The sequence below is a fragment of the Phalacrocorax carbo genome, chromosome 5, assembly GCF_963921805.1.
Source record: "Phalacrocorax carbo chromosome 5, bPhaCar2.1, whole genome shotgun sequence".
NCBI lineage: Eukaryota > Metazoa > Chordata > Aves > Suliformes > Phalacrocoracidae > Phalacrocorax > Phalacrocorax carbo.
In genome coordinates, this window is record NC_087517.1 from 70,942,936 (window position 1) to 71,062,288 (window position 119,353).

Consider the following 119,353-nt stretch of genomic DNA (forward strand, 5'->3'; position numbering starts at 1 on the left):
GCCGGGCCAGCAGCTAAGCGACACAGTGCTGATGAAAGCCAAATGTTAGTCTTTGGTTCAGACTCTGCGCCTGAGCTTATGTTTGTTTTTCCAGTGCTTTGGATTCTCTTGATGCCTAGTTCTCCAGTACCCCTTGAACTCTGTAGTTCCTTTCTTGAAGCTAAACTAGTATTTGCATTTTGATGTGGTGTAATATTTTAAATAATTATTCACTCAGGAATCATTTTGTAGGGGGAAAAACATTGTTGGACTATTGTGAAATTCAGTGGTGGCTGGGTATGGCTTGTGGGTGCATTTCCTCGATACCCAATCAAAATAGGTCCAGTAAAGGCATCCTGGACCATTCTGCCACACCATCGGGTCTGCCTTTACTCCTAAAGAGCCAACTGGATGAGTACTTTACCTGTACTGTGAACTGAACCGGCTACAACTTGTCCTTTCATTAATCTGTTCCCATGGCTTCACAGTCCAGATCTGCTGATATCCTGTTTGAAAAGATGAGTATTTCAGGGATTAAATCCAACTGTAAGTAGAGACCTATTGTTTTAGTGGCACATCGTCTGCTCCTGCCGTGTTTGTAGGGGAACCACAGAAGACCTTTCCCCATATAGCTTTAGTGGAGTGTGCAATGTTCTTATGTCTTGGAAACTATTGCTTAGATCCTGTGCAACAAAAAGCAGCAGGTTTTATATCAAGATGTAAAATGTAAGCGTCAGCTAAAAGTAGTCTTGCCTAGCCTGAAACAGAAAACATTACTGGCAACTGGTGTGGGTAGCTGTAAAGATAGTCTCTCCTCATTTGCTTAACATGTGGGGACTGTGTAATAGGAATAGTCCATTTTTATGCAATTAAAAAAGTTATTGTTCCCCCTCATCTCCTGGGAAAGCATATTTTTCCCTTGGTGAGCTAGACAACAATGGAAAACTCACCGTGATCCTGTTCTCAGTTCTTTCAACAGATAATTCTCACACAATGGAACATCGGAGCAGCTTCGTCGCTTCTTGTTTATGAGCACTTGTTTCTGCTACACGTGTGCTCCACGCACCAAGATCAGAATGGTTTTTTGCTTCCTATCAGCTAAACTGAGAAGATTTTTATCGAAGTCAGCAGTATATCTATATACTTTTAGACTGTCCGCAAATCGCTTCATAACTTTCTCAATTACGAGGTTATGTTTCTGTGGTCTTTCACTATAAGGCATATTCTTCACTTTCTTAAACTTTATTGTGGTTTCTATGGTGATCTTTCCTGATGTATCAATATCCTTTCCAGACACGGATGTGTAGGAATATGGGTGGAGGGGGCAAGGCTGCCATGCGAGTAGGAGCACACTGTTGCATTAGATGAGGCTTGTGGAAGTAAATTCATGCTGGTCCTCTTAAAACGGGAGCAAATTTGGAAGTGGTGTTTGGGTAGTTGGACTTGTAAAAAAGAGGTAAGAAAGTGCTGCTTCTCCTGAATCTTCTTGCCGTTTCATTGCGGGAAAGGCCGAGCTCTTGGGTATCGTGCTGCAGAAGCCGTGGATGGTCTGGCACAGCCCTGTTAATGTTTCTAGCATTTGTAGTTTTGTGAAACTTCTGCTCCTGAGACATACTGAAGACCTACCCTCCGCTGCCAGCATGGCTCCTGGCTTTGCATGTGATACCGGACAAATCATTTAAGCCCTGGGGGTTTCCTGTTTATAAAACTGGTATTATGCTTTTATGTATATTTTCATATCTAAGCATACATATTTATAAACGTTTCGCTTCTGTGGAGGAGAAGTGGTTCATAAAAGCAAGGTAACCCTTTGATCCATTTAGTTGCTGGTTTCCTAATTTGCATTTGGACTAGTAATTTCTGTGGCTCCCTATCACTGAGGTGCTTCTGGGCAGCTGAAACGTACGATGCAACCAGTCGCATCTCACCAAAATAGGTTTTGGTTTTATATTAGTACCCAGAGAGTAAAACAAGGTAACCGTTTCTCAGACTGGTGCCTTTGTTTAAACTGGAGTGGAGTTGTTCTACCAGCTGTTGAGATCCAAGCTGTTTTCTTTGAAAACGAAGCTATTTTTTGGAGTAGAGAGCATTCAAAATTGAATTTTGGACCTTGACCTGTAACTTGGTGGTATAATTCTTTGTAGCATCCAGCTTTTAGGAATGTCACTGTCCTGTCAGATCTCGGTGCGATAGATGGTTGCGTGTTTGGTCTAGGTGTCATACACGCAAATAATACTCTTTTGCCATCAATGATAGCTTCCCTGTCATGTTCCTAGAGCATCCTTTATTCCTCCTAATTTATTCAAATGCATTCTAAAATAATTTTTTTGTTCACGTCTAAGTTTATCATCTTCCCCTCTCTATCTCTTCTATGTTTTGCAATTTTTATATGCGCTAAATGTTTCATTATATGAAGGTTGCGTTAACATGCAATGGCTCCCCACGTAGTCAAGGCAAAACCAACAGTCCCAGTGATGACACAAGGTGGTTACAAGCAGTACGAAGCCTTTACATAAAAGGGGGTACCTGTCCCCTCTCTTTCTGAGACATGCTATTGCCTTTCCTTTCAGAAGTGGCTGTATTTCGGTAATGCTGCCCAGATTTTTCAGGATGGAAGTTACTATACAAACATGACTGGTATTTGACCTCAAAAATAGCTGTGAGCTGGAAAGCTAAATCCAGCTCTAATGAATGAAGTCCTAAAGCTGACAGCATTCAGCAATTTCACGGGCTCAGGATATTTTCTAACAAGAAAATTAATTTCTGAGACTTGTTGACAGAAACATCAAGAATGGAACTGCTGCCTTTGCCTCCACCCACCCCAGCAAAGAGTGGGGGGAGAAAAGCAGCTCTTTATAAATAGCTCTGTTCCTGTCGTATTTGTAAATTCAGTGCTTTTTGTGTCAATGACATCACCCTCTTCTCCATGGCAACTCCCTGCGATGTCAAAACTGCAGGGCACCACCAGAGAAACTTAAACCAGCAGATGAACAGGTTGATTCAAGATGATTTAATTGAGAAATGGTGCAGGGGGCGACAGGAGGAGGTGGGAAACGGGAGCAAACGGGCTACTGTCAGCTCTGCCTCTCCAGAAAGCTTGCATCTGTAACGATTGCCTCCTAAAACTCTGCCCCATCTCGTCTTTTTGCAAGTCCTTGTCAGGAGGAGGAGGTGGGTGGAAGGCAGGCAGGCATCTTTTTCTCCATCTCCGGTGTGTCTGGAGAGAATACACTACAGGTGACTAAGCAGGAGGAGCGTGACTGACTCACTCCTGAGTTATTGTCTCACTCCCTTTCTCTCCCTCCTTCCATTTTTTCTGTTTGTTTTTTAGCTTTTGCCCAACAGCTTGTATTTTTTCCCCAGGCCCTGCTGAGAAAGAATTAGCAGCAGTCTTTCTTGTTACCTAATGTGCACGAAAACGCGCTTGTGGTTATCCGGGTGAGGAAATAAAAGCCAAGTCTAAAAGCAAGAAAAATGAATTGTCTCTTGGATACAACACCTCTATCTAAAAAAAAAACCAGACCAAAAACCCAAAGCACACAACACCAAAAAGCCCGGTGCTTCTCCTTCTGAATGTTGTCCAGGAAATACTCAAGTAACTGACATGCCAGGAAACTGTAAATAACTGGCTTCTTTCTCAGGCTACCTATGGAAAATACCTAATTGCTTCACTGGCAGCCCCGCAGGTTTTGACTTGATTTCTAAACGGACTGCAGTGGGGGAAGCTGTTTCACTTGCTGTCTTGATTACGGAATTGGATTCTGCTGGGTTCCATTTGGGACTCAAGTAGCAGGAACATAATGGTTACATCTGCAGAGCCTCACCCAGGGTAAACTGTCACTGCTTCAATCAGCTTAATAAATCTGTCCTAATTTGCATCCCTATGAAGTCTCAAGCCTTAGAACAGTTTACCTCCCTTCTTCTGCAGGGTGCTGTGAGATATGTTGCTGAAATTTAGCCTGCAGAAGCGTCAACTTGCTATTATATTTTTGCATTTTTGAAATTGCATGGCATGGACGCAGGCAAGTTATGCAAGATCAGCACAACGCCCACAGCGTTCTTGTATCCAGAAAGGGACGCGGGGCTGCTTATACCAGACGGATACGTCCCACTTTGGTTTGCCTGAGCGATGGAATAACGCCGTGTTTGCCGCTTGTAGCCTGCAGTTCATCCCTCTGTAGGGCCCAGGAGCCTTTAATCACAGATTCTCAAAGTGCGAGGCTTTGTTATGTCTGCTAACCCCCTCCCCACCCCGGAGTGAAGTGTAAGTCAGCTACCTGTGATTTCAAGGCTTAGCTGAGGGGAAATGCATGTAGAGCCTTTATACACTAGCATCTTGATTAGCATCTTGCTCTTGCCTTTTGTGCAAAATGTCACTCACCACACAGTCCCATCCTCTTTGCTGAGATCACAGCGTCAGCCCACGATAAAAAAGGTCCCAGAAAGCACTGATTTACTGCATTACAGGATCTTGGTAGTGGTGTGTGTCTACAATGAGATCTCATCAGTTTTAACTGCAAGGTTTTAATGGAATCTGTCATTGTGGTCTTCTGTGTACTCCAACTGTGAGGCTATTTTACCTTCAGTGGATCCTTCCAATGCCTCTGACTGCCAGGAAAGGGGGCGTGTGGCACTCTGATACACTCCTCCACCGCAGCTGGCATGAGGGTAGTGCCGGTGAGTAAGCAGCTGCGAGCTTGATGTGTTTGCATGTGTTTGAGACTGAACCAGGATCTTTCTGAAGAAGCTTTAAGATGAAATTGCTGAGAATTTTTGCCTGAAGCGAGGGATGTTTCCCGTGTTTAAGACAAGCTGCAACCTGCAGTCAGAAGGAAGAAGGGACCGAATTAACTCCAGAAGTACTTCTCGGAGACCTTTTTTTCCAGGTAAGACTCCTGTTGTGGGAGGTAGATGGGGCAGTAGGGGCCAGCATTTTGAGCCCTAAAATTGAGATGACTTCTACAATTTTTTTTACCTTTCCAAGCTGTAGAGCTGAGATTAATCTCTGATGCCTCTGGCACCCCCTTTTTAGGCTGGAAGTTTAAATCAGCCAATAAGGACTAATTTTCTGAGGTCTGTAGCCATAAAAAAGAGGTCGGGGGGGGAAGGCTTTTAGCACTGCCCTTTGCTTGCCTGTATTCTGTTGGTGAATAAATGCCATTGACTGTTTTTCTAAATCATGTGCTCAAGTAGTAGAATGATGCGTGTTGCAGGAACAGTGGGTGAATGAAAGTAAAATTTAGTAAATAGACATGAGCTTATGGTTTATTAATTTTGTGTAGTGCTTTTAAACATTGATAGAGTATTTGTTGTTCTGGAGGAGGAAAAATGAAAATGGTTCCTGCCTTGGGAGCTTGAGCTCGAAAGTTTTTAATGGGCTTTGTTTGAAGAAATACTATTGAGAGAAGAGCAAGGAGATAGGACTTTATTTTTTTTAAGGCATCTATTTGAATTACGCCTGAACAACCATTTATCATGGTTGAAAACTATTTGTGGAGAGGCCAGAAAGTAGTAGAGAGCTCCTTGTCCTGGCTGTAGGCAACTTGTTTGAAAAGCCTTATTTAAGGTAGGGAAAAAACTACCTTGAATGTACAGAGATGGCTCTGGAAAAAACTGGTGAGTAATGTCTAAAAAATCTTTTCTCATCAGTATTCCCTCCTCCCCAGTATAAACCAAAACCTGAAACTCCTTCTAGTTGGGAACCCTCCAGACTGAGAATTGTACGCTTAGGTTGCGGTGTATAAATTATAGTCCTTGATTAAAGTACAGCAGAGCATGAATCTTATAAAGGTGCTGGAGCCATTAAGGAATGCACTTGCTGAGCCTGGAAGTGTAGGCATGAGTCTACACTTTCTTTTTGCCCTCTAATTGATGTAATACTTGAATGCACTTCCATTTCGCTCTTGGAAAAGGAATAAAATGTGCACATAAAAGCAAAACAGCTTATGTTTAGGGAAGTAAGAGTAGTTAGTAAACTTCTGCACGCAGAACTGAGGAGGAGGAAGAAGCCTTGCCAGTCTGTGAGCAGTGAAATCAGAACGATCTCTGACTTGTTGCCTCCTCTTCCCTTCCCCGTGCAAGGTAAGGAACGGAGCGGTGCCTGGAGGGGAAGCTGCTCTGTGAAGGCTGCAGAGTGGTTAGGTGAGACCGCCTGGGGAAGGGTACTTGTGCCCAATCTTCAGGCGGGGAATGATGGCCAGGAGGGGGTTTGGTGCCAGCACTCATTGCGTAACTTTGTGCTGTCTCTGCAGCTGGCTTTGCTAGGCGCTGGAGCAGTTAATGCAGTTGGATGCTGTTGCTGCAGTTTGATTCCACTTTGTAGAAACAGTTGAGATGAGGAAATTCCTGCCAACTTCACAGTCAGGAGTCATCAGTTCTGCCTCTGACACTTGGGGAGCGTGAATGAATAACTCTTAAAACATTAATCTAGGGCAGCTTCCAAGAATCCTGTGTACTGAAGTCTAGAATACATTGTGAACTGATTCATTATCCGGGGACAGCAGAGACTTTGAAGAGGTGTTTACCCAGCGTGTGGACGCACTGAGCTTCAAACTCCCAAAGAGAACCTGCTTTGGCACCTTTCAGTAGTGTATTTGGAGAGGGCAGAGACAGCAGCAGAGGGTGGGGGAGCAATGGACGTGCAAGCAGGGCTACAGAGGAGCGGGGAAGCCGAAGAGGGACAGCAGTGGCAACGTGCCGTGGCTGGTGCGCGGGAGAGAGCAGCAGGGCAGTATGGCTTTGGGGAGCGTGGAGGATTGCTGCTGCTTTTGGCAGCGTCCCTTGACATCAATTTAAACTGGAATTCTGCATAACCAGTGATAAGCACCGTATTATCTTCCATGGGATGGTCCTTTACTTTAGTAAAATCTTGTGTTTCCTTTCGGTGGGAGAGGGGTTTTTTTGCAGTTCCTGAGAGAGCTGTGGTGGAAGGGATAAATAGGAGGAAGCAATTGGTACTGCTGGAGAATACAAAGTACAGCAAGCTAGATGAAGGTGATCCTAATTAAGGAGGAGGATTGGTATTTAATTAAAACTACTGCTAAAAACCAGGCTCTTAGTAGTAAAATAAATAATAGCAGGACATGAGTAATTCCTCTCAGGGGAATGTCAGAGACAAAATTACACTAACGTAATAATAAAAGGGGTGTGTGTGCAATTGCTCAGAGGAATAGTAACAGGATAGAATGATTTTCTCTGCTAAGAAGTTCAAACGTGGTTCAAGTCAGAAGGGACTGAAACCTGCTAAAGCACACGCTCCTCAGGGCTCCGGGCCGTTTCAGAAGGCAGAGTTGCCTGAGTTACTGAACCTGCCGTTGATGCTTTACCTGGCAATCCCAGCAGAGAGGCGGGAGATTGAACTCCTCTGCTTTAGCAAATGATGGCAGGTTCGGAGTGTCACTTGCACTGAGCTTGCTGCTCAGCCCGTGTGTTTGCAGTGAATTAAAAATAGGTATTTCAGGCCCAGACTTAGGACAACCGAGCCATGTGCCGTGCATCTGGAGGCAAGAAAGGACATTAAACCATCTTTGGCTTCCTTATTTCCCCTCCCACCCCTCATTTCTAATTGTGAAATCGTTGCAGAGCTCTGTCTGCATTCCTCAAGCTGTGATGCCTATTCTGGTAAGGTGGTTAAATAGCATAAACTCATTAACCATTCTCAACTGCGTAATATACAGTGACATAATTTCTTTTCCACGGCTGGCTGGCGTAGTGCTGCACTTCAGTTGTTGTTACTCCTTCCATTTCACCCTTTTCATTTCTGTGACATCCATCTGTTTACCAGACAAGGTTTAGGGAAGAAAATAAAAAAGAAGAAATCCCAGAATACAAAAAGAAAAAACCACACAAGTGAGTGTAAAGGAGACTTAACAAAGAACAGAGGTACTGGGACACGGGAGTGAGAACTGTTGTTGCCCGAGGCAGGAAGGCGAGAGAAGATCCTGGATACCTGGGGACCAGAAAAGCAGGTAGCAGAAGCTTTTTATTTTCTTCCTCCTTTCCTCCCCCCCTGCTCCAACCTGGAAAAAGACCCCAACCAACAAACACCACCCCCACCACTCCCCCTCTGCCAAAAAAACCCCAACAACAAGCCCAAAGCAACCCCCCTGATACAGCTGGCACTCTGGCTGTCTGAAAGCTGTCCTATTTCCAAAGACTGCCATACCTTGCTGGAGTCATGTGTTGGGCACAAAATTTTCTTAAAGAAAAAAATCCCTTTGAAAAATTCAAGTTCCTCTGGACTTGCTTAAAGTCTAGCAAGGAATAGCGATGCTTCAACCAAAGAGCACTCTGGAAACAGCTGAGTGATGCATTTTTATTCTTGGAGGTTGCCAGGGGGAAGGGAGAGGGCCTTGTGAATCTCTGAGGTGCTCCGGTTGCCATTTGCAACAGCAGTGCTTTGCAGGAAACAAGCACAGCCCCAAAACCCCCAAGTTTAGTCAAAGGAAAGAGGACGGTACTACTGATTCGTGGTGGGTACAGAGGTAATCCACAGTCTGCTGGGAAGAACCAGGCTGTAGCCAAGCTGCAGCTCTGAGCAGTGCATTTCTAGGGCAGACCCCGCAGAGGCACTGCCATCAGCACCCATCGGCCAGGGGCACGTATCCTGCCCATAGGTTGTGGAGGTAATTGAAACACCTTTGTATAAAAAACGTGGTTTAGTTCTTAAAATGAAACATAGCATTTCAAAGCAGAAAACAAGCATACTGCACAGTTTCAGCAGAGACAAGGGTCTCTATGAGCTGATGCTGTCAACATGATGGCTCTGAGCTCAGCTGGTTGCCCCCTGAGAATCTGGTTAATTTGGACTGTCTGGAGTGTCAGTGCTGTCTTGCTGATGGTCTCCTGGTCGTCTGACTTTCCCCCCTGCAGTGCACGATGCCTTATAAACAACTGTATCTGGTTTTTCTTATACTTTCTCATCTTTTCCATTGAGATGGAATTTTTCATACATCCCCCTAGCTAATCTCTTCTAAATTTGATCGCGTTCACGTTACTGTGTGCAGAAGGCAGTCCTAAACAGGCTGCGGAGCCTTGGTTGTGTTACTGAAAGAGTATGGATCTGGCCGCCGTCCTCCCGCTGTGTTCTGGGTATGGTTTTTCCTCACCTGTGCCAACCTTTGAGTCTTATTTCAAAGCTGTGACTTTTCAAGGCATAGCAGGAGCTGAGGGTCTTTTACGGTGGAGCTGAAGAGCCGTGTTTACATGGGGAGAACAGGTATGAGAGTCTTTCCTTAATCTGGATCAGGAACAGAGGGGTTAACACGCATAGTGGCCAGAAGGCACTACACAGAGCTTAAAATAACCGAGATCAGGATAATTTGGCTTTAAGAACCATCTGGGGCTAGATTCAGTGCTCCTTAAAATTCATAGTAGCCTTATGATTGGCTTCTGGAAGAATTAAGCAGGGTGTTACACTTTATAATGAGTACTTTGGGCCTTGTCCAAGGAAGCGCATAAATGCATAAAATAATGTTAGAAATTAACTTCTTTCCTGTAACATCCAGCTTAGAATAAGAATCTAGCACTTGTGGAAATCAGTGAAAAAACTCTGGTTTGAAGGGACTTTGGATTGGATCTGAAGAACAGATGCTACAGCTGACTCTGGGAAGAAGTCTCTCTGGGCACGTCATCTTTGAGCTGCTCGTGCTGCAGCAAGCTGTCCAGTCTGGGGACACACGTAATTAACTTGCAGAAATCAGAGCTCCTGAGTGTGTAGTGAAAGGTGTGGAAAATCAGATTGCAAACCTCGGTGCGGTTGTGGAATATTCGGGCCATAAAATGAAAAACGCACACTGTGTTTTCCATTAGAAACCTAAATGTGTGAAGTAACGTCACAAGTGGTTTAGGTTTTGTGCCACCTCATCAGCCATAGGTGATGTTAGGAGAGGACATGCTTCTGTTTGTGACTGCTACTGAGGAAACCTCCTCTGACGCTTGGTTATAAAGTGCCCACTGTTTGGTGTTAACAGCCAAGAAAATACTAGTTCTGCTGCTTGCTCCCAACTCAGGAATCTGCAGAGCTCTTCGGGCTTTTGTGTTCGCTTCTAAGTTCTAAATATGTTCTCCCTAAGCTCCTGCAAAATAGCAGCCCGAGTGACGTAAAGCTGAGCCCATCGCTTATTTAAAGAACGTTGCCATTTATTTCTGTGTCACTTAAACGCACGCTTTAAAACAGTCTCTTAGAACTCAGGGTCACCTACATTATTTGGCTACTCCTCATTTGTGGTCTGCGATCATCTTCATAATGAGCTGAGGCTGTTCTCGGGCTGAGGTTGCTGTTTGTTGAAAGAAGGAAATGAAAGAATTTTCCGGATAACTACCGAGTGTTTCTGTAGGGAATCTTTGCTTAAGCCCTCGATTGTAACTGTTAGCCAGAATTTCGGTTTTCGGCAAAGTTCTGAAGACCAAAACAAGAGAATTCTCGTTCAGAGTCTTAACAAGCGTTTCTTTTTAAAGGTCACATCTGGAAATGAACTAAGTTAATACTTTTTTTTTTGATTTGACCACATTTCTCTGAATTCATTTATTTATAGAATTTATTTAGCACTCCAGAGAGCACGTGAGCAAGGAATGTGTTTTTGAATTAGTAGTTTGATGAGTGATGATTAAGTAGAAGGTTAAGAGAATTTTTTCACTTATTCTGAAGATGGCATTGTAAAAATCCCTAGATCTGCGGAACAGGAGATGTGCCGTTTTATTTACAGCTTAAATAGCTGTGTCTTATGTTGATGCTTTCTTAACTTCTTTAATTATTATTATTCAGAATCTGGATATTTCTTTTAATTTCATATATAAGTGGGTTAGTTTCTGGTGTTATCCTGCAGACGATCCTGGTTCTGTTGCTCCACTACGGTTTCACTCGTTACAGCAGCCAGCAGGACCTAGGCTTGTTCCAAAGGAAGGACATTTGCGATGATCGCAGCCAAATGCCAGCGGGTCCGTGTGGTCGGGCAGAACGTATGGCTGTGTTCAATTTGGACTCCATTAATCATGTGGTAGGGTTTTGGTATAAAAATGTTCTTACGACACCAGAAACAGTCAGCATGTTTCAATCCTTTGTAATACGCATTGCATGACTGTGTGCACGTTTTAGGTTCTTATGGTGGAATCTGACAGCATTAATAGTTGCACAGATGTTTTGGGTAGTTTTGAATTTATTTTTAATGAAGAAAATGATGGTTGGAAGCTTTGTTGTGTGTCCACCAGCCTGTGTTCTGCTGAAACGGCGTGCCCCAGAGCAACCAACACCTTCTTTTGTCTTATGCTAGTGCTTAGGCTACTGAGAATTGCAGCCTGAATGAAGAAGACTGGAGGAGAGAGCTGAGGATAAAGAAAGTAAAAGGCTTCTCTAACTACTAGCGAAGAAGACCAAAAATCACTCTTGGGGGAGGTAGCAATTAACAACTTTTTCCTCTGTTGTAGCAGTACGCAAGACAAGGATGTCACAGCTAACATATCTTTCTACACCATATAATAGAAATATAATGTTAGAAGTATAGATAAATAAACCTCTAAGTGATGATTTTAACCATTTAATCCTTCGCACGCCATCCTGTGGGCTCCAGTGCATCCACAGCTCATGGAGACAAGGGAAGCTGAGGGTACAGCAGTAGGACATGCTTGTTTCAGTGGTGAAACAAGAAGGCCCAGTTCCTGCGTTGCAGGTCTCTGGCTTCTGAGCTGTGGTGGCACAACTCTTTGCGTGGCTGAACTGTATGCCAAGCTGCTGAAACAATCTGAGTTTAAAAACATGTTAAAGATTGATAATAATAATAATAAAAAAACCCAAGCAGATTTAACCCTTCACCAACCTCCTATTTCCAGTGAAACCTCTCTGAAGCAAGTAGTTGTAGTGATTATCTGGCCGGTGTGGTCGCAGGCAGCGGCACTGTTGTACCCGCCCAACCAGGGGAAATGAGCTGCAGTATAGAAGTCCGAGTGAGTGGCAGCAGCAGGGCTAAACGGTGAGAGCTCCAGCCTCAGCAACTGCAGCGGGTCGGGATAGAGTTTGGATACTCATCCCCATTGCAATGGTCAACCCTTCCCTTCTCCTCCTCCTCGGATTCCATTCAAAGAGCTGCTCTTTGCCGCTGCCAGCCTTCCCCCAAAACAAGCCACCCGTACGCCAGCGCAGAACAAAGCACCCTCCTGTGCTTGCTGTAGGGGGGCTGCTGCTGGGAGGGTGGCCCTGACACCCGCTCCCTGGCACGGGGTTAAGGCTGCGGCCCCTGAGACGGCGCCCTCTGAGTCTTAAGCGTTGAGCTGCTTAAGACTGTTGTCCGTGAGGGCAGTTGCTCCCTGCCTCCGCAAGGCAGCAAGTGGGATGGGAGCCTCCTGTGCTGCACGGAGCCACGTGGCTGGATTTTGACAAGCCTAAGCTCCAGCCTTCAAATTATTCCAGGCTCTTGAGAGTTGTGTTTGAACATACCCAGAGGTAGGGAAGGACTAATAACAGCAAATGGTGTTAGGCTTTTGCTACCGTTATTTTAGCCACCAGGAATTCTCTGAATTCTGGTTAATACGTTTGCAATAGCTGACTGACCTAGTTATTCTGAACAGAAGCTGAGGTCTGTATTCCTCTTATGTCAGCCAGGGATTTCAATCTGCATTTCTATAGCATCTTTAAGGATCGCAGCGTGCTTGAAAAAAACCAACAGATTAAGCCGCCTCTGTTCTGTGGGAGTTAAGCATTGTCACAGTCGTTTTACCAGTGTGCAAAATGACTTTCCCAAGGTGACCTGGCGAATCTGTGGAAGAGATAGGCTACGCTGACGTTGGGCTGCGATGCTGCCGTTGCAGGACTCATCGTCCTGACTCTTGTGGGAAGCGGCAGATACACCTTTTGTAAAGGATGGCACAGACTTGTCGGATGGAGCATGATGTTACTTATTTTATAACCTAATACGTCTGTGAATTTTTGCAAGTTTAAAAGGTCTGGAAGAAGTGTGAGATGGCTGTGATCCAAGCTGTATTGATATTGTCTGCAGGGAATGTCTACCAAGCCACAGGAATTTAACCAGTAGCAAAAGAGCGTGTGCTGCGTTCAGGTGATCCTCCTGAGCTTTCGCTTCAACTTCTCACCAGAGTGGGAGTTAGAATTTTTAAAGAGCGCCTGATGGTTTCTTACTCTCTTTAAGCTTAATCTGCAGCCTTGCCTATGTTCTCAGCTCTCGCTGCTCCAGCCTGGTGTTCTCAGGCTGGCGGAATTTGCAGCTCCTCATGCTACTTCCTTGCTGGCTCTGCATTGCCCCACCACTGGCATTGCCTGGCCCAGGAGAGCCCGGCTGTGGTTCTGCCCTGGTGCCGATGAGAGCCTGAAGCAGCACAAATTTTCTTCTTTTGCGTGACCCAGCGTGCATGTGGTGAAGAGGGACTCCAAGCACCGCAGTGCCCCGATCTGTAACACGTGCAGTGCTCTGGGAGAGGCGGTGAACTTGCAAAACCAACCTCCAGTTCTTCAGCTCTGGTGTGTTTGGGTTTTGTTTTGAATTGAGCCCCCCAAAAATGGAAACTGGATTAAACTGTAAACCTTGGAGACACTTACAGGCACCCCGAATGAGCTCATGCAGCGGGAGTGCAGATAAGGCTTTGCCTGCTGGCACCTCCAGGACGCTACCTCTGCAATACCAGCAGCGCACGGCAAGCAGGAGGAGAGCCCGAACATTAGATCAAGCAATCCAAACAGTGCGCTCTCGAAATTTTCTGCCCAACTCTGAATGCAGTAGCCTTGGGGAAAGGTAGCTAAACTGTAAGCACTTATTTAAAGTGAAACTGCCTCTGGATTGCTCTATCCTTATCTCCGGTCCTGGCTCATGTCATGTGTTGATTATGAGACTTGCAGACTTGATTCCTATCTTGTGCTTCCTCCCACTGGTTGATGCTGATGCTTTGTGAATTTGCAACGCACCCTTTCTCCTAGTGACCCCTCTGTCCCAGTTGTTGGCGTATTTTTTCGCTTCCCCGGCCAGCTTACTCTGGATTTCAAGAGCCACAAAAGAGACGAGCAACCACACTTCTTTGATGGAAGTGCATTAGTGCCTTCTAGCAAATCCCACATCTCAGAGGAGCCCTGCTAGAAGTCCTAGTTCTGGACCACAGCCTAGCTCCATGGGTGGAATAGCCTTAGCTCTCACTGGGATCTCCTGAATGCATCACGTTTACTGTGCCTCGGTAGCAGGCTTCTCCTGGAAGCTTTGTTGAAGCAGGATAAATTTTTCTTAAACAGCTTGCCCAGTTCCCACAAGCTCCAGACAGGTGGCCACGTATATTTCTGCGGGCTGAGGTAGATGAAAGACGTCATATATGGTAGAGTTGGCCTTGGTGTCTCTAACTTTTTTTTTTTCCTTAAGATTAGAAGTGCCCAGTCTTGCCTGTTGGCATAGTATAATGTTGAAAACTTTTGGGTTTTTTCCCCTCACAAAATTCTGCTCCAGTAGAGATGAAATGGGTTTAAATGGAATCTATTGCAGCAACAGCTCAGGATGTGAGGAACCGGTGCTTTCCTGAGAGTGCCGTGGAGAGGTAGGGTGAGAAAAGAGGTGACATCAGCGGTTTTGGTCTGAAATTTGCTACGCTTTGTGTCTGGGGAGGGGACGTGTAGTATGGAATGGCCTTTGCTGTGCAGATAAATGAGGCAGTCTGCGATGCAAGCACTTAGTCAATGTACCCTGCAGCATTTCTTGCTTGCCAGTTATGGCTGCCATAGCTAAGGCAGACAGGACCTGAATGAGCAGCATGGAGTATAGCAACCGTAGGAGGAGTGGGGTGTGTATGCGTGTGTTTATATATATGTGTGAGTGTAATTATTTATATTATCTTGTGCAATTCTCTAGGTAAGAAGGGAGCAGTGGGCAGGGAAGGAGCAGTGAAATGTTTAATAAAGGGACAGTTGCTAAAGGGGAAAATTAGAGATGCATCACATCTACTGGGAAATTTTTCTTCAAAGTGTGAGGGACTGCTGGGACCAAACTCGTGAATAGAAAGACTGGAAAGTGCCCTAATTTTTCATTAAGGTTGTAGGCAGCAGAGGTTCACACCAACTCAAAGCTGCCTTGGTTTCATCTAACCTTGGGTCTTGACAAGTAAAATCAGGCTCTTTCATTTATAAAGACTTCGCGTCTTGTTCTAGAAGACTGTCTTAGCATGTAAGCCCGTGAAATGTAATACTTATGCAAATCTGAAGCCAGTTCCGAGCCTGGGTGACTCCTTGTAGAATATAAACGACATTTCCCTGTGACGCTGCCAAAGCTACTGCTGTGTAGACGACTCCTCGCTGACTGGCACACCAGCAAAGCACGGATGCAACAGATGACAATGAAGGCTTGCGCTCCCTGTCGCGTTTCCTCCACACCTTCGCAGGATTACGCTCCATCTTTTCCTCTCTGATCCTCCACAGCGCTGCTTCTGCCTCGCAAGCTCCAGTCTTTTGGAGAAGGAATGTTGTCCCCCTCCCTCGACTGGTTTGTTGTTTACTAGTATTAATATGAATTTTCCTTTTTTTTAATTGCATCTGTGTATGGGGCCTGCCCTGTAGGAGGAGACAAGCTAATCCCCAGACTGAAAGGAACCTGGCTAACTTTATTTCCTGTACCCTAGGGACGCTGCTGTGAGGTAACAGGCAGGAAACCTCAGTCTTTTTGGCAGGCTCTGGCAGGCAAGGACCTGCAGTGTAATGCAGAAGCGGTGACGGCGCGTTCAGGAAGTAGCCTTCCACGAGTTAGCTAGCAGGTCTGGAAATGAGGATGATGAACCTCAGACCCTTAGCTACGATGCCAGCGTTCCCTTTACATTCTCTGGATGAACCCCAGCTCTGTTCCTGCTCCATAATATTACTGGAGACCTTGTGCGTTCCAGCTAGATGTGTGACTCTGGTTGTTGGGTGGAGACACCGCAGCCTGGCTGGGTGGGAGGAATAGGTGGGAAAGGAAATGGGAATGGGGGAACATGGCTAAAAGGTCGTTGGGCTGGCCGGCCTCTGCTGGACAAGCCACTCCCAGCAGAAATGATGACAGCCTAATGGTTATTTGTAGCATGTCGTTCATTTATTTATTTTAAGGGCGGTTCAATAAAACCAACTTTAAATCATGGGGGTAGATTTTTCAGGCTTTTATCTCTGCACTTTGGGCCTAAAAATATCTTAGGGTTAAGCCAGCGTTGTTAGTGGTTTGGAGAGGTCAAGAATCCTCTTTATTTGCAGTGGAGCAGGAGCAGCTGATGGGTTTGCTGACATGAACTCCCACCTGTCCTGGGCTGTAATCCCCAAAGGGTCCTCTAATGGTGCCCCTTCCAGCGATGCCCGTCCGCCACCGCTGAGGAGTGGTGGAGCTGGTGTCCTACTGGGCACGAGTCGCTTGTGGAAATGCCTATTTCCACGAGTCAGTAAACCCTGGGGCACAGCAAAGGTAGTGCAACAGGATTATAGGGTGATACTAGACTTCAGACCTCGCAGCACTGACTCATGCGGAGCGACAGGGGAAAAGTAAAAGCGCCGGGTCATGTGCTGCTCATCTGCAATGCAAATAAATGGGGTGAATTCTTCTACAGCCATCCATACAGTGAGCAATCAAAGCTTTCCTGCCGGGAATGGCAAGGAATTGGTGGCAGGTCCTGAAATCTGCAGCCAGGCGACAGAGGCGGAGATGACGGGATTCGTTAGGAACTGCAGCAGCTCTAGGCCCTGAGGCTGTGGAGCTGAGCGAAGCAAGTCGGAGCTTTAATAGGTCAGCAGTGAAGTGGGGGGGTAAAAAGGGTGGAGGGGACAAGGCAATAATGTCCCCAAGGTTCCTGCCTGAGACCCAGCAAACCTCGGTGCCCAGGTGCAACTCTGAGCTCTTTCTCTCTCATCCCCTCTAGGGACCGAAAGGAAGAGATGGAGAGGAGAAGGCAAGATGGTCCCAAGAGGCTCTGCTGTCGGCGTGTGTCTTTTTCCTTGGAACACGAATCTGAGGCTTCTTGGCATTGAGGGCTTCCGTGTCCCATCTACTACCACACCCTGAAATCAAACTCGGCAGCTTAGGTGAACCAGGCACTGTACAAACATGTCAGGCTTGCCTCCACCCCTTTTCCTTCTCCCGCTTTCTCCTGCCGTCTTTCTCTCTCGAGTTTATCAGCGTGTCAGCGGATTCCAGTGGCAGAGGGTTCCCACCTCACCGCTGGGTACGGAGCAATGAGGAGTCCAGGGTAAGCTCCCTCCCGCAGGTCTGGGGCTCAGCGTTGACTTGCTTGCTTGCTTAAAACCAATAACAGCGCTGTCCTAATGGCTGCTGTGTCGTGCGATTTGTTTCCTCTGTTTACAGAGGACTAGGTTTGTCAGTTTAAACTATCGTCTTCGCTCCCCAGTGGCTGGGCTGCTACAGCTTAACCCCTTCCCCTCGGAGCTAAGCCTCGCCACTGCCAAGAATTAGCGTAATGATCACACGTGTGTTGGCAGTGCCAGCCTAGGGCACAGTGGGAGGGGAATGGTTCGGGGGGTCATACAATTTTTTCTCTCAAGGGATGGTTCTGGAAGGGAAGAAAAACCGGGAGCTGGATTCCTTTGGGAAGGAGTTTACTTCATCTTTACTCCTATAGCCCAGCAACACCATCCTCCAATCGGCTTTGCTGTATGTCAGTGGGAGAGTTTCCCTCCAGACCCTTCCTTCTGCTCTCACTTGGAATTGTCCTCTACCAGCATTGTTGCAGCAGGACTGCCAGTAAGACCTTGCGGTTTTTTTGCTTTCCAGTATCTTTCAGGTGGGCCAGCGTATGGGTTTGTGGTGCCTGGGGTCTAGCAATTTAGCCTGTTGACACTCAAGATGATGGGGAGTGTGGAGAGGAAAATACATTGCTGAATCTTGCAGGGTGATGCTCTTAAAACATTGTGGTGAAGAAGGGGTTAAAACTACTCTGGATGATGCTTGAGAAAGCAGACAGCATGTCAGGAACATGCATGCTCATTGCCTTTATGCGAGACTTAGCAGTACCTCCTCTTACTGTGCCTGCAAGGACCCTCACCGTATCTTATGAAGAGGTCTAATTAACTCACCGGCTAAAAGCCCTCTGTCTGTATCCCCCACCCGCCTGCTGCGCCAGCCAAGATCCTTTCAGCGCACCTACTGAAACTACGTCGTAGTACTCGTGTGCCTATGGGTGCGAGAGTGTATTTTGGCTATCTGAAAGCTGGCTAATCCCCTCCTTTTTAAGTTACAGTCTACAATTCTATTGAGCATTTGTGCTTAATTATTTTTGCTAGGTGGTAACCAACATATACAGCCAGGTATTTATAGCTACAGGAAACAGTCCCGTCCGTTAATGTTTGCTGATGTGTTTGCTTTCTTCTTTGCCAGGACACTAATGACTTAATGCATTTGGGGACAGAGTACTGAAAAAACAGAAGAGAAGTTTGTGGCTGGTGAGTGTGAGTTCTCAGGTGAGGCGGGGGGTTGTACGTAGAGTAAGAGAGATTTGCTGAGCCTTCCTCTTCTTTCCTGAGCTTTCTGCTTGGGTAGAACCTGTGTCAGCCCCCACACAGCTGCTGGGGAAAGAAACGCTGCTGCATGGTGCGCTCTCAAGCCCTGTCCCACTGAAAAGTCTCATTCTTGATGGTGTGATGAAGCTGTGTATTGATTTTAATGTTCTAAACTGCCTTGGTATGTACATCCTGTGTGCTAAGTGTGAGCAATGGTTTACGCATTTAGTAGCAAAGCTGATCAAATAGTAGAAAGAGCTATCAGCAAATAGTTTTCTGGATTAGTAACTGTGCTTCCAGATGGACAGTCTGTTCCCTGAACAGGGGTTGTTTCTGCCTAGATAGGTGTGAGTGTGGATGTACCTGGAAAGAACATCCTGGGTCCTGCAGCCGAGGCTTGCAAAAGTGAGAAGCATAACTCCTACTTGGTCACAAAATGGTTTTCATTCACAAGGAGGAGCACTGTAAAAGTTTGGCTGTCCTGCCGTCTATCAGAAAAAGGAGCACTCTTTAACCTACTTCTCTAATGTGCTTAGGGAAATTCACAAGCAGAGAAGAGAGCTAAATAATTTCTGCAAATTGCTTAAAACAACTTGGACCAGCCTACTCCAGTTGTGAGTAAAAACTCAGCCAGGTTCTGACTTCTGCATTGCATGTCCTGTTTTCTTGAGAGTACCAACAGAGCTGCCATGCTGCGGCGTCTTCACGTTCACAGCTGCACAACAACCGTACACGTACGGGACATCAGCTCTGAAGGCAGCAAGCGCAGCTGAAGGGTAACCTGTATGTAGTGCTGCACAGCACCGACAGCTGGAGGGAGTACAGCAACCTTTCAGATCTTGCCAAGGAGGCTCTGGACTAGGGGAACAGTTTTCTTGCCTCTTGTACTAACCCTGCTCCTGCACCCGTCTCATGGGCTTCTAAGTTATAATTGTACAGACTCAATGTGACGGAGTACAGAATCAGGACTTGTTCTTAAGGTATTTCTCAGTTGCAGAAGGGTTACCCTGTGGCTTGAGGACTAATGCGCTGAGATTTGGCCCTTCGTGATGATATTGCTGTTTTGAGACTGATCTTCCATTTGTCTGGCGTAAGAGAGCGATGTGAATGTAGGGTGACGACAGACCGCAAGTTCAAATCTATTTCCCTCAAAAAAATCTCAGGAGATCACACTCACCCTAGGACCGAGCCGTTTTAACTTGTAGCATTAGTAATTAGATTATTTTGTAATTAATTGATGAATAGAGTGTAGCTGTAGACAATAAGTTATTTATCTTTACTCGTGTATGAGCTCACCTCAGGGTTTCATGTACGGAGTGCTGGGTGAGCATTCATGCTCACGGCACGTGTTTTTCCTTCCCAAACAGAGCAGAATAACAGATACTCCCTAGGAGAAGACTTGCCTCTTATGATTTACATTTCCATGTCGGCGCTGGCAGTAGTGAGTAGGAAGGCACTTGGAGTCAGCCAGGTTGTGGGGTTTAAGCTGGTCTGTCTCCTCCATGTTTTGGGGCATGCTGCCTAGGCTGCAGTTTTCCCATCAGTTATCCTGTGGGGATAACACAAGCAAGCTGCCTTGCAGGCTGTTGACAGCAATTAAAGAGATGTGTTTCTCACTTTGGGAGAACACGATTATCATAAATAGGGACTGAGATTGTTTAGTGCTGTTTGGAAGGAAGTTTAACTCTCGCATCGCTGTATTTGGGTGGTCTGGGGAATCACCGTGGTGTGTCTGCCAGCCCTTTGCCGTGCTGCGGGAGTGTGATCCAGGACGTGTGCGATTGCCAGCGCCTCTGCTGGGACAGGTCTGCTTGCAAGCAGTTGGCCACGCTCCCCAAGCGCGCCACTCTTCCTTGGCTCCTGCCGGGTGCTCCCCTGCATCGCGTCCGCATCGCGCGCCGTGCCGCGCAGAGCTACAGCTTCCCCCTCAGAGCCCGGCGTGCCGGATGCGGCCGGGCCCGCGATCCGTGACGCGGCACGGGGGAGCGCAGCGAGGCTACGGCGCTCAGGCAGAGCCGCGGGACGTGGCACCCGGCGTTCCGAAGCGCTGCGTTTGAAGGAGCGAGTTCCCCAGATGCCGCCGAGCACCTCGGCTCCCTCGCGTGTCATGTGAGCCGGCACACCAGATGTGGCCCCTTGCACTTGTCCCAGCGTAACCTCAGTCGGATACGTCAGATGTTGCTATTATTCATGTGAGTTTTTGGAGACAGAGCCTTAAATGTTCTTATTCTAATCTCGGTAGTATTTTTGTGCTCATTTTGAATGGGTCCGTCACACAAGACAATGGAGAGTGAAGCTCCGTATCCTACCCTGTCTTGAAGCTCTTTGGTATCCTGGTTTAACAGCAAAATACAACCTCTTGTTTTTAACCCTGATGCGTCCTTTGTGGCAAAATAATGACAGTAAATCCATTTGAAACAATGCAGTTACTCTGGACGTGAAACAGCCAAGTGTGCGTGTGTAAGGCAGGTGTCAGAGAGATGCAGTGCTGCATGGTTTTGTATATCCAGAACAGGACACGGCCACATCAAGTTGTTTAAAAGGTGGGGAAAAAGGGTCAGAGTTGTTACAGCGGCTTGTGTCTTAGCCTTACGACCTGCAGCATGCATCTCCCCGGCTTTGGGTGAAGAGGATGCGATGAGTTGCAGCCTTCTCTTGGTGCCGCAGTGGTATTCGCTAGCTGTAACCCTCTTACAAACCACACGCAGATGGGGAAAGGCTAATCTTATAATGAAGGCACGGGATTGCAATTGAGGTTTGGGTGTGATTTCTGTCTGTGCAGCTGGTTTCTGTCATGGTGTCTAGACCTACGTGCTGGTGTCAAGATCAAACATGTGGTCAGAGCATGTCTTGGCTCCCGCTGGCGCTGTGCACCCATGTTTTCTCTCCATGGAAGCCAGGGTGTGTTGGGCCTGGATCTGGCCTTGAGATGAAGTTAAAAAGCAGCCAAGAGACATACCTGGAAGCTCTTTCAGGTTTGCTAATCTAGACATAGTTGGGAAGAAACCAAGCTAGTAATTTTTCTCCATGTCTCATCTGCAAATGAGGATAATAATTCCTTTTCCTTACCTTTTTTCTGTTAAGATGAAACCTCTGGAGGGTGGGGCCTGGCTTCAGAGACTGGCACAAAGGGACAGTGACTTCAGCTGGGATTTCTAAGGGACTGTAAATACTGGAAAACTTTATTATTCGTCAAGGGAAAAAGCCCATTAGCATCTGGGACGTGCCTGTGCTGATTTCAGAAAGTTCAAGAGGTCTTTTCTTGGCAAGTGCTTTTATACATCCCAGAATGAATTTGGTCTAGTACAGCTAAAACACACCTAAACCCACGTCGCTGAGCAGTGTCTAGAGCAAGCTTAGCAAACAGACGTTCACTGTGTTTCGGGTTTTAGTCCTAACTTGTGAGCAGGGAAATGGAACAGGGGAGAAAGAGGCAGCACCATAGCCTTTGGACCCTGTTCAGTGGAGTCAGGGCAAAAAATGTCAGGCAGTTCTGTTCTTTTTCTCATTTGTCAAAAATAAACCCACCAATATAACATGTATGTCTCTCCCTAAGCTTATTTCTAATGTAATATTAATCTGTGCACTCATGTGTGTGTTTGGGCAGGATTTAGAGCATTACATCAGTTTGCTGTGCTGCTAGTTCGCTCCGACACATAGCTTTGCTGTTGGGGGCTGGTGAGGGAGAGAGAGGAGTGGAAGGAAAGGACTTGAAATGGGGGAAGTGATAGCACAGCAAGCAAATATCCACTCTTCCTTTAGGAGGAAAAAAAAACCCCAGTACCCAAAGCAGTATTTCTAAAACTAGAATTGCAGACAAACGTGGAAGGTGTCATTGCGACAAGGCTCTGTGCTCTTAGATCCCATTTCAGATTTCAGACTGTTTTCCTTTTCCTTCCCCCTTTTGCGCACCCTTCGTTGTCATTTCTTGCCGTGCGAAGTCACGTTCAGATTTGTAAGCTCCTCGGGGAAGCAACCTGTCATTTTTCTTTTGTCTGTAAAATGCTATGAACATTTATGGCTTGCTATAAATAACAATCATGTCAGAAACCTCGGGAGGGCACGCGCGAGGATTTTAGAAGGTATGGCATACCGTGGAACACCACGTGTGCCTGTTCACGCATACGTACGTGTGAACACATGCATACATGCACACAGCATGCACTGATAATGGCCTGCCGAACTTGTGCTGCACTTGCAGTGTATTGCGTGAGAGTGACCTGTATAGCAGAGTACGGAGGAAATACATTGGTGGGTTCTCTGGGATCTTTTTTGCCTCCTTGCTCCAAACTCAGTCTGCATGTTGCAGTTCCTCAGGTCCTGTAGGAAGAGCTCCCCTCCTCCCCCTCTCCCCTTGTAGCTGGCCAGAGGAGTTTGGCGTATCAGCTGAGGGAGCGCTTAGAAATCGCAGGAATTGCTTTCTTCAGCCCAGGGACCCAGCGTTATCTCTTGTCCGGGGCGGGAGGAATGTCGCAAGCCGCGTCCAGATCTGTGATAGCGGCGCAATAAGCACCGATGAGCGAGTTCGGCTGCTGCAGCGAGGAGGGGGAGGGAAAGCTTATTTTTAACTGGAAACTATACAAGTGAGACCGAAGTAGCTCCCTGCTGTCTTGCTACCGTCGAGCGTACGTGCGAGTGAATGAGGGTATGCACGCATATGTCCTAATGGAGTATGTAACTGTGTGTGTACAGGGTGGAGGTGAGCCAGATGAAACGACCGTGCACGCTCGCGGCTTTGTCTGAGCGTTTGAACTCGCGCCTCGCAATGAGCAATTCCTGATAATGTTTCTCTACTTCTTTTTTTCAGTGGGGTTGATTCTTTTCTGTGCCCTGCTCCTCGGGTCGCCTGTCTCCCAGCCGTTGCCCTTTCCCTTCCTAACTCTCATTCCCCTTTCCCTCTTGCATCCTTAATCTTCCCACCCCTTCCTCTCATCTGAGCCTGACCCTTCTCTCCTCTCGCCCCTCCTTCCCAGCCGATCCCTCCCCCTGCTCTGGATCTGCTGGCTGTGGGATTTTTTTCTCATGCTCACTGGCAGATGTGACAGCTTTTGGAACTGTATCATCTCGGAACAGCTATATCTGGAGTTGAAAAATCTAACGTGGTTTCCCAGGCAGCAGGAATGGATCGCTGAGAGAATTTCAATCTCCGACTGCTTTTGTCTTGTGGTAGTGACTTTTATTATTTATGTTTGTGACATTTCTTGCAGTACAGTTGTCAGCAGTGAATGAAAGACTGAAGTCTAGTAGATTATTATAAAATCAGTGTCACAGTATTTGTTTTGTTATATTAAAGGGATGCTGTCTACGTTTAAATACAGGTTTGGCTTGATTTACAAAATCTTATATGCTTAAAATGTTCTTATGAATTTCTTACTGAATTAGAAAAGGCCTGTTTTATGTATTTTATTTAAACGTTCTTTAGCTGGGTATTGGAAATACAAGTAAATAGCTTTTGCATGAAAACCACAAAGTGAAAGGAGCCAGGTTAAATGCAGACCTTCTCAATGCAATGCAAAACCTACACAGATTATTACAAACCATTGGATTTCAGGTAACTATTTTTAGTGTATGAATTTCATTTGATCTTGATGCAGTGTACCTTTAAACCACCTGTCTGATATGGCAATGTCTTTATAATCAAAGATTGATGCTGACCAGATAAAGCAAATGCCATTGGCTACCCAGGGGTATGATGTATTTGGAGTTGATCACATTTTCTTGTTTTTAAGAGTCTATTATGAGCCAGTAAGGTAGATGCAGGCCGTGTCAGCTAGTCACCCTAAAACTGGCCGTGCATTTAGTAGATGCTTCTTTCTGGGTTTGGGAAGCATGCTTTTGTATGTAGGATCCAAGTGTAATCCAGGTGTTGATTGACAGGTGTAGTGATTTAATGTAAATATACAAATGCAGTGTTTATGCTTATGCAAACCGATGTGCTGGCACAGAGCCACTGTTCTGTTTGGGGCCAAAAGACCACCTGGGCTTTAAAAATTTGCATTTTGAAGTAGTTTAGCTAGAATCATTCCCCTTAGGGGGGACTGATCGAAACGTTCAGAAAACAATTGATACTACAAGCGCTAATGGTTGTGGCATTTGTAACACCTTATTTTATGTGACCCCTTGCCACCTGAAGCAGTGAAAGAGCAAACCTGAAAGACACTGTGTGCTGTGCTCGGAGCACCTTCTCATTAAGAAGGTGAGATGAGGAATGAGGCTGTGAGAGTCGGAACAGGAGAAGGAAAGGCACTGGTTTCGGGAGTACCGTCGCACTCTCTGGAAATGCCCCTGTTCTGGTGCGTCAAGTAGCTGTCGCGAGTGACATGCAGTCAACGGTTCAGAACTGAAGCACTGGATATAATACTACAGATACACTTCCTGGTTTCCTTGGAGGCGGCGAAAGCTCCTCAGTAGCACCAGCTGTTGGTTTGAATAGCACTAACACCATGAGCTATTAGAATATCTTTCCTTTCCACGATTGTCTGCGCTGCTTTTTTTTTTCCCCTTAAAGAATTGCCCTATGACTTTAGTCTTGATTATCAGTTAATATGCAGCACCTAAGGGGCCTTAGAGATGAATCACTGTGTTTGAGTAGTTGCAATACAGACCTGGAGCACAGAGGCTCTTCCCATAAGCTCTTCATTAAGATGTATTTGGGTTTTCATTGGAACATATTCTAAGCAAAGATTATTCTGGCTGCAAAACGTCTCCTAGGCAGAGCAGTTGCTTCCAACCTCTTTTGTAAGTGTTTTCTTAGCTGCCTAGCCTTTTGCTTTCTTTTTCAACTCTAAGGTGTCTTTAGTAGCCTTCTGGATGCAATATTGCAACGGGCGTTGCCAGCGTGTGAAGTCTGTGAGCCACCAAGGATGGATTGCAGCACTAGGGGTTTCGATAGTGTGAAGATCCTTCTGTGACAAACACACACTTCCCATCCCAGTGATACGGGATCACGGTAACCAGGTTTTAAGCCAGTGTGTACGCATTTTCAGGATCCCAGTCTAGCACTAGGAAACAAAGTCGTTGTTCGTCTGCTGGCTGCACTTTGCTCCCCAAACAAGTTTTAAGTGGAACAACCTGGAAAATGTTTGATATATATTTCACTGTGGGGGATAAAAAAGCACGAGGTGTGCTGATTTTTGAGACCAGTGTCCTCCAGAAGTGTGCTCATGTCTACACCGAAACATGTTGTCTCTGTATGTGCCCTGTGTCTCTGACCCCTGTAAATGTTTATTCAGCGCAAATAGTTGGAAGCTGAGGTCCTGTTCAGGGGAAGCGTGGTCACTACAAACTTGAAGATCAAGTGGCAAAAATCCTCTGCCTGATGCCAAGGAAGAGGTAGCATTCATCGCTTTATAAGCAATGTTAGTGAGAGGCAAATGCTCCTGTTAAAGTTGTCAGTGGAAAGGGAAGAGCATATAAACTTTTTTTTTTTTCCTACTGGTGGATATTAATTCCCTTAAACCTGTACAGCCTTATCCCAAGCACTGAACTACCTAAAACGTTTTGGCACTGAGACTCTGCTTTGCGTCCTCTCTCCTACGGCTCTCATGGCACAGTTCACCCTGCGCATTGACAGAAGTGTCTTGGAGAGGAGGAACGAGCACTGGAGCACACCACTTCCACTGCGTCCACACAGCAGTAATCTGCCCATTAAACGCGTTTCTCCAACAGCAAATAGGACAATGTAGCTTGGAATACTTGTAACTTTAAAGCCATCACAGAACAATTTAGGGAGAAGGGACCTCAAAAGATCTGTAATCCAACCCCCTGCTCAAAGCAAGGTCTGCTCTGAGTGTCAGACCAGGTTGTGCAGGGCTTCGTCTTCAAGAGCAAACTTTCTCTTGAAAACCCCCAAGGATGGAGGCTGCACAGCCTGTCTGGGCAACCTGCCCCAATGCTTGGCTCTCCTGGTCACGGACAAGCTTTTCCTTCTGTCCAGTCGGGACCTCTCTTGTTTTGATTTATGCCTGTCATCTCCCAGACTCTCCCCGCTCTCCACTGTGAAAAGCCTGGCCTCCATAGAAAAACCTCCCTACCTGAGCTGTCCCTTCATGGAAAGGGTAACTCCCCCTCACCCCGTCTCCCCCATCTGTCTTATGTGAAGAGGTTGTGTCCATCCATCACAGTTATTCAAGCTTTCCCACCTCTGTGACCGCATGCGGAGCACTCATTCTTCCTGTTTCTTCATCTCTTCCCAGTTTTAAAAAGGGCTAAAACTTCTGGCTTTCTGTCTGCCCACATTTCTTTTTTTTTTTTCTTTTTTTTTGCTATAAAGTCTAAATTCAAATTTTGAATGTCTCTTGTGTTTGGGTATATTTAAGCGTTAGCTAGTTTTGGCTTGTTGCAGTTGTAATGGTTGTTCACACAAACTGTCTCTCTCAGCCCCCAAGGGAAAGGAATCTTAGTTTTTAATTTTAGCTTCTTCAGCTACCTGCTGACAGAGTTTGATTTCCACCTACCACCTCCTCTCTCTCTCTCTCCCAAGCCCTCTGTCAAAGCTAGAAAAACTGAAATCCAAAATAAGTCTTGGGAAGCTTTTCCTTTGGCAACAACTCTGTCGTCTTTAAATGGGAATCAAATGTACTTTACTTACTTGGAGCAATCAGAGAGGAGGCAGCCTGAACCCTCTTCATAACCACCCTTCATTCCAGGCTAGTAGTGGAATCAACACCATCTAACTTGCTGGACTCCGAAGCCATTTAACCTAGGTACAAGCCTGTAAAGCACAAATATGTATCTCTTGTATATATTTAAAATGTTTGTATTGGGCAATATGAATTTGTAGAAATAAAGGGAGCCAAGCGGTTGGGGTTCAGCCATAGATGTAACAGGTGTCTGTTTCTGTTCTGAAACAGGAGCATTAAACAGGTCACTGGAAACCCTCGCCCAGCCACTGGCCTGCTAGGTGGTCTCGGGCAAGTCAGTGCTCTTGTTGCCTCTATTTCCTCAGCTGTAAAAGCAGATGATCATGTCAGCTCTGCTGTTAAAGTGCTTGTCACTGGAGAATGTCCTTTATATGGTGTAATTAGATTGTACATGTAATGTAGTTTAGGTTGGAGATGAGGGAAAATGCCTTCCCTGCAGGAGCGGTCAGGCCCTGGCACAGGCTGCCCAGAGAGGTGGGGGTGTCACCGTCCCTGGGGGGGTTCAAACACCGCGCAGACGTGGCACTTGGGTACATGGTTTAGGAGGCCTGGGGGTGTTGGGTTGGCGGCTGGACTTGATGATCCCAGAGGTCTTTTCCAACCTTAATGATTCTGTGATTCTATAATTAACTAATATAATTGATACGTGATACTGCTGATTGGGCATATCAGACCCAGACATGCAAGAGCACTGATGGCATTGCCTTCTCTGATTCAGGCATCATGTTCCGCAAGAAGAAGAAGAAACGCCCGGAGATCTCGGCTCCGCAGAACTTTGAGCACCGTGTCCACACTTCATTTGACCCAAAGGAGGGCAAATTTGTGGGCCTGCCACCTCAATGGCAGAATATTCTAGACACGCTGAGGCGCCCCAAGCCAGTGGTAGACCCTTCAAGGATCACAAGGATGCAACTCCAGCCTATGAAGGTAAGAGAGGAAGACTACTCTCTCCTGTCCCCTGGGCTTTCCTGTTCCTTGGGGAGGCCCAAGTTAAGGCAATGTTTCCATTGCCCCATATATATTTAAATGGGGCTAAGGGTGGGATCTGTAAGGAATTCGGTGGGTAGCAGGGTTTGGGCTTTGATATCACCTCGAAAAAGACAGTGTTAGTAACTTCATCGGAAATAAGGACAGTAGTATCCTTAACTGTAGTAGTGCCAGTGTTCAAACAACCAGCTGGCTGCCTGTCACTACAGCAAGGACCTGTGAAAGCTCCTGTGGGAGCTGACAGGGCCTAGGATGTGTTCAGCTGTTGTACAGGGAAGCGGAGAGGAGAATTCATGGAGAGACCTGTTTTAGCAAGTTTGTCATTCTTGTGGGTGGGCAAATTTGGCTGGTAATTAAGTTGACAGGGAAGCCTGAGTGGGAGAGAGCGGGGTAGCACCAGCTTGCTGTTCATGGATGGCTAAGTGAATGAGTGACAACGGGGAGCAGGACTAAATGAGCGTTTGGGCTAAAAGGGTTTAACAGAAAGTGGGGCATAGTAAATGGGAGAACGTCCTTAAAGCAAGTCCTTCAGTAAGGAGAAACAAGTTACAGACCTCGTAGATGGGTGAATTTAGATGGCTGTCTTGCTTGGATGGCTGTTGATACCGGCATCTGGAGGCGGCGTGTCCATCAGTGACCGCAGGGACCTGCCGTGTGAAAAGAGGCAGATTCATGATAGCCTCTTGGAAAAGAAATGAAAGACGGTGACAGAATTACTGTGTTTAAAGTCTTGCAAGCTTGTGGGAAGCTGTTGTTCCCAGTTAAAAAACCCAAAACCTACAGGGACCTAAAAATGGAAAGGTAAGTTGTAAAATAGAGATGTTACAACTTGGGTTTTAGGAGGGACATAAAAGAAAATAGTTGCCTATCTGGTGAATATATTTAGCTCTTTGTCTACAGACGCTTAAAACGTGGGGACTAAATGGGACTGCATTTTAGTATAAAGCAAGTATTAATGCAAAATCAAACCTGCAATTTAAATGGCACATCAGGATCTTTGAGCAGAGTGCTGATTCAGAAAGGAAAAACTTGCTCAGGAAGAACAGGTAAAAGAAAAAGGGAGGAGGTATTGCCTTCTGCTTTATGGTGTCCTGAATGTGCTTTGAGGTTCAAAATGTAGGAGGAGGTAGGACCACGATCCAGAGAAGACATAAAATGTGTAATAAGAGACCAACTTGGTTAAACCAGGAGCTCTCTAATGAGCTTAAACTGCAGGAGGATTGCTCAGAAGGGTGGAAACTAGGTCAAGTTATAAAGAGCAAATAGAAAAGAAATTTATGTAGGAACAAAACTGGAAGGCCAAGGCACAAAAAGAGATGTTATTCTCGAAGAACAGAAAGGGCACTAAGGAGGCAGCATAAGTACACTGAGGAGGAAGGAAAGAATTTGTTCACTGCTCATTGTGGAAGAGAGTTAATAACAGATGACACAGAGAATTCTTAAATGTTTTAATGATTTTTTTTCTTCAGTTTTTATTGAAAAGGTTAACTGTGATCAGTAGGCTAACACAATTAACACGAGCACGAAGGGATAAGAACGCAGGCTAGAATAAGGAAGGAACACTGAACAGGAAAGGGGCTTCTTTAGATAAGTTACATATTTTCAAGTCAGCTGGGCCTAATGAAATTCAGGGAATTGCAGATCAGTGAGAATAATTTCAATTCCCAGAAAGAGACTGGAACAAATAAGCAAGTAATCTATTTGCAATGACTTCCTAGAAGATAGCAGGGTAATAGCTAGCAGCCGGCAAGGATTTATCAGGAACAAATCATGTCGAGCAACCCAATTTCCATCAATCACAGGGCATCAGGCTTTGGGTCAGGGAGAAATGATAGCTCTCTCCTGTATCTTGACTTCTGTTAGGCTCTTGACACTGTCCCTATGGCAATCCTAGAGCAAACTGAGCAAGTTCTCTCAAGTATTAGGAGAAGTATACTCAAAAGGATAGCGTGAGGCATCACTGTCAAAATAGAAATGTGCATGAAGAGATTTACTGGAGTTTGTCCTGAGTCTAGTACTGGTCAGTACTTTAATCAAAGACTTATTAAACCTGTAGATGATAAAAGCTGAAAGGAGGTGCAAACCTTTAAGAGAACAAGGATAGAATACCCTACAGACTTTGAAAACTAGAGAAGAGTCTTAAACTAATACTGGGGGTCTTTTTTGCCCCAGTAAGTCCAAGTGCAAATACTTTCTTAGACTGCATCACATAGTTGATTATTTCTGGTAAACTTCATTTGAACAAATTCCTGTTCAATGATAACAATCAGTAGTAAGATCTCTTTTTTTTTTTAAAGTGCTAAATTGCCCTATTAGGCCAAGCCCTTATACACAGAGTCCTGGATTCAGCTATCAGAGTTTTTCCTTTTTCGGACATGTACCGTGTGTAGCTCGTAAAGGGTCACTTTTCTGTTTTAAAATTGTAATTTCGAAATTTTGGTCAGTAAGGCACGATCTTTGTAAGAGAACTCCACACAGATTTGGCTCCAGTTTGGATGTTTCTTCATTAATCTGATGCAGTTTTTAAACACAGCTGCAAAGTACAGCTAACTCCCGTCTTCTCTGTCCACTGGGGATGGCACTGACTCAATGGACTAGGAGTGCAACAGGAGTGACTTGAGTCTCATTTTAGGAAGTTTTTAACTAGGAGGTGAGGTGAGCACTGGAATGGATTTTCTAGAGGGGCCGTAGCATCTGTTCTTAGAGATCCCTTATCCTGAGAACAGGTTAGACACAAGTCTTTCTGGAATGACTTTGGACTAACTGGCCTCCTGAGATTTCTTCCAACTTTATTTTGAGCTATTCTTTTTCCCAGTTTGTGGGAACATTGAACCGCCAGTGAGCGCTAGAGGAGGGCCTCGTTCTCTCCCATCTGCCTGTGCAAGCACGAGCAAGGGTGTGGAGGCATCCTGCTGAGTGCTCTGTGACTTGGGGTGTGCGTATTATACCCGGCCCTGCTCAGACTCATTTATGAACTAGCGCTTAGTTGAGCGCATTACTGAGGAAAACTGATCCGCCTGGCATTTTTATGGATGAATTAGAATGCACAGAAGACTATTCCCGCCCCACTGACAGATTTCGGAGACTGGGTTTCTGACCATTTGCCTTTGGTATTTTTTTTTCCCTATCGAGCTTGGTGCAAAAGTGGTGGGAACAGTTTGAGGAGTCAGTGTCCTCAGCGTGTCAGTAACTGGACGGCAGCTGGGGCCGCAGAGGAAGATGCATGTATGTGGTGAGGGAGGTAGATTGCTACGACAGACTGAAGAGCAGAATTTCCTGCCGCACGTGATGCGGGCATGCGATGTTATGAGTCAGATTGTCCTTTCTTCACCTTGTTTGACAAAATCTTCTATTCCGCCTTTCCATCTCAGATGCTGAGCAAAGCGGGTGCTCATTTTCTGCACCGTGGTGGCATTCAGTTGAAATTGTTGCGGCCGCTGTTTTGCACCAGCTAAATATTAAGCTTGGTGTAATTAATTCAGCATCTTTAGAAGATCCCTGGAGTTCAGTTAGCAAACAGGAGATTGCCATCACTCCAGGGAAGGATTTTCCTCAGGCAGAGATTCATGAAAGTGTAGGAGTGATCCTATGCTGTGAATTTCCGTGAAGAAATGAAGCATTCTGGTTCACAGCACTAAAAAAGCTTCTGTAAGCTTTTCAGTTCCAGAATAAACAAGGTAGAGCGCTACATAATACACTGACAGCTTTGAGTGTCCTACTTGTACCGTGCTGTAGCTTGTTTGGATGGAAGCCTTGTTCTTCATCGTTTGCTCACGAGGCCGTTGAGCTGTTGTGACCCTTTGTGCATAATTTTTAATTACAATAGCTTGGCAGAACAGAGGAGGGATGCAGTGCTGGAACAGTGTGGTCTTCACTGGTCAGGATTAAGATGCATTAGCAAAAACCAGACTAAGGGAGGCTCCTTACAATGAGTGCTACAGGGGAGAAGTGAACCTTGTATTGGAATAGCAAGGTGATTTTTGCAGATAGGGCTTAGGGCGTGCTGTAACTTCTGAGAACTAATGCTGAGGATCTTGTTGAGCCTAAGTTAGAGACGTAGCGTAGCACAATTTCAGCACAAGAGAGTCAGGAGTGCTTAATAACATCCCAGTTTTGCTATGGTGGTGTCCTTCAGAATGTGAGCGCAGCAGCAGAATTCTCTGTTCTGGCTGAAAGCACTGCTGCCCCGGACAGAAGGATGGAACCCAAGGATTCCTTTTTTAAATTTTTTTTTTTCCCTTCTTCAGAAAAACAAAAAGACAGAAAGAAACATTTCTCCTTTTTCCCTGGATAATCTTTGGCTAAACAGACAAAATCTAACCTTCATCAAGTTAAACTGAGCCTTTTACAACGCTAACCTTTTCACGCCGTTCCCTGTGTTTCGCAGACTGTGGTGAGAGGCAGCACTGTGGAAGTGGAAGGCTATATCTCCGGGATCCTCAACGACATCCAGAAGCTTTCTGCCATCAGTTCGAACACTCTGAGGGGAAGGAGCCCCACCAGCAGGAGGAGAGCTCAGTCCCTTGGGCTCCTGGGGGAAGACAGACCCCCAGACATGTACCTTCAGAGTCCTGAAGCAGACTGGGCAGACAAATATGGAAACTACCTCAATTGCAATGGTGGGACCAAGGTGACCCGGAGGCAGACTATGTGGCCAGACTATAAGCCCCGGCTGGAAGGACAGCCTCATCCCAACGGTATGGTAATGAAAGCCCAGTCCCTCGGGCCTTCGGAGTTCCAGGGCGCCGACGGCAGCTGCCTCCAGCGTGCCTCCGGTTTGCAGCATATGCCAGCTCTACCGGGGGAGAGTGAGAAGACGGGAAAAAAGAGCTCAGAAGAGTGCTGGCCTCAGCCTTGTCTCGTACGACAAGCAAACTCCAGGCCCTCGGGGGAGGGCAGCCCCAGCTCCAAATCAAGGGAGAACAGCTTGAAGAGGAGGCTGTTACGCAGTGTGTTCCCCTCATCCAGCGGCTCAAACAAGTCAGGCTCTTCCCTGCAGATAAAGGTATAGTTATTCAGTATTTCTGAGCGAGTGCAATGTTGACTTTACAGTTCCAGAGGCTACTTACGCAGCTGAACAAATTTAATTGCAAACATCATGCAGCCATCTGTTATTGTTATGATTAATGCTGGAATCAAAATAGTCCTGGATAGGGGGAATATGTAGTCCGCCTAAGCTTCACAGAATATACTGCTAGGCATAGCTCAAAATGGCAGCCAGCCCTACACGAGAAGGGCTTGTCAGCGGAGCTGTGCTTGCAGGAGTGTAGGCTGGGAAGGAGGTAGGGGACTTACTCAGTTTTGCCCTTCTGTAGTAGTAAAGACATAACTTAAATGCCATTACACTAGCATAAATGTGCATTTGCCATTTGGGAAGTTGCCGTAACTTACATTAGTAATGTATTCTTTTGCCTGTGCAAAATAGAACTACCTCAGGAGAGCTTGTTGGCTCTAGCTTATCTGCCAGCCTTCCTACAACAGGAACATCTCCTTCAGCACCCATAGTGCTGTCGAACAGGAAATCTGAGTGTTGGTTTTTGGTAAGGATGGGACAGCTCGTAGCTATGTCTCCCCCAGGAAAGCTAGCCTGAATGAATGACTCATTAAACTGGGAGAAAAACTCTGGTTCCTGTTACTGGGTAGGAAATGTAGCCCTTCAGGCCGCTGCTTCTAATTCATCCCAGGCTAACCCAGCACTTATTGTCCTTGCACAGCTGTTGGGTGGTTTCAGAGGCTGCGCTGGGCTGGTGCAAGGCCAGGCTAATTCCTAGCAGCCATGGAGGCCCTCGACTCGGAGGAGGCTGGCAGGCACCACTGGCCCAACAAAACTGGCTGTTTTAAAGCGTGTTGCAGGGTGGGGCCCTCTCCAACCCGGCTTCTTGCAGTTCGCATAAGGATCAGGCTCGAGGCTTTCAGACACAACCTTCTCCCTGCAGGTTCCCTTTCCAAGGGAGTGGGATTTTAAAAGAATGCAGTTCTTGTGTAGCACAAACCACGCTCATTGCTGTCTCTGACTTCGGGCTGATCTGTACTGGCTGGAGGCCCGTCCTTGAGTACTTAGAACTGGCCACTTCTTTCCTCTCTAGCCAGAGCGTCTCTGCCGTATCTCAGCACTTTCGCAAGGAGGAGCAGAGGTCACCAGTCAAATGGCGTGTGAGCGTGGAGGGGCTTGGGTGTGTTTGAACTCGAGCTGCTTGTGAGGGAAGACGAGTAGGAAAGACCTTGAGGTTATCTAGTCCATCTCCCTGCTCCAGTGAAGGATCTGCGCCATCACTGGCAATTGTTTAGCTAAGCTGTTCTTAACAGCCTCCAATGATTAAAACCTTAGTCTCTGCCGCAAATGGAGATGACGATGTGTAATCGTGACGTGTAAGAAATGCCTAGCTGCAGATGAAATGGAAAGGGGGTGTAACCGGCTGAAAATGGGGAGGTGGGTGCCTTGACAGGCTGCCTAGGGTCACCATGGGAAGGTCGAGTGCTCTTTCCTTTCACCCTCGTACGGGGGGGAAGGAGTGGGAGAACCAGTGACATCTCAGAATGTCCAGAGACTGAAACGTGTGTAGAGGGGCTGTCACATTACAAGAGCAGGAAATAATACTTACGTGTGGTTAGACAAACATGTGTGAGCTCGCACATGTTGTGTGCCCTTCTGCATGCTCTAGGTTATATAAAACCTTTTTTTTATTTTTTTTTTCTCTCTCTCTCCTGAGACAAAACAAGAGTTGGGAAATAAATACTTCGCAGCCACGAGCGTGTCTCTACAGGACTGCAGGGGTGGAGCTGGTACATGAAGAGGAAGTAACTTCTGACAGGCAGTTTGTGTTTGGCGCTCCTGCGCCGCGATGCCAGGAGCTACTAAAACATACTTTCAGGGCTTGTGTGCCTGTGAAAATGAGCTGTACGTGTGTTAGGCTTATGCAGATTTTACTGGTGACAGAAATCCTTGGTTAAAAACTAAAAGCCATAGAATTAAATCCTGTACAAGTATTTTCTGTCTGAAACAGAAAATGAGTGCTCTTTTTAAAATTCCTCTATTGGCAGTTTTCAGTTCCCATACCCATGTTATTAACTTTATTAATAATCTGTCTGAATTGTGAGAGAGAAAAAGCTTGTCGCTTTGAAGTTTTTATGTTGCCCTATGATATAAAGAATTAGCTTGCTCTTTCTGAAGTTGCTGCTTTGTCAGATCCACTATTATTTTACATATAACCAAGTATATAATGTATTTTATACCTAACCTGCTTAGATGATGTTGAAGTTTAATTAGCTGGCATTTCCAGGGTGAGTATTAGTATTATTAGTATTATTTGTCCTTCTTGGGAGACCTGTGTGTAGTGCTAGCATGGGAACGTGTATCCTGAAGCCACGTTACCACAGGCTGTGATCGTACCAGATCCCCTAAACTAAACAGGGTAGGCCCTGCTTGGTACTTGAGTGGGAGGTCTCCGAAAGCCTCGAGTGCTTCGGGAAAGAGCGCTGCGAATCCAAATTCATCGAAGGTCGGTTTTGGGCCGGTAAGACGGCAGGGTGGCAGGTGACGCTGCGTAGTTGAAGTGTTATGCTGGCCTCCCACAGCGGTCCTGGTTCACGGTGCTTTTCCCAAACTGGAGTGTTAATTCTGCATCTGAGGGACAGGAATTAGCACTGCAGGTACCAGTGGAAAGTGCAGGGAGAGTTTTCGGTAGGCAGAGCGTAATTACCCAAAGGGAATTAGGCCAAGACATCAAAGTGATTTACAGCTTTGGCATGAATCCTCTTCCCTTTTATATATAGGAAGATCAGAGGCACAGAGGGATAAAGGATTTTAAAATTCTCTGCAACACAGGTTGCTCCTGAGTTTTGGTGGCAAGGCTGGAATGCTTTATAACAGCTGGTTTTGTTCTGTGGGTTTTGGTTTTTGGTGCTTTTTTGTTTTAAAGTATGCGCTTTAAAAGGTCCCTTTTAAACTGCCTCAGTTTGGAAGGCCTTGAAGCACAGCACCCATCCTGTAACTGATTCTTGAAAGTCTGCACCCATGGGCTTCCCCCAGTCGTGCAGCATATGTTGGGCAGACCCGGAGATAAGGACCTAGAGCTTTTGACCCCAGCCTGCTACAAAATGTGCTAGGCCTGAGTGGCACAACGTGCAACTGATTCCTGACGCTTCTTTCTTCTTGTTAATCTAACCGTCATTTTTTTCTTTCTTCCACTCTCGTATTTCTTTGTCTCAAAGCCTAATACTTTCTTCAGACCCCAGCAGTGGGGTTCCCCACGCAGCCCTGCAGCCAAAGCCCAGTCTCTTCCATCAGATCAGCCTGCACCCGACTTCCCCAGGATGATCTCAGAAGCTGGGACTCCCCAGAAGTCGCCAACAGTGGAGAAGGCGATTGCGCTGCCCCAAGGCAGGCCGTCGCCGGCAGGGTCTCCCAGGAACCGGCAGACTCAGACTAGTTCTAGCAACCTTCACCTTCCCCAGGACTCTTCTGTGAAAGGGCAGCTGGCCAGTGAGGACCCGGTGGTTGTGACTCACGAGCAGTTCAAAGCTGCCCTTAGGATGGTGGTAGACCAGGGGGATCCCCGGACATTGCTGGAGAATTATGTAAAGATTGGTGAAGGGTCCACAGGCATCGTCTGTATCGCTCGGGAGAAGCACTCGGGGCGGCAGGTGGCAGTGAAAATGATGGATCTGAGAAAGCAGCAGCGCCGGGAGCTCCTTTTCAATGAGGTGAGTACAGTGACAAGAGGTGGGGTTCTGCTGTCCGCCGTAAAGCCACGGTAATAGTCAGTGTGGTAAAAAGAAGGGAAGGGCAGGAGACATCTTCCTTGTAATAGAATTATGCTAGAACCGAGAAGAAAAATGACCGGGGGGGTGGAGGCTGCTGCGGTGTGCTCATAAGGTTGCGCATGCTTGCTTTGTCGGGTAAGATTGCGCGTCGTTAGTGATTTTTGTGGTGGTCAATTGTCCGCTGTGTTTTTACAGGTGGTGATAATGAGGGATTATCAACACGTCAACGTAGTGGAGATGTACAAGAGCTATCTAGTGGGAGAGGAGCTCTGGGTGCTGATGGAGTTCCTGCAGGGGGGAGCCCTCACAGACATTGTCTCTCAGATCAGGTATGCAGCAAACTCCGAAACGTAGACGCTTGTGTTCCCACCTGACAGCGAGAGCAGTAGAGTGGAGATTTCTGGGAAGAACATTTTCCCTCAGAGATCCTGTGATTGCAGTGCCCTGAAACTATTGCACTTCATACCTGTCGTCCATTTGAAGTGTGTGATAATACTTCTGACATAGAAGGGACCTAATTTACAGTACTGATCCCCTTAGATACCCGCTCTTCATCTGCTTGATGACCTTCCCTGTAAAACAGTACTTGTGAAAAGCACTGTTTACCGTGTCTGTTGTATTCTGGCCAGGAAGCTCACTGAATAAGTATTAAAGGGCATGCAGAAATAGTTTTCAGTGGTACAACCTTAGTAAGGTTGAATTTGTGGCTAACTCCTCTGGAGAAGTACAGCAGAGCCCTGGGATCTGGACTCCTTCCCAAACTTCATTGCCTAAAGATAGCAACTACAGGATACTCTCCTAAATTTGTTTTCTGATCCACACCACTTCATATTAATTAATGACCAAAGCATTCCCGTAGGGCAAAGTAGTTGTTCTCAAATGGCCTCTAGAGTCACACTCACAAGGTGCTCTGGGGATGCGGTTATGATGATCGTGTCTTACCCGTGACCCCGGAGCTCCCTCCTCCTGCTTCCGAGCAGTCCTGCGAGGCTGTAAACTGGTGCGGGGAACGCCAATGGAAAGACTGACCAAGAAAGGCTGTAGGATGAGCTTTCCTTTTTTGAAGATTCAGAATCTTAATTGGATTACAATTACATAGTATTGCTAGCGCTAATTGTATTTACTTTTTTTTTAAAATCATAGTATGCCTTTTAATTCACTTACATGCTTTGACTAGCCTTTACTCATGCTGGGGTGGATTTAAGGCATGTATCTTGCTCTGTTGGATTCTCTGTTTTGGATTTGCATCTGTGATGTGTTGGGGAGGCATAAAAACACCACATTGTCCATTGTAACCTCTACAAACCCACCTGTAAGGAATGTCGTGGGGATGCTTTGATGGCCAGGCTTTGAGTTCAGAGGCATGTCTCGGGGGCTGAGAGCCAAGGTTTCACTGTAAGTCGCGTACCTGCACCTGGACAGGAAAAAGAACATTTAGTCCTGAAGGGGGCTGAGTTACAGCGTTGCAGAGCCAGTGAAACTCCTGTAGCTCTTAGCTGGTATTGGAACCAATGGAACTACGGATTAAAAGAAAAAATATTCTGAGGAGGTTTTTTTATGAAGGTTCTGCGTAGTTTATATCCACCAGTGAGCCTGAATTCTACTGTGGGACCCAGCCTAGGTTTAAGTTATTTTATGAAGCCTTCCTTTGAACCGTTTAAGGAACGCTTGTTTTTCCACATAGTGGAAACAGGATCTGTTATAACACATTTATCAAAAGTAAGCTGCAAGCCTTTATCAGTTTTTCCCAGGGAGGAAAATACCCTCATTCTCCTAATTAAACATTTGCTGAAGGTGATAACTGATTTGCATCTCCAGGAGTGAGCTAATCCTCTAGTAATCTGTTTTATACTGTGCAGTCACTTGACTGAAACCAAATTCCATACATGACAAGCTGAAAGTACAGCTCTGGTGCTCAGAGTGCATCAGCCTTCCTCGCAGCTCACGCACTACGAAGTGAAAAGCACTGTTTCTGAATAGGCTGGGTTCTGTACTGGGGAAGCCCCTCTGCCGTTAGAGGCTAAATCACAATGGCCGAAGTAGCCCTCTGCCACCCCTCAGATGTATTTGCCATCAGCGTGGCCGCAGCCTGCAGTGTCCCGGGCAGATGGTCAGTCGGGTAGAGTGAGGTACGGAACACCAAACGAGCAACGGAGGTATAAATCTCTCAGCTGATGGTGCCGCCTCCTCCGTGAGTTGCTCTTATGTATTTAGAAGGTACCTGTGCGCTCTGCACCGCTCGGGCTTCTGAGGGCTCTCTTCTCCTCAGTCTGACTTGCGGACCTGGATTTGAGGAGGTATCGCTCTATGCCCTCAACTGAGGGTTGCTTGAAACAACGGCTAGGGACAGGCTGAGAATCAAAAGGACTCAAACTGGGTACTTCAGCTCTTCTTTGACATACTTCTGGCACCGCTCAGTGTAAATGTGCAGAGGACGCTGCTGCTGTCCCCAGTTACAGCAGGCCATTTTCATTTCCACCATCTTCTCTTAGACTTGATCACGAAGGCTCCTGTGTTGGTATTCCAAACAGCGCGAGCTTCTAAAGATAAGGTTCTTGGTGCTCGTACTGAGTGTGCTCACCGAGAGACTGCTGAAATTCAGGAGCGTCTCCCCTGCTTGTAACCTGTGCTACCTTTGGTTAGGTGTGAGAGTATCCAAAGCGTCTAGCTGCATGAAACCTGTGAAGGATCCCTATATTCTCTATGAAATGACGTGTTTAGATGCTTTCTGGATAAAGTTGCACAATATGCCTTGTGAACAATAGCTTTACTATATTTGCTTAAAAAAAAAAAGCTGTCTCAACAGTTACTGTGGCACGTTGGCACGAAGCAGCAGCCTTGCCTATCGGAATTGCTTGAAACAGCATCTTGCAGAATGAATTTAGATGTAAGGTTTAAAAGACAATTTCTCAGTATTAGACTTACGAACACTTAAACTTGCTAACCAGCAAGAAAAAAATGTTTTCAACAGTAAAAGACAGTCATCGAAGGATGGTAAAAGTGGGATAGTAACGACCATGGGGAGCCAAGATATGTATCTGCCGTTCAACCTCAAAATTGCACCGTGCCTTTAAAGGGGGCCGGTGGGTGAGTCCTGTCGGCTGCCCGGGACAACGCGGTTAAACGCCCGTGTCTTTAATTTCAGGCTAAATGAAGAGCAAATTGCAACAGTGTGTGAGTCGGTGCTGCAGGCTCTGTCGTATCTTCACTCTCAGGGGGTCATTCACCGGGACATTAAGAGCGACTCCATTCTTTTAACGCTGGATGGGAGGGTAGGTTTTCCTCAGACAAATTATGTCCTGTCTCCTGCTGCCGCAGCCTTAGTCTGTCTCCTTATTTCCTTTGGGTTCACAACCTCTTGTTCGTACCTCGTTCTCTTACTCCCTTCGTCTTCTTCGTCTTTGGTGTTTGCCTCCGTGTTGTTTAATAATTATTTTTCAGGTTGGTTGCTTTCCTCTTTGTACAGGTCAAGCTCTCAGATTTTGGCTTCTGTGCTCAGATCAGTAAAGATGTACCTAAAAGAAAGTCCCTAGTAGGCACTCCCTACTGGATGGCTCCAGAAGTTATCGCAAGGATACCGTATGCTACCGAGGTAAGGGACCGCTTCCCTAATATCAGGGGAGGTCGCAAATAATATTCTGAAGTGTCACAGGAAAACAGCCTCCGGCTTTTCTAGGAAGAGCCTCTAGAGCGTGTTTAAAATATAAATACAACTACGACTAGTTTGAGATTTGATTGTGATTATATCAATATTTCCTAAAACAGTAGAAAAACAGGTTGTTCTGCTTCCAGGAACAAGGTGTAAACTTACTCTATTCTTATACCTGAAGCGTGGCACAGGCTTGTCTCTGCCATAGTGTGGACAGATGTTAGCAAGGAGCAGCCTGTGACCTGATACGGATCAGTAAATCAATCAATGCCATAAAGGGAGGGGCGGAGAGGAGGGAAGGCACAGATGGGAGCTCTGAAAGTGTGGGCAGGTGGCAGCAGACTGATTAGTTTTGTTTGCTTGTGCTACACCTGGGTGGTTGATAGTTACTTATAGACCTTTGCAAGTTGCAACACCGGCCTGGGCTCAGTCCTAGGTGGAAAGCTCTCTTTGCTAAACTGCGGGGAGGAGTCCAGTACCATGAAGTGGGTAACATTTGTTGTGGGTGGGGTGTTGTAGTCTTTGTGAAAGCATCAAAGGAAGGGCCTTTTGCTCTGAACTGTATGTATTGATGTGACATTGGCTCCCACAGGTGGATATCTGGTCCCTGGGGATCATGGTGATAGAGATGGTGGATGGAGAACCCCCCTATTTTAGCGATTCTCCAGTCCAGGCAATGAAGAGGCTCCGTGACAGTCCTCCTCCCAAACTGAAAAACTTCCACAGGGTGAGCGTACTGGCAAACACTCGTAAGCCTGACGATTATCATGGGGAAGCATCCTGTCAGCTGTTCCCCTAAAGCTGGCTGTGAAAGTGATCTTGCTGGGACATGTTTCTCAGGGAACTTGCCTGGCCCTGGTGCCTCGGTGGATGCAAGCTACTGCTGACAGCTAGTGGCTGGCTTGAGAAATAGCCCTAATAATGTAAGGTCACCTGGGCATAAACCTGGTAATGCAAATCAAAGCCGCTTCAGGCGGACCCAACAGTTAACATCTTGCTGACGTTGATAGAGTAGCTCCTCTTCTAGGGGAGCAAATAAGGGGATACTTGCTCTTGAGAGTTTCTGGCTTTGCGGTTTTCAGGACTGCAAAGACCGCGTTATGGTCAGGGCAGGAGAGCTCAGTATAGGCAGTAGCTCATGGAGACACGGCAGCTGCTTTGAAGATGAACTCGGCTTCGTGGTGTCTTATGAAAAAGCAGCAGTGACATGAGAAATACAGTGATTACCTTTTAGTCACCACTTAGAGCAGTCCTCCTTTCATTTCAGTCCAAGCCTCTGAGATCAAATAGCTTCTGCCGCATTCTGAGCTACCCGGCCTTTCCAATTAATCAGAATATCTGCAGCTGCTAAAACTGAATTATTTAACAGAGTAGACTGCTGAACTAACAGCATAAGCTCAGACGTCAACAGCTGCTCTTTCCTCTTTGCCTCTGCAACACCAATTAAGATTTCAAGGTCGCGTTCTGGACCCAGCGCTTGCGCTCCTGAGGCGAGGTAACGCCAGTTCTGGTCTGGATGGCAGCCCTGGCTTGGTGGGGTGGCCCCACCACGGGCTGCGGAAGCCAGGGCCATTTCTCGTCTTGCTCTGCTCCGCTTTGTCCAGGGAAGCAAACGGGCTTCCAGCAGAGCTCGGGATTGCCGGGCCTGCGGCCATCTGCCCCGTCCCCGTGCTGGGAGGAGCTCGGCACCAGTGTGGATCCAGCCCTCTGCTCTGATTGCAGCTAATGGCCCGCTGGGGTCAGCTGCTCTTCTGGTGGGGGCAACAGGCTAAACAGGCGCCACCTGGGGTAATCTCTGCCGCTTTCCTAAAGCGTAACTGGATTTATTGACAGAGTGATACGGGCTGGATGCTGGCACTGGTACGTAGCTGCGTTGTGCCTTCTCCCTCGAGCAATCACAGTGAAGCCGTTCAGAGCACTCACGAAATAAGCAATAACTCAGTGTGAACAGTATTTAATGATCTACTTCTAGGTTAAGCAGAGCTGGGAAAAATGCCCCCGATCTAAAATGGATGTAATTAGCGGCAGTAAAATAAATAAATATATACTGAGTTCAATTTTTATTCAGTTTTAATGATTCAGAGGATTAGCACCAGGAAGAGACCTGCAGTGCCTTTAAGTGGTCCTTGGGTCTGGCTACTCAACAGGCTTTTACACACCTTTCAAAGGACAAACCTGCTGAGGTCATTCAGGTTTTTGATACACCATTCTGCAGTTTCTTCATCTTGTTGTTTCAGCGGCATCAGGTTTCCAGACTCTCAAAACCTATTTGGGAATCCTATTTAACTACTTTTTGTCCCCAGTCTGTGGCCGGTAAAAGAATGAATTGATCAACCCTTCACACCCAAAGTGATGTGCCTCGGGTAGCAGGAATCCTGTTGAATTTTTGAGCTGAAATGCAGAAAAGATTAAATAATAAAATGGGGGAAAAAATTAACTTAGATGGAAGGACACTGCGGGCGGTCTTGTCTTAATTTGCTGTGCCCCATTAAAATGAAACCCCCCAGTGTAAATGTCGTGCCTATCGGTGGCAGAAAGCTGCTACTGCAGCATAAAAAGCACGGACACGTAGCGTGGGTAGCACGCAAAAGCGGGGTTGCAAAGGTGAAATGTTCGGGATCCTCGTTAACCAAACCTACCTCAGCAGCCTGTTGTCGCGCGAAGTGTTGCCCGGTTCCTTTACGGGGTTGACTCGGTTGGTTGCTTTTTCACAGACCTCCCCAGTTCTGAGAGACTTCTTGGAAAGGATGTTGACACGGGACCCGCTAGAAAGAGCAACGGCACAAGAACTCCTGGATCACCCCTTTTTGCTCCAGACGGGCCTTCCAGAGTGCCTGGTTCCCCTTATCCAACAATACAGAAAGCGTACCTCTACCTGCTGACTTCACATGAGGGGAAATGCTAGGGGAAAAATAATGCTTATTTTAAAAAAATAATCAAGAGACCACCCGGTCTCGTCCTGTGAATGGTGCTTGGAACTTGTCAGCGATCTTTTTTGAGGATGAATGTGAATACTGTCCTTGCATTCTCAGCCTTTTGGGGCTTCTCTTTTGCTGAAGACAATCAATACGTACTAGATCCACGTAAGACCAAGTATGTGTCAAGACTAAAGCAGGCGTTTCGTGACTTGTGGGTCGCTTCTTCCAAAGAATGGCATTTTAAAGCCGAGTCCGAAGTTGCGTATCTGAATGTCTGTGAGTTCCTGCAAACCGTGGCTGCTGACTACTGAACTGGAACAATATTTCCCAACTAGAAATGTGATCTTTGCTTCCTTAGTTGTACACTGGAGTCCTGAGCTGACTCAGACGTACATTTTGGGGCACAGACCCCTTCAAACTCTCAAACAATGCACAAACACTTGACAATTTTTTCCTCTGAGACTTTTTCACAGATGATTTTAATCTTCTTCAGTTAAATGCGGACCTAGAAGACTGTACATATTTTTCCTGGGGAGCAGATGTGATATGTATATATTTGTTTCTAAATGGCTCTCTTGCATCAACATGCTTCTCTTTTGCTGAGGAATATGTATGGTTTAGTGGTCAATCTTGAATCCATTTCATGATCTTAAACTTTTGGAGGGGGAAACCCTTGGATACAGGCCTCAAACAGACTCTGTGAAGACAGGCGTTCTTGCCACCAGGATCCTGCCATTCAAAATTCACAATATGCAACACCTTGAAAGCTTGTTCCCGTGTTTGGTTTCCAGGCACCTTCTTTCCAAGGCCTTTCTCCCAAGAGAGGCTCAGAAATGCTGCCCTGAGACAGTTGAGTAGCACTTTGGGGTGCTCTAGGAGACTGAATGGAAAAGTTTCGGCTCTCCTGCATATCCCGGGAGAGGTTTTCGCGTTCATGTGAGGCGCTTCGTTGAGCCTCGATCTCCTCTGCTTGCTACCGCGGAACGTCAGGAGGAGAGAAACGTTTGATGTGTGTTTTGTTATTGGTATCCCCTTCCTCACCATCCCTTTGCCGATACGTTTGGAAAGTTACTGGTTGTCTAAACAGCTCTTTCGGTTATTTTAAAATAGATTTAGCTATTTTGTATGATACACCTTCTGATCAGTGAGATAGTCAAGGTCATTGGGCTCTAGGTCAGGACGTAACGTTGTACAGTAACGTGTGTATTGTTGTGAGGTCTCAAGAATATTATCTTTCATGTGGAACTGGGATCCTATTTTGAAACTCCAGATACAAATTTATTGGAATTTAAGTTATTCTTGGGACAGTCCTACTGTCTTGGAATCTAACCTTATAATTGCATTTTCTTCAGAAGATGTTGATAATCTCTATCCTCTGCTATTTACTCCAGTTACAGATCCTGCTTCAAAATTGAAGCCACAGTTGATTACTTGAAGTAATTTGGGATGGAATTCATCTGCACTGATGCCAGCCATCTAAATGGTGGGCACCCAGTCTGCAAAGCCTGTAGATTGGCTCTGTAGGCCAAGGTGAAGGAACACCTCCGGAGGGCGACTCACCTCCCTTATCTCAGACACCTGCCGAAGGATGAAATCGCTCTCTCTCGATACCACTCTGCCTGTGGCCAGTAGAGGGATCGTAGGTGGTTTGCCTAGGCTGGATGTCCAAGTTTGGGGCTGATGAAGTTGGTTGAAATGAGTTCGTTTAGCTCCTCCTTAGCTGCACTGGAAAGTTTTTGATGTAAAATGTTTCTGTATTCCAGATATACTGCTTTTTTATGCAAAAGAGCAGGGCTTTGAAAAGATTTCTAATTTGAAACGAACGATCCTGCTCATCTGTAGTTGTGAATCCTTTGCACTTGTGTTTTAAATTAAAGTAGATCTTGATTTATTCATAAGCCTGTTGCTGTGCTGAGATGCTTTAAAATGTGCCTATGGTTCAGAGATGTAAGGGAAATGTGAACCTTGAAGTCTGGGCTTCTGCGGTTACGTGGCTTTTAAAACAAGAAGAGACTCAGCAGAAACCTGGATCCTGAAACAAACATTTCCTGGGGACAGGGATGACAGGTTTAACACTTAACACCATTTTATACTTTGGCCCAAGTCTGACTAAACACAGTGAGGGAAGGCCCTTGAAAGACTGCATTCAAGTAGCTTATGAAATTTTAAAAACTCATTACCATATTTGTGAAGCACGCAGGAAGTATCCATCCTCATGTCCAATATAGAATTAATTATCTGATTCTTGTGTCTCTCTCTTTACAGTTCGTGCATGGCATATCACCAATTAATTACTCCATTACCTAGATGAGTGCGGAATCAAATATAAATCCTAAGATAAACCTAGATTTGTTAAAAGATTGAAGGTCTGTCTCCAGGGCCGACAGCTCCTTCCCCAGGCACCAGGCAGCCAGTCAGGAGGATTATAAGCAGAGCAGGTTTGTAATTTGCATTGCAGTCGTATTCAGGAGCGAGATTTCTTGTATGCTAAGTGATGTCTAAGTATATAACAAAATGTAGCCTCTTCTCTGAAGAGCTCATCGCCTACTCAGTGGGTAATTATGCTTTGAGATGTTGTTTTCTCCGAATATCTTTTCGTATGTGCTTCCAACAAGGTTACGCTTGCGTCTCCGGGTTTTCTGTTGTTTTGTGTCATGTTTCATCTGAATTGTTCCCTTTCATTTTTCCTTCCTGTCAGCCTTGCTGGTATCGCGTCTCTTCCACGCCGCCGCAGCCCTGGCAATCAGCGTATAGCAGGCCTTTGAAGGCGGCAGATTGAATTTATATGAACAATTTGCTGAATCAAACGGGGAATCTGCGACTGCTGTCATCTCCCAGTTGCACTTGTTTATATATAATGGTGCCTGTGCTCCTCACCAGGGCTCTGTGCTATCGGATGCAGCAGCTTGTTTCCCCATTTATTCCAGAACGGGGCGATTCCAGAGGCCCCTATCCTCCAACCAGGGATTACAGGAGGACCCTAGATTGAACGAGGCTCCCAAATTTTAAGATTGTTCTGTCTGGTGAGAGGGATCCTGCGCCTCCCCCTGTAGCCTGGAGAAAGCGTTTTGCTGTGCCCTAGGCCCGAGTCTATAAATGGGGATAACAAGGCGTGAACCTTGACCACGTGGGGATGTGTGTGGGGCAGGGGGAGTGTCTCTAAAGCACAGTGGCTGCTGGGCAGCGATTCCTTCTGTAGTAGCAGTGTTCACGTCAGCACCACGTCTATTATGGAGGTAGAAGGTAATTTGGGATCATTCAGTACAAATTGAGCCTGAACTGTGGCTCTCAACAGGAGTATCTAGAGCAGCTTGTGGTGTGCAGAGCGGCCACTAAATATTTGAAGGCAAAGTTTCCTGTAACTGCAGGGAAGGGAGCAGAGCGAGCTGCCTGTGCGCATTGTTCATTCCCCAATTAAAAACTGGGGCATCGTAGCTGTGCAAACTGGAAGGAAACGAGTTACTGTTGCTTACAAAGGAGGAGAGGATGGCCAGGCATTTGTTTGGAGCTGCAAAGAGACATCAAAGGCTTCTAGGTCCCTGACAGCCAGGGAGTGATGATAGAAATGAAGCTAAAGCAAGCAGCTACATGCATTTTCTGGCTATTTGCTTCTCAACGTTTTGTTGACAGCATGATATTCATAGGGATCTGCATCTATTCACCACAGCAAACTGATTTGCTTTAGCAATGACCTTCAGGCTTTTGCTCGTGTCTGCAAAGTGCCCTGAAAACGTGAAGGGCATGACGATCATGAAGGTGCCGAGGAGAGCTGCGCTCCCCCTCACTTGCCCGCTACCGCCGGTTCCCACTGGATAGTGAGGGGACAGCAAGGGGAAGCTTTCCACGGGGTTGAGCTTCTCATCTGAAAGTGGGTGCCATGTTAGTCTTTTAGGGCTTTTTTTTCTTTTTTTCCTAAATATCAGTGCTGAATTCTCGCTAGGGAAGCTGCCTGCAAAGGTGTTGGCCAAGAGATGAGCTCAACTGCCATGTCTTTTGTGAGTAATGTTCTGGTTTTAGAGAGTCCCTGTGCAGATCCTTCAGGCACGGTGTCTTGTATTTGTGTCCCTTGTTGTGGTTGGAGTCCTCCTTCGCTTAGGGATCTCCCGTTATTTAACTTTTTAAGGATATAGTACACAGTTTGGGCTCCTGAAAGAAGTATTCTGAGAACTTAGTGGTAGAGAATGAGATTTAGAATACACCACATAAAAGATGAAAACATGAAAAGAATCTAAGACCGTGCCTAAATCTGCTGCTGTTGAGTGTCTGTAATGAGGCCGTTACCTACAGAAACCAAATCCGATGGTAATTAAGACAACAGTAGGGCCCGGTCAGAGGCCTCTGATCCAACTGCCACATCCCCCTGGGGTCAGCAAGTATCGATGGAGCCCTGCCTGTGGTTTTGCTGACCACAGCCGCGTGAAGAAATCGTCAAGGATGTCTGAATTCTGTGGGAAGAAATAGTGCTGGAGATCAGAAGGTGGCTTTTCTCCTCTGGAGAACGTAAGTACCCAAGCGCTGGCGTGACCCCCACGAGCCGTCGTGCTGCTGGAGGGACGGTCAGAATTCATCACGTGGTGGGTGAAACCTCTACGGTACCATTTGCTTTAGTGCCTTTATCTTTCTTTTGGCCGTTTCTCGCCTTCCAGAGATTTCATCACGTTTTGGGCAGAGACAGTATTCTGTCTAGAGGAGCGTCGGCACGCCTGGCCTCTGAGGCATGAAGACTGCTTCGCTTCAGAGGGGAAAGGTGTTGATGCAGAATGTGGTCTGTACTTCTTCTGAGATGTGGCTTTGCTTACAGTTAGTGATTCTTCTGTACGCACTCTGAAAAGTACATTTAGAAGGTATTTTTTTAGCACTTAGATGTTATCCACGTAAAACATTCCACTTTTTCACGAAATTCTGCATAAATCACCTGATAAAGCTGTGTCAGTGCTTTGTTTAATAACAGAAGGGTTGTCCAATAGAAACCATGATGTGGTGTAAGGGTACAAGTCATCGCGGCGTGTTTTCTTCCTCAGGCTTCAAACATCAGAGGATATTAATAACATGAATCCAAACTGCTGAAGTTAAGTTTTCTTACACCTGTGTCATAGCGTAGCCGAGCTGTGATTGCGTTTTGAAATGTCCACACCTTTAAAAAAGCCTCATGAGGAGCATTTTACTGTGGCGTTGGTTCAGCCCTTGCTTTGGCCAACTGACTGAAGCTGCCCAAAGGCTGCTGGAGCACTGACGCTCTGCCTGGAGATGGTGGCAGAGAGAGCTAAAAAGGTCAGGAGAGGAGGGCGCCGGGTTCAGCCTGCTGTATTGTCCTCAAAGCGCTCGCAGGCAGGATGAGAGCGCTCACGGAAGGGTGTTACTGCGCGATGCGGTTACGAGAGGGGTCTGGGCTGGAAAATGAAGCGGTTGGGGAATTCTGACAGGCAGCGCAGGGTCAGGTGGCGCAGGCTGGAGGGACGGGGGCTGTAGCGGTGGTATCTCTCGTCACAAGGGCTGCAGGTCCCGCCGGTGCTGGAGGGCAGCCGCTGAAGCGAGCCTGAGCCCGTCTGATGTGCCTCAGCCCCTGTCCTGTCGCGTGCTGTGGGGGGGGGAGAGGCGCATCCCTCCCCTCCTCTGGCAGCTGCCATCAGAGCTATCCCTGTCCCTGTGAAACATGTTTGTTTTTAGGTGATGTCGGGAGAGAGGAGAGAAAACGTCCCTGAAATCAGGCCCTGCTGTTCAGCCCTGGCTTTACGTGTCTCTCATGCGGGTTTATTCACTGTAAGGGTTTGAAGGAAAACAGTAACCCCTGGTGCTTCGGCAACAAGCATGGAGGGGGGCACCCCTTGTCCGCCTTTTGGCCTGCGCTGGGGTCCGAGTTGCCTCCCTAGAGAGGTGGGGGGGGTGAACCTCTTCAAAATAACCTCTAAAAAACTTGTCTGGAGGGGTTTTGGCCGGCCAGCCTGGAGCGGGTGGCTGAACCCCCGTTAGCCAGCGCGAGGGCTGCGTTTGCTCTGCTGGGTGTTGTGTGTGTGTGTGTGTGTGTGCAGCAGAAGGGTGGGATGAACACCCAAGGGTTCAGCTGGGGCCGAGAACCACGTGCCATGGCCGAGCTGTTGTGCCCATAGAAACAGGGCGAGAAACAGCGCTGACCAGCTTGTGCGATGAGCAGGCTCAGGCTGCAGAGCAGCGAGAGGTGCGGGTTTACGTTTGCGCTGATGGGAAGGTTGCACGTACTTAAGGGCAGCTCCTTGTTGGCCTGGTCGCAGCCACATGCGGCTGGATCTCGGGGAGGAGCTGCAGGCACCGCAGGGCGGCTGGGAGGTGCTGTTGGCTGTCACTAATGCCTGCCCATAGCCGGTGCTTAGCAGTGGCTGGGGAGCCCTGCTCGGGCCAGTGTTTCTGGGTGGGTTTTGGGTGTGTTTCCCCATTTGCAGTCTTTCCTCACCATTAGGGTCGCTGTGGCTCTGCTCCGCGCTCCGACCCGGAAAGCAGCTCCTCCCCTTGTGCTGAGGGGAGACCTTATGGCTCTCTACAGCTGCCTGAGAGGGGCTGGAGTGAGGGGGGGGCTGGTCTCTGCTCCCAAGTCACCAGTGACGGGACGAGAGGGAACGGCCCCAGGCTGCGTCAGGGGAGGTTTAGGTGGGAGATGAGGGGAAATGTCTTCAGTGCCAGAGCGGTCAGGCCCTGGCACAGGCTGCCCAGAGAGGTGGGGGAGTCACCGTCCCTGGGGGGGTTCAAACACTGCGCAGACGTGGCACTTGGGGCCATGGTTTAGGAGGCCTGGGGGTGTTGGGTTGGGGGTTGGACTTGATGATCCTTGAGGTCTTTTCCAACCTTAACGATTCCGTGATTCTAATCCCACTTCTGCTGCCATCCTTGGTCTCCATTGCCAGCCCCGTGTAGAGCGCAGGGGCTAATGAACCTGGGCTCCAGTCGAGCTGCAGCACTGCCAGCTGCTTGAGGCCACACTGTTAGACTGCTGCCAGCCTACCTTGCTGTGAGGGTTGTTGTCTGTCTTTTGAAGGCCCTCGAACATCACAGCATGAGAGAGCCTTCAGGGATGGTGGCTGGTCTATAAACCAACAAAATTGAGCTAAAAAACCGGAGTAATATTTTACCACTTCCTGAAATTGTTTCAGTCCTAGACCAGGAAGGCAACTGCTCTGAGCAGAAGGACCGGCCATTAATGCAGTATAGCCATGCCAGAGCGCTGGAGGAGCCCAGCCAGCCGGCAGGACGGGTGCGGATGGGCTCAGCCCCCTTTTTTGTGGGACCCTGGCACTGCACGGCCGGAGTGGTGCGAGGCTGTTGCTGCCCACAGCCGAGGGCCCCACACGGAGCCCGGCTGGGCCCAGGAGCCACTTCTGCCACGGTCAGAGCCCACGAGCGGCCACGGGGTCGTGCTGCGCGTGGGGAGTGGGGGGGGGAGAACCACCTCCCAGGGTAAGGCTTGGTGTGGCTGTCCCGGCGTCGCCGTGAGAGCCCTTTCTGGCTCCAGGGCTTCCCTTCGCTGGGCTGACCTAGGACTGAGCCAACAAGAGGTCAGCGCACCACAAGGGCTGCGACACCTGCTGAAGGGCGCTTCTGACCTGCGCTTGGGAGGAGGAGGAGGAGGAGGCTGCCGTGTTAGCGTGCGGCAAGGGTTGGGGCTCGGGAGCAGTGTTTGGACAGTGAGTAATTGGCTTTGCTAGATTTGGGTGTTAAGTACAATAAGGACTGGGATGAACTGTGCAGACGAGACTGTGTGTGAGAAGGAGCTTAGGTTTTTTAAAAAAAAAACACGCCACACCAACCCCTCATGGCATAGTGAGTAAGCGACGAGGCTGGATGTGCGAACTGAGGCCAGAAACCGCTGGGCACCTGATGCCTCTGACACGTGTGCACACTGGGGACTTGCTCCCACAGCCACTAACTGCAACTGGGAAAACCCAGAGTGAGCCAATTACTTTTTTTTTTTAAGAAATGCAATGGTTTATTTCTTTAGAAAATAAATAAGTCAGACATTTACAATACATAATTCCAGTATTACGGTAACAGCGCAGGGGAGGCATGGCCTTGTCTTGGCTGTCAGACCAGGCTTGGAACATCTTGTCGCTCACACCTACTTGAGCTGGTCATTATGGTTTGGTGGTGGGTGGGTTGTTTACTAGCAGCACTTCATTATACAGGTATCCATGCAGTTTTTAGGTGTCACTGGTCTCATAGAGCAACCACTGAGCTCACCTGCCAGAAACGACAGACACCTGAAGGACGGGGTGAGCGGGGCCTGTGGTCACACTGCTGCATGGCGCACAGTTTTGGGGAGGGCCAAGCTGGCACGCACAGTTTTGGGGAGGGGGTGAGAGGCTGTCGCTCTGGGCAGCCCCACAGCTCATGTAGTATTGCCTCAAAATAAGGGCAAAGAGCGCAATAACAAGAGGATGGAAGCAGCTCCTTTTCTAAGACCATGGTCTCACCTGCTGCTCGTCTATGGCTGGGCTTAAGGACACTCGACCATGGCAATAAAAGGGGGTTTGAACAGCCAAATAAATACACCGAGGGTTTCACCACCACATGGTTCCTGTGGCTGCTGGTGCTCGGGCTTGCAGTAGTCACAGCTCTGCTCACTCGCAGGCTGAGGTTTGCGGGTTACACCCCTCCCCCCTTCAGCAGTTTATGGGTGGTTTCTGTTGTTCTTTTGGTTTTTGTTGTTTCCTTGACCAATTTGGAAGAGTTGATCTACAGTATCTTAGGGCTAGGATAAGCACTTGTAACAGAACAGTTGCAGTTCCTGGTTCCCTTTGGCTCCCTAAGTCTGTCTCCTCCCACCTCTTTTACTGAAGTCTTGCCATTTACAGCTGTACGGCTGGAGTGGGCGGACCCTTTCTTTGGGGGGCTGGGGGTGTCAGGTCAGGCCCCCCCCACACTTGGGACATCTGGTGCCCACAAGTGCCTGATGGCGCAAGGTCCCTGGGACCTGCTGCCAAGTACGTTTTGGCAGGCCAAACCCCAATTCTTGGGCTAAGGTTATTTCATGCTGTGATACGAGGAAGGCCAGGATGGGGCTGCTCGGTACTGAGTTACTGCTCTTTCCTGCTTTTTTAGGCTCCGTAAGCAAAGTCTGTCTTAACTGGTGCTAGGAAAAGCAGTGGACTGTATGTTTCCCATGCCTTCCTTCTGGATGAGCGCGCACTTTCTGGCCCAAGCCAGGCAGTGCGCAAGGTGATAAAACAGGTGAGAGGACGTACGCGCGGAGGCAGGGGGCACCGACGCGAGGGCTGCACTCACAAAAGGCAGCTTTGTCACCCTGGACAGTGGAAGTGTAAGGATGGCTGAGAGGGACTTACCCTTCTTCTGTCGCAAGACACGCCCAAGGTGTTGGGACCCTGGAGCTCCAAGCGTGCTCTGCTGGAAGGCTTTGGGTTAGGGAGGCCAGACGGCAGCGCGTGTGCGCTGGGGCTAAAAGAGGCTGGGGACCATTTGCCCGTCGAGGCCACATGGCCGGGCAGTTTTCATTCAGAGGAATGAATGAAGAAGAACGTGGCTAGGTGAGGACTGTGGGTCTCCTGGCAGCAAGGACCAGACTCTGCAGACCAGTGCTGAGCCCTCTGTTGTCACTAACTGGGATGGCAGCATGTAAAAGCAGCTCCAGAGAAGTGCTTTCTGCTACTTAAATGGATAATTCACTGTGATTTCTTATGAGCCGTGCTCAGCTTTCTGCGTAAGGGAATCTCACGGGCCATGTAACTGGCTGCTCTTTATCTGAGCAACGTTACGATTTTCAAAAAGTTTAGCAATTTTGTTAACTGTTGTTATCCTAAGCCCATACCGTGGAACTAATTTAGCTTCATGAGAAAAAGTTTCAGTGAAGCTCTAAAAATATCGAATTGCTGTAGATGAGACCTGCAAGTGTGTTTGTGGTAGCCGGAACAGGTGATGAGGCGCTCGGATGCCTCACAGTTATGCCTTGCAACTGCCCAAGGAGCCTGCTCAAGACTGGCAGGGTCTCCAGGAGGTACGGAGCCAGAGCTGAGACTTGCCCGAAGGCCTGTGAGAATCAAAGTTCCCATCAGGAGTGAGAATCAGCCCCTGGGAATACGGGGAGGCTAGAAAGAAGAAAAGCTCCGGTGCTGGTAACGCACAAACCAGCGGTCGCTTCTGCAGCAGCACGTTGTGCGGATGCCGACGTGCTGAAAGCTGGCAAAAATGGGTGTGAGGGTCTGTCAGCCTGGCCTTGCCGGTGTCTGGACGAGCAGGCAGTGGTGCCAGAAGGACAACCTGCCGCTTTAGAAGACAATGGTTGCTGCTGAGCATGTGCCACCCACCCTTACATGTCTCTCGGGGGGCTTTATTCTGGGCCGGCTCTCAGCCGGCTGGAGTGTATTACGTGGGCTACTGGAGAGCATCTCCCAGTTAAGGGTCATTCAAAGGCGCCAAGCTCCGAGATGGTGCCGATGTGAAGAGCTGCACGGGATGAATGATGAGGGAAGTTACTCTAAAAACCAAAGTCTGCCTCCAGACTAAAATATTGATGTAGATGCTGCTGTGAATGCCAACAACTCGCTTGTCTTCAGCCACAGGCCCTTTCGTGCTGCTTAAATACCTCAGTGCTAAGGCTGTGGAAGACAAAGAGAGCGAAGTACTCTCTGATGGGTGATCTCTTTGGATTACTTCCACTATCCAGGATAAGGAAGTAGTAAATTCCTGAAGGATTTCAGGAGAGCCCCAGAGTGGAAAGTTTGTGTCAAGCTGGTCTTCAACTTCACTATATACGTCCATAAACCTTCTGGAAATGGAACAGCAAGGAAGGGAAGCATCTCTCAAAATACGCTTTCTTCAATCTCAGCATCTGTTTCAGCTCCTGGGGGCTCAGCCACAGCTATTGTAAGCCTTGACACCTCTGCCACTGGGATCTTTTCTTCTGGTGGTTCTGCAGAGCCTTGTTCTTCCTCAGGAACGCTCTGCACTGCTTCCTTCTGAGTCTCTGGCTCTCCAGGAAAGCCTGCTTTTGCATAGTTCTTCACCATCTCTTGCACCTCCACATTCAGAGCTTTCAACTTCTCCTCGTACTCCGCCAGTGCCTCCTGCTGGAGCTGCAAACAGAGACCTCCAATCAGTCTCCAAGCACTGGGGCTAAACAGACATAAGGCTGCGAATGGTATAAACCCCTGCTCTGAGAGACCAGTGTGATGAGATGTTAGCGCTTCACAATTTTGGTCTCAACCCCTCTTGAGTGACTTGTCTCCAGCCCCAGGCAATCTCTGGCTCCCCCGAGATGACAGCAGGGAGGATTGCTGGTTTACGTGACTCTGAGTTGCAGTTCGATGAACTGAGACTGCATGTTCACTGCACATTAACCTTGAAAGAGGAGGAATGCGTTTTGCATGTTTTGAGAGTTTGAGCAGCAAAAGGATGAGACCCATCTCTCCTAAAGACACCTCTCCATCCCACTTTAAATTTGGGGGGTTTTTGTATGGTTAGTGCATGCTAGTGCTGGCGCAGGGGGTGTAGGAGTGCAGCACCTCTGACTTAGAAGGTGGCTCTACAGCATCCTACACAGACCCAAGTCATTCATTTTCTCAGCATACTGCGGAGTGGGTGCCTGAAGTGTGTGGGTGGAGAACGAGCGTAGCATTAATTAAAGAATGTGCAAAGACGACTGATCCCCTCCAGTATTTTGGATTTACTGTACTGAGTAACAGCACTGACCCTGAGCTTCACCTCTGCCTTTACCTGGCTTTCTTTCTCCTTGATTGTTCTCAGATTATCTGCCTGCTTCTCTTCCAGTTTCTGCTGATACCTGGCTGTCTTTTGCGTCACCTTTCAAAAGAACAAATAAAAGAAAAATTCGAGTGGGTTTTAAGTTTTTATAAGCAAATGCTTTAGCGATCCCAAGCTTATAGCAGCAGCCACAGGGTGACAGAGCACATGCCACCGCATCCCCCTCATCCACAATTTGTACATTATTAAATAGACGTGGGGTTACACTGCTCTTGAGTTGTGCTTCGGGAAAAAAAATCCCTGAATTAGAAATGCAATATATCCTGGGCAGCTGTTTGCACGGTCTCTCTGCCGGGGGCGAGGACTGACTAGACCCTTACGGCCCTGCAGTAGCTCCGGAAGGGTAGTAGCTGTCTTCAGCTGCACTTCGGCCATCTGAGTTACGCACTCAGAGCCCTCGACACAGCAGCAACTTGATGGGCTTTAAATGCCTCGGGGAACCCGCACTGAGCCTGTGAGACATGCTGATGATGTACACGAGACCCCCGTTTTGCAGAAAACAGAGCTGCTGGGGCAGAGAACTTACCAGTTTGATTGTTTGCACCACTTCCTGAATGTGAGAGTTATTAATTTCCTTCTTCAACCTTTAAAGAAAGGAAATGTATAAAAAGCTATAACCCATCTGTTATCTTTATATAAAACCTGTTTATCGGTTCTGATCAAGTGCCATACATTAAGACGGGGCTGTTGGTGCCCACACAGAAAGACAGGTGTGTTACATTCTCGTATCATCCACCCACATCGAGGGGTTGCTGTAATTTTAGGGAAGGCAAATAAAACACCAAGCAAATTTGAATGAGACATAAGCCAAACAATTGGGTGGAAAATGCTATTTGTATTTCAGCTTAAGCAAAAGGAGGTCGCTAGGGGCTGGAAGCAAAGGAGGTAGCGTACCCTCTTCTGTACCCTTGAACACGTGAAGCTGTTACAACCGATTCATAGCGTGCAGTACTTGAACAGAGAGGCTCAGTACCAGGGCATTATTTTTCTAACAACAAACGAGGAGGAAGGCTGCAGCCATTCCACGCCTAAGCGCAACCTCTTAACTGAGACGGCTGCTGAAACTGATTACAGACCCCAGAGAGGCTGGGGGGGACCTGCCTTTGGTTCTAGGGAGAGGTAATTACCCACCAAGGCATGAGGGTAGGCAGGAAGTATCTGGAAGTGCTCTTAGGCATCAGCTGAAGTGACTGCAAGGGGCAAGAAGCTTACATGTCACGTAAGAGAGCCAAAGGGACGGGCGCGTGGGAGGCTTGTCTCCAAGGTACAATTTCTCCAGCTGCAACGACACCTCCCACATTCCCATATAAGCCCCCACTCCCTCGGCAGGCCCGGGGGCATTTCTAAGGCACTGCTCCTCTCGGGCTATTCAGGAGTCCAGTAAGTGAACCCGATCTTGCCGCCTGCCTTACACAAAAGACCGGCAGCGGCTGCAGGTGTGACGGTATCGCTGCAGTTGGGAGCAGAGGTTTGGCTTCACTGCGTACGTGCTTCCGTACCGGAACGCAACGGAGGGAAAAATGCTAAGCTGGGAGTGAGGGCAGGCCAGCACACCTTCCCTGACCCTACGGCTCTGCCACCACCTGTTTGGTTGCTTTAGAAAGCTTCCCTTGATGACAGAGCGTGTAGCGCTGATGACAGAGTAGCGCTGGTCCCTGGCCGGCCCACTAACATCCCCCCGTACCTCTCCTGAGCAGCCTTGTCACTCGTATTCCTAATCATGGTTTGGATTCGGTCCACTCTCTTTGCCTCCAGCTTCTTCTTAATGTCTTTAATATTGCTGTGGAGAGAAGAGAGTGCTGTGAGACACAGGACTGATTACAAACCCCAGAGGCTGAAGCAAATGCCCTTTGCGTTTGCTCTCCGGAGTGCTCTACTGTCCCGAAAAGCACAGTTTGAGTGACTGTGCCACAGAAAGCCTGAAGTCTTATGAATATTTTAAGTCCTGTAACTTTTTCTTTCTTTTTTAAAGCGAGTCATAACACAGGGACAGGAGAAAACACGTTATATAAATAAGTTGTATCGTATACCTACATTGGGTTCCTCTCAAGAAGCAGGAGACTTGCTGAAAGTACTTACGCTGCTAAATTTAAGAAAAAAAGGGGGGAAAGGAAAGGGAAAAAAAAGAAAGGAACTACACATCTGTATAGCAGACCTAAAAAGACAACCTGAGGCAAGCAGAAAGGCACATAAACAATGGGATGCGACTTGCAAAGCAGAAACCATAAACACTTCAAAGGCATTTGGATCAACCAGTAGGAAAGCTGAAAAGAACCCCAGAGAACGCAAGATCTGTGCCCCTGGCTGAGGCATAGGTGGCCATCAGAAATGCTAACTGCAGGCCAGAGACCGACGGAGCACGGTGTTAGCAGCAGGGCAGAAGAGGCTGCCGACACCCCACCAGAACCTCATCCTGGCCCACCACGTACAGACCGATGACAACAGGACAGCTGCTAAGGGGGACGTAAGAACGGCCATCGACTGTGGCCCCTCGGACTGGTGTCCTGCCGCCCCCAGCAAAGGAGCGCATGCTGAAGGGAAGCATAGCAGAGGACAAGTGTAGGGTCGTCCTCCCCTCCTCCACCTTCCCAGGTCCCAGCCTACCCTCCAGCTTCTATGCCCTTCTGGCCCACGAATGCCTCTCGTACCTTGGCAGTTAGCTCTACCTTTGGACGTCGCAGCTCCTTGCCCTGAGTGCAGAGCTCGGTTTACATGCCGTGTGACAGAAGCACCCCCTGAGAACTTTGCTGGGTGCCCCATGTTTCTTCTCTTATGAGCAGCAGTGAATAATCACTTCCCTATTCTTCTTCTCCATACCATTCATGCTTTTACACACTTCTGTCACATCCCCCTCAATCATCTGCTCTCCAGGCTGAGTCCTATTTCATTTCTTTTTGTGCAGAAATTACTCCTTACTGCTGCCTATCCTCGCCCCCTCTCGCTCTTTCAGAGCTTCTTGTTCAAGACAGCACACTGAGAAAGCGACTGCCCTGTGGCGACAGGCCTAGTGGCATAACGCTGACTTTGAATCCTTTTTCCCCACACGATTCCAAAAATTCTATTTGCCACGTTGGCCACCACGGAGCTGTGAATGATGAGCTGTTGGAGAGGGGCACCCACAGCAGCTGAAGATCTCTTTCCTGAGCAATAATAGCTCACCCCTGTGGACAGCTGAGCGACAGGTAGGTTTTTTCCATCCACGTTATTTGGTATTTATTCATACTGAATTGAACAGCTATTTTATTGCCTGTTGCTCAAGATCTTTACATCTTTCTGGGGCTCCTCCCAGCCAGCTGTAGATGTGACTCTACTAAACGGCATCATATTGTTAGCAAACCATCACCTACCTACTCGACCTGTTTTTCTTAGTCTTGTCTGAATATGCTGAATAGCTGAAATGGAGAATCTGTCTTGATGGAGGGCAGGAAAAGAGGAAGTTTTGCCTGACTTGGCAACGGAAGGCTGCGAGAGGATTTAACAGGAGGGAGGAATGAGCAAGGATTTTAGCTCCAGGACAATGTTATTGCAGGAACAAATGGATAAATGCCTGGCTAGAAATTGGTGAATTGATTCTGCCAGTTTATTTAAGTACTGGAGCCAAGATGCTCAACTCGCTTAGAAAACTGGGCCGATCAGTCCCTGGAAGGGATTACGTGATGTACTGACTGCGGCAGAGACGACATCCAGTGACCAGCAGCCTTAATCCCTATCTTTCTGAATTAGTCAGTCGAACTGTTTTGGAGATCACAAGACAAGAGCTGTGTTCCCACCCCTGCCACTGCGTACCTGTGTGAGACCCCGTGGCACACTGCTGTGCCCCCATTTCTCACCAAAGCACAAGAAACGCGACTGCATTCACCCACTGTCTGTAGTACGATGCTCTGAGCTCCAGCAGAAAATGCTACCCCAGGTAAAAGCGATGCATTATTACTTTGTTATTCAAATACTAAGCTTACCTTTCTGAGGACTCCTTCAGTGCCTTCAGCTCGGCTGTCTGCCTCTCTCTGGCTAGCTCTATTATCTTGGTAACTTGCTGTTCAAGGGATGAAAACCAAACAAACCGAGATGAGACACAGCACGCCATCCGTATCTAATTACCACCAGATCCAGCTTTATCCCTCCCTGCACTGAATTCCAGGGGCCAGCTAAGCCGGGAGGCTTTGTGGAAACCCATGCACCTCGACGGTGAGCTCAGATTTGCACACAGCTTGCACCGTGCTGGTGGGCTGACTCCACCGAGGCTCCAAAGGCTACTCTGTGAGCCACGTCACACACCTCTAGATCATCTTTACGGACAGCTTCCTACCTCTCTGTGCAGGAGGCAGCACCACCTTCACTGCCCTTGTGGGTAGGTGGGAAACAGCAGTAGCGCTTACCTTCCAAACAAGGGAGGCGAGCAAGAGGAGAGGCCTGTCTTGTGGAAACAAAGTTCTGTGGAAACTGCTGGCAGAGTAAGCGTCAGTGCAGTGAGACCTGCCTGCACGGCTGCCTGCTGAGAGACAGCCTGGAAGGAAAAGCCCTGGCTGCCGGGCTGTGATACTCAAGGTTTTTATTTCCTTTTTGTAGCCTTGCCCACTAAATCTCACAGTCTCTGACAGAGCTGTGAGACAAGGATGTTTTATTCCTTTGGCTTCTCTCTCTGGTGCTAAGCATGATTTCCAGGCAGGCTAGTTCTCAAGAAGCAGATTTTTTTCCTTCTCTCAGGGCTGTGTATAGGCTAGACCAGCCAGTCTTGTAGACAGCTTGCAAGGTGCTTGTCAAGCCTAAGTGCACCAGCAAACCTAAGATTTAAAGCATGATGCAAACTCCTTTGGAAAATAATGATAGGAAAAGGCCTCCAAATCCTGGAATCATCCCCCTTCCAGAGCAGATGGCGTATGCCATATTTACCACCAGCATCTTGTGGACCCCACTTTGCCTCCAGGCATTACTGTGTCTCTTGCTGGCGTTTGCTTAAGATGGTGGGGCCTGAGGGTGTGGGAGACACTGAGGCACGTGCGGGACTCACTGGCGACACCTTACATGGACACTTACTTTGATGTCTACCAAGTCAAACAGCAAAACGTTTTCCAGATCTCAAGAGGGATGAGATCCAGCCCTGCTGTCAGTGCTAAGGGGTGGCCCCAGGAGTGCTGTCCCTCACAAGGCTTTCGTTTTATCAGCACAGACGCGGCAGTGGCTGCTCGGTTCCCACACATCACCTGTCCTGGCTGAATGACAGGGGCGAGCGTGGTCGCCGCTACGGCGTGTCTGTAACGACGGCTGCCACTGGTGAACCCGCAGGGTTTCCACATAGCTGCGTCACCCCAGCACTGGCGGTATGGTGCCCAGCAGGGAGCCATGAGAAGCATGGTGCAGCCTCGTGCGCCCGTGCTCCTACAGAGTTGGCAGCTGGCAGCGTGTGAAGCCAAGAAATGCCATGTTAACCCCAAGCTAAGCTATCGGAAGAGTTTAAGCAGATGGAGCCTGATGTGCTCCAGGGCAGTTCTGATCTGTTTCTGTTCTTCAAATTGCAGAACTTTAAAAATGCTTCTGCTGGGTTTTTGTAGCTTATAACAAATAAACATCACTGTCTACGTTCTCAATTATCTTGCGAGGCCCTGACAATTGCTCTGAGCGGTGTTCTCTGGCCTGTGGCCACATTTCCAAGCTCACAGCTTAGTGAAGGACTTGGTTTTTCAGGCTGTCCTTGCAGGGGGTCTCCTAGGCTACATTTTCTGTTGACACTCGCAGTCCTTACCTCTGTGGCATGCTGCTCTTTCTTTCTTCGAATCCCATCGTGGTGTTCCTCCCCCAGTTGGATGAGGTCCATCTCCAGCCTCTCTCTCAGTTCCAAAACTCGGCTATCAATGCTTTCTGCCACTTCTACAGGATTTGCACATGTACCAACATCACCTGTTGTCAAACTCCTGCAGAACAGACACAGGAGCTGTGCTGCTTCTGGAGATGCCAATACAACCCCGACCTTCCTGCCCACCTGTCAGTGGGGACATCTGACACACTGTAAACCCAGGGGGACGTGGATGCCCACACCACTCCATGCTTCCTTCGGAGAAGGGGAGCCCATGTTTCTCTTAGGGATCCATCCCTCTCCTTTGGTCTGGGGAGGTGACCCACAGCCCAGGCCCTGCTGGAGACCCCATGCCGTATTTACCTCTTCTTCTGGGTTTTCCTAGTGTTTATCATCCTCTTCTTGCCTCCATAGCAGACAGGCTCCGAAAACAGCACAGAATATTTCTGCAGCAGCTCCTCCCTCCGTTTACTTCCCTTCCGCTCCAGCTCCCTCAGTTCCTTCTCCTGCTTCTTCAGCAGCTTCATGAAGAGCTTCATCTGCTGCAGTTCTGCGAGGCTGGCTGTCTGAGGCTCTGAAATAAAAAATAAAGAGAGGCTGTTTTCTCTCACCCAGCATTTCCCAGCCCGCTGTGATGTCTTTTGGGGTCAGATGGGGTTTTTCAGCACTGCCTTCGTTCAGCTTTTCCTCCCTCTTTTCAGCACTACACGCACTCAGTTCACCATCTGGTGGATGCGTGGTTGGGGATGGTGAGAAGAATTGCTGCCTTTTGGTATTTTGGCCAGAGGAACATGCTGGTGGTGACGCGCCAGCCTGTCCTGTGCCTTGCACCCTTTCCCACAAGTACCCCAAAGATAGCGCGATTGTTAAGCTAGTTGGCAGCTCTAGACATAAGGGAAAAGCTTTGTTATTTCATTGCTGGCTTTTTTTTGCAAAGCTGAGTTACAATGGCAGGTGCATTCCGCCCTTCCAGTGTTAATGCCTGGCATTTCTTCAGTTGTGAGAAATAAATGAAAGGGCTTTTGAGGCAGATGAAAATGAGAGGGGAAGGATGCCTGTGAACTGTTGGAGAACTTGTTATCTGCCAATAGCAAGCCCGTCAGATGCGGTTATCTGTGGCAGAAAGGCCGCAGGGAGTTATCTTCTCAGGGGAAGTAACTTCTTTTTTTATTTTAGCTTGGAATGTGTAAAAATTAACAGAACTTGTGGGTGTGTCTGCAACACAGTGCTGTGCTGTGCAGGGCCAACTCCTTCTAAAAGGCTCGTCCTGAGGAAACTCAAAGGTACAGCTTAAATGCAAGTGTCTCAGTCAATGAGTCGAGACTCTCAAACCAGAGCCCTCTATGCCCCTGCCTTTTACCAGAGTACATATTTAACGCAGTCATAGCTCTGTCCAGGGGAACATTATTCTTCAGGAATAACTCTTAAAAACAAAACTTATTTGGCAACGTATCCTGAGTGCAACAGGTTTCTCTTGTGCCTCAGTTCAGTTTTGTGGCGTGATTAGGCACGCTGGTTATTAGAGTTTTGCATTGATTTGTGTCACGCTGCATTAAGACACAGAAAAGCAGGTGAACAACACAATATTACAGAGGGTGCACGTGTGCTGAAGACTCCCTGCGGCCACATCACCTCTGGTTTAGTCAGGGTAAAGGAACCATCGAATCTGGCCAGAGCAGAACTCGTGTGACAGCTCCAGCCTCCTACCTTGCTATAAAGTTGACTTGCTGCAGTGTTGCCGCAGCCAGTGGCCTCAGGGAGCTAAAGCTGGAGGAGACCAAAGCCCTTCTGACCTGCCGGTGCAGGTGGCAGCGGCCCACCTTGTGTAAGGCACGGACCACGGCAACTTCAAGCCTCTTTTCTCCTCGAAACCTGCTGCGAGCTCGGTCCCAGCCCGAGAGCTCGCCACGCAGCACAGCAGCTGTGCCACAGGCAGGGAAACCAGGTCCTGAGCCCAAAGACTCATGTGGTTTGTCTTTAGTGCTGGCTACAACAGGCAGGGTTGGGTCAGGCCTTTTTGAATTTGCAAAACAGGCCCCATCTCTATCCCAGTCAGAAATCGGGCAGAGAAGGAACGTAAGGTGGCCGACAGGGCCTCGGGCCACGTGAACAGCACAAGGGGAGTTACCTGCAATCTGCATCGCTTCTATCACGCTTTCGTCCTTGGCGAACGCCGCTGCTCCTGAAAGCACAAAAGAGGTTCCTGTTTATGTTCTCTTCTGGATCTTTGGGTTGAAAACGGGCAGTGGAGAGCTCACCAAGAACACGGGCCACCTGAAGGATGTTGGTGTGAATACAAAGGAATTAATTAATCTGCTGAGATGCTTAAGTGCTTGGGAACCTTGTTAATAAACACAGCAGAAAGGCAACAGGATTCTCTGCCGCGCCAGGCATTTGCTTTATATTAGCTCAGCATTGCTAGCGATGATTTCGCACATGTAAACTTGTTTTGATCAGGTGAGAAGGATGTTCTGGTCTGATATTTGAGAATGGCCAACAGATGCCAGTATGAAAGGAACAAACATACTGTCAGGAAGATCTTTCTCTTCTAGAGCTTCTTTAAACCTAGTAAGAAATGCTGACTTTGTGTTCTGATTTCTATTCAAGCAAATCCAGAACTTTTTTCCAACTCATCTGATTGGTCACAATTAGGTAATTTCTGCCCGTTATATTAATGAGTCCCCTTTTAATCTAGCAGTCCAAACATAGGACCGTGCTCCATTCCCACTCCTGCAGAATGCCAGATGCAGGATCTGTTCACTCTGAACTTGTAATGGATCTTGTAAAGAGTTTGGTGTTCAGCTGAGCTGATGAATAAATTAATGATCTTTAAAGCTCTGTAGTACTGCACAACCGGACTCCGGCGCAAGTGCAGTTTCACAAGATAAAAGAGAAATCAACAGTAATCTAAAGAAAGAGACCCCTGAAAAGAACAACAAAGAGGTGAAGAGCAGTGAAGTATTATGGGATAAACCCAAGCCAGACCTTAAACCCTTTGTCTCAGAAATATCCAGAATTATCACGTCTTTGCTCAAAACCAGTGTCCAACCTCCAATTTCACACCTAAGACGGATGGCTACATCTCTCCACAGGCTACTTCTTCCTTGGACAGTGGTTCCCTCTTAATGTCATTCTCTCCCAGGGAATTCTGTGCTGAACCTGGAAAACTGAGGTCCTCTGCCAGAGTCCTCAGCCTGCGCGCAAGATAGCACAGGAAACAGCACTACTACCCCGACACGTCAGCCCTGCCCTAGGGGGAAAAGACGATGTTCGTGCCAGTTGGGCCTTCAGCTTGTTTTCTGGAATTCTCAGTAGGTACCTGAGATTACTTTTCTGTTGTGGAGTAAAAGCAGTATGCACGTCGCACTCGCTCCAGCCCTAGAGCCAGGGGATACCTACAACTTTTGCCGTTAATGACAAGCACCAGAATTTAAGTTGGTGACTTGGCCTGAGAGGTTCTGACCCCATTATCAAGGATCTTCACCATCCAGCACTGTCTCTTTCCAACCTTTTGAGTGTACAGGCTTTCCCTTCTACTTTTAGCTCACCCCACATCCACAGCTTTACCTGCAGGCCCGTTAGAAAAAGGAGTGCTGAATTTCCCAGACGAGTCTGGTATCCCGTTAGTTTCAGCAGACGACAAGTTCCTCTGTGTGCCAAGCCTCTAAAACAAAGATTAGAAGTAAATCAAAGCGCTATTATTTCAGGCTGAATCCACACAACATCTTTTAGAGACAGTAAGAGAACTTGGGAAAACCTACCTCCACCGTGCCATCTGTTAGCTTAACAGACCTCTTGTCCTGCAGACTGAAGAACTTAATGGGGTTGGAGAGAGCAATAGTCAGATCTAGAAACAAAAAGGAGGTCTTTGCTCAGATTATCAAATAACTCATTGTACTCTGATTTTCCTTGCCTTCTGGTTTCCTCCCTGGCCGAGGGCAGGAAATTGTGGAGAAGGGAGATTTTGTATTCTCCACTTGTGACAAGCTTCTCCCTGCCAGCACAAAGGGAGGGGACCGTCTTCACCTCGGTCCCTCTCTGAGGTAGTGGCTCACAGCTGACATTTAGGGCAGCTCTGTGAAGCTGAAAAGAGCGTCCTGCTCCCAAAATCCAAAGCCAGGTTAAGACTTTCCTAACCTGCACAGCTCCCTGCTGTACTCAGGTCCATTCTTGAATTCCTCCAATTCATGTAATTCCAGTCCAATGCTGTATAAACCTGGTCTTTTTTACAAATATGTCTTAAAACCATCAGTTGTCACAGGATTTCCCTCATGAATAAGGTTCACTTGTGTGAACACAGGAGCAGAGAGAGTAAACAAGAGAAGTATTCACAAGACCGTCTGTGGCTGATGCTGTTACAGTCTGCATGGCTTTGTTCATGGCCATTAGAAGTTTTGCTGTTAATACCTCCAGTGGGGCTTCTCCCGATTCATCTCCCACTGCTTGACCCTCCCCTTTTCAGAGGAAGACTGCTGCTTCCCAGCACCAGCAAGAACCTCCCTCTCTTCAAACAGGGAAGAACAACGCTCCTGTGCTCCCTAAAACCCTGCTGCTGTCAGTCCCTGAGAGTCATCATCTCTGCACTCTAGAAAACCTCTCCTGCCACTGAATAAAAGCAGTAGAGACCAATCCATTCCAAACCAGAGACAGAGTTACATCTGCACTGCACGTCAGGTATGCGCGCGTCGGCCCATACTGGGAACCAGTAACAGTTACAGCGCCAGCACCCACTCCCTTCTGATGAAAGCAAGGGTGTGACAGGATGCTGGCGTGCGCTCGAGTCCCACCCTGACAAAGAATTAAGGGTGCAGCAGGAAAGCACCGGGCTGGAAAAATGCTTCTGGGTCACAGTTTGGAGAAAGCCAGAACAACCTCCCCCCCCAGCCCAGCATTCCAGCGTGTACTACCTGCCCAAGCATCGGGAACGTAGTCCTTTATTTCCAGGTACACAAATAGAGAAGGCATGGTGAGCGGCATGTTACTCTCACTGCGGAGACAAATGTGGTGATAGCCTGAAGACAAAGCAGAAGAGGTAAGCTAACAGAATGTCTGTCCCTTCTTGTCTACGTGCTCCAACACTAAACCAAAGGTTGTCTCCGCAGAAGGGCATGGTGAACATAATTAAGGAATTACATGCTACTGTTAATCCATGTTAATATTATAGCCAAGACTATAATAGGATGAATTTGAAGGCTCCACGGCCTACAGGAACGGAGACTAAGTAGGAAAACAAGCAGATGATCATATCTTTACAGCTTCCAGTGGATAGGTCTCAAGGGCACAAAACCAGAAGGAATTTCCACAAAATTTACCTGAGTGCACGGCAATAATGGGAATGATACGATGACCAATGAACTTCCCTCCTTCCTCCCAAGCCACAATTTTGAGAGACGCCAACTCAGGCATCATGATCTAAGGAAAAAACAGAGTGAGGCACCAACGCCCTGAGCTCTAACTCCTAACAGCATAGAGGCTTCACTAAGTAGAACTTCACTCTCTCCTCCTTCCACCAAAACAACACCATCTCTCCAAGGAAGTCGCTGCCTATTTTTGTAATTTAGAGCTACAGTTTATCGCAGACGTAACTAAATTAACAGAAAATCCACAAAGCACGGGCTTCTCAGAGGGGAGGCTGCACAAGATCACAGGAGGGCAGTTTACCTAAAGGAAAAAATGGGGCAACAAACCCTCCAAAGCACAGCTTCCACGAAGGAATTCACCAGAGTAGGGAACGAACTTGGAAGGACAATTTAGCAAGCACAGTAACTTTGCCATAGGGGCTCTTTCCTCCCTCCTCCCCATTTTCTTCTGCCATAAAATGAACTAAAAATTATACTGCCAGAATTGAAGCCTGAAAAGTGTTTTCTGAAATGAGGATAATACTTATCGACCACATCCCAAGCAGGCTGAAAATACCTGCTATTTCACAGCGTGCTTGACAGAGGTGATCTCTGTAACATGTATTTTGCCTTCGTAACTCACTGCAGAACGGCCAGACGTGACTATCACCTTTGACTTAACGTCCCTGTACCCTGTATCTGGATTAGTGACCACTGAAGTCTTGTGGACCAAGAGGGCAGCTTTCCGCATTCTGGCACAACCGAAAACCTCCCTCTGGTCCCGTTACTTCTCCAGTTTGTCTGTTTCTCATTTACAGTTTAACCACAGACATTCAGTTCCTTTCTGCCTCTTAGCGCCTGAAGTTTTCAGAGCTGATTAGTCAATTCAGTCTGAAGTGCATCACAAGTGGGAGACTTCTGATGCCTGTTATTTCCAGAAATGTTCCCAGCTACCCCTTGTCTGTACAGGGAAATATTGATGGAGAGTTGTTTTAAATGTTGTTGTGGGATATTATCTGAGAGCGCAACATGAAACTCCCTGTGTGTCTAAAGCCACGACTGAGATCTCCAGGAGGGAGTCCCTTCTCTTGTCACTGACCTCTCGAGGGCCAGTGCTTGTGGCCAACGGGATCGTTACGGATTCTCTGTCTAAATGACTATGAAACCTTATTACCTTTTCAAAAACAAAAGCCTCCTCCTTCCATACAGGGTTAATGGAATTGGCAGTGGAGGTCAGTTTGGTTCTGTATTTGCGTTTTGTGTCCCTTGGCAACCCAAACAGCTCTACTTCCACATATGTCTTCACACTGCGGTCTGAGAGGAACTGACCAGAGAGTATCTACGAACAAGCAGAAACATAATTAGCAACTGCTGAAAAGAACAGAAGAACCCACCCACACCTTCACCCCAAAGTCACTCTCCCACCCCAAAACATCTTTTCTGCTGCAGTTTCCAATCCACAACAGGCTTTTCTTTTACTTCCACCCATGTTTCTTGCTTCAGCACTTCCTCCAACCTCCTCCCTCCCCGTCATCACAGCCTTGGCTGCTTCTGTGCGGCAGATGCTAATTTTCCATTTTCATGCGATTATGATTAATTTAAAATAGTGAAAAGACTGGGAGTTGCTATGGTAACACTCTCCCACAGGACTCTCCGGGTTCATTTGCCACTAAGAACCCTACTGGGTAATAAATAGCGGGGACGTAGATGCCAGTTCTATGCGTGGTGCCAGGAACTGGCTGTCAGGGGAGGAGCAGCACCATGGTTTGTACTTGCCGTGACAGACAGGGTACTTGCCACCACCACGTCAATGCGGTCCACAGAGAAGGGGTCAAACTGCTTGTCTGGGCGCCGCATGAATTCATGCTTGAGCAGATAGCCACACTGGCCGTTGAACTCAAACAGAGCCATGTTCTGCTGCATGGGGACATCTGACATACAGAGGAACACAGTGAGAAAAATTTCCATGGGACCTCATCAGGTGGCTTGCGTGCTACGAGTGAGCTGAAAGATGCTGTACTTTTACAGCCCCTGCTAGCCAAGGGCTCACAAAGCCATTTCAAAAACTAATTAAGCCTCTCAGCACCCTACAGGGAAAAATATTACAGCAGCTGTTGTAAGAAAGGTAAGTGGTTTGCTTATGACTGCACCATAAGTCATGGGTAGAACCAAATTAAAACCTACTTTAAGAAGTACCCGCTATTTTTGGGTGTGAAGTAAATAGTTGTCTGAACACCTCCACTCCTCCTCTCTTTCATTTTGGGCCTCCTCTCAGTCCACCTTCTCCTCTGCCACTTCTCTTGAGAACACTGCCTTGTGGTTTCTGCACCTGTCTTCAATATGGTGTCCTCTTCATAACCAAGCTCTCTCTCCCTCTTAAAGTTGCATCTTCTTTTCCTCCTACTGATCCTACAGCTAGTCTCCTACACTCTCGATTCGTTAGACACTCCTCTGAGGAAGGAAGAGGGGTAAAGCATAGCTTTCTCTGGAGGCTTTTCTTTGTCTCCTTCTCATGCTGGATGTGCAGGAAGGAGAGGCCCTTCTTCCCTGTTCAGGTCAAAATACTGGAAATAATAGCACAGACAGGCCAGTCCTGTAGGCAGATGGAGCTCTGCCTGCCGCCTCGCAAAAGAGGAAGCAGCTTAGGGGAAGCAGGAGCTTCTGATGCATTCATGCACATTATTTAGTCTGACATCACATTACAGGACAGCCAGAGACAGCAGCCAGATGCTGGATGACAGCAAGCCCGTGTGTGTGTGTGTGACCGGCATCCCGCACACTGCGTGCCGGGTTTGTGCTGGGCCTAGGAAAGCGCTTTTGGTCGGTGGGAGACGGAGCCGAAGGAGAACACTGCTTTGGGAGAGAGCACACAGAATAAATGCATTCAGGGAAACGGCTGCGAAGGAAGAGGCAGAGAAGACGAGCACACAGCCTCACCCACTCAGAAGCTGGAGGGCAGCGTGACACTCACCCATGGTCTGGAAGTTGAGTGCCACCATCTGACAGCCGACATTCCAGAACATCTGGGGCATGTAATTAGAGGAGTCCATTCGGGTGCCTTTGGGGTAAATCCGGCTCATCTGGCGCTTGTTGTATCTGCAGTTGCTCTATTGGAAACAAGCCTGGAGCACTCCTTGTGTACCCTGGGGCTAAGCTCATGTATTCAGATTACGAAAATGGTTTAAGCTCTGCTACCAAATGCTCAGAGCCTTCCAGACAAGAAGTAAGAGAGGCTCTGGCAACAAGAGTCTCCTCTCCCATACCCCTGCCACCTAAGGACAAGCATCTGCAGCCTTGGCATTCACTACAGCAGGACACGTCCTGTCACGAATCTCTGCGAACAGCCCCCAAGCCACCCTGGAAGTCATGCCCCACCTGCACTCGTTATATCTCTGATGAAGAATTTACCAGGTCCTGAAACCAGAAGCCAGCTGGATACGCCTCAGCCCTACCTAAGCTTCACTCTCCATACAACCGACTCCACTGGACAAAGGTTGCCAAAAGGATACTCTACAAACTGCACAGGGAACTTGGTTAGTAGATCGTAAGCCTTCAACTCCGTGAAGGAAGAGATGACGTAACTCCGGTTCTTCTCTAGAAACAGGAGATAAAAAAGCATTTAGGAGAAAGGCGTGTCCAGCCCCCATTCTGTGTGTGGGGACTGATGGACCCGAGACGCACTTGGCCTGTTTACTCCCACTTTCTACCAGGTACCATTTACTATCAAAGCAATTTACCTTTCTCTGGTCCCTTAAAAAGGGACTGAATAATAATATTTCATAAAAGGTTATTTATGTTTACCAGGGAGACAATGGTTGTGCCCTACAGGGCAGGAACTTCATGGAGCCCAGGCAGGATTGGCTCACAAAGCTTAAATGGCAATAATTTTGCCCATCTCTTCCTGGATTGCAGTGACATTTAGAGAACAGCTCCTGCCTGCACTTTTAATTCCATGTAAATCTAAATATTCAGTGTCTTGCACCAAGTTCTTTATTTTGTCCAGTTTCCCCTTCTTCACGCCCCTATTTTTTTTCTTTTCTTTCTTTCATCAATCAAACCAGCTCACTCAAAGCTACACCCAAATGCGGGAACTGTTTAGAGGAACCTATTGTATATAAAGAAATCGCGTGCTTTTGTGTATCAGACATTTCTCTCTCGAACCACCACAGAAGAGGAAGGCCAGTCACATAGAGGGCCCAACCCTGCCCTCAGAAGCAGCAAAGCAAGCCCAGAGAGATGTCACTGCCCTGTTTCTTTTTATCCTCACTCGTATAACTGGGAGCAGTATCTGACATCTCCCTTTTTTCTCCTTCCCAATTCCTTACTACAGGGAGAAGGGCAGAAGAGAAGTGTTTGTGACCACGTGGCTCTTGTGGGAGAGAGAACACAACAGAAAATGGGTGAAAGCAAGTCGCAAAGGCAGGTGGGGAACAGCAGCAGGTGAAAGCACTATTCCTCTGGTCGAACAGAAACATTTGGGGTCCTGAAAGGACTGCGTTTGACTTACGGGCAGAGACTTCAAAGGAGTCAAATTTGATAGGCTGTATGTAATTAACTAGGCTGGACATCTCCTCGTATGCTGTCACTTCCAAGCCAGCAGTGCCCTGAGCAGAAAACAAAATCCAAGAGAAAATGGATGAAAAGGCCCTTCCTAGAGGTGAAGCAGAACACACCTGGGCTTCACAATCAAAGAACTGGTGGCTGCCCTGACCAGAGCGCACCAGTTTCCTTGGCTTCCTGGTCCTACAGTTACATTGTGGGCAGCACAGTCAGGGGCACAGTTTCTAGGTAGCTTGGAAAAAACTGTGGCTGAGGCATACGGAAAGGTATCAGTCAGTACATAAGAAGCCCCGGACCTCTTTAACCTCTCAAAGCACGGAGTCTGCGACAAACTGGCGACATTGTTTTCCTTCCTCTTTGAGTGATACTAGGGAGACAGAAATGGAAAATGTTTGACTTGCTTTTTTTTCTTATTCAAGGGAATGCTGATCTCCTTCCCCCTTCAGCGGCAGCACTTCAATAACAACTTTATCAGACCAAGGTTAAGCCTCTCCCAGCACCCTGAAGGCAGGCAGTTATCTCCAAGTCACACAGAATATCAGAGTCGGAAAGAACAACTCTTCTGCCATATTCTCTATGCTTGCAACATCATTCCTCTTATTCACTTTCTCCTGCAAAAGTCATGTCGCATGGGGGAAGGAAAGCCCCCGATTTGTCACAGCGCCATTCATTCCCCTTTGCATTTTGGGCTCGTCTCTATTCAATATGGTGAGGCCCCAGAGAAAACTGGAGGCCAGAAAAAAAAAACCAAACAAAAAAACCCAGAAAAGGAACAGAAACAACAGTGACAGTACCTCATCTGACTGCATCTTTTTAATTTCCTCTTCATCCAGGTTTCCAAGATGTTCATCCTCTTCCTCCGGTTCCTCTTCAGCCACATCACCTGCCCAGACTAAGCACACACAGCCCACGTCAGTAGTACGTATCAGCAGCACACTGAGACGAGACATTACAGATTGCTGGCAATGGAGAGCTCTGCAAAAACTCACTCTCAAGTCATGCAGGAGCAGTAAGTGGAAGAATCATACCATTTTATTAGCTAAATCCAAATATGAACTAGCACACTCTGGACTAGCACGCCTAAGACACCAAATTATTCCTCCTGCAGGCTTCCCTCGTACCCAAGAGTGAGGATCAAGATGCTGTTTTCCCCACCAAGGTCACACACATTCGTGGGAATAAATGGCCATTTCTGGGTGCTCTGTAGTGCTCTGTGACTTCACGTCCTCCTGCCACGACAGGGACTGTTCTACCACAGGTTCCACCAGCCCAAGGGGTGACAGCCTTGACACTGGAGGAGGGGAGGGGAGTGGGGCTGAAGGTTCTACAAACCTTCAAGAACCTCAGAGCAAAGAACTTGGTCGTGGTGAATTTGTAGTTATCAGACAGCAACAACCAGTAAAAAATCACCCTGCCTCCCCTCAAACCAACAGCCAGTGCGTATCAATGAATTACCAACTCACACAGCCAGATACCTCAGAGTAGGCAGAAGAGTTGACTGATGGGCAGGGCGTAAGTTGATTGTCTCTCTTAGTTGAAATAAAGTGTTTGAAAATATTCTGAAGATTTAATTTCTCTTCCGAGCTTAATCTGCTTCTTGACATAACTGAATTAATGACTACTGCTGGCTTGCCTCAAGCCAGCATTGGGTGATTTGGAAGGTCTCCAGTGATCCAGACTTGCTCATCTAGCTATACTAGTCCCATTTTCCCTTCAGACATACCAGTATCTTCAGCATCCATAGGGGTTGGCTGCTCGATGATTTCTGGTTCCACATTCCTCCCTTTCTTCAAAGAGTTCTGCCTCTTCCCAGATATAGATTGGTTCTTTTTGTTCTTAATCAAGATTTTCCCTAAGAGATCCTTAGGACTTGGCAAAGGAACTCCTGGCTTCAGCTGCAAGAGATAAAGTTCATACTGAATTTTCATCCCAAAACCAGAAGCAAACACTGATCTCTCCTGTCCCTCCTAGCACCATTCCTCCAGCCATTTACTGGTGCACAGAAACATCTCTCACCCACTGTATACTTTAATTTCTCCATCTGCTGGCATATCCCACTATATCCATGCAGATTTTTTTCTAAGATTTTTTTTCACCTTTGGTTTCAGACCAGCATTTTCCATGTCTCAGCCCCCTCGTGCTCTGCTGCCTGTACATGCCATGCCCTTCCCAGCCACCTATCCTGCACCACAGCTAAAAAAAACATCTACATGGCCTGAAGGCATCCACATACCTCTGGTTTTCACTTTCCACCTAATTCTCCCATTACCCCAGAGCCTCCGTCCTAGATCAGCACTTGGGCCAAATTTAAACATTCTGCCTGCAGCAGATTTGAAAAAACAAATAATCCCAGAGTAGGTGGCTCAAGACAAGGATGTGTGACTCAGACTGTGCTTCTAGACCTACACTCCCTGTGCAGAGAGCAATAGGCCTATTCATAATTTAGCTAATACCCTGAACTGTTTCTGCCCCCAAAACACCCTGTTTCTCCCTATTGCCTTGACAAGGACAGTGGGAAACGGCTGGTTTGCTCACTGCTTCTTTTCAGCTCTTCTTTTGATCTCAGTGCTTTAAAACAGACGCTTGGGCTAGGTGTCTCGGCTCCCCCCTCCGCTACGCACCCCAGGGAACTGCCTCATGCTTTGCAGAACGCAGGCATTGCCCGTTATTTGTAAATCAGTGTCCATTTGCAAAGCAGCTGAAGTAGCAACATGCAGGGGGATCACCAAAGACGTTGCCATGTCCACAAAAACACATGCTTGTACAAGTAAGCCAATGACTAGGGTCAAGTAGATCCAGAGCTTTACTCAGCTATTCTGAGCACAAAGCCATGCATGTCACTGACCTGCCCATCTACGCCCAGAGGGGAATATTCCCAGGTTGGAAGCAGGAATTGAGAAGCATTGGTAGGAAGAGGCTGAAATGCTGCGAAGCCCTTGTTCCTGTTTCTTTCCAAAGCAAGTGCTGGCAGACAGATTTGGAACAGTACCGTGTACAAAAATACACTGGCTTATCTTGGTACAACTTGGCTACCTAGAGCTCAGCTTACAAATTCACTCAAGTCACAGAGTGTTAAATAAGAGCAGAGTCAGGCCAGTGCTTCGGAAAACCTCTGCGACTGTGAGGTCTTCCATCCGCTTACTATGTTGCTCACCCCTATGAACCAGGCTTATTTGTCCCCGGCATCGTCTTCTCTTTCGCTGTCTTTGTGTCTGTTGTGGCATCTCCTAGCACCAGGAGTGGCCAATTGTTTCAGAAAGACCTCTCCACTAGCCTCCTTCCCCAACTTCCACTTACTGGGTATTTTTCCAGTGGCTCTGTCAGCAGCATATCTCCAAATATGGTTCGGCAGTACTCGGCCATCTTCGCCTGCTGCTTGGGCCTTATGAACAAAGAGATCAAGCAGGAGTGAACAGGAAAACAGACGCCCAAATCCAGAGCTAGCATCAACGACCATCTCAAGATCCACGTACTCTACTCTGAAAACCACCTCTTGCCTTCACTCAGACAGCTACGCAGATTTTGAAGTCCCTTCCCAGGCCTATTCCCATTTGTTCATACTCTGCCACCTTGAGCTAAAAGGCTGCAGAACTGTGGTCACCCTCACTCCGCAGCTTATGGCTCATCCCACACCTCCAGGGGCTTCAGAAATCTCAGCCGGTATCTCATTTCAGCCCAGGCACTCACTTAAGACCCAGCAGCCCTTGCCTGTATACTTTCTGCTCTGGACAACAGAGAACACAGCTCTCCCAATCCCTAGATACTCACGAGTCCACGTGGTTCTCAAAGGACAGGATGACAGGGTAGAGAGATGTTTTAAAAGCGCTTTCCGCAATGGCCTCAATGGCATCCTAAATGAGAGGCAATGGTCAGAGAGAAGATCAGCACTCATTACTATCAAAGACATCCAGCTCACCTCCCACTGAACAGACCCCGAACTGACCGCTGGCAGGAGCTTCTCTTTAATGTAACTAAACTTCTCCCAGTAAGAAGGTGAGAAGTGTCATCTTTTTCATACCCGCCTGGACTTCCAGCTCCAGAGGATATAACGTGCAGCTAAACTCAATAGCTTGCATAAAAAAAGAAGGTGAAGATGTAAGAATATGAGGTTTTATTTTTGTTACATAGCTCAGCGTATACATAAATGAATGTGAAAGTGTCTTGCCGGGGAGGCAAGCCACTGCCACACGTACTTTTAATTGGTAGAGAAAGGAGTATGCAGCACCAGATTAAACTGCTTCAAACCCTATTTATAATTACCTCTGAACCTACCCAATTTTCTGTCATTTCACCTGCTTATAAAACCCTTCTGTCTAGCAGCAAAGAAAACTGGGCTGTTCAGTAACCAGCAGTGCTGACATTTCAAATTCAGATACCATGGAAACATTCTCAGCATTAACAATATAAGAAAAAATAATCATATTTTCCCCAAGCCCCTGTTAAACTGCCACAAACTTTGCACTATTTTCTTTTCTGGTGCTGCTAATGGATGTGGTAAAGAAGCGTCCCCTGCTCCCCCGAGAGCCCCGGCTCAGCCGTGATCCCAGCACTGAGGGAGGCTGCCACAGCTGCTCCTGCACGGACCACTTGGACTTTGTGTCACAGACACCTGCAACGCTCAGAGGAGGAGAAGCTACGGGAAAAGCTACTAAAAGGCCGCAGGCAGTGGTAGAAAAGGGAGAGAGGTGTGGAGGCAAAGATCTACGTATTATGTAAAACTGAAACCTGGGCACATGCTGCGTTACCAGGTTATAATTTCCTTGAGGTACAGTCACATGCTTTAGCAGAACTCTGCAATTACAGCGGCTACAGCTGTCATTATTTCTCCTGTAGTGAGCTGCTGTGCAAAAAGCAGCAGTGGTAGTACAGGATTTAGGAAATTACTGACAATGAATATGACGATACCTTTGATCTTAAGGATTGGGTTGGGTTTTTTTCCCCCCACATAAATATTTTAGTACTAGTGAAGTGTGGGAACTGGGGGGAGGATATGGAATAAAAACAAATAGCTTTAAAAAGAATGTAAAGTGTGTCTGCCTGTTAGCAGCAGCTGCGTAAAGGAGTGCAGAAAAAATAAGTGTGATGCATTGATTTTTAACCTGCAAGCTGTTTGCAACTTCTGTGGTTCAATGCCCCGTATTTCCCAAAGGAGAAGTAGGGTTTGCGCTGTGCTTCTGAAGCCTGGGAGCTGAACCCTCAGGGAAGCCATCTGCCCAGCATGCTAGAGGGCAGTTGCTCCACTGAACACATTCCACGCACTCATGTAATTAGGAAGTAACTGAAACCTATTCCTCCAAAGCACCGCCATGGGAGGCTGTAAGCCACAGAAACCTGCTCTAGACCACTTAGAAGGTAAACTCATTTTAACCATTTGTTCTCTAAAAGCTGTCTTGTTTGGTTCTCTGATGTGCATCTATCCATAAATCCACCATCCTCACGCAGCTTTCTGTCCTTTTATCCATCTTGCTACACAGCCCTGTGTATGCAGGCACACCTACGCAACCACCTCTCCATCGCTCCTACCCGGCTGCCCGCATTTCCTCATCCATTCATCTTTATGCAGCTAACAACATTGCTTCTGGTCCTCCCACTCCAAAAATGTACACAAACTCCAACCTATTGCATATTTGTTCATCTTTCATTCCACCTACGTGTTCATTCACTTGTCATCTTGCCATCAGTCGTTTCCTTTCAACCATCTTTGCCCTCAGCCCATCCATTTCACAGTTCCCTCAGCCAGCCTCCTCAAACAGAGATCAGCCTAAAACCAAGCAGGGGAAAGCACGTGCGGAGAAAACTCTTTCCCTACCTTGAAGAGGATCTCAGTTGTCATGGTGAACCCGTGAGTGATGATCGGCTCCTCATCCGGGGGTCGGCCCTTCCAGCAATCCAGCTCCACGCAGCGGCAGCCCGCCAGCAGCGTCTGGCGATACATTTCAGGAGACGAGATACCAGAAAACTGACCAGCTGGAGGAGAGCAGAAGGAGGGAGGCTCGACATTAGCTATGCACGCGGGACAGTTTCTGCATAAACTGGAGCAGCAGAACTCTGCCATCCTTGAGCAGGTGTATGTGGCAGAATGACACGATGTTTTCGGTTACGGGGTGACATTTCTTCTTCTTACACAGCATCTAAGTGCCAGGCCCCTCAGAGTACATTACACCCCTCAGCCCTCCAAACTTCAGGGCAGACACCTCTGCCTGAGCGACTGTCAGTACATTCATCCATCCCCAGTGGTGGTACCTACGTGTTGGAGCCCAGGTAGGCTCTGGGACTGCCCGTACCTGTTAAGTACGTGTTGTGTGATGAATTGATGAAGTAGTGTGAGAGCGGCTGGGTCATGTCCTGGTACAGCACCAATTTGTCCAGTGCTATCACGTTGTTCTCAGGGCCACAGAGGAACCAGACCATCCCCTCTGGAGACAACTGCCCTACATGGAAAACAAAGCTGTTAATAGCACCGAAAGAAAATGGCTCTGGCACCTGCTTGCCGGTGGATTGCAACACAGGGGCTTCTGAGAATCAGGCTGTTGCTCCCTGGGAAAGGCAGGGTAGCAGAAGGTGCGAGATCCTCTGCTATTCTCACACTACCTCTATAGCACAAATTTTTGGCTGAACAAGACCCACCTCTCTGGATGTTAATCCCGCTGGGCTCATACTTCTCTATCAGGCTCTGCACCTGCTCAGGCTTGGCTGGTGGGAAAAGGATGTCATTGAGGCGAGAGTCTCGCTGCTTCTTGTTGATAAACTTTGCCAAGTGCTCTTTGGTCATGTAGGGCTTTGCTTTCAAATGGCTACAGTGAGAGAATTACAGAGGAGCAGAGGTAAGGCCTGTGTATTACCCAGAAAACCTTTTCACAACAGCGAGACTACTCCTTCCTCGGGTTAGCAGTGGGTGTCCGCCTCTCCGGGCCCACTAATTTCTGTTTTGCCTACATTTCTTCCTGTAAATGATGCTTCCCACTGTGGCCTTTCTTCTTCCTCACTAATTCAATGCTGTGAAGAGGTTGTGCTGAGGGCAGCACAAAGCATATTTTGAGCCTCTGACTCAAACTCTGAAGGGACTTGAGTCTCAGAGCACGGTGAATTGCTTGCCCTATGAAATCAAGTCCATTTAATAAGTCACAGATTTAGCTACTTTAAAAAAAAAAGGTCACTGGCTACTTGTGAGGATCTATGGTTCTCGCACTGTACATGGCCTTGTTTGGGGCTAGCCACAAGCCTTATCACGTTAGCACGATCTAGTGTTGACCTGGAATCAACCCTCCTGATGGTGACAGTTAAAGTCCCTGCAGCAGAGCGAAGTCTCATCCTTTTTATTCAGGCTGTGAGTGAAAGTGTGAAGTGCACTGGCACTGTACTGTGACCTGGGTTCCTGCCCTTCTAAGGCTTGAAACCAGACAAACCACATAAGCAAAAAGGAGGGGCAAGGGGATTTTATGCTATCTTTTGTCACAAGAGCTCAAGTTCTCTGCTGTAGCTTGAAGGAAACTTACTGTGAGGTAAATATCTCATCAATCTCAGGCCGTGGACACAGATTCATGAGGAAAGTTTTATACACAGTCTCAGGGAAGTCCTCTGGGTTGATGGCATCATTCTGAGAATGCAACAAAGACATGTCAGCATCACAAACCCACGACGGCCTTCACCTCCCCATTAACACCCACAGTCCAGCACTGGTTTGTGACAATGGGAGCAAGCGACTGGAACATCTGGCAAGGTGTTCAGGAGAGCACAGAGGGAGTGGGGAAGCACCATAATGCCCTACTTCAGAACGGACAGTTATGTGAACTGTCCCTTGGTGCCTCTTGTGGGATGGTGTAAAGCTAAAGCTTGATGTGGCGGTAAGAGCTGTCAGAGGCCTGGGCTCTACTCTGCGGGTTGGCAGCAGGGCTGAGATTAACTGTCAGATCTGTTGCCTCAAAGAGCAGACAGCGAAACAGGCGGAAGGGAACACGCTGCTTCTTGGGCCACATAGTGCAAGCGATGGAGTCGCAAGCGCTCCTGCAATACAAACAGTAAGAGCTGATCCTAGCAGGCCTGCAGCTAAGGCATGGCAGCTCGTGGTAAGGAAAAGCTTTACAGCAACTAAGAGCATCTGGGCTGATGATTTTTCCACAGCCAAGGGCATCACATCAGGGTAGGCAAAAAGATTATTCTCAGACTAGCAAGACCTTTGGCTTCCTAGTGAAACCCTTACCTTGCCCTTTGGAAGATGACAAGCGCTTAATGCTGCTTCCACCCTCTTCCTGTCCGCAGGAAACATCTGAAAAATACTGACCAGACAGGGAAAAAAGAAATCACCGCAGTGTAACAGGGGTGAAGTCAGAAAGCCTGGGTTCGGGTGGCTGGGAGCTGCAGCCAGAGCGCAAGACACTCAAAACGCACAACGAAGGAGGCTGACGAAAAGACTGTAAACTGGGACCTGAGAAGACAGACAGTGTTTCTCTAAGGGAGTAACTCATGTACCGAGTCTTGTAAACCTACAGTGGATTTTTTGCAGCGGATTTTTTGACTGCTGCCTTAATACAGAAGTTCTATATTTGGGCTATGGACTCTGTAAGAGCCCTGTCACTAAATGGCATCAGCTTATTCTCAAAATGCCTCTGCGCCGCCCTTCCCCTGCCCCTTGTGGAGGTGCCCCCTGCGGCAGCCGGCTCACGCCACAAATCCCCCAGGACGCTTCCCCCCAGAAGACACCGTCCCGGGAGGCAGCTGGCATTAGCAAGGAGTAACTTCGTAGGCAGCATTCAAAGACAACATTCAAAATAAGCAAACAAATCCTGTGCACTTTTCCCCCTTTGGAAAAGGTAAAATTTTCTGGAACCAAAGGCTTTCCACGAATTTAAGGCACGAACTCATTACACGGGCAAAGAAGCTGGCATACCACATGAGGGAAGCACAAAAGCCTGCTGCTGCAGAAAGCAAAGTTCGCCTCCAATTTAGAAATTGGGGTACCGGGTACTGGTCTGCAGGGCAAGCCTTCAGCTTAAAGCAGCCTCTTTGCTGCACTATGGAATAGTAACAATAACTGAACTCTCCCTGCTTACAGAATATCCCAGTCGGCAGCGATGAGGTCTCCTCTGTGGATAAATTTAGATGTCAGCTCTGTTAAGCTCCTGGCAGCACAGGTGCTCCCAGCCAAAAAGGGGAACAAAAAGTGCCAAACGTGTTGACAGGTGGAAAAGTGTTCAGTGGGAGCTGCAGCAGGCTTATGCAAACTCAGTGCATATTGGTTCCCAAGCTGCCCTTTGCAAGGCAAAAAGTGCAGCACCTTGTTATGATTCAAAAGGGATTTAAATGCCTAAAGAGAAAGGCAGATGCTCAGTGGAATTTTCAGAAGAATTCAGACACAGGGTTTTGAAAGCCTTACGTATACCTGCACCTGGAGATAGTGAATATTTTTTTATAAATCTGGAGTTTTTAATGGTCTAATGCTTTAAACAGCAAAGTACTTCTACCACTCTGCAAGACAGACAGACCAGGGCATTGAAGAGAGGTACAGCCTGTACCAGATACTTTTTCTAGCTTATTTCAGAAGAATAAGCTGTTTTCTCTCTGCAGTAATGCCACCTTACTTGCATTTTTAAAGATCAATTCAATGCACTCTTCCCTAGTGTGAGTTATTCATTAAAGACCTATACATTTTTAAAAGCCCTTTCACGAATACACTGGTTTCTGACAGAATGAAATTCTGCTGGTTGGTGGTTTAGAAAACAAACAACAAAAAATGTTTATTGTTGAGTAATGATCAACCATCCAGAAGCCCATTTAGCCAGCACAGACTTAATCTAGTACCATTATGCAATATACCACGCAGTAGGTAGCGTATTTATTACAGGTGATTAGCGCTTGCCTCTTGTGACGCTATAACACAGCATAAACCTAGAAGCAGCGTGGTTCAAAATTTCCCAGTGAATACCCACAAATGCACTATCTGCAGGTCCTTATTCTTAAAACAAAAGATAATTTATGCACCCAAAAGGGAATCCAACATGGCAGCGCAGCCTTTTGTCACTCATTCATGGGTTGAATCAACGCGGAGGAGCCGTAGGATCAGCCATGGAGTGATTTTACCAGGGAAGACACCGAGTGGCAGAAAATCCATTCTAGATTTATGCCATGCGGTGCAGGGGAGGAGTGTTAGGCTGGTCTTTGCTTCAGCAAAGCAGGCTTGGCTTATTCTAATGGCAGTCCTACCCTGACGCACAAAGCCAGCGCTGGGGACAGTGAAGTGCAGATCTCCACTGTTCCATACTCGAAGCAGCATTAACGTTGGCCCAGAGGTCTGCCCTCAAAGGCTGTTTCCCTCTCATGTACATCCAGAGTAAAGACTGAGGGCAGCAGAATTACACCAGTGGAGAAGGGCTGTGGTGGTCACATGTGAAGAAAGGAGACAAGCAAAAGCAACGGACCCCTACTTCAGGCTAGCTGGGGAGTCAAGCAAAAAGTTCTCCAAATACAGAACTCTTTATATGAAAGGTAAAATAGATCCTATGCCTCATCCACCTTTCAACTCAGGTTCGCAAAACAATCTGAGACCAGAATTTTACTGAAGTGGCTTGGTTTTGTTGATTATTCCTTGTAACAGCCAGGAGGTGAAATCCATGGCTGTTTAAAGCAATTCCTTGCTGTAGATGAAGGCCGCAAAAGGTGTCCTTTCCAGACCCAAATTACGTCCCAGGCCTTTCCTTGGGAGGAACTAAAGTGCAGCAGGAGTCCTTTCATGGCCTGAATCCAGAGGGAATGATCTCCACCCCTGAGGCAGGGAAGGAGCAGGCAGCTGAAGCCACTGGGCAACCATCCTCTTGCCAGCTGCTCTGCCTTTAGTCTGACTGAACACACAATAAAACAAATATCCATACTCACTTCCTGACAGGAATTTTCCCCTCTGCATTAAGCTGCATCTTCAGCTTCACCAGGCTGCGAAAAAAACCCAAGATTATGACATGCACTTGTACAATCTTAGAGGTCCTATTAAGTAAAGAGAAAGAAAAAGTACACAATTGGGAAAACAATCTAATAGTTAACTAAAAATCGGGGTCCTACAGGACCATCAGCTTAACCTCAGACAGAACCTGTTCCTGTTTCTCAGGAAGGAGAAACAGGCGAATTATAAGAGCTTAGATATCAGAAAGACTCATCTGAAACATAAAATATAGATATAAGATAATGATATCTCCTATTATTTAGCGTTCCTCAGCTGTGCCAACCAAACAGTATCACAGAGCAAAGAAAAAGGGGCAGCACTTTGTTGGGGCGAGTGCTGTGACTGCGGCGGGAGACACATGCGAGGCTCAGAATTTCAGTTTGTCCGATGCCACGCACATTGTCTGACTAGCTCAAGCACTTCCGCGCCCATCAGCTGTCACGCAACATATGGCCCAACTACCAACCCCCTCCCTGTGCCCTGGGGCTCCTGAGCTGACACAGGACTTGTTTTGGAGGCTGCCAAAGGACCTACATGCTAAGAAGCCTTCTCTTTCCAGTACAGACAGAAAGGGCAGTACATGTTTCAGAGAACAACACTTGTCCAAAAACACTTACATTTTCTCTAGGAAGGTGTACCGAGACGCGTTGTACGTGAGGGGATTCCGAACGATGGCCATAATATCCTCAGCCCAGCTCTGGGGACAAACACACACAAGGCAGAGGCAGTTGGGCATTATGGAACTGCACCAAGAAGTACACGGCAACAAACACTGAAAAGGCATGGACCTGTGCTGATACTGCCGGCTACAAATCCCAACAAGGGCATCCTGGGCTTGGCTGTATCGCCCTCCTACTGCCTACGTATACTGGCAGCTGAAATCTTTCCACTGAGTCTTCTCAGCTCTCTGTTTATCCACACAAAGCACATGGAGGACAAAAATGACACATTAAATTTCTTCCACCAGTGGTCCTCCAGGCAGGGCAGAAAATCCTAGACCTATGGAGGTACCACACCCTACTGGAATTTAAACCTGCTGGTTTGTAACTTTGCCAGTAACACTGACAGGGTTCAGTTCCCTGCCTTCCCCTCTCCTTTCCTGCTCCCCACTTAATGCCCCAATCCTTAGTGTTTCCCAGTGCTTCCTTGCCCTCAGGACCCGATACCTTGCCAACATTCTCCTTGTAGGACACAAAGTTATGGAAAGTGAGGTCCACCATGTCAGGGCCGGACACAATAGTCAGAGTCTTAAGCAGGAAGGTGCTGGCAGGGTAATCCAAGTTAAAAACCTCTCGGAGCTTCTGGCACTGCAAAAGAAACAGAACAGATGGGGATGGAGGGAGAACGAGGCAAACTGCATGTGACAAACCAGGACCCAATCCAAATATTGACCCAAATGCACAGCAAGCTTTTCAAGGGTTGCAAAATTGTTTAATATGATCTTCCTTTTCTCAGCTTCCCTCATTTTTCTTCTTTATTCTGGAGCCTGCATTACCTGGGTCCTCCATGGAACAAAACATCGTGACCAACATCACTGTACAAACATGCTGGTTTGGTCTGAAAAAGTAAAAGTTGGAGACTGCTTTTACATAAATTCCTTCTGAAAGTCAGCCTGAGCTTGCAGACAAGCAGAGGAGCATCTGGCCTGCTCCTACCAGAGGTGCACAACCAGGTTATTGCAGACAGCCATTTGTCGAAACACAGGCTGAGAAACTCTTTCAGACTGGTGCGATACCTTTTGCCGTAACCTCCCTGCACCACAAGAAAGATGTTCTTTGGGACCCAGAAGGCCTACCAGCTTCAGACCGGTCACTGGGGAGATAGGCTTTTTCCCCCCAGGTCACATTTTCTGCTAGCTGTCAGTTGCTAGAAGTATTTTTTTTCCTTAGCGACTGCAGTATCCTACCGCGATGGCTCACCAGAGATTTGTTTTGTTAAATATAAGGCTCATCCGATTAGTCATACTTGGATTTCATCACCATGTGAAAGTATTTATAGAATCCCTTTAAATTATTTAGCATTTTCTCCATTCCTACATAAGGCATCACTATGCCAAGGTATGCTGGGGTCGTACTGAGGGTCACTATTTATAACGAAAGGATAAAATTCCCATGCCCTGGAATAAAGCACAGCAATTCATCATCTGAAGCACAGAATAAATCCATATCAAAGTAAACAGGGAGGCTGTCAGAGCACCTGCTCCTTCAGAAACTAAGGGCGAAATTCATGATCTGGGATGGTTAGCAGAGCAGGTCAGGCTCAGAAGGTCGGCTGGCGCTGGAATGCGAGCTCTCGCTGCACGCACAGACACGCGGCTGCGTTACTGCATTTCAACACGCTAAAGCACCGGTAGCACCTTAACAAATTAGATAATTGCATGAACTTCGGCAGAAGAGGTTTTAGCTAAATGGCTTTACCTTTCCATTTGCTATAAACTTAGAGCACATACAAAGTCAGCCGCTGCGGTTCAGCTCACGTTTAGTGACTTGTTAAGCTGCTACTAACCGGACAACGTCTGCATCTTTGCAAGTTGAAGAAAGCAGCCTCCCTGATCTTAGACTTCCACGGACCTCGGTTTAGCCCAAACCGACTCTAAACCTCTACATGCACCCATCTGTTCGCATCTCATGGTGATTCAAACGGAAGCAATTCCATTCCTGCCACAGAATTTTCTCTCGACGCTCAGACTGTAATAGCAGAACCTCCAAAACAGCTCAGCTTCAGGCATTCTTATGTATCTGCACCACATCGCACACAGAGCTGCATGTATATTTTATGGGAACTCTGCAGATATTTTTCCCTCTGCAGGTTTCTTCCCCACTGCATTTTTCCACATTTCTGGAGCATTTGCAATTTTGACGCGCCTGCAGCAAACCGGCATCTTTAGGAAAACAGGATGGCCTGGATTATAACTCGGGACCATCCGACTGCTGTCTCTCACTTTGTAAAAGCAACTCTCCGCAGGGGTAACTCCGAAACCTGTAAAATCCAAGAGCATTTGGAGGGAAAGAAGGGGGAAAGCAGTCAGCCAGCCAGAAGATTTGCCTATTTTCTAATAGGGAATTTCTAAAACGCCTCATTTTTGCTTTGTGAGCAACTTTCCTTCGCAGAAGCGAGCAGCACCCACGCACCCGCACCTTCTTTCCACGCTCACAGCAACTTCTTGACGGAGCTTAACTTTTCATTACAGGTGGCAAAATTTTAACTTCAAATTTAACTTCATCTTGCAAACCCACTAGCGTTTGTTCAGCTTCCTTACCTCTGGTGTTGTAAATTATATGAAGCTAAGACAATAGAGAACTTGTGGTTTATGCTGAACTCATTTCCTGTATTTGTTACGAATCAGCTCCTCCCAGCCCTTCCTTCTCTGCAAGCCCAGCAGACGCTTCTGTTTACGATACATCCCCAGTGAGCTGAACGCTGCATCGGAGCATCTGCCTTTATCTAGCTGAGCTCTGCCAGACAAACCCGACACAGGCCGTGTTTGGTAACGGCCTGATATCTGATCACCTTCCCAGAAGAAGAAATTCACAGTTGGCCTTAGCCTGTGCAGCCTTCTATATGTCATGCCCTTTATCAGCGTTAACTTACGACACCTCCTAACACCTCGGTGAAGTTGATAGCTTCGTTTTATGAGAAGCAAACTGCAGCGGGGAGAAGAAAGGATGATTTTGTTAGGGATCTAAATTGGGTCATATTTTCCCAGCGACTGACTTCCTGCCAGGCCTTAGGCGAGTCACTCGCTTACTTTGTGCTGCCTGCTTTACATGGGGATTATCTCCCTCACAGGATAAATGCAGCGATGTTGGCATAACGCTGAATGAAGATGGTGAGGGAGGACCAGGGACTTGTGCCCCAGAGTGCTGAACCTGATGCCACATCTCGGCTATTTCACAATCCTTTAGCACCTTGTGCTGTGGCTTCACTACGTAATTACTTACTGTCATGTTGCAAGCGGCCAAAAGGAAAAATAGGAATTGCTGTGTGAAAAGCAGGACAACCTCATTAGCCATGCAAATCAGAGGAAGGGAAACATGCTCAGCAAATCCACTTACAAAAACCCTAAAGAAACAGAAAACAAACCACTGGCACGGTGGCTGAAATACAGATTCAGCTTCCCACCCCCCTGATTTCCCTAAAATCCTCGGCTGTACAAACCAGATTCATAGTCCAGAGAAAAGCAAATTCTCATGCAAATACAAGAGCCAGGCCTAGTGCGAGAGACAGAGACACACAGTCAGCTCTCTGCTTGAAACGGGGCTCAGCTGATACCAGGACTTGCCACAGCTGCACGCACTCACTGCACTCCCACAATTTTGTGTCCTCATGAAACACGCTACATGGTGCAGCGCCTGTGGCATTAGAACACAGGGCATGACACAAATCATCTCTTCTGGAGAAGAAAGGTTTTGTTTGGTTGCCAGGCGGGAACGGGAGCACCAAGATTATTCACATGCCTTCGGCCCTGCAGGTGATGCGCATGCCCCATTGTGGCATTCAGCAACAACTGCCGTGAAGCAGGGAGGGCTGTCCTGCGCCCAGTCTGCGCCGCAGGGGCCAGCCTGTCTCTGCACCAAGAACCTCCGCAAGACGAGACACTAAAAAATACACAGATGAAGCACTCTCGGCTTTCCTTGCTGTCTTATCTAAAGGAACTGGAAAATGCAGCAGCACACAGATTCACATGGCACAAAACAACCTGCGGTGTTCTGGAATCGAGCAGGAACAGCCTGCGAGGGAGGGATGCAGGCTGTGCATCCTCAGTAACCTCTGACCTTGTGGTCCAAGAGCTCGTGCTGCAGAAAGATGGAACAGGCAGAAAAAGGGCCCAGCACAGCACTATTCAGATGTGACTGTTTCCTTGCTCGGCCCCTGCGCCACTATCTATAAATCCTTTGCAAGCCATGGGTTTCTCCCCAGTTTCTCCTGCATGCACACGAGTTTGTCTCCATATGGCTTCTTATGATCACACTTTTATTTGGAGGCCTGAACATTGGACTTTTAGTTCCCCCCCCGTTCTCCCACACCTTGCTGAACCCACAGCACAGCACCGAGATGATGCTCAACCCCGAGCTGCCGCCCTCCCCCTGCGATGCAGCAGAGCGACTGACCACCCACAGCATGTTTATAGTCGTTGGCTCAGCCCCCTGCTCAGCTCCGAGCACGAGTGCTCCCTGCCTTGGTGGTTCCTAAACACCACTCGCTCCTACTTTATCATCTCAAAATATGGTGTGTGAAATGCCTTGGTTTAATTTTCTCCCTTGTACATATTCAGTTCAGTGTCTGCATCTCTGGGTTCAATAACAACAAAACGCATACACAGGATGAAAATGTTTTATAATCATGACAGTTAGTCAGAAACTACAACTTCTGTTTTTATGAAAAATTATGCTTGTTTCAAAGCCCATGCCTGCTGAAATGTCCAAACAAAACCCAGGATGAAGCCAACAGCCCAGCCTGAAACATCATGTATTGTAGTCCTAATCATTACATTCTCTGTCAGTGTTCCAGGGTCTTGGTGCATCAAGAAAAAAAAAAACCAAAAAAAAACCCCCCAAAAAACCAAAATGGAAAGGCCGTTATTGTTCCTTATTACTCAAAGGAAAACCCAGAATTGCTTTGTAAATAACATCTTGATCTGCTTCAGCATGCTGCTGAACTATATTCAATAGCTTTTTATCTTGTCTCATTTATGTTCAAAGTCCCTTTTAATTCTTATCTTTATTACTCTTGAACATGCGCCAAAGTTCATTCCGCCCTGTCTCTCAAAACACATCCATGGAGAAAACACGCTGCAGAACACAGAGTAGCTCTCAAAGAAAATAAAGCAAGGGGGGGGCGAGAAGAGGAAACCTGCACAGGCACAGAAGAGGGTGTGGGAGGACTCGGGGGCTGCGTGCACGCTTACGTGCTCTAGGGCAGGAGGCGAGGGCTCAGGAGGGGCGCAGGACAAGAGAGTCTTTGCTCGGAGAAAGCATGGCTGTCCCTCGCCTCCAGGCACGTTCAGTTCCAGGAATCGTCTCCTTCTGGGGCAAGTAGTGGCCCCTCTCATTTGGAGGTGGCTCTGACTGCCACCAGCCCTTGGTGACTTGTCCCTTTGTCAATGGCACTCACTCTGCTGGGCACTACAGGTGACTACCTGGTCCCCAACCACTTGCAGTGTCGGGAAGGGCGTCCCACCGGGCCCTGCCTCCCAGGCTGCGGGGACAACGCTGTGGCCCGTACTGGCGAGGGAGCCTGCGTGACAGCAGGTCTCTTCAGAAGTGGTTTTCTGCGTGGGCACTTTGGTGGCATTCTTGCTGCGTATAGAGAGGTTACAAAGGAAAACCCCGCTTAGCGGGAAAGTGTTGGTGAAAGCAGGGGACCCCCAACATCCACAGCACAACCACCCGTGAGCAGGGAGACTCACTGCACCTACATCAGCCTGGACAGCTCGGGGCACGTTCCACCCGCACGCAGCCTGAGCCGCGGCCAAGGAGCGCGCAGCACCTTGCAGAGGAAAGCAATAGTGCAGATGCTCTCAGTGAAGCGCTTTCCTTCCTTGCAAATTCCTTCAGCCACAATTCAGTAGGGGACCAGATCACAAGCTTTGCCTCTCAGAGGCTGTGGATCTACCACGGCGACACTTGCAAGGGAGGGGAAAGGAGGAGAAAAGGATGCTTGATATATCTGTGCTATCTAAAGCTCTTCCAACAGCTGTGATCTTGTTCTCCTTGTCTTAAATACCATCCATTAGCCCCTTTTCCTCCACTTTTAGCCAATGAAACAAGTAGCCATTGGTATTCATTTCAACAGTTATATCCCACAACCACTCCAAGCCATTATTTTGTAACAGGAGACAGCACCCCGTTTCATTCTTACGCCTTTCACCTCTAACAGATCTTCATTTGCTTTGTCACACCAGATTTTTATATTTATACCTTTTTGTAACGATGCCCCAGACACAGCTGCCCTGCACGGAGGGCTTGGTGATTCACATTATGAAATTTTCACTGCTTTCTGCATTCCTTTGAGCAAAGTCTGTTCTCAGGAAAGCCAGCTGAGTATGAACCAAGGGCCTTGGGCAAGCCCTGCAGAAGCATCGTGGATAATACAGCCGTGTGTATATAAGAACTCTCCAGGACCGGACGGCACACCTCTCCCACCATTTTGGTTCAATGGCCATTTCAGTGCCCACACAAGACCTCCCATTATCCCGTAAGGGAAAGGCGGATAAGGAGCCAGCCTAGTGCATTTTACTACAAGTTGTCATAGAAATGACAGAAAATTCCCTGAAATAAAAAGGGGGCTTATTTTAAGTGGGTCTCAAATGCAGAATTCAAAAAGCGCTTGGGAATTTCACAGCAGAGGTTGTCGTCAAGCGCATCACTTCTGCCTGTTGAGAATACTTAATAAACCATTTGGTGCTTGACCTTTGTTCCTTTGTAAAAGAAAAATAATAATGAGCTGTAGCCAACTCCCAGGACTCTAAAATACAGTCTCTGGCCTATTACAGTGGCTAGAATGCAACAGCAGGTCACACCAGAGCCATCCAGATGGCTGGAGGAAAGTATAACACGGCAAACGCGATGATACTTCCCTGACATTTCTGCAGCTCCCAGCAATTTATGATTCAGCAACTTCCTAAACCAGAGGCATTATCTTGCCTTTAATAACCCTCAAAGGGCATTTCCTCCTTGTCCTGACTTTTTAAACTCGCGTACGTTTTCACGATTGTACAGCATCCCACAGCGCAGCAACGCGAAGCGTGAAACAGCAGCACCTCCTTCTGCTTGAGCCAAACCTGCCTTTGGAAAATTCCCCTGGAAGAAACCCTGTGTAACTGCTTTGTGCTCACCTTCTCCGTTCAACTCCTGATTTTATACCACTCCACAACACCCCTCCAGGGCTCCTTCATCTTTTTTGCCAGACTACAGCCCCTGCCTGCTCAGATGCGCTTCCTACAGTAGCCATTTCACTCTTATTAATCTTGCTGCTCTTCTCTACCTTTCCCAGTTGCCGCCTCTGAGATGAGGACGCTAGAAATGCAGAAACATGGGTGCATTCAGGGTGTACACAGCAGCATGACTTCCTAATTCTTTCCTTATAATTCCTAATGCACAGCTTATTTGAACAAATGCTACTGAGCACCGAGTTGGTATTAAGGATTTTCTGTACCCCCAGATCTTGTTTCTGAGTATCAACAGTCAATTCAGAGCCTGTCACTACAGAAGGTTAGGATCGGGGCGGGGGGGGTTTCCTGTGTGCATTACCTGATTTTTATCTGTACTAGATTTTATCACTTATTAGATCATCCAGTCAGCAATTCAAGGTCTTTCTACAAAATCAGCCCTCATTTTATTACCTCGAATAACGCTGGACCGTCGGCAAACTTTGCCTTGTCTCTGTACACCTCTTGCGCAGATCACATATGAACATGCAGCGCGTCACAGGCCCAAGCACTGATCTTTCTGGGAGCCTGCTGGTTCTCTCCCCTCTTCAGAGACCACCTTCTTATTCTCCAGCCGTAATTTTTCCATGCAAAGATGTCCTTTCTTATTCTGTTATCAGCCTTTGCTTATGATGTGAATCACAGGGGCCACTTTGCAATTTTATTGAAAGATTTAGAGCTAATGATGGAACACAGCCCGTGCCTCCCCCTCCTCTTTTGCTTTTTGCCACCCTGGTACTGCTCATGAATTTCCTCATTCTTTTCACAAACTTCTTCATGCTTTTATTAGAAATCTCTCTTAAAAGGTCATTTTAGTTTTTCTCTGGATATGGAATGCAGTCATCCCAAAACTGTACTGCGAATTACTCAAAAACTGGGGTTGGTCTTGTTTCCAGGGAAATTCCTTGTTTGTTAGTAGGGGCTCATTACAGAAAGATGCCTTTAGAGTAGAAATTCCTTCTGTTTAGAGGCAACTCTGAGGCCGCACTTGTGCCAGCACGTCTCTCCTGGTAGTATCCAATTAGTCTTCCTTAACTAATTGCTAAAATCTAGGACATTTTTCTCCAGCCTGGCTGCTGCCACCAGAAGGACACCCACCCATAGCCTCAGTACTTACACCATCAATTTATAATCTATATCAAAGCTGAATTAACAGGTTATTCCTGAAAGTTTAACACCATAGAAAATAGTATCACATGCCTCTCCTTTAAGTTGGCCTTTTCCTTACTGTGTTCTGCTGGAGTGTAGCACCTACCGCCACCAATATTTTATTCTCTCAAATGAAAGAAAAAACACAACCCCCAAAAACCCCAAACCTCTGAGAGCTTTTTTTCCAAACATTATTCCCACAAAACAAGTTGCAGGCAAAGTTTTAGGCTTATTGAAAACTCAAATATGTTTCATTCTAATGAATTTCCAAGAAAAAATGCCGTTTCTCAGAAGGACTTATGATTAAGAATTGCATAAGATGGGCTCTGTTCTGGAGCTCTGTTGTGCTTTTAGCACCCACCTCATTACGGTCTTTTGAGAAAGATCAGTCTCAGGGAGCTCTGAACAGACGCTTTCAGAGCAGTATTAAGAAAACAGCAGTTCTACTTACGCAAAGAGGCTGCTCGAGTCTCATATATTGCAAAATCTTCCCCTTTTGCATTAGACTGAGAATCACCTACGTTACCATATGGAGCCATTATCTTTTCTCCTTTGTTTCCCTTTCACATTCTAGCTTTACTTCAATTTTCTACTTGCCTTTTCCATACATGGAAAAGTTAAAAACAAACAAAAAACAGACCCAGAAAAAAGTCCTAACAAGGATAACTTTGCTGCAGGAAGCTTAAGTTATAACTGAAACCAAGAACAAAGCCATAATCATGTGCTTCCCTTAGTCTGCCACCCAGCAAGCAGACAATTTAATTATTTAACCCCCCCCAATGCTAGTTTTCCTGAAACTACGATTTCTTCCCTTTAAAGGGAAAAAACACCCCACCACACACTGCGTTGGAGCCTCACTCTAACTGCAGGTTTGTGGCTGCCTTGACCCAGCCTGGGCATCTCTGCACAAGAGAGCTGCTCTGGTGACTCAGTGGAGAAGCATCACCAGTCTCCTGCAGGACTTCCAGTGTCGCTCAGCGAACGCAAAGCCCAGGCCAAGATTAAAGGCACCCAGACGCCTGGGGGGGATGGGGAACACAGCCATGGTGCCCAACAGAAAATGGCTCTTCTGGAAGGCACTTGGAGGGGGAATTGTTGTTTTCCCAGTTTTCTGGCACATTCTTTCCAACAAGCCCATATACCGTAGTCTGGATGTGCCTTTCTTTTGGGTGCACAGAGGACCCCTGGGGAGTTCAGGGACAAGAGTAAAGACAGCTTTTTTATATTTACATAGTTGTGCTGTAAGGAGACAAGGCCCTCTCCACCTTCCTGTAACAGAAGCCGGGGTAACCGCCTCACCTTACGCCAACGCCAGAGGCAGCTTTGCCTTTCCCATATAAACAACCGGCAGAAGTGAAGCTTGCACTCACCTTGGGGATTTTGGCAAACCGCCCTACTCGGGTATCTCGGATGCTGGTTATATCCAAAATTTCCATTTCCTACAACAGAATAAGGACACGGAGGATGAGGGAAAGGCAAAGAAGGAAAGAAATCCCTTACAGAGCCCCCAGAAGCTGCGAAGGTGGTCTCAGCAGCGCCCTTCACTGGGGAGGAGCCCTCCCACCAGGAACAACACGGGCAGGGAAACCTCGGCTGCCGACACACCAGGCTGGCTGGTGCCGAGGCAGTACGTCCTGTTCAGGGTAAGGCTGGAGACCAGTGTGGATTACTGGGAGAGAGAGCATATGATACATATACAGGTTTATATGGGAAAACTCACTCCCAGTTGCAGTCCATGTGTTAATACGTTCTCAGCCTGTCTTTTGCCTCCACACAGTCAACACAGAGCAGCTGAGCTGGAAGGCAGGCAGGCCCACCTCTTCCCAGGTCACTCCCAGCAGACCTTCACCTAATCTGTTCTGAAGCAATTCCCAGGGAGGACATTCCACAACCTTCCCCAGGCAGCCCACCCCACGTCCTCACTACTGGCTAGCTGTCATGTTTAGTTTGTTCTTTTAATATCCAACCTGAGTTTCCTTCCTCTGTTACTAATCTGTCTGCTCACCATGGATCTGGAGAACAAATTATGCTTGTTGCAGCAGATAATATGATTTTCCAAGATCACAATAAGGAACAATGCGGATACCATGTCTTCTGGCTGTATCCCCATTTTATTATCAAGTAGGACGGAAATTTTGCTCCTAACCCCACTCCTTTCTGAATCCCTAGTGCAAAAGTAGTGCAGTTTTTCTTCCCTGCTGTTCACGACAAGCAGACCTTAAAAGTTAGCCAAAGATTAAAAAGCCACACAAATTCAAGAGACAAACTATTGACCATACTGCACCATGCTCTGTATCAGCCCATCTCTTGTCCCTGGTCACTGTGCTCATGCCAGCCTGCACGTGACCTTCACAAGCCTGCCCCAGCTCTCTGACAGCCAGCATGTGCCCACCACCCTTCTTGTTAGCCTCGCACTGTCTGCAGATTCCCTCAGAGAAAAGGAAAGATGCCAGACAAGTGCTTCTCCAAGGATGTAAAAAAGAGCTGTTGCTCCTCTGCAGCTCTCAAATTTGTTTACAGTTTATTTTAGGTGCACATCAATGGTATTTTCCAGAACATGAGACCCTCTCCCCAGTCTGGATTTCCTCACATTAGCTATGCTTCCTTACCCCAGCCCCTTCCCTAGGTAATTAAATCCCTCGTACCACTACCCCAGTGAAATATCTCACTTTTGATGGGTGCCAACAGCTCCCCTTGCCCCATGTTGTGCACCTCCGCCTGTGCTACCACTCCTTCCTGCTGTCTGGCTGAAACCCTTACAGCAAAAATTCTACCACGACAAGCGGACCTTGAAAGGGGGATGAGAGTGACAGAGACGGCTGAAAGGAGAGCACATCTTCTAGCGGGACGTGACAGTCCCCAGCCTCACAACACTGTGCTCTCGGAGGATACGGCCGTGCGGCAGCGCCTTGCCCCCACTGGCACTGGAGCACAATTGTCCGAGAAGGCAGAGCTCACCAAAACACATCAGGTCTCCTGGCCAGGGTGCTGTGCCGGACTACTGTCTCTGTCTCTTTATCTACCATGCCTCTTCAGCATGTAGGTCACGAGGAGGAAGTAGAGCTGAACCACAGCTCTGCTCTGGAAAGCAGAAGTAAGCCCAGCCTTCCACCTCCAGTCAGCCAGATGTCTCCACCCCTCATTGCTACTCATCAGCAAGTAACTGAATTATCTTTCCCAAGTTTATTGTGCCTCTCTCCTCCAGCAGCCAGCATCCTGTGGTTTACCTTCGGCAGCACACACACCACCCTGGCCTGAAAGGAGCACAACTCTCCCCAGACCTGATATAGTCTCTACATCACTACAGTCACTACTTTTTTTTTCCTTTAAGTCTCTAAAACACCAACAAGTCCGTTAGTTACAACACAGGCTACACATAAGGTAGATGTTAGCTAGAGCTCCACACGTTTAAGTGCATACATCCAGCCATTTTCTTTCCAGTTGCACCACTGCAATGGTTGGGAGAATCCTTCAGCATGCAGGGTAGCAGAGATATCAATGCTGCTGTTCTCTGTGAAGTCCTTTGAAGCATGTCTTAAGAACTTTGTGGGTATTAGATGCCAGCATGACAAGCACAAAAAGGCCATGCTCATCTCTGGCATGTTCGCAGCATAATTCCCTGCTCTTTACTGGAACTCTGAAGACAAATCTGCCATTGAATAAGCACAAGACTCCCAGGTCCTTTGCTGGGGGTTTCCTGCTAAGCACGACGAGTGTGGTAGTTTGCTCCTGAGGGCAGAACTCGAGCACCTCTGGTGTTTTAATCTCGCACAAACTTGAACTGGCTATTAGGAGACCAAGCTGTGAAGCCTTAGCCCTTACCTTATTCTGATAGGTCCAGTATAAGTAAAAGCCCTTTGGATCCACCCGAAGAATCACAGGAGAAGCACTTGCTGTTTCCTGAAAAAAAAAAAAAACCAAAAAAAAAACCAGAAGAAAGGAGGTTAGCACCTTGTGTGACTTGGAGAACCCATCATGGGACGCAACGTTCCCAGATCAAATATAGACCCAGCCGGGTGAATCATCCTCTGAGTTATGGAAATGAACCAGATGATTTTAGTACATCTCCAGAGTAACAGTGTGAGGCTACAGAAGCTGCTCTCTGCTGAAGCCTGGGTCTTGCCTAATGCTAGGCATTTAGTTAGAGCAACTCGCTTGGAGTTTCTGTACAAGGAAGTAAGAGAAGAAAGTCCTGTAGATGCAATTAATTGTTTCACTTGAACTGCCTTCCCTCCAAGACACCTACTTCGTTCTATGAGCCCAGGCCAAGCAGAGATAGCATTCATCCATGGCATCTACCATTCAGGTGCTCATGATAGTTATCTGGGCTCTCTTATAGAGAAGAAGGCCTCATCAGCAGGGTTTTGAGAAGCCCATGTAATACAGCAGATGAGTCTGCTCTAGGTGGCAATTCCTAAACTCCATGGACTAGTTCTACACACCATAAGAAGCAGCAGTTATTTAAACACCCACACTACAGGCACAAAATTAGATGAAACTATTTGGGGCTGATCCTGAGCCCCCCACAACATGGGGGTTCTCCAGATCCCCACCAAAGCACATACCACAAAGGAGAGACAGGCTGCTGTGAGACTGTGTACTTTGCCTCTGAATAATTACACTGCTTCTGCATTTTCAGTTAAGGGCAACTTCAGAGATGTATTCGAGACAACATCCATTCCCATCCCACATGCGAGCCTGTGCTAAGAGCTCTTTGGAGACAGAGATGAAACATGCTTGGTGCCTCTGCTTGGGCCCCAGCCCACTTGCTCATTCTGTCTAGTGACTCCTGACTGCATCTGACCTCTGGTGTCACAGAAGATAGCATCATAAGACCTATCAGCCATTTCTAGGAAGGCTCAAATTCAATTCAGGAAGCTGAAATACCCAGCTACTGAGATGAAACCAGTAATGGAATTTGGAACTTGTATTTATCACTTGGCCTTGAGCTCTTCACCCTGTTATTGAACTCACTTCACTCCAGAGAGTTTCTCTATTTCCAGGGGCCTCCACTTCCAGATTCAGTATTCTTCATCACAGTAAACTGCCCATGCCACAGCACATCATATGTCCTCCTTTGACTCACCGCTGCCTTTCTCACACTGTACTAGGGACAATGCTGCTCCGCACAGCATCGTGCCTGTGTTCCCAGAGCTCTTGGTTAGCTCCCTGGACACATGGCCACAAGCCATGAAGGGCAGAACAGGCACTGCAGTACTACTACTGAGTACTGGGTCATGTTTCTAGATTAACTTTATCTCCTATGAAGCAGCTTTCTTGAAAGCTAACTGAGGCTGCAACAGGGACTGCTGACAGCTGGCCTCCTGATCAGGGACAGGGACGGCCACGGCACGCAGGTAGACTTTCCTAAGGGGTGGTTCCTTGCAAAGGAGATAGTGAATTCCACAGAAGACAGCCTGGCAGCCAAACTGGTGCTGCTCACGCTGTGGAGTTCAACTCCAGGGCAGAAAGCAAGCGTTGTCTGGTGAAATTCCACAATAGCAATCTTTCAAGGATAGAAAATATTTTTGCTTGTACTTAGAAGGCTAAAAGTCAGCCTAGAGCCAAATCCACACACATATGCTCGGCCTAAGAGGTCAGCTACTACGCTGTGCCCTACCTGAGGTTTTGAAAGGGTTCCCAAGCCAGTTCTTGAAATAAACTATCATCTGCATAGCAGGACTTAACCTCCTCAGTCTGGCTGGCAGCCCCAGCTTGCTGGACACTAAACGAAGCACAGCAGAGTTGCTCCTTACCCCAAGATGCTGTAACTGAATGGGACAGGCCAGAACCATCCTGCCTGTCAGAGATCCTACTGCGCTTTCCTCTAGAGAAAACACGAGGCTGGGCAAGGTGTAGGCACTATAGGAAAAGGGTGGTTTTGCTTTACTCAGGAAACCGTTGGATACAGTGAAGGCTCCAGGCCAGTCCCAAACTGTACAGTGGTGTAAGGAGCCAGTCTGATCTACCTTCATTCCTTTGCGTCAGACACCGTGGAAGGAGTTCAAAACTGTTACCAACAGCATGGCCAGGTCAATTCGGAGTGGGACAAAATAATGCAGGCACATGACCTCTGAAGAGCTGCTTTTACGCTGACCCTCCACTAGCAATCCTGCAGCCTGGAGCTCTTGCCATCATCCTTTGCAGCCTGCTCTAACCGTGGAGTGGGAAAGCATGGTGAGATGGAACAACGTGACCAGAACAGCCCACTTGTGGAGGGGGCTTTCAGGACTGTTGGAGGTCAAGTCTAAACTACTCAGTAGTTAGAGGTAACCTTTCTGGAACAGTTACAAATCTGTAAACCTTAAGCAAAAATCCACACAGGACTTGAGCTCCCTAACTTCTACGGTCGCAGCAGCAAACAAACACTTGGTGGGCCTTGGAAGCCCAACTTGACTCACCTTGGGCTTCAAGGGAGCCAAGCTACCTCAGGAATTCCCAGTGAAGTACTTAACAGCCTCAACCCTTTGGGAAAGCCTTCCCCAAGGACTGAGCATAGAAAGTCAGCAGCAGTTTTAGACAAGCTTGGCTACTGTTATTCTCAGAAACCAAATACCTGTTCAAATTCAGAGAAGCCACAAAAGCATTCTGCAGGCAGTGGCCCTGCTGGAAAGAAAGGGAAGGCTGTGCTTTCCACCATACCCTGGTGTCATCCTCCTGTTTATGTCCGGCTCGTGAAATAACTGCCCAGTGATGTTCCAACCTGCATTCCTCAGCATCCATCCTTTCTGTCAGCTCTATATTACACTGCCTTCTCATTTCCCAGTGCTGCTGGACCACTCCTGCTTATGCTGCACACAAGTGATCTACCTCCCCCACCCACACTGCCTTGGGACTTAAAACCCTGTTACAGCTTTACACCCACAAAAATAAGCACTAGTCCCTCCCGCATTGCTGCTGGAGGCTCCTTCTGATGTGTCTCCTTTGCGATACCACATCAAGTGTTTCCCCCAGATTGTGGTGAATAACCATAACCTGGCCTGCTCCCTGTTTTATCAACATTCATGCTCAACGGCAGACAATTCATGCTCCAGATAGAATGGACAGGCAGCTGCTGTCCCATTGCTCAGGTATGGGGGTATTAGGGGAAATATGCTTTTGCCTTCTTAGAAAGTGAGGAGAGGGACTATCACACTCAAATTAACTTCTCTTCTGCTGTTCCACACTTTCTACCCCTCACAATGGAAGGCAGAGACTGCCAACCAGGTGTTCTGAAGATACAAGAGGACACAGAGTTGGAGGGAGAAGCAGGTTTTTGCAGCACCCTCCGAGGCTCCAGCCCTGCTAAAGCAGGTAGCTTGGTAGCTCCCAGACCCACAAGCCAGGCAGGCGTGGAAGGGCATGGCTCACTCTGACCCGCTCCAGCCACAGGGCCATAAGAGGAAGCAACTTGGAGCCTGATTTCCTCTCTATCTTCAAAGCATGGAGAGTCTGCTCGGCTCTGGAGTAAATCCTACCCCTCACACTCCTCCGCACATGTCCAAATGCAGCATGTGCCTCTGGCCCCACGGAGGCTCCCAGCAGGGACTGCCTTCTGGAGGACTGGTTCAGAGACAGGCCCTGCACCAGAGAGGCTGCACACACAGACCCAGTGGCACACTCCATTTACCTCCAGCCTCCACCGTAGCATGAAGCGCAGAAGCCACATCACCAACCCCGAACACCCCTTTGTTCTTAGCCCTCAGCTCCCCTGCTCCTCCCAGTTCACGCTCCCTATCCAGCCATTGCTGCTCTCTGGTATGGCACACAGCATCCCATCCCCCTGCAGAATACATGCCCCCAGCCTCCCCACAAGCCCTGCCCAAAACACGGCGTCTGCCCTGGCACCACGCATGCAATCTAACAAAGCAAAAACCCCAGTACTCACATCATCCCATTTGATGAAGCGCTCACCCTTGGACAGATACTCCTTCACCTCCGGAGGCTGCAGGACAGGGGTAAGCATTGACATTCTGTCCCACGGATGTGCTCCTCAGCTACCAGAAGCAACAGCAGCTGCACAGTTTGCTCCTCCTTGGCCCCCTCTCCTCTATCTCTGCCTCTCACATGGCAGGGCTCTCTGCCATTGCTGCTGTTGGCATCAGAGAGCAAACAGCCTCTTATATCCCAGCCAAATTTAGGAGGGGCAGGGACAGGCAGGCAAGGACCGGGGAATCTGCATTGTAAATCAACAGCTCTCCAAGCGAGCACGCGGAGCTCAGCCCAAGGTCACCTAGAGAAAAGCTTGCGATGGGTTGAGATGCCCGCGTGGGCAGTCATGCACGCACGCCGTCCCTCCAGGAGGGACCCGCTCCTCGGAGTTGTACTTGTGAGCCGCACAGTTCGTAGCACTTCCGCAACTGAACTTCCTTAAATTTCTCTTTGACAAAGTGCAGGCATTGCCAGCCGACACTCAAACTGTTTCAGCAGATGTGGTTACAGAACAGCTCGGGCTCTGGCTACAAGCAGACTGCCCCCTTTATGCGATGGGCCAAATATCACATAAAACGAACCTATTCTCTGCTCTGTACAGATTCCACTCCTGGGGCTGCTCACTGCACCGTCTAGTCTTTAACTTTTTTCCTGTCTCTTCTGGGTTTTTCCGAAGATCAACCTGAAAAGTGAGACAGAGCAGCAGAGCAGATGGAAATTCCACAGCAGATGAAGTAAAACATTCACAAGAGTCCCTAGGAACTGCAATACTCTCCAGATTCTCTTGGGTCTATCACAGATACTGTGGGAACACAGAATGGGAGCGGCATATAAGGTGGGGATTATACTGATGAAGCTGCAGGGAAACGACAGAGAGCAGAAGGTTAATGGCAAACAGGGCAAAACTCAGTCCCTGCTCCTGTCCTTGGGACAAAGGAAGCACGTGTGGGCAGCAGAAGAGGAAAGAAGCTCTGCCGGCAGATGCACCCTGGCTAACCAGGCTTGGGAAAAGGACTGACTTGGGCAAGGTTAACTTCAGTCAAAAAGGCAGAGCCCTGCAACTAATTAGAAGTGGAAATAACTGTGCTACACTTGCTATTACAGGAATCCCAGCCACACAGTGGGATTTCATCCTTCTCTCCTACAGAAGTCACAGTGTGGCACTTGCCGTTGCTCAAGAGGGACAAGATTCTGTCGGAAGCAGGGCAGATTCTCGAGAAGGGCAGACAAAAACTCCTGCTGCACCAGGTGAGCGGGTTTGTGGCTTCTTTCCCACCCCTGACTTATCCAGTTTGATAAGGCCAGCACTTTAAAGCAGACTGGACAGCCAGGGGAAGGCTGACTGAAGGAATCCTAAGGGCATTCTTGAATGCTAGTGGCACGAGGCAGGAGAGATTAAGCGGACCTGTAGCAAGCGCTCTAGCTGTAAAATACCCCAAAACCAAAGATGGCAGCAATCATCAGAGCAATGCCTGCTGTAGAAACAGAACCCTGAACAAACCTAGCATCTTATCAGCCTGACAAACTGAAAATAAGAGCTTCTACATTTCCAGCTACCACCGAGTTTTCCACATTTACTGACACATTTTGCAAGGCACTGTACTTTCCGAGAACTGGCTATCCAAGCTAAGGCTGTTAGCTCTGTTTAATTAGGGCAGCACACTGAGGTGGCTTACCCATAGCTGTGGTTGCTCAGAGTCAGGGCTGAGACTGGGAATCCACCACCTCCGGTCTCATAACTGAGCCACACTCACGGTCTTTATCTTCCTTTGTGTGTGTGTTGAAGTTACACGTGCTTCCCAGGCAGGCAGCCAGCGGACAGAGCACTGGGGTACTCCAGGCCCAGCCGAGACAGCATCAGCAGGACCCCCTGCTCAGAGGATGCTGTTACTCCCAAGCAGCAAAGCAGCGGATGACAGTGTCTGCCCAGATCTCAGACTGAGCTAGAGGCGCTCAGGGACACTGAGCATAAATGCCAGGGAAATGCCAGGCACTGCTGGGCAGGTTTTATTCTCTGTCATCTTTTGTAAGCAGCTTAGGAGCAGGCCTTGAGGTGCGTGTAGAGAAAAGCCATGGGAGCACTGGAGGCTGCAGTGAGGAGTGAGAGTTTCCTCTGCCCTCACCCGATCCTTTCTGCAAGGCCAGAGCTGTTTCAGGGCTGCTTAACTTTAACCTAGGGAGCAACTGTGGAAAGGATATAGAGCATTGCTCTTGCTCACAAGTGCTGCAGTCCTGCCATCCTCTACACCACAGAAAGCACTGAAGGCAGGCCTTGGAGGTCACAGCTGTGAAGAGAAAGGTGGGATGAGCTTTGCCACCTGGTACTGCCAAGAGCAGAGGGACTGCAGGTGAGATCAGACAGTCACAGCTGCTGGTTCCAGCAGCCCACCTGGTATTTACCACAGTTACCATAGCTTTGTGAACCATGGCTGCTTCCTGCCAGAACCAGAGCCTCACGGAAAGGCTGCTTCTGACCTGCATTCTCTCAGACCTGGATATTCAACAGCTTTCTCTCATCGACAACCCCCAAGTAAGCAAGAATCCTGCCATAGCTTTACTTGCTTGTCACTCAAGGTCAGCTTTCCTTAAGGGATAAAATAATAAATTCAGGAAAAAACCAACATGGAGAGCAGCGACCAAGCTAGCAGCTGCCCTGTGAGGCTGCATGGCACTGCGCATCAACTGCCAAGATCCCCGCTTGCATAAAAATGGTCACAGAAGCTGAAGCTCACTTCCTTTTGCATAACCCAGCCTCCTTATCTTTCATTTCACACTCCTTGCTCTGTGTGGGAGCTTCTGTCCCTTGCATGAAGGGACGGCTGATGGAACAGCGATAGAATAAAGCAACAGTCCTGCCCTCTGCTGAAAGCTCTGGTATCAGAGCAGGCAGAAGCAGCAGCACTTTGAGCAGTATTTATTCCAACTGCCCTGTATTTTCTTCCTCCCGCAGCCCATCACCCAGAACACACTGATCCTACATCCCCCTCTGTTCAGGGCCCTGTGCCTCCTTTGCTTTCTTCCCTTACCTTCCCCGCTGTGCATCCCACCACCCACTACAGCAGTTCTGATTCGCAAAAATTTTCCTTTTTTTTTTTTCTTTCTCTGGAGGCTCTCCCTTATCTCCCTGTCCTACCTCTTCAGCAGGCTCCACCACCTCCCACCAAGGGCACGCAGAAGCAAGGTAGCCAGCATTACCCCCCAGAGATTTTACAAGATAGGGTTTGCAGACAGGGATTTAAGCCATGCTGTCTGTTAAACCACCTTGACTGGATGGCTCCCGAGTTGTAGCAAATTATTTTGTAGCCCCAGCCTATTCCTAGCACACACAAAATCTGTAAGAAATCTTCCAGCATTCTTCCATTATAATTACACTTTGCAATGTATAATACTGTCCTCTAGTGAACAGTCATGATATTGCACACACCTTTAGCACTGCCTTCGAACACCAGTAATACATTCACAGCTAAGCAAAACAGAGTTCATCCTGCTGCTCCTTTTTCTATTCTGCCCTCTGAGCCCCAGCAATCCTGAAAGGATTAACGAGTAGGGCCAAGTCCAATATTTTCTCACCACCCTTGGAGAGAACTGCTGCACATGTGTGCCAGGGCCCGTTTTGTGTCCCACTCTGAGCCCAAACCACGAAGGCCAGGGATTCACCACAGCTCTCAGCTGACAGCATGACTCTTCAACTTGATCTGCAGAAGTCAGAAGGCAGCGGACTATGGCACGGAAAGACAAGTGGCCACAGATGCCACAATACCATAAAAGCAGTGAGGTCTTGCGTAAAAAAACCCAAACAAACCCAAAATCCAAAAATACAGTGTGACAAACCACCAAGACATCGTTAGGTGCGTAATTCACTGTTCATTAGGCAGGAATACGCAGCAGGAGTATGTTGTGCTTGCAGCACTCTGATGGCTTTCTGCATATTTCCAGACCACACAGCTGAGCGATGCAAGCAGGCTCACACACTATCTAAACATCCTATACATTACTGCAGTACAAAAGTAGCCGCTACACAGGGATGACTGAACCACGCAATTCCTAACTGGGAGCAAAAGGATGAAACTTTCCACAACAGGTCATTAACAGAAGAGGAAGGAAGATGGAGAGCAGCAGCACATCAGACAGAATGTGCCCGTCTCGTGTCACCCCACAGTCATGGGGCAGCAAGAACAGGAAAGCGAGTTCTACCAGATCTGGAGGTGAATCCACTTAACTGCCCCACTTCATTTACCTACAGTATAAAGTACTGACCTGGAAATCACAATACTGGGGGGAAAAGCCCCATTTTGCTCTCGACCTCATTGACTCTCTCTTCCTACTCGACCAGCCCAACTTGCTTCAACTGCAAGCTGCCTCTTTCCGTGGATGTATTTGCTGCCTGCCACAGCACCTTCCCAATCCTGGCTGACACCTTAGTATTGCTGTAATACTTCTGCCACCCTCATATCCTCCTTGCTTCTGCCTCTCAGCCAGTCCATTAGCCCTACAACACGGACTTTACCCACTCTACTTCCCTTGGTTCGGCATAATTTTTCCACTTGTGAGAAGGTCAGATCCCAGAGCACATACTCCAAGTGCAGTCTCCTATGGGAGGGACCCAAGCAGCAAACCCAGGCCCCCAGTAGCTGCGTCTGCCCACGTGAGTCAAGTCCAGAGGAACACAGTCCCCTCAGGCAGGTCCCAGAGAACAAGACATTATTTCAGCTGCAGCTCAGGGGGCTCTGAAGATCAAGGCAAAACCTAACAGCTTTAGGAATGGGGAAAATTACATATTTTTAAGGTCACCATGCTCATTCTCAGTTGAGACAAACTATTGTTCCTGAAGCATCAGTCTTCACGGCGAAAAAATGAATGAAGAGCGAGGTCTCTGATACACAACAGCTTCTCAAAGCATTCAGGGTGTAGGAAGACACAAGACCCACTGGAAAGAGGCACGCTTACTGCCCCATCCAGACAAGAGCCCAACCAAGAGCCTGGGCACAGACTTGGGTACGGAACATGCTTTGACTCTTCTCCTTCAGAGGGCTCTAAGGCAGGCTCTTAACGTAGGATTTCCAGGGTAAGGTAGCACGTTAGTGCAGTCTGCAGGGCAGGATTGAATCCACGCTTCCCTGAGAGCAGGCACGTTGCACATGTGGGTCCAGAAAGGTGAGAGCTTTTCAGCTGAGAGGCAAAGGGTAACAGCTTGGTTCCAGCATGAAGCCAAGGCAGGTGATGTGGCCTTCTGGCCACCACAAACACACCACTTCTCTGCATAGATTTAAATATCTATGTTGATATACATAAGCCTCAATGCACTGACTTGGAAAGGCAAAGCATCCCAATGAATCGCATTCAAGAGACGGAGGCTCCCATTCCAGACTACCTCCTCACACAGCACTATTCAGAGTCAGGGGTGAAAGAACAATTTAAAAAAAAGGCTATAAGCCTCCTTTGCACTGCCCCTACCAGCTGGTTAAAGCAGCCTCAGACTGCTACATAGGATCCACTCTGCCCACCCAGCTAACAGAGCTGAATAGTTTTCAGGTGTGGTCTTCCCTGGCCCTTCCATAAACCTCAGTTATCCATGTGCTAGACCAAAAATCTACTTTAGTAATGCCCAGCCTCAACCCCCCCCCCAGTATTGCCCTCTGACACACACAACTGGCTCAGATGTCAGGTTTGATGCCATTCTGCAGCTTGTGACCCCAGTAAAGAAGCCACAGCTGGTCCCTGGGCTTTCACAACCTCCAGAGCACTTTTCAGCTGACAGCAATGCATGCACCATGGTCCGCAGGAAACTGCAGAATACTGCTACATAACCAAAACCATTGGACACCTCTGCCGGGACGGTGTACGTCCAGAAGAGCGGATGGTTATCAAACTACTGGATCTGGAAGAAATATTGCCCTGAGCAGACTGGCCAATGGCTTGTAATACAAGATTTATCTGAAGACAACACGACATTAATAAGGAATCCCACTTAAGCTCATAGCCAACAAATCTTCCCCCTTCTCACAGGTGTACAACTTAGCACAACTGAATTTCCTGCTGACCTTGCCCATACTTTCTGCTCCCAGAAGCACAGAACAGCCTCTCTCCTAGGACTTCACAGCTCCATTTCCAGTCGCCACCTGGACCGGGATGGCAGAAGTATGAAAGTAGTAAGATGTGACAAGTAAGAATCAGCCCCAGCAGAACTGGGAGAGGTTTCAGGCTGCTATTTTAATTCAGTTAAATAACCCTCCCTTGCACACTGTTATCAACATAAGTCGAGCACGTTTTCCTTACTCAGCTACCAAAGCCAAGCACGCAGAAATTGAGAAAGTAAAAAAGTAACAGTGCCTTTGATTTTTTTCTGCAAGGAAAAAACTGAGAGATCAGGGAGCATTATCACATTCAAAGCTACATTATTTTAACTATGGTAAAAAACCATGTTGACCTCATATATAAAAGAATCTATTTTGATTTTTAAAGCAGTTAAAACTTCACATTGCCTTAGCGTAACTCAGCAAGGACACAACTTAAGCTAAGCCAAGCTAACTTTGAAGACTGGACAAGTTGTTTGGTCTAACCAAGAGCTTGGCTGCATTAAGAGCTGTCCCCAAAGATGGCTGGAGCAACCATGCACAAATGAACTACCAAAAGCGCACTCTTCTCCATCCTGGGGTAAAAAAAAACAACCAAAAGCTATCCCTGATTGAAACAGCAGTAACCCAGGCTAAACCAGGATCACTTTAACTTCAGGGCTGCATCATGAAACTGTGTATAAGGCTCTCCAAGAGAATCCTGTTCCAGTGCTTGCAGGGAAAATCACAAGTTGGTACAACTCTGAATAAAGCATTGTCATTCTGCAAACATTACAGGTTGTATTTTCAGACAAGCTGTGTCAGTGCTCTCCCACACACACACACGTGAGCAAATACACCCTCTCTGTGCACCAGGGACAAGTACAACTCACACACATTCATTCTCCACACAAAGGTGGGTGAGTTCAGCTTCTTCAGACCATGAAAACCAGGGGCAAAGATGCACAGTCAGATTAGGTGGCCATTAATCATCACTGTCCTACTGGTTGAAAAGCGGTGGTTATTTTCGAAATACAGCCTTCAGAATCGCGTTTGGCTGTTAAGCGTGCGTGGGTGTGCGTACACGCACATTTCCTCCTTGCAAAACGAACAACGAAGCGCTGATTTTTTTACTCTAGATTGCCACAGAGAGAATGTGTTTAGAGTCACAAGCACAGGTTCACACCCAAAGAGAAACACTTATTTTTTTAAAAAAAACAAGATTCACCCTCTGGAAGTCCTGCAGTTAGTGAAACAAGGGCAACTTTCCTCTCCACAAGCTGATGTGTGAAGCCTACAGCTCAGAGCACTGGAAACCCCTGAGACTAGAGCTTCACATCCCAGCAAATGGCAAGGTTTCTTACTTCAGTGAATGCCCAGGGTGCTGGTCAATCCACCCTTGTCAGCCTTACCTCAGTTTCAGAAACGCGCCATGGAAACAGCAGGTCAAAACCAGTTCACGTTATCTGGGAGAACTCCCTGCCTCCAGAAAGCCAACTGAGACCCGTCTCCACTCAATGGTACACTGAACCTCAAATTACACCAACTAAAAGCAGAGCTTCCAAAATGCTGCGAACGCCTCTGCTATAGAGCCAGCCGAGCGGCTTTCCCCACTCCAGAGTCTGAACCATCACCTACATACAGAACTTCCTAAACATCAAAACAATAAATCCCTTTCAGACATGCTTTTCACTCTATCAAGAGTTCTCTCACCACAAAAACATTCACTGTCCAAGGCTCTCCTGCAAGCAGGACTTACTCTTTATACTGTGCAGCTGGTTCACAGGATAATAGCACACCTCAAAATGGGCCTCACCAAGTTGACGACAGGAGGTTGAAGCTGCTGATGCATCACTACCCTGAGCTACCAGCTTTCTGCCCAAGGCCCCAGCCCTGAGCAAAACCAGACCTCCTGCTGTTCAGCTCAGCATCACTTCCCTGCCTTCCCCACCCACCCCACAACCTATGCAGATCGCTTTCCGGGTCAGCAGGTTGTCAAACTTCACTTACCACAGCTAAGTCAGAAGCTGAAGGAACTAGAAGAACATCCCCCACCTCCCCTCATCCGTTACTGGGCTAACAAGAGATGGCACCTTCCCCTGTAAGACTGAGGAGATTTCAAAGTGGAAGAGGAAAATGCCAGAGAAGAACAGAATCCGATTCCCTGCAGGCTCCAAATGGGAGACTGGAACAGCAACATGAAAAAAAGGCATATTTCCTTTAGAACAGCAGCCAGCAGAGCATGAAAGATTGTCACCTGTCAAGAGGGGAGACGTGCTCTGTGACAGAAGGCTCAAGCCTAGCAAAGTATTTGCTCAAGGACTTCAGCCAAGAGAGATGGATTTAAACATACCTATTCTGTCTTTTAAACATTAGGAGGCAAGACCTCATCCATCTCTCCCCTCCCCAGCAAACAAGTGCGACCAAGGAGACAGTATAAAATTTAAAAAGCAACGTACAGCCAATAAAAAGTCACAGTTCTTTACAAAGTCTATAATCTGCCTGTAGAAGTCACACTGCCGGAGGCAGACACCATGAACAAAAACCACGGGCAGAGTTCAGACAAGAGAGTATATAATATCACAGTAGGAATTATGATTTTGGAGTGACACAAGCTAACCTAAGTGGAGTAATCAAGCCGCACACCTCAGCAAGCTGATCATTTTTACAGCGCCACATAAGACTTCCTCCTAACGATGGGGCATGGGAAGGAATGGCAGAGCAGCTTCTTTTGCTGAATCAGAAGCGCAGGAGCAATGGGGCTGCGGGAAGCCATCCAGCCCACCCCTTGTCCCAAGGCAGAACCAGCTGTGACATTCACCAGCTCTGACAGACATTAGCTCAGAGCGCTTCAGGAGGCCTCCGTTAACAGCGGAGGCTCAGCCGCCTCCCAGGCAATCCAACCCGGTGTTTCACTACTCTCAGAAGCAAGGTCTGTACAGAGGTAGTATCTTAGGCCAATAACCTTCCCTTAATTAAGTCTTCCCTGTCCTGAAGCACTAGATTCTATCCACTGACTCTGAACACGAGAGATCAATAATACAAGTTTATTTAGCTACATCCTTCAGGGGGCCTGGGAGAGCAAACAAACCTCCCGTCGCAACAGGTAGGAGCAGAAGAATTCAAGCAGCGCTGTTCAGTCGCGTAGGTGGAACACCAGATCTTCACCAACCCCTCTCAGCACTTTGGTTTTCAACTCAACACAGCTGTAAGGCAGTAAGTAGCAGGCTCTCAAGTGAGTTTCCTAATGGACCCTCAGACAAGAGGAGTAAAAAATTAGAGAAGCTTTTAAACAATAGGACCCCAAAAAGCACAGTGTTCAGGATGTCATGGGAGAAAGGCTAGATGTTCAAGGGCTCTACAGCTCTCCTTTGTGGGCAGGGCGCCCCACGTGCCCTTGGCTCCATTTGTCTCGAGTGAGCGATCTCTTGTGTTCTTTAGGACAAAATCTGAGAAAATAGTGATTTGCAAGCTTTGCCTAGTGCCTGACACATTCACTGACTTTCTGAGACCTCCGAGCCCTCTCTCCACACCACAGGAGCCTGCTCAACACACAGCTTGGTACTTCCGCCAACGCCCAGAGGACAAAAAGAAGATATCATTATTGCAGCTCTGGCTTCCCGGCTCTCATGTGCCTGTACGGGTGGTTGTTAGCAAGGGACTAAGTTTAGGCACAGAAGGCATACCCCTTCTGGCAGCTGCCTGCGCTGGAGCAAAAGGACCTGGAGAGAAACTCACACTCATTTATTTGTTCACAGTCAAAAGAAGAGCTTACACCTGACTTTGGCAAAAGGCAAAAGACCTGGTATTTAATGAAGGCAAGTCTTGTCTTACTCAAAGCTGAGACAGCAGAGGGCCTGACAGAGAGGAGTGCCTTAAGAACACTTTCTTTAGTAATGTGGTAGAACTGTTGCCTTCTATGAAGGCTAAGCCTTCATAGGTACACTGCAGCCTGAATAAGCAATGACTAAGTGCAATGGGGAGATGAGGATGCTAGGCTGAAGGCAGGATGTCTCTAGAATGACATGGTTTTAAGACAAATACAGAGCTGTAGCCCTGAGGAGTGAAGGGGAGGGGAGCAAGGGAGCTGGGAAGGCAGGAGGGAGGGTAGCTCATGTTCAGTTATCTATTACCACATTTTCTAGCTTGCTCCTAGAATCTACATTCAAACGATACGAGGTGTAGTAGGATCTCAACCACACCACACTCACTACCTTTACTAGGACTGCTTCTATGACTCCACTGCATGCCCCTCACCAATCCAGCCTGCCAAGAGCCCACTGATGGGAAAGGAGCGCTATTCGCTGTTGGATTTATGAACAGGGTCTTGGTGAGCAGAGGGGAAAAAAGCAGCACCAGTGAAAGAGCAGTAATCATTTGCTCAGAGATTAGAAAGGATTGGTTTCCTTCCCAGGAGACGGGAAACTAATCTGGGGGACACAGGACTAAGACACACAGCTCTAACTGCTTTTTATTACACTGATACCTTCCACCTCACTGTTACCATCTGTGCCCATTTCCTGTGTCAGCCTGCTGACTCTTAAATAACCCTTCATCAAACACAACATAATACACATTTGAATACCTGGCAACACTAGGGCTCTTGGTTTTGTCTACCAACTCCTGGACACTACCACAGGATTGAGTTTAAGCACTAAAGGAGGGTATAGCATCTCCAAGGACGGACTTAAAAGGGAGGAAGACAACATGGACTGGACAAGCATCAGGCAGAAACTGCCTGTATGTGTCATCCTCTCCCCCAAATCACAGACAGCGTAAGGTTTGGAATTAACAGATTCCTGCACAGATTGTTTGAGGAAGAGCCGTGAGCAGACACTGGCAGCCCAGCGAGGCTCTGCCTCTGCCCATCTTTGCAGCGGTCAACAGCAGGAGGACGAAGGCCAGTGAGAACGCGAGTACAGACCAGCAGCTGGGAGGATGGATTAAGAAATAAGCTGAAGATCTAAGAAATTACGCTAGGTCCAAACTAGGACCAAAAAAGGTCCGAACTCAATCTTAAAATACTCTGTAGCACAGAAAGCTAAAAGTCTCCGACCTCAAAATAAACAGCTCAGTGACGTACGTAAAGCAGAGGTAAGGTGTGCTGAAGCCACAATCAAGTTACAGATTTCTTCTCTTTTAAACACAAAGAGAAGATGGAGCAGCAGACAGCTGCTGACTGAAATACAAGAAGGAGGGGAAGGAGGGGTTGAAGCGAGCTGGTTATCAAGAGAAAACCAACTGAAAAATTAGTAGAAAATCCATTTTGTAGGGATTGCTATAAATCCACATGTACCACCTAAATTAAGTACGTGCAAGGGGATTTTTGTATAGAACAACAGAGAAGATGCATCTGTGGCTCAGGAAAGCTTTGCCAGCAGGATGCCATCAGCTCATGCTATTCAGGTGTATAGAATTTGACTTCAACAAGGAAAATGCAGCCAGGTGTAATCAATCAGGGCAAGAGCAATCCTGGGCCCACATACAAGTCACACAACACCTGCTAACAAATGCTTCCTAGACATACTGTGTTACAGCAACATTTCATGAAAACTAAACATTTCAGGACAATACAGCATGTGCCCCTGGCTGTAGTTCAGGATCACAGAATCATTTGGGTTGGAAAGGATCTTTAAAAATCACATAGTCCCATCCCCTTGCCATGGGCAATAAGCCCCCTCTGCCCCGAACAGGCAGCGAAGCCACCAGTCCCCTTGCAAGCACTGGCAAGGCAGCTGTGATGGGATCCACTCACTCCTGCAGCTCCACCGCATACAGGATCTGTATTACTACAGGTGAGATGCCAAAGGCCAAGGACTTCCAGAGGCAGCTGGCAGCACGGCATTGCACCCTTTAGCCCTCCCATCCAGGCAAAAGCAGGGTCTGGATACAGAACATCCCGCATATGCGTAGCTGCTCTCTCCCCAAAAAAATTTAGTCCCTGAAATCCCTTTACCCTTGTATGAACAATTGGCCAGAGCTTTTAGTCAACACAAGCCACCTTTTGACAAGAATTACAGTTATTTTGAAGTCACTCCATTCTAATCCTCAACATATTTTCTGCCCCAGCAGCCTTCCTCAGAGCTGCAAGTTCCATCATTCTTCCTGCGAAAAACTCAGAGGTGTTCCCTCTCTCTCCCAGCTCTCCACATTCTTCCTGCTATTGAGAGTAAAAATAAAACCCTCCTGTTAACTCAGAACTCAGTCACTCACTTCCTCTGATGCCTTTCTGGCTGACAGCCGTTTCTCCAGCTCCTGTTAGACCCTTTGAGAGCCACAGGTCCTTGTAAGCAAGGGGTTTTCTGCTGCAACACACCTGCCTGGCCTGAGATTTAAGGGAGGAGAAAATGATTGCAAAAGGAGCAACTAAATCATTCTCAAAAGCAAACACCTTTCACTGTAAAGGAAAAAAAGATAAAGGCTAATCCATACACTAGAAGAGTGGCTCAGCTGTCTTCAGACTAAGCCAATACGACGCTTTTGCAGGGAGTAAGGTCAATCACATCCTAGCAGCAACAGCCCAGCTTTAGCTTATCCCTGCGGGTTTGGGATCAGCCCCGTTTACGGGGCACAAACGCAGCCCCCCTCCAAAGGCTGCTGCGGCGCCAGGGCCCCCTCACGCTCCGCAGAGCTGCGGCAGCGCCGCGTACCTGGCGGGGGGCGCCGGGGGGAGCTGAGGGGGCATTCCCGGCCGCCTCCTCCTCCTCCTCCCGCACCAGGCCCCTGCCAGGAGCCTTCCTCGCCCTCACCTCTCCTTGCACCGCTCCCTGCGTTAAGACGAGCCTTAATTTCGGCCCGGCTCAGGCGGCCCAGCCCCCGCCGGGCGGCAGCGGGTACCCCCCGCCCAGAGCCCACCCGCGGCGGGCAGCACAGGGGCCCTGGCAGAGCGGGCGGACAGACGGACGGACGGACCCGGCAGGGCACGACACACCGCCACCCTCTCCTCACACGCCCGAAGGGCCGCCAAGCGCACGCGCCCCCTCACCCGCGGCCGCGCGCGCGCAGCGACCCCACCCCGCGCTCCGCCGAACGTCGCCCCTTTAAAGCCAGCCCCCGCCGCCCCCCTCCCCCGCCCCGTCCCGGGCGGTGCTGCCCCCTCGAGCCCCGCCCCTCGCCCCCGCCCCGGGCCGCGCTCCTCCGGCGGCTCCGCCGGCCGCGGGCAGCGCCGGCATGTCCTGAGGCGGCGGCGGCGGCGGCGGCGCGGAGCCGGGCCGGGCCGGGCCGGGCCCCACCACGGAGGGCTCGGTGGAGCAGCGGGCCAAGGGCCGGGCCCCCATGAAGGAGAAGGAGGCGGGGGCGGAGCGGGGCAAACCCGCCACTTACACCGGGGACAAGAAGGCGCGCATGGCGGCCAAGACCAACAAGAAGTGGGTGCGCCTGGCCACCGTGCTGGCCTACGTGCTCTCCGTCTCGCTGGCCGCCATCGTCCTCGCCGTCTACTACAGCCTCATCTGGCAGCCGGTGCGCGGCGGCGGCGGCGGCGGCTCCGGCCCCGCTCCCGGCCCCGCCGCCGCCGCCTCCCCGCAGCCCCGCGTCGCGCCGCCGGGCCCCGCCGCCAGCCGCGCGCCCACCCGGCGGCCCGCCGCGCCCACGCAGGAGGCTCCGCCAGCGCCGCCGCGGGCGGGCCCCGGCCCCGGCCCCGCCGACACGGACCCTCCGGACGCTTCGCCGCCGCCGCCCGGGGCCGAGGCGGGGGCCGCGGCGCTGCGCCGGGTGCGGGGCGGCCCCTGAGGCGGCCGGCGGCGGCCACCCCCCCCCCCCCTCCGCGCCGGGGCGGGCTGCGGGGCTCCGTGCGGGGCCGAGGCTGGAGGCGAGCCCCGAAGAGCTCCGGCTGCGGACTGAGACCCGGCCCGGGGGTCGGCGGGGGAAGGACGGACTTGTACTTGGTAGAACTGCCGTATCTTTGTTTTCCACCCCCACCCCGTTTTTTTTCCTCAAAAGGGAATTTTGTGGCTTCGTTTTTGGTTCTTTTTTTTTCCCCTCACCAGGGCTAGCTTCTCCTTCTGAACCTGCATTGAACTCCTGCGCTATTTATGCCAGTCTGTTACCTATAAAAGGATATCGGTGTCCAAAATCCCTCACTATTTACAGGATCAGCTGGGAACAATACGAATTTAGAGGCTGTAATCCATTGTTCGAGTAAAACCAGTTTTGTTTAACAATGAGCATAAACTTATTTAAAACCGTGTGAAAGGTAAATTGACTTGTTTACTATATTAAAATATTTTCCCAATATGAAAGTCTCTGTAATACGGTATGTTCTCTTTTGCGGTGGGAGGAGGATTTGGGTGGAATGTCAAACTGGAAGAGCTCTCTGGGTAGCAAAAAATGGTCTGCCTGCAGTAACGGGCAACTGTGGCATATAACGTTGTTGACTCGCTTGTCGTTGGTCTCCTCAGGTGAGGCTGGAGAAACCTCCATCCGCGCCTAACTCCCGCTAACGGTGGCGGCTAAGCATTGGTGGCGAACGAAGGTTTGATCTTTCCTGACAGAAGCAGGTGGAGCTGTGGCGGTGGGCGCCGAGGGGCAGCTGCTGCGGCGTGCGGTGCGGCGTGCCGCCAGGCGCTTCGTGGCTTGCACACCCGTGCTCTCGCCCGCGTGGGATGGCCGAGCCTAGAGACTGTCACGGCACCTCCGTGGCACCCCGGAGCCGGTGCCGTCGGGAGGTAGGTCTGTGCCAGCCAGCTCGTGGTGTGCGCTGGGCAGGCTTCCTTCCCGGCTCCATGTTTTCCTGCCCTGTAGTCCTCAGAAATGTTCTGTGTGGCCCCGTTCCTTGATGAGCCGTGCAAAAACAGTGCAAAAACGTGGCATTTAATGACTGTAGGATGTGGGCTTTCAACTAGGAAACTAAGACCTGTGTCATTCTGAGCAGCTGCTGTTCAGATTGATGGTTGCGGTTGAATGCCTTAACTGTGAGGCTGCCAGGTTATTCCGCGTCCCTGTGAAATGATCCCTGGAGTTCAGATTTCCTCTGCTGAGGGGTAAAAACGTGCTCTGATGTGGTGTACGTATTTCAGTTGCGCAAATCACGGAGGTATTGTAAAATACGGCGCTTGACTTTTTTAAAGTTGGGGGGGGGCAAATAGCTGCTTCATCCCTAAATCAGTACGCTTTGGACTGGTGCTGTTGCGTTAAGCCTGTGTCAGCTGGGCGTTTGCTTCACAGCGTCTTTTAAAGGTAGAAACCAGGAGCAGAGGGCTTCCAGACAGAAAGCAGGCAAAAGGAGGCAGTGATCTTCCACCCTCCTTCTCCATTTTCTGCAGAGCATGCAGGCAAGTCTGTATGTTGTTAACGTGCTCAAGAAGAAAGCTGGTGAGAAGGAAAAAAGATCGCGCTTAGTCGTTTTAGCCCAAAGGGTGCATGCGATCGTTGCCACCTTTCTGCGGGGCAGGCAGGAGCGCTGGGGAAGGGGCTCGAAGCCCAAAGCCGCGCCGTAGCAGGCAGCTGCTCTGCCACCCCGTTACCTCCTGAGCCGCTTCTGAGCTCCCTCTGTACCCGCGGCAGCGTCAGGACCGATGGTGTCCTGGCAGCAGCACCGGCGCGTAGCTTTGGCCAGAGGGTTGGCCGGGTTCGGCCCCGTGGGTGTCCGCTCTGTAGCAGTGGGTGACCGTGTTTCCTCGGCGGTTCTGCCTGCAGCGTGTTGATACCTGTTCGTGGGGCGGTATCTCTGGGTCCCGGTGGCGACGGTGCTGTTCGCTCTCCTTGGCACACAGCTCTGGTTGTAGGGGAACGGCTTTCTGCAGCTCTCTAGGGGGGAGGAATAAGTAAAAGAGAAACCAGGCTCATTGTCTGGTGCCAGCTGAATTTAGCCTGTTTCTTGGCTCTGGTACTAAATGCAGAACCAGTTGGGAAGCATCCCTGGGAGGGAGCTGGTGTTTAACATCTAAAACCTCTGAAGATAAATAAAAGCTGGCTGGAATTACACTGATGCTGGGACTTCTCTGGTCCTGGCCTGCAGCTCAGAACTGGTGAATCTGTAGTGGCTTTGACCAGAGCATCCATATACACACAGAGTCCTGGCATTTTTCACTTTAAATACGATTGCTCTCAGAAGACTAATAGAGCATGGCTGCGTGGAAGAGGAAGTGAATTGAATTAAATTGTCTGCGTGGCCCTCTTCCAACCCGCCATGTAACTGCGGAGAGATGCCTTGTATTCGGGAGCAGGAACAACTTAAAGCTCTTCACCTGGCCTGTTGTTTTGGTGGCAAAGGACCTCTGGGACAGTCGAGAGTGTTCGGGTCCACTTTATCAAAGGGAATAGACCCGTCGCTGATGGTTGCCTCCCTCTCTGGTGCTAAAAATAGTTGATGAGCCAGTACGGAGATGGTTGTGGCTGTCTTCATTCCTGTATGACAGTGCAGGCTTGGCGAGTTCCCAGGCTGTGTTTTTGCATCTTCTTTTCTGCTGACAAACTTAGATTTAAGTGAAACGCTTCTGGTTTTGTACCTGTTAAAACTGGCTTTGGAGCATCCTGTTACTTCACTATTGTTGTACTAAGCCTGCAAGGGAGGGGAAGCTTTGGCTGTAAAGATGCAGAAGGATCACAGACTGCTGACCTAAGGGCTTTGTGATTTGAGCAGCTGTGTTTTCCAAAGCCCCTTTGGACCTAGATCCTTCAGCTAAAATCTCTACGTCCTTCCCCTAGCCAGGAATTGTGGTCCTCTGGAGGGAAATATGTTCCCCTTGAGATACGGCTGCCAGCCTGCCGTGAGCCGGTCTCTGTGCCTGTTGCTCTATTTGGCGGCAGACTGTCCAAGAAATCAGTGACTAAGTGCACTTTGCAAATAATTCTAGTAACAAAAATGGCTTGTCTGGGCTTGTTTCTAGGTGATAAGCTAACTTTTAAAAATGCGGGGTACTAGGGATTTCTTGGGAAACAGGTTGGCTGCAACAGGTAACGGCTGGATTGTCACCTTGGGCTGTGAATTTCTGCATTATGTGGCCATCTTTGTACCTGGACAGTCTTCTGCATCGGAACAGAATTATTTTAGTGCCCTAAAACGGTGCGGTCAGCGGTCTCAGGTAAACCTGCGGTTTAAGAGGCAGGCTGTCTCGTTATCTGTTGTATTACTTCAGCTCCAATTCAGTCTTTCCCTTCATTGCTCCTCAAAAAAAAAAAAAATCAGTTCACTTGGTGTAACTGTATCAGGCGAGATAAGGCTCAGGCTTTTGTGTTGCTTCCGAGATAGAAATCGCTGTAACCGCGTGATTTGTAAAGTTGTTTCCTTGGAATTGCTGGTGAGGGTTATTGCCTTTGCACAGATGCTGTCCTGCCTGCCGCTCGCAAACGGAACTGCTGCGTTTCCAGCGTGCGCAGGTCGGCGTGAAAGGGAGCTGCCCGCCAGTCAGTTTGGGCGAAGAAGGTGATCAAACATAAGGGAAACGCTGGGACTCAGGCCCTTTGCTTTAGTCAGATAAGGAAGTTAACAAGGCTCTCAAACCTTCGAGCTGTGGGATGCTCCTGTAAAAGCACGGTGGCTGTAAGAATATGCTTGGAATAGTGGCGTCTCTGCTTCTGGTTCTTCAGTTTTCCATTGATTAAACATGCTAATAATTCTGTAAAGCCAACTTTCCCCCGAGCTTTGAGTTTCTGTATCGTTTAGGGCCTGAGTTCCAGATTTTTGTCCTCCAAGAGCCTTTAACTAATGGTGGCACAGAGGACAGAAGTCGTGGTACGTTTGTGCTTCAGGTGCAACTCCGTTCTGAAACGCCGTGACAGAATGTGTTGTTGCTCAGTGTCAAGGGATGGTAAATACCGTGGGAGCTTTGATTTTCCTGTTCTTAATCACAGTAATCACTTCAGAGGATGGAGAGAAGACCAGGTCGTGGTCTGCTTTTCCTTTCTGACAGAGAAGAGTCTCATGAGGGAGGAATCAGACTTCTTGTGAGGAAATTTCTGCTAATACAGCCGTGTCCAACTCACGCATGACAATGGTGACCCTCCAGCACCGTGTAACGCTGCCTCTGCTTAGATCCTTACAGAAGGATTTGAACCGCAAGCTCTGTCAAACAGAAGCGCTCCCTAAAAGGAGCAATAAGTGAAGAATTATTAATGATGTCCAGTCAAAGGGGTGTTTTCTCAAACCTCCTCGATTCCTTCCTTGCACGTAGATGCCTTTGGGCTTACACCTATTTATTGACGTGTACTACTTGCCCTCTGCCTGTACACGCTGGTCGTGTCCCGTTGAGCTCAATTTGTTCAAGGAGAGTGCATCGATAGAACTCGCATGCAGAGGGACCAGAAGGAAGGGAAATAGCTAGAAAAAAAATTACTGGAGCATGTAATATGCTCCAGCAGCTGGCTCACGTTTTCATCTACTAAAAGCTACCTTCTCCCCATGCACGTTCTCTCCTCTCGTGCTCTTGGTTGATGTAATGCATGCCATCTTATTCCCAGCTTCCTGGGACCGGGCTGTATCTTTGACAAGGAAGGTGATGTTATTTTTACTCCAGATCTTGACTTAATTTGTGAGTGTAGCTGAAAAGCCGTCTTGTGGTGCAGTGTTGATGACAAAACCAGTGGCTGCTCCTGGGCGTTGGGGATCTCCGCCAGAAAAGGCAGAACTAATCTCAGCGGGCCGCTCTGGAAGGGGTTTTGCGCGGCTGTGTGTGTGTTGCTGACGGCTGGCTGTGAGGCCGGGAGCGCTGAAGTGTGCGGGGAGCAGAGTGGTGTAAGAAACGGCCGTAGCTGAGCTGGAGCATGAAGCTGAGGAGGTGAAGCTTGACTTCTGGCTGTTCTGCCCGTGTTCGGAGGCAGTTCTGGGGGAGGCTCGTATCCGCTCAGCTCTTTTGTCACTGCACTAAGCTGGTGTGACCAGGAAAGGGCTGCGGGCTTCCCAGGGCACCCGCTTCGCCTGCCGGGAGCTGCGGAGTCTGTGAGCCCGTGAGCCGGCCGAGCTGTTGCACAACCTTTCCAAGGGAAGGCAGCAGGCAGTGCGTTGAACTTCACAGCAGCGCTCTACCCTGCTCCTGCGCTGTGACTCTGATTGACTTAAAAAGCTTTCCACGTAACTTAAAAAGCACCAACTACTGTGTTACACACTTCAAATAAACAAGAATTCTGACTAAATGCCAGTTTAGCTTCAGGCTCCTGTGCCATTTGCAACCAAGTTTTCTGGAGGGGATCTGGTGTGGAAAATCAGTGAACGTTTCTGTTATTGCTGCTCCTGGACTGTGTACGGGGCTGTACTTCTGGGTAGGCTGTGCGGGACGCTTCGCTGTAGGCACTAGGCTTGCTGAGGTAGGAGCGGGGAGCTGCAACTCCTGCTGAGATTTTATGTTGTTGCCTCCTGCAGGAATTGGTTCGGTACAGCTTTGGAAAGCAAAGTATCTCCAACTTTATCCAGATGTATTTCCGTCCTCGGCTTGAGGTTTTTTAAATTGATCTCTTTATACAGGAGTTGATTGACCAGTCTGAAATCAGTTTTGATATGGATTTTCGCTACAGAGTTGCTGTGTTGAAACGGATGGTAAATTTTGCCAACTAGAAGGTGTCTAGCAGCGAGCTGTCGCTTTCTTTTAAAGAAAAAGAGGTTTTCTGCCTCAGAGTCGCTGCTGCTTTCCTGTTGTCTGGAAGAGCTAGAATAACGCCCACAAAATCCCTGAGCTACCAGCCACTGTGGGAGGGAACAGGTACCTGTACAGACGGACGACTTTGCACTCTGCAAGCTGCCATCGCGTTTGCTTGCAAGAAGGGCGCTGTGGCGATGAGAAGGCTTTGATGCCTCTATGAAAAGCAGACCTTTGTGTTACGATGCAGGCTGTCATCACTGCAGTGAGCTTTTTGGGCCGGTTAGCTGAGCTAGCCCAAGAGTTAAGTGCTTTCCTAAGGGGTAAGCAGTCTGAATTAGAGCCAAGTCTCTGTCTAAAAAGCAGAGATTCTTGATTCAACTCAGAAAACTCTACATGTGGGACTGAGAAACACTAAGAAACTGGAGCTTTTTCCTCATTACAACTTTTATTTCATATAAATAATCCCTCCACAGCAGATTTTTCAACTTTTCAGTCTTTTCTCTCACTGTAAAGAAGAAACAGCTAGCCACAGTTTTCTGAAAAATTGCAATCCAGGCACCAACCAAAGTCCATTCGAGCAAAGTGTTAATGAGCAGGAAAAAAATTACACTTGGAACAGGCACTATCTGTACAGTCCCATCCCCGGAGCTTGGTACAGACTCAGTCCTTCCTAGGCATCATTAAATGCAAAGTTACTTGGATTTGCAGGAGAAAAAGAAGGGGGAAACGGGGGGGAAAGCGTCAGCTTTCCTTTCAAAAAGGAGTCTAGGGAGGTAAGATACAGCAACAGTTGCGGCTGGGCTTTTTTGTCTCTACAACTAGGTGCTGGACCGGGGCAATGTAAAGTTCCCGTCTGCCTGGCAGCGTGCCTGACTGCTGCTGGGGTGCACCAGCCTCGGGGTCGGAGACTCAGTTTTGCGTGGACTGTGAGGCAAGCCAGTTCCCGGTACGTGCTGGTAATGACTCTGGACCGAGTCTGACTGGACCAAGAGTGAGGTCAGTGACCTGATATAAAAATAAAATAAAAATTTAAAAAATAAACAACTGT

The 119,353-nt window shown here is 48.1% G+C and overlaps 3 protein-coding genes across 17 annotated transcripts; 2 read left to right on the top strand and 1 right to left on the bottom strand.

Moving 5' to 3' along the window:
• The first annotated feature begins 367 nt into the window (after positions 1–367).
• PAK6 (p21 (RAC1) activated kinase 6) lies at positions 368–45,284 on the top strand. Of its 14 annotated transcripts, none has more exons than XM_064453108.1 (16): positions 368–525; positions 947–1,102; positions 3,343–4,865; positions 15,229–15,440; positions 16,525–16,700; positions 16,834–17,160; positions 17,474–17,672; positions 18,306–18,388; positions 27,788–27,996; positions 32,444–33,061; positions 36,268–36,759; positions 37,015–37,148; positions 39,965–40,091; positions 40,286–40,411; positions 41,061–41,195; positions 43,183–45,284. In XM_064453108.1, the coding sequence occupies exons 9-16, from the start codon at positions 27,793–27,795 to the stop codon at positions 43,348–43,350; spliced, it is 2,004 nt and encodes a 667-aa protein (XP_064309178.1). In that variant the 5' UTR covers positions 368–525; positions 947–1,102; positions 3,343–4,865; positions 15,229–15,440; positions 16,525–16,700; positions 16,834–17,160; positions 17,474–17,672; positions 18,306–18,388; positions 27,788–27,792; the 3' UTR covers positions 43,351–45,284. The 14 variants fall into 14 exon arrangements, with proteins under 14 accessions (XP_064309178.1, XP_064309168.1, XP_064309179.1 ...); XM_064453098.1 differs by having other exon boundaries at positions 369–525; positions 18,306–18,370; XM_064453109.1 differs by having other exon boundaries at positions 369–525; positions 17,551–17,672; positions 18,306–18,370.
• Positions 45,285–51,298: 6,014 nt separating this feature from the next.
• On the bottom strand, positions 51,299–99,178 carry PLCB2 (phospholipase C beta 2). 2 transcript variants are annotated; one of them, XM_064453097.1, is made up of 32 exons: positions 98,695–99,173; positions 94,650–94,727; positions 92,198–92,266; positions 82,915–83,055; positions 82,366–82,445; positions 81,688–81,741; positions 79,019–79,094; positions 78,315–78,415; positions 77,446–77,612; positions 77,103–77,249; positions 76,628–76,785; positions 74,587–74,669; positions 74,116–74,200; positions 72,542–72,713; positions 71,613–71,710; positions 70,766–70,862; positions 69,768–69,852; positions 69,230–69,354; positions 68,035–68,189; positions 67,433–67,597; positions 66,232–66,331; positions 65,827–65,931; positions 64,681–64,766; positions 64,487–64,583; positions 63,048–63,101; positions 61,283–61,493; positions 60,869–61,037; positions 59,085–59,161; positions 56,813–56,908; positions 55,655–55,712; positions 55,081–55,167; positions 51,299–54,440 (listed from the first exon to the last, which is right to left on the bottom strand). In XM_064453097.1, the coding sequence occupies exons 1-32, from the start codon at positions 98,776–98,778 to the stop codon at positions 54,168–54,170; spliced, it is 3,633 nt and encodes a 1,210-aa protein (XP_064309167.1). In that variant the 5' UTR covers positions 98,779–99,173; the 3' UTR covers positions 51,299–54,167. The 2 variants fall into 2 exon arrangements, 1 of the variants encoding a protein (XP_064309167.1); XR_010373181.1 differs by lacking the exons at positions 51,299–54,440; positions 55,081–55,167; positions 55,655–55,712; ... (1 more) ...; positions 59,085–59,161; positions 60,869–61,037 and having other exon boundaries at positions 61,416–61,493; positions 64,487–64,581; positions 98,695–99,178.
• Positions 99,179–111,879: 12,701 nt separating this feature from the next.
• INAFM2 (InaF motif containing 2) lies at positions 111,880–113,031 on the top strand. Its single transcript, XM_064453113.1, has 2 exons — positions 111,880–112,677; positions 112,780–113,031. Exon 1 carries the CDS (start codon positions 112,067–112,069, stop codon positions 112,520–112,522), a length of 456 nt encoding a protein of 151 aa, XP_064309183.1. The 5' UTR covers positions 111,880–112,066; the 3' UTR covers positions 112,523–112,677; positions 112,780–113,031.
• The last annotated feature ends 6,322 nt before the right edge of the window (positions 113,032–119,353 follow it).

What these genes read in the sequence shown, in the direction of transcription:
- PAK6 (XM_064453108.1), top strand. Translation starts at nt 27,793, where the DNA reads ATGTTCCGCAAGAAGAAGAAGAAACGCCCGGAGATCTCGGCTCCGCAG. An exon ending in TGCAACTCCAGCCTATGAAG is followed by an intron (nt 27,997 to 32,443) that starts GTAAGAGAGGAA and finishes TGTGTTTCGCAG; the next exon opens with ACTGTGGTGAGAGGCAGCAC. An exon ending in GACATTGTCTCTCAGATCAG is followed by an intron (nt 37,149 to 39,964) that starts GTATGCAGCAAA and finishes CTTTAATTTCAG; the next exon opens with GCTAAATGAAGAGCAAATTG.
- INAFM2 (XM_064453113.1), top strand. Translation starts at nt 112,067, where the DNA reads ATGAAGGAGAAGGAGGCGGGGGCGGAGCGGGGCAAACCCGCCACTTAC.
- PLCB2 (XM_064453097.1), bottom strand. Translation starts at nt 98,778, where the DNA reads ATGTCAATGCTTACCCCTGTCCTGCAGCCTCCGGAGGTGAAGGAGTAT. An exon ending in CATTATTGCCGTGCACTCAG is followed by an intron (nt 65,932 to 66,231) that starts GTAAATTTTGTG and finishes CTTTGTCTTCAG; the next exon opens with GCTATCACCACATTTGTCTC. An exon ending in CTGAAGGAGTCCTCAGAAAG is followed by an intron (nt 56,909 to 59,084) that starts GTAAGCTTAGTA and finishes TTCTCTCCACAG; the next exon opens with CAATATTAAAGACATTAAGA.